Source organism: Adiantum capillus-veneris, chromosome 30 (assembly GCF_014529385.1).
Source record: "Adiantum capillus-veneris isolate H3 chromosome 30, ASM1452938v2, whole genome shotgun sequence".
Classification (NCBI taxonomy): Eukaryota; Viridiplantae; Streptophyta; class Polypodiopsida; order Polypodiales; family Pteridaceae; genus Adiantum; species Adiantum capillus-veneris.
The window spans coordinates 47804402-47948580 of record NC_140960.1 but is presented as its reverse complement, the minus strand read 5'-3'; the positions used below and the strand labels follow the sequence as shown (position 1 = coordinate 47948580).

At 42.6% G+C, this 144179-nt stretch overlaps 3 protein-coding genes across 5 annotated transcripts; 2 read left to right on the top strand and 1 right to left on the bottom strand.

The window, feature by feature from the left end:
• Positions 1-43986: 43986 nt before the first annotated feature.
• LOC147417906 (uncharacterized) lies at positions 43987-61269 on the bottom strand. Of its 2 annotated transcripts, XR_015187274.1 has the most exons (6): positions 61026-61269; positions 59164-60505; positions 58917-59085; positions 44791-44954; positions 44651-44709; positions 44223-44361 (listed from the first exon to the last, which is right to left on the bottom strand). XR_015187274.1 is itself a non-coding variant. In XM_086506824.1 (2 exons), the coding sequence occupies exons 1-2, from the start codon at positions 61044-61046 to the stop codon at positions 44176-44178; spliced, it is 207 nt and encodes a 68-aa protein (XP_086362950.1). In that variant the 5' UTR covers positions 61047-61213; the 3' UTR covers positions 43987-44175. The 2 variants fall into 2 exon arrangements, 1 of the variants encoding a protein (XP_086362950.1); XM_086506824.1 differs by lacking the exons at positions 44651-44709; positions 44791-44954; positions 58917-59085; positions 59164-60505 and having other exon boundaries at positions 43987-44361; positions 61026-61213.
• Positions 61270-86598: 25329 nt separating this feature from the next.
• Positions 86599-124010, top strand: LOC147417905 (uncharacterized). 2 transcript variants are annotated; one of them, XM_086507399.1, is made up of 10 exons: positions 86599-86768; positions 119603-119789; positions 120410-120522; positions 120645-120772; positions 120856-120973; positions 121112-121194; positions 121443-121506; positions 122638-122755; positions 122830-122990; positions 123095-123559. In XM_086507399.1, the coding sequence occupies exons 1-10, from the start codon at positions 86730-86732 to the stop codon at positions 123182-123184; spliced, it is 1101 nt and encodes a 366-aa protein (XP_086363525.1). In that variant the 5' UTR covers positions 86599-86729; the 3' UTR covers positions 123185-123559. The 2 variants fall into 2 exon arrangements, with proteins under 2 accessions (XP_086363525.1, XP_086363526.1); XM_086507400.1 differs by lacking the exon at positions 123095-123559 and adding an exon at positions 123669-124010 and having other exon boundaries at positions 86603-86768.
• A 6783-nt stretch (positions 124011-130793) lies between these two features.
• Positions 130794-133005, top strand: LOC147417904 (uncharacterized). The gene is made up of 3 exons (XM_086507556.1): positions 130794-131386; positions 131884-131945; positions 132504-133005. The coding sequence occupies exons 1-3, from the start codon at positions 131251-131253 to the stop codon at positions 132918-132920; spliced, it is 615 nt and encodes a 204-aa protein (XP_086363682.1). The 5' UTR covers positions 130794-131250; the 3' UTR covers positions 132921-133005.
• The last annotated feature ends 11174 nt before the right edge of the window (positions 133006-144179 follow it).

Genomic DNA, 144179 nt, shown 5'->3' with positions numbered 1-144179 from the left:
AGAGGCCCAGTCAAGAGCCTTGTGACAAGTGTCCATCCTTTTTTCCATTTTGTAAATGCCAAATAATTAATTTAATTATCTGCTTTGCTATTGGACCTTTTAGTCCTTTGGCCAATAGGAATTAAGCAATTTTAGGAACTGCTTAATTATCATTGGACCTTTTGACTGTCCAATAGTCCTTTAGGGAGACTATTTCTTATTGGTTATTTTTTTGAGCATTTATAAAAATAAAAATTTAGTTTACACTAGCTAACTTTTCATTGGTCCACCTCTGTGCCCATCCAATAGGATTCAGGCAAGAATTGGGGGTTTCTTTGCATGCCTCACATGTGTCCTCTTTACTTTGTGGAAAGGGTAAGCTTAAGTGTATAGTGTGTGTGTGTGTGTGTGTGTGTGTGTGTGTGTGTGTGTGTGTGTGTGTGTGTGTGTGTGTGTGTGTCTAGTCACTTCTCAAGCTTTGTCATCTTCCCAACTCGCCCTCTAACTTGTCCTCTAGCAATTTGGACTTTTGTACACACACAAACCATCCAATTCCATTAACATTTGACCATTGGACTTACGCTTTGAAATTTTGGAACTTAACCTTTTGGAAGTCTTAATGGGTTGAACCCTAAGATCTTTGGAGCCCATTCATTGCACATTGCACATTGCACATTGCTCTTCTGCAGATGGTACCCCTTTGGATCCCTACTGTGGGTCCCCCCTACTATGACCAGTCTGCTATCCTTACTAATAATCTAGCTTTTTCTCCCCTGGTACTTCCCCATATTAAATGATCAGCTTAACATGAGAAAATCATTTAGGAGAATTAGATATTAGTTATTATGACATTACCTCTCTCTTGAAATCATAGTCGTCCTCGACTATGAGGTAGAGATGATAAAGCATAGTTATTAGTCTTTTGCTTAGCGGGTATAGGATCCCTATTTTACCCTACGACACCGTTCCACAATGGATGACTAATCCATTTGGCGCTTGAGAGACGAAGCTACCGCAAGCATGTCTGCGCATTATTCCTATCAATCTTCCATAGTAGAGTGACAAGCTCTACTTGGTGTTTGGGAGACGTCATCTCCGCAAACTTGATCCTAAGCATGCATACTTCTTAACATTTGTGCACAATAAAGAAAAACAAAAAGAGTCTTATAAGACAAAAACATTGATCATTTAAAACATACATTTGCTTACTCTAGGGAATCATTGTAAGCATTGACAAGGTTTAGGTTATCCTTTAATTGTATGCCTTGCATCCATATAGCATCTTCAAAAGGATAATTCTTAAACTTAATAAGATACCGTCGGATAATCTTACCACCTCTCAATACCTTGTCTTCGTGTCGGAGAATGGACTCTGGCTGCAGTACCTCTTCTTGGTCTTCAATCTCCGGTGGGTCTTCTATGGTTGCTTCTTGGGGTGGCTCTCCTTGGTAAGGCTTTAGTAGGCTCACATGAAAGGCATTGTGTATGAGCGAGTGGTTGGGCAACTTGAGCTGATAAGCCGTCCCATTGATTGGATTAAGAATCTGAAAGGGGCCATAGTACCTTTTTGCTAGTTTAGCATAGTATTTTTGGTGTCCCGTAGGATTCTTGCCCGTCATGTGCCTTAATCGAGCCTTGGGAAATTTAAGCAAGACCCAATCATTTTCTTTAAAGGTCGGGTTTCTTCTGTGCTTGTTAGCACTAGCCTTTTGCCTTTGCTGTGAGATGGATATAGCATCTTTAATTCTTTGGAAAGGTTCTTGTAGGTCACGGCTATATTCATCTGCAGCAGCGAAGATCTTCCCATGTACCTTAAGTAGCAGGGGACTTTTTGAACTTCCCTCAATTACCTCAAAAGGTGCTTTTCTCGTGGATGTATGTACTGTGTTATTGTAAGCATACTCCACTAAATGTAAGTACTTCTCCCATTGGGATCTTTGATCTACTTCAGTGACATAAGCTTTGAGTAGATCAAGAATTGTTAGATTAGCTATCTCACTTTGACCATCCGTTTGCGGGTGATAGGCCAAAGAAAAATTTAGCCTTGTACCTAAATTCTCAAAGAGACCCTTCCAAAAATTGCTGGTCATTCTAGGATCTCTATCCGACACTATTGACATTGGCAAGCCGTGGTACTTAAAGATTTGTGATATAAAGAGGGTTGCCATTTGATGGGCCTTAATAGTCTTTTTGACGGGTATGAAATGCACTTGTTTGCTGAACCTGTCTACTATTGTCCATATTCGTGTATTCCCATGGATAGACTTAGGCAATCCAAAGATAAAATCCATGGATATGCTCTCCCAGGGTGAATTAGGGATTGGCAAAGGTTGAAGCAAACCAGGTTGCTTCCCTCTATCAAACTTTGTCTTTTGGCAAACCACACATTTTGAAACATACTCTTGTATGTTTGCTTTCATGGTAGGCCAATAGAAGTACATTTCTATCCCACTTAGAGTAGCTTGAATCCCTCTATGCTCGCATATGGAGGAGCATGAGAATCATACATTACTTTCCCACGTAGTGAGTTAGTAACACATAGCCTATTACCATAGAGAAGATAACCATCTTGTAAGGTAAATGGTTCCTCTTTCTTCCCTAGTGCAAGGGCTGACATCACATCTTTAAAATCGGAATCGATAGCGTACTCATCTATCATAGAAGATAGATCATTGTGAGTTGCTATGGAAACCGCATTCACTCTTGGTGGTCTTGAGAGTGCATCAGCTATACTTGATTATGCTTGCCAGCAATGTGAGCAATATGAAAATGAAATTGCGAAAGGAAATTTGCCCACCTCATTTGTTTGTCGGAGAGCTTGGTCTGCGTCATGAAGTACTTGAGGCTTTGGTGATCCGTCCGCCCGCAGAATGAAAGGAGTCCCCAATAAGTAGTGTTTCCACATGTCTAAGGCATGTAGAACTGCGAGGAGTTCTTTTTCATATATGCCTAGAGCTTGCTCAACTGGGTCGAGCCTTCGACTTTCATATGCTATGGCGTGCCCTTCTTGGAGCAGCACGGCTCCAAGGCAAGCACCACAAGCGTCGCATTGGACCTCAAATGGCTTTGAGTGATCCGCTAGTGTAAGCACAAGTTGAGAGATAAGCTTTTCAAAAGCACTGTTCTCCTTGGAAGTCCATGCATACTTAACGTTCTTTTTTGTTAGGTCATGCAATGGTCCTGCTATGAGTGATAATTTTTCTATGAAGCATCTATAGGTATGCACACATACCTATAAAGCTTCTTAATTCAAGTAGGTTCTTTGGGTTAGGCCATGCTTTTATTACTTCTTTGATGGATCCATTTGGATGCCATCTTTAGAGATAATATGACCTAAATATTGAATCTCTTGTAAGAAAAATTCACTTTTCTTTTGATTTATGTAAAGCTTATTCTCTCGCAAAACTTGAAAAATTACCTGGAGGTGCTGTTTGTGTTCGTCCAAGGAATTAGAGTAGATGATTATATCATCAAAGAACACTCCAGTGTAACTGCGGTGAGTCCTAAAGAGCTTCTCCATCATGCGGTTGAATGTAGCTGGTTCATTGGTCAAGCCAAAAGGCATGACAATGAATTCGTAGACACCAAACGTAGTGCGAAATGCGGTCTTTACAATGTCTTGATCAACAATCCTTATTTGGTGATAGCCACTTTTTAGGTCAATCCTACTAAAGTAGGTCGATCCTTGTAGCTTATCAAATAGGTCTTCTACCCGCAGAACGGGAAACCTATTTTTGATAGTGATCCTATTTAGTGCTCTATAGTCGACACACATACGATATGGTGCCATCTTTCTTTTGCACTAATAAAACCGGTGAACAAAATGGAGATGAACTAGGCCTAACCATTCCTTTCTCAACCAACTCATGCACTTTCCGCATAATTTCCTCTTGCTGAGCTTGAGAAACTCGATAAGGAGGTTTATTAGGCGGTGAGCTTCTTGGAAGAAGCTCAATTGCATGGTCATCATCCCCTCGTTTTGGAGGCAATTCATTAGGGATGTCCTCAATAAAAACATCTTGGAATTCATTAAGGAAATTAGATAACCCTAATTCTTTTTTATTCCCTTTATTTTTATTTGACAGAACATTAGGTTCATTTTGAGAGTCTTTTACAAATATCATGTACACAGAAATAGAGCTCTTTATTAACTTATCAAAAGCTTGCTTATGTACAAGAGGTATAGTGTTACCTGACTCGTTAGCATATATGTACATGTCTTTGTCCTTGTACTTAAAGTAAATTTGCCTTTCACGAAACTTGATGTTGGCCGCCATGCGATCAAACCATGGTGCCCCTAGGATTACATCCTCATGCTTAAGGGGAGAGATAAAGAAATCCTCTTTGTCCACATAACTTTGGACATGAAGCCTCAATTTCCCAATTAAGGGAGTAATTGGGACTTCTTCTCCCTTGAAAGCACTATCGGCTGGTAGGGGATTTTCCATCTCAAAGGCTTGGATGCCTAGCTTAGTGGCCAACTCCGTGGATATGAAATTGTGAGTAGAGCCATTGTCAAAGAGAATGAAATCATCATGTTCTCTCACCTTTCCCCAAGCATGGCATAGAGGAGATCCTTTGCAATGAGCATCTTCTTCTTTAACTTCAATTATGGAAGCTCTAGGAGGTTCATTGTGTGTGTTCTTCTGTGGGCAAGCACGATAAGCATGCCCTTGCTCCCCACATTTGAAACAATGGTTAGCCTTGCGATAATGCTCTAGCTCTTCAGGAGAGAGTTTATTTTTGCCTTTGTAGACTCCCTTCTCCTTAGCTTTGTTTTTGTTGAAGTTGCCCTTGGGAAACTTTGGACATGGTCCTTCCCCTTAGGCTCATTACGGTCTTTGCTTTCCATGGGCTTAAGATTTTTCTTAGCCCCTTGTTGGAAGTGAATTTGTGAAGCCACCATAGTATGGTGTATGACCGCTGAAATAGTGCGAGGCCTTTGGGAGTTGACATACTCCTCCATATCATAAACCCGCACAAAATTGTTGTTTTTGCTCTCCAAAATCCATCTTTTTGTAGACAGTGGCTTTGAGATGTAAATCCCAAAACTTGTCTACGTATTTGTGAATAGATTCGTAGGGAGAGAGCTTCAAGCTTCCCCATTTGGTGAGCACTTTGTCTTTGGCATCACTAGCCAAAAACTGCTTCATAATGGAATCTCTTAAAGCTTTCCATTGAGGCGGTCCGGGGTGCGGGCAACAAGAACAGTGGCCTCTAAGCACTTTTCTAGGCTCCCGTGCTGCTCAATTGGGTTGGGGTTGGAAAAAACAGCAAACACACACACAAACCCGCAACCTAACCCTACACAAATTTGGGGCACCACCTAGTTTTGGATGCGAACTAGGACGCGTAGAGAGAGAGAGAGAGAGAGAGAGAGAGATAGTGCTCGGGCTGCTTTGAAATGTTCGACAGTGATCAAGCAAACACAATTATATATGTAAGAAAAAGAGGGAAGGGGGAGGGGGTGATTGTTGCACTAATACCTTCTTACAAATCTGTCATGACCAATGAAAGTGAGATTAGTATTTGTTCAACATAGCTTGAGTAAATTACACCACAACACATCACAAGAAAAGCCACCCCAATCACTGTCTTAAAGCCAGGGGAGTCCTCTCCACCCTGTTGCCCTCTTACAGTATGTGGGATTTATGGCTAAATTGATGACAACACCCAGAGACAAGCTATCAAGAACTTTTTTTTTTTTAAAAACACCAAGACACTTACACATCATTGTTTTCCATTACTTCACGTTGGAAGAGAGACAAAGTATCCAAGCTTACTCCAAATCCACCCTCCTTGATTCAGCAAATGTTGGGCTTACACTAGTAGGAGAAATGGTAGATTTCCTACTCTCAATTGAATGATCACTCTCTCTTACAATGGCATAGAGTTCCCTTGCTAATCACCCATAATACAATACATGCATATGCATAAGACAATGAGCTTCCACTCATGAGCTCCTTCTAGAGAGGTTGAGCTTGGATTCTCAAGATATAGCATAGTGCTCTTGCTTATGGCTCCCCCCTTTTTGTGCTAGCTACACCCTCCTTTTATAGCAATTTTGAAGGCTAGGGTTACTCCTCTAACCATGGTTGGGTTAGATTTTCAACGCTTATCTAATTTCTTTTGCTTGGAATTATCAAGAAGTTGGTGTGGATAGATGAAGAAGAGAGAGAGGAGAGAAGTGGAGGTGATAGGACTTTTCATAGTAGGTTAGTGTTAGTAAATTAGTAGAGTTAGTATTTTTATTGATTTACAAATGGAATTGAATATTTACAATGGGAGTATCCATGTAGGATACAAATAAGGAAGAAACAACTCTTAATAGATAAGAAAACATGGATTTCTTACAATGTTGATGCTCCAAGTGTTTTGAGTAGGGTCAATTTTGACGCTTGTTGACGGTCCACTAGCTTTGACAGTACATTTTTTCTCCACTCTTGACCTTCCTTGAGAGCCAAGGTGATTGAATATGAGTAATCAATCACCATGATGCTGTCTTTCAAGAGAAGAGGCTGAATTTTGTGGTTTTTTTGATAGATATGGGTAATATGGTGAGGAAAAATGAGACTAGGTGGTCAATTTTGGAATGGAAGTGTGTGTAGGAGACATGAGTTCACCATGGTTTCTCTTATTCTTCAAGGTTGAGAAGAAGGTGAGTAGGGTGCAGAGAGGAGTGGTGAGAGAGGTGGGGATGATGAGTGGAGAAGTGTGTGTGAAAGAGGAAAATGATAAAGTGGAAGAGGGAGTGTGGTTGCATAGCATGGGCAAACTGGGGTCCACCAATAAAATCATAGCTCACAGCTAGTAGCTCAAAAAAATATGAAAAAATTTGAGGTGAAATTTCAGCCCACCAGCTACAACTTTTGTTTGTATCACCTTTTCAAATTCAGGGAGCATGTGATCTTTAAAAATTCAGCAAAGCCGACTGTTTTTTTCCACTGCACAAAGTCCTTGTGAGGTCCTTCTTTGGATGATTCTCTTGAATAGCTCCAAGAGTGAGCCCCCCATGGTGCATGCATGCATTCCACAAACCCTTGACCTTATTTGGTAGGTCTATAATTGAAGATATTGTTGAGATCATGATATACGTCAATAGTACAACTAAGAAAATCAAATATTGAGGGGTCTAAAAAAATATGTACATGTCAAATATAAATAATATAGGTGGAAAAAATATGAAGGGGTCAAAATAAATCTCTCTCATTATAAGTCTACCATAAAAAGATGAATATTTTTGGTGGTCTAATTTATGAGAGTAATAGGGAATAGATGTAGGAAGGAAAAAATGATAATAGTGAAAAAAAATATACACATAAATAAAACTAATTTTTTTGGATTTTTATTGGGATGAAGTTATACCAAAAATAAGAGAAGCTTTCTCTCTGTATTAGAATAATAGAGTATGTACAAACTCAAAGCTACAAAGCATATATGAGACCCTAAGAGATAAGGTGTCCTTTCACACCAGATCTCTGTAGTCTATCTATTTGTATTAAAATAATAGAGTATGTACAAACTCAGAGCTACAAAGCTTATATGAGACCCTAAGAGATAAGGTGTCCTTTCCACATCGTGCATGCTCAACTTTGATCCAGTTTCTACGGGTGTAGAGATTGGTTTACAATTTTGCATACCAAACTTGTCCAAAATTTTATGCAAATATTTTGTCTGCAGCATGTATATGCCATCTTTTGATTGCACAAATTGAATACCCAAGTAATAATGTAGCAAACCAAGATCAGACATCTCAAAGGTTTTTCTCAAAGCATCCTTGAACGCTTCAATTTCATCTGTAGTATTGCCTGTAAGAAGCATATCATCCACATAAAGTGTTAGCATAATGAGAACTCCATCTCTCTTTTTGACATACAAAGTACTTTCTGTTGGACTATTCTGAAATCCCTAGCCAATCAAATAAGTATGTATCTTCTCATACCATGCTCTTGGAGAGACCATACAAAGCTTTACGCAATCTACATACCTTTTGCTCTTGACCTTTTACAACAAAACCACTTCGTTGACTTACATAAACTTCTTCTGCAAATCACCATTCAAAAAAGCAGTTTTGATATCCAACTGATGCACTTTCCAACCATGATGAGTAGCAATTGCAACTAGTGATCTAACTGTGGACGCACGAGAAGTAGGAGCAAAGGTTTCATCATAATCTATGCCTTTCTGTTTCGCATAGCCTTTTGCCACAAGCCTTGCTTTGTACCTGTCAATAGTACCATCTTGTTTCCTTTTTACCTTAAAAACCCACTTTGTACCGATAGGCTTTTTACCTGTAGGCAAGTCCACTAGATCCCATGTATGATTCTTATGAATAGAATCAATTTCTTGCTGCATAGCATCTTTCCACTGAACACACTCTAAAGCTTGTTCAAATGAACCAGTCTCATCTACATCACAAAGAGTGCTAAAGCAAGCTAAATCTACTTGCTCTCTGCCAGAAGTAGTACCAGCACGTGTTTTTCGTGGCAACGGTGCATCCAACTTGCTATCCTGCAAAGTTTTTTAAACCCATTTAGGCAAGGTTCTTTCTTCCCTGAGAACTTCTTGCTCTTTACGCACAATTTCCTCTACATCATGAGGTGTCACATGCTGATCAAAAGATTGATCATGATTATCAACCTCTTGTGATTCTTGGTTCTCCACAAAAGAAGGAAGCAAACCTTCAAATACATCATGTGTCTGGATATGAGGTACATCAAAAGCAACCATAGGTTGAGCAGTAGTTTCTGCAAAAATTACATCACGAATTTCAAAAATCTTGTTTGTAGCAGGATTGTAAAGTCTATAACCTTTAATTCCACTACTGTACCCCACAAATATACATTTGATTGCCTTATCATCAAGCTTCCCACGTAACTGCTGAGGGATGTGAGCATAAGCAAGACAACCAAAAACACGAAGATAACTGACTGAAGGTTTTCTGTCATACCAAGCTTCATATGGAGTAATCATCTTCAAGGCACGAGTAGGACACCTGTTCAAAACATGTGCTGCACAAGCAACTGCCTCCATCCATAGCTTATGAGGCAAACTCTTAGCCTTGAGCATACATCTAGCTGTCTCCATTAAAGACCTGTTCTTCCTTTCTGCAAGACCATTCTATTGTGGTGTGTATGGCATAGTGCATTGGTGTTTAATGCCTTTCTTTCCCAAAAAATCCTTAAATGCACCTGACATGTATTCACCTCCTCGATCGGTACGAAGAGTCTGTACTTTGCAACCTGTTTCATTTTCAACCATGGCGACATAATGTTGAAAAATTGCAAAAACATCTGACTTTGCTTTGAGTGGATACACCCAACAAAACCTGGAAAAGTCATCAATGAAGGTCACAAAATAAAGGCTGTTTCCTATAGATGGCATCCTCATAGGACCACATACATCACTGTGTACAAGCTGCAGCTTTTGTGTCCCTCTAACTGAACCATCCTGCGAAAATGCAAATCTGTGCATCTTTCCAAGAACGCAACCTTCACATACATGTCTTGGTGGCATCTCCAATAAAGGCAAATCATGCACCATATTATGACGTTGTAAAGTCATCAAACTGCCATAACCAACATGCCCAAATCTAGCATGCCACAACTCAGCATCCTGCATGGCCTGAGTCTTTGTTTCTCCAATACATACCTGAATCTGCTTTTCATAACGATCTAGCACAAATAGTCCATTTTCCAGCGTACCTGTACTGATAAGAGAATAACCATTCTCTCGATCTCGTACAACACATCTGTCATCCTCAAAAATGACCCGAAGACCATTTTTTGCAAGAGAGGATACAGACAACAAATTCTTCTTGATCCCTGGAACATATAAGACATCTAGAAAGCATAAATCTGAACCATCTAAAATGGTAATCAAAATCTTACCAACGCCTTTGATTGGATAAGAAGCATTATTTGCACATGTCACCTTCTTTCCTGCTGGAGCTGCATCCAATGAACAAAACAAATCCTTCCTTGAAGTAATATGCCTGGATGCACCACTATCAAAGTACCAAATCATTTGTGTCTCGTCAACATTGTAAGCAGAAAAATCTGAATATACTAAGAAAGCATAAGAATCCTGCACAAAGTTTGCAGACTCTTCTTTAACTGTAGAAGAATCACCAGAAGCTAAAACAACCAAACTTGACTCTTTCTTCTTTTCTTTAGCAATTCACTTTTTACACTCACTAATGTAGTGACCGGGTTTCTTGCAGTAGTGACATTTACCTTTCTTCTTGGACTTGTCGGAATCACCTTTAAACTTCCGTGAGACTGTCCTGCACCAGACTTGGAGTGATGAGCACTCTCTTTACCCTTGTTTTTGTTCTGTACAACAAGAGCATGATCCATACCATCCACCTGTAAAGACTTGTTCTTACGTGATTGATCCTCCTGCAATAGCAAAGCCACTAACTCTTCAAAATGAAGAGGCTCAGGATTAGCTCGCAAAGACAGAGTCAAAGAAGTCTGAAAAGTCAAATAAGATGGTGGTAGTGAATTGAGTGTTTTGGAAACCAAGTCCTTCTCTGGAATCACTTCATCAATGCTAAGCAATTGCTCTTTAAGATCCTTGATTTTTATAAGATGCTCGACGATATCGTCACCTTTGTCCATCTATATTTTGTTAAGTTGTTTCTTCAAAAACTCTATTCTGGCAGCGTTTCTTCCTCCAAACATAGCTTGTAGAGTGTTCCAAGCATCCTCAGAAGTTGTGCAAGATCTGATATGTGGTGTGATTGTCCTCTTTATGGTTAAGGCAATCACAGCCATAGCTTGTGCATCTTTAGTATCCCATTTCTTTTGCTCTGGAGTGACTTGTGAGGGTCCTGCACCAACTGCTGCACCACGACCAGGCGTGGCAGGTGCAATGCTACCTAGACGAACTTCATCTCCAGATACATAATCCCACAATCCTTTACCAACCAAAACATTTTTGGCCATAAAAGACCAAAGAGAATAGTTGGTACCATCCAATTTGTCTTTGGATGTAAACGCACCAAAAATCTATTTCTCTGTAGATTGAGCCATACTATGGATGCACACAAGAGAGCAAAAGAACCTCCAAGAGATTCACAAATCTCCTCTCCAATCCAAGCAAAAATCTACACAAAATCTCAGCACAAAGCTAAGACAAGCTGCTTCCCAAAAGAACTGTTTACCTGAAGAAAATCTGTCAAAAAGCACACCCTCTTGATCTAAACGCCTCTGAAAAGTAACTTCTGCTATGCTGCTCAGAACAAAATTCTGAGGGCTCGTACGGCTTCAAAAGGGGGGTAATACCGCAGGTCACCTGCTCCGAATACTCCCGGAACGTCGAGGATGCTCCCACGAGCAAATTTTCCGAAAACTGCCTGAAAACTGCGATTGCGCGCGCGGACGCGAAAACGCAAGTAGAGGCTCTGAAAATCACCTTGCTCTAATACCAATTGTTGAAGATGATGAAACAGAAAACAGAAGGAAGACAGCAACTCAGAGTAGGAAGAAGATGGAGAAGGAGAAGACACAGAGCTTGTGTACGAGATCTCTGTAGTCTATCTCTCTGTATTAGAATAATAGAGTATGTACAAACTCAGAGCTACAAAGCTTATATGAGACCCTAAGAGATAAGGTGTCCTTTCACACCAGATGTCCAAGGGGAAAAACCCGGTGGGAGAAAAGTGCCCCTGGTGAAGCGCGTATACACACTAACACTACTACATGTCTACAATGGTTGTGTAGAAATAGTGTAGAAAAACGCTGTAAAAACGCAAAACAAACAAAAAGAAGAAACAATAAGGCTATTTGCTTGCCTTGAAAGAAAAACCCACACCATATACTCTTTAAGGGTGTGAAAAGAGTAGACATTTGAATTTATGATCCAACGCTTGAGAAAACATTAAAATTGCGACCAAAACCAACAAAAAGAAACAAGTGATTGTCATAAGAAAATACTAAGTGAACCTAGAGAGGCCAAGAAGAGATATAACCACTAGCCTGGGGTAAACTGATTGTGTCATGTGGTACAACTGATATTCACAAGCTTAAGATGAAGTGTCATCAAATTTGCATCACTTTAAGTGCATTTGAGTTGTGAATTGCCATAGAAAAGTAAAATTTGTCAAGTGCTTGAGTCCAAGGTCAAAATAAGTCCAAATTCAGTGAAACTCAGGGGATAGACATATATGGGCACAGGGAACACAACTCTCCAAAAACAGTAAAAAAATCACATCCCAATTGCTCTCTCGCGAGTCTATCGCGATAGACTAGTGATTTGGAGATAGACTAACAATCTGGAAAAAACCTTTATACCACAGGTTGAACACATCCATACAAGGGTGCTCACAAAAATTGAGTGAATTTGAACACCATCTTGACCACCAAACCTCAAGACTGGTGTTAGAGTCTGAATTCAGAGACAGTGTAGCAAGAAGGCTTTAACCAAATGTCCAAACAGTGCACAAACTTGTCAATGCACTATACAGGGAGTGGGGAAACCAACAGTGGAAAGAACTTGTGAAAAAGGCCAACACTGGAGAAATTGCCGAGTCTATCGCGATAGACTTGGGAAGTAGGGGCTAGGGACCTTATTTTTCAAATTCCTCCTAGGGAGATCGTAAGCAGAGCCTAAATAGAATACACACCAAATTTCAAGGTGTTTAGATCACTGAAAGTGAATCTAAGGCCCAGATAGAGAATCAGGCTCTGACAAGAACACTAAAATTGGACCAAAACCCAAACCAAGTGTCCAAACTTCATAAAACTCAAGGGATAGACTCTAGAGAGTAAGGGGAACTCAAAGGTAAAGTCACAATTTTAAATTGACTTATGCTGAGTAATCTGTCAGTCTATCGCGATAGACTCAGAAAGGGGTGATTCAGACATTTTTTTGCAAATTGTGACTATACTGCTAGGACATACTCTTCACATAGATCCCAGCCATCATTTCACATTTGAAATTGGACGACGAGAAGACTGACCAATTGTCATAAAAAAGTGGTTGTTGTACATAATTGAAAGATTTTTCCTGGTTCAAGGAAAACCCTTGTGAACAGACTGACCATACTTGTGTAGATCCCAGAAGGAGATCATCACAGAGCCGCGCAGGAAGAAGGAGTCCAGGTAAGCTTTAATTTTGCAATACAACTTTGATTCTTATGTATTTAAGGTCAGGAGCCTTTTTTAAGTCAGGAGCTAAAAGTGTCAAAAGTCAAGTAAGCACCACGTCCACTGAAGAGAGTGTAACTCAGGCAAAGCTAGATCCACTAGCACCGATTATTGAGGAGGGTAGTGATACTGACACTTCGTCAGACAAATCCTTTTTCATGATGGGTAGTCAACAGCCAGGAGGTGTCTCCTATGAAGGACCAATTCCAGGGGGAAACACCTCCCTAAATCCTTTGAACAATTTCAGGTTCACTGTAATCTTCTTAGAAGGAACAAACTCGAGGGGAGCCTTAGTTTATTCTGACTATCGAGGACACAAGTGTATTTGTATTGAAGAAAGACTGGCTCAGAGACTGGAGATAATTTGAGTCTATGATGATGGAGATAGATTTCGAGACAAAAAAGGGAACCACTATCTGATAGTTAGTAACCCTGAGGATTACAACAGATATGGAGATAAAGTGGCGAAAGGGAAAATGGTTTCAGAAACCCAAGAACCGCCTCCAAACATTGATCGACCTGGAGCGCTTTTTATGTATGATAAGAAAAAAACTAGGGTCTCAACATACAATGAGAATGTGGGGATTTACAAGCATGAGAGCGAGGGAATAGTTTCCTAATTTCGTTGCAAAGAACCATACCCAAATGAGTTAAGCAAAGACAAGGTTCTTTACTTATTCTCTTATGAAATTGCTATGGGGAAGGATATCGTTTTTGTTGATAGGTACGGGCAAGAATACCAAAGTATTCTCCCAGAGGAGGTAGAAAAGGCAATGGTTCTAGGAGCATGAACATATGCCCCCGAAGAAATACCTAGAGCCGCATACACCCCTAGCATATTGACAAATCCATTTTCAGAGGAGTATGACGCGACCTCACATTCTACCTGACAAACGACGTTCAACTACCAAGACCAACCAGCTACCCAGCCATCATTGCAGGCATGGCTTCGATAGAGTACAACATTAGAACAAGACCGAAATCGAAATGGTTATCAAGCCGCACGAGGGCTAAGGGATTTACAAGAACCACCACTCTATTTACGGTATTAAGGAGAGAGTAAGCCAAAGACTCAAGGGTCAATAGAGCCTGGAAGACCACCCATAGAACGAATTCGAAGAGATGAACCATGTCTTGCAAGAACTGTTAGAAATTATGGCTTAGGAGCACCACTGGGAGAGGAACCTGGCCACTACAGAAGACTAGAGGAGGTATATCGACTAGGACGTGGAGATCCAATGATGAGATTTGTAGACCATCATAGAATTAGACCTTCTCAAGTGCAAAAATGGGTAACCAAGAAATACACGGGAAACAGGGATCCGAGAGATCATGTAGTAGCCTTTGTGCATGTAATTAGAGATGAAGAGGTGTTAGACTTTCCTATCCAATTTGCACAGTTTGGACTAACCCTAGAGGATGATGCAGCTACGTGGTTTGACTCTGTGGAGCGAAGAGACTTTGAGTCTATGGAGGAGGTGTTTGACGAGTTTATTGAGGAATTCTCACAAAGGGGAATAGCTCATAATATTGTCTCACAAATCCACAAATTCAAACAGAAAGAAGGATAATCTGCGAGAAAGGCAGCTCTAAAACTAAAAAGATATGTTAAGTTCTGTCCTGTGGAAGAACTGCCAACTCAGTCCAGACTTATGCTTATATTTATTCAAGGACTGAGGAATGCAGATCTCCAGAAGGACTTACATATGAAGAGGAGCACGATGTTAAATGAGTTAACTAAGGAGGCTCTTTACCTTGTAGACAATTGCGCGGTCTACAAAGAGGGTGAATTCAAAGATCTTGACGACGATTCATCCTCACAACAAAGTGGAAGCAAGTCCATTAAGACAGCACCGAAAGGAGAAATAGCTATAAGTCAGGAGCAGCTTGTAGAGGAAGTGCTAAAGAAGATTAACTTGTATGCCAAACCTCAGGCTAAACAGCCAAAATGGTGTGCGATTGAACAAAAATGGACAAACCATGGGACGGAGAAATGTTATTATAACAAGGGATATGTGAGAGAACGACCATATGCTCCCCAAGCTCAGGTAGCATCTCCTCAAATTCCACCAATGCCTAGGTATCAAACAGGCAACCTAGCAGGACCTGTAGGTGTAGAAAGAACACAACCAGTGTTGGGGCAAAAACCCGCAACAACCACCCCTACCAGGATTACGACCAGTCGGCATAAGATACACACCAACCGTAACAGCATCAGAAGAAAAGGCTTTGGTGCCTATGCATGTATATTACGAAGATCCCAATGGATATACTGCAAATCTTGTCCATTTTCCACCGGAAGAACTCTCCACACCAGAACCATGGAGCATGATAGGAAATACAGGACCACCAACTGCTACACAGACAGCAGGAGAATGGAGATATAGCTTGGATGAACGAACATTGTTGTTCATAGCCAACGGAGGCATGAGCGGACAGAGGCATGCACACCAACAAAGAGGAGCTCCAGGAGCACCTCAACAGCCTAAGTGACCATGCTACAAGTGTGGTGGAGACCATTGGCTGAGATACTGTCCTCATGATGAAATCATTAGGGTAAACGCATATTGCACCGAGTGTGGAATTACTCACTTGATTCTTGATTGCCCTAAGAACCTAAGCAAAGGAGCAAAGACTACTTTGAATATGCTGGGAGCACTGCCTTCCAGTGGAGGGTCAGAAAACGAAACTACGATTCCTGTTAAGGTCTTGACGAGAGCCCAAACAACGAAAAATGACAATCGGCCCAATAGTAACGATGAAAATCAAAAGGAAATCAAGACTGACAAGTCTAGCATCAGTCCTGATAATCCTTGGAAAGAATGAAGAGCGAAAATGAAAGGTAGACGTGAGCAAAAACAGAAAGCTGTAGAAGCTGAGCTAACAATGGCTCGAGAGCAACTTAAACAGCAAAGAGAGTTTGACTCTCTAAAATCGACGGAGAGACCAAGGAGCGCAAGCTCAGGATGTCATAATAACTAATATCTAATTCTCCTAAATGATTTTCTCATGTTAAACTGATCATTTAATATGGGGAAGTACCAGGGGAGAAAAAGCTAGATTATTAGTAAGGATAGCAGACTGGTCATAGTAGGGGGGACCCACAGTAGGGATCCAAAGGGGTACCATCTGCAGAAGAGCAATGTGCAATGTGCAATGTGCAATGAATGGGCTCCAAAGACCTTAGGGTTCAACCCATTAAGACTTCCAAAAGGTTAAGTTCCAAAATTTCAAAGCGTAAGTCCAATGGTCAAATGTTAATGGAATTGGATGGTTTGTGTGTGTACAAAAGTCCAAATAGCTAGAGGACAAGTTAGAGGGCGAGTTGGGAAGATGACAAAGCTTGAGAAGTGACTAGACACACACACACACACACACTCTATACACTTAAGATTACCCTTTCCACAAAGTAAAGAGGACACATGTGAGGCATGCAAAGAAACCCCCAATTCTTGCCTGAATCCTATTGGATGGGCACAGAGGTGGACCAATGAGAAGTTAGCTAGTGTAAACTAAATTTTTATTTTTATAAATACTCAAAAAAATAACCAATAATAAATAGTCTTCCTAAAAGACTATTGGACAGTCAAAAGGTCCAATGATAATTAAGCAGTTCCTAAAATTGCTTAATTCCTATTGGCCAAAGGACTAAAAGGTCCGATAGCAAAGCAGATAATTAAATTAATTATTTTGCATTTACAAAATGGAAAAAAGGATGGACACTTGTCACAAGGCTCTTGACTGGGCCTCTCAAAGGCTATTGGCCAAATTATTTACGGACCAATAGGAAGCCAACAAGAGTAAAACTCATACTCAAATACTATTGGCTAGGCTTTTCAAGGGCCAATAGGAATGCAACATGAGTAATTGGCAAGGGGGGTCAACCAAGAGGAGAGAGGGGGTTGTTTTGAAGGGCATTATTCCACACACACTCACACAACTCATGTGTAGAGCAAGAAAATCATCTCCTTCTCCAAGCTTTAATGGAAAGCTCATCTTCTTCTCTAAGTTTGAGAATGGAGGCCTACACCAACAACTCTTGGATATGGAATGCAAATCCAATCAAGAGCTAAGCTTCAATGCCATGCTTCTCTCCTCTATTATCTAATTACTGAGCTAAGCTAAGCTACAAGAGTAATTAAGTGAGAAAATACATCTTTCTCGTAAGAATACTACTTCTTCCTCTAGATCTACTCTCATACCCCGCTAGCTCTCACCATCTTCGAAGGTGTGTGAGGTCTTGGGTCTAAGACCAACGAGTAATTGATGTTATGTGTTATCACGTGTAAGTCTGGTGCATGAAACTTTCATCTTCATAGCACCGACGAGTTTTTACCAAGGAACACAAAGAATTGTATTGTACAAAGTCTCTCTTAATGGGAGAAGTTATATTACAAATGCCTAATGGAGGGGGGACCTGTCCATGTAAATCCGGCCCTCAATAGTTGTCAATTGTTCTATTTCTCTCCCTCTTTCAAGTATTGTTATGCCAAACTAATTAGGTGTTATACTAATGCTGTTATCTCTAACCAAGCACTCTTGTATGCTCATTATGAATTTTTTCTTAATGAAATGCTCACTATGTTAAGTTATTTTCTGCTATTTACAAGCTTTATAGACCACTAATTGTTACATTGGTATCAGAGCTATCGGTTTCTCTTTTCTTGCTTAAGAAGAGAGGTCCTCAAGCTTGCTACAAACAGTTGGTATTATTAATTGCATGAGGGTAAGTAGAACAGGGATTTATTATCCTTGAGGTGCACCAGCTTCGTGCAGTTAACGGGGTATCACCGTCGAGAGCTAGGTCTTAATAATGGAGTCCCAAGGGGCTTGCCTATGGCTTAACCATTATTGAGCTATTAGAAGCTTGACAAGAACCGGTGCCGACTGGGCTATGATAAACCCTCTCTTCTTTTCCTTGCAATTAATGATATTCCGAGCCACGGGTATAGATGCTTGAGTGCTCATCTTTGAAAGTAAAGAGGAGTAGCAACTAGGGCTTGAAGTGCCAAAGTACAGGTAAAAATTTACACCTAAAACTTAGTTATAATGGCTGACAATAGTAGAGAGAGTGAAATTAATGTTGATGGCTTTGATTTTGCTAATGGTCAAGCTACTAATGATGCCCCTATGCTTGTGAACTATCTTGTTACTAGGCTTCAACAAGCCATGGGAAACCCATCCCTCCAAGGTGAAGTACAACAACAATTATGCATCCATGGGATTCTCCAATCTTCTCACCTAGAAGAGGGAGTGCCTATGAAAGCTCCTAGTGAGATTTCTAAAAGAGGGCTCTCTACGGTGAGAGAAGAGGAGGACCCATACGAAGGACCCAAAAGCTTACAAGTTGATGGGACAACTCCCTCACCAAGGAGAGCCCAAATCTCAACGGTAGAGACCCCACCGAAAGAGCGAGAAAGAAGTGAATCTCCCACCACCTCGGCGGAGATGGCACCACGAAAATGGCGGGAAAAACGCTCTCCAACACCCCCTAAACAGAGAAGACCATCGGATAGTCCTTCTCACCGTAATTCAAAGAAGGAAGAAATGAAGTATGAGAAGAAAAAGGCGAGAAAGAGGTCACCCTCTTCTCCATCTTCATCATCCTCCTCCTCTTCTGAAGGAAGTGATGGTGCGGCTCCCAAAGAATTCAAAAGGAGAGGCCATAGGAAATCCTATGCCGCTTGGAAGAGGTCGTCCAAGCTCAAACAGTTCAAGGAGGGAGGAAAGAGTATCTCTTTTCTTACCTACGATGGCACCTTTGGTGCTACGGACAAAGTCTTGGCCTTTATTCAACAATTTGATGTGGCATTTGGAGATGAGGGCTTCACGGAGTCCTCTAAGATACTTCATGTAGCCAGGCATCTCCAAAAGTCTGCCAGGAAATGGTGGTCTAGCCTACGAGCAAACGGTGAAGCTCCACGAACATGGTGATAGCCGTTTTTCGGCTATTATAAATTGTCATAGTGAGTTACCTCACCCTACCAAAATCATCCAAACACTGTGGCTATCCCTATCATTTCACTGTATATAGGTGTGTGTGAGTTAGGGGACTTTTCCCATATCTTCTTAAAAACCCTTAATTAGCTAGTCACTGGGCTAGTTGAGCCAAAAAAATAAAAATATAAGTATATTATGGCCCATTTGTGTGTAAATATTTCATTGTATATAGGGCCTAAATAAAAGGATCTTTTATAATTATTTTGGTATTTATTGAAATATTTCTACCTATGGTGTGTTATTTATGCTATGTACATTGACTCAACATTACCATATTTTTTCTTACCATTTTGCATACTCTTTATTCCATATAAAAATTACAGAGATCTCGTACACAAGCTCTGTGTCTTCTCCTTCTCCATCTTCTTCCTACTCTGAGTTGCTGTCTTCCTTCTGTTTCTTGTTTCATCATCTTCAACAACCATAACAAGCACTCAAAACCATAAAACCATAACTCCACATTATCCTACCTAACTAAATCTAACTAGTCACAGACCCTCGGCAAGATAATGGCTTCTTGGCTATCCACTAGACCTCAGGATACCCTATCCTGGATCTTGTTCTAAAAGTTTAAGCTCTCTCTAGTCGAAACTAAAGTAATCTAACCATCACACGAGTGACGTAGATCTCCCTACTTAAGGTCTTGTGTCCCCGGCAGCGGCGCCAATGTTTTAGGGCTAACTACTCCCCTGTTCATGCTCACAAGCACGACACAGACAACATATTTATCATCCGATGACACGACTAACCCGTACGTGCACAGAGACAATCTCGTTAGCTTGTCAGGTTGAGACCAACCTACACATACGCACTTCTATGATGCATCAATCAATAACCCTTGTTAACTCCAACCCACTATATCCCTAAATGATCATAACACCGTTTACACATCAAATGAACTCGGAATCGCTTCAAACTTGCTAGGCACCATCCTCTCACTAGGATATACTTACCTATAAGTCTAATCTCACCAGATTTTAACCCTAGTTATCTCGAATACAATCGCGATAGACTCACATGTCATAATCTAAAAGTGTGTGAAACCTAAGTCTATGAGTATCTATGCGTAGCTAATCTCTCCCTCATTCCATAAAGTACTTGATTGTTGAAAACAGACACTGTTTGTGCTACTTACAAGCAAAACAAGCTCGTGAAAGGATCGCTCGCGAACAGCTCGAAGATGCGAATGCGTGGCATGGGCGCGTAGCTCTCGGAGAGGCTACCGCGATGGTGTGGTCGCTTCGTGAATCCGGTGAGGGAGATGCATGTAGCGAAGAGGATAAGATATCTCTCTCTCTCTCTCTCTCTCTCTCTCTCTCTCTCTCTCTCTCTCTCTCTCTCTCTCTCTCTCTCTCTCAGACTCGTACGACACAGATTAATCATTCAAAATGTTGTGTTAAAAAATGGTTCTAAGGTGACCTTTATACTTTAGTCACCTTAGCTCAAAATGTACATGGGGTTTTAATTGAGTTCTACTCATCATAATTACAAAGTGGAAACGCATCTGGGTCCCAGCCGACTAATTAATCTTTACATAATCCAGACAAGTGGATCAAAATGATAAGACGTCTTTGACATAAAAATAATGGGAATTTGATAGGCTTTACAAGGTGGGCTCATTACAAAAGTTGGACAAGTTGGGCTCCAACAGCAGGTCAACATTAACTGGGTTCTGTGTGATTATGTTTACTGTGATCATGTAAATGTGTCAATAAGACCTTGTGATCACACAAAATTTGTCGTAATTACATAAATATTAAATCCCTGTATAAGGTTTTCCCGGCGGCCCCGCCGGGAAAATGAAAAGGCTCGGCGAGCCCGACTGTATATAGTAAACCTCTTCTTACTTTGGTATTTTTACTAGTCAAATCCTTGGGGAGTGTATCCGAGCGCCGGGTATAGTCATCTCCTTGTGAATTGACCTAAGGTTACAGAGTCACAGGTCCTATTTTTTGGGTCGAACGTGATTCTTAATTCGGTAACCACTTCCAAAATTATTTAAACCCTTTACCGAACATAAAGGTACAAAACCAAAACAATTGAGAATTTGACGAGTCATACTCATTGTGACGCAGCCATTGGTCCATAAAAGGGCCGTAGTTGGTTTTAGAAGATGAGCATAGGGTAAAGGTCTCGATTTAGAGGCAAGTTAACTCGGCGAGGTCTCGTGAGTGCATTTCTGCACCAAATCGAGCATGGAGGGGCACAAAAGAAAGCAGTACATAGCAGGAATCTCCATCAAAAACCTCGGCGCAAAATGAGCTCCACAGGTGAAGATCGACGCAGGAAACAAATTTATGTGTTACAAAATCGAGTACCAGAAGGAGCACGTGCAGGGGGGTATTTAGAGATGATGGAGGCAACAAGGCTCGAGCGCTCAATCTGACAGTCCAGAATTAATAGGGCACCATATAACCACTGCAGTACGTCTACGTTGATGCCTCAAATATGGAACAAAAGTGCATTTAACTTTGGGTGTCGACGGGTCCTAAAAAGGGACCCGTCTTTTAACTGGGATTTTTACCCTATTTAATTAACGAGTTGATAGTCAAGGGTCGGATGCCTTGTACTAGTGTACTTCCAGTATATAAAGATCCTTGAAGTTTTGTATCTTTCACCATCATAGATTTGAATTGATATACATTTCCACTGCACAATATGAGAGCTATAATCCTTAACTGGGTGAAATACGCTTTTATGTATTAAATTGAATGCATAAGGGGGCTACAATTTTTGATTGGGTACAAGTAGTCCTCAATTGTGTAATTGTATTGAAGATTTCATTGCCTTATTTTATGCATTGGTTTATATAGGGAGTGAATTATGTATTATAGTTAAAAGATTGTTAGTGCATGAGGTGGTCAATCATCGACATTATTTCTTTCATGTGTGTTTTGTAAATAATTATCATCATTTCAATGTAAATTTGATGATTCTTTGTAGCATGTGAAAATAGTTGTGTCTTATTGTTTTCATATCGCAGAGGATATATAACTAATCATTATATTTATAATTGCATTGATAATTTCATATTATTTTTGTATCCATAATGCATGTAGAGAGTGCATTGCAATGTGTATGTTCTCTCAGAACATATGTGGTCGATATGTGGAATTGACTAGAGTACATGGCAAATCTCATATTGTGTAGATTTGATTGCTTTCTTAGTGATTGTTTTTCTAATCTATATTGAAAAGTTTCTTTATTCATTTTAACTAAACATCTAGTTCTTATGTCTGCAGTATTAAATTGAAAGCAATGGAGAAAAATGCCGGCACAAGTGATACAAAGAAGGCAAACAATTAAAAAGAAAACCTAGCAAACATGGGTTTTGAATCTCAAATCAAAAAAAATATCTCCCAGATTCGGCCTGACAAACAGACTTAGTATTGGAGTATAACGTGGCCTAAACAAGTAGAAGTTTAGCTAGACAATTTCTTCAAAATCCTTACAAAGATGTAATTGGTTCATAAGCTCTAAAAGACAATCATTCAATTCTACAGATTGTAGAAGTTATTTTTTAGAAGGAGAAATACTCAAAATTGCCAGATTTACTGAAGCGAATGATGGATGGAAGTAGAGTGATCATATTTATGGAAACAAAAAGAGGTTGTGATCAAGTTACTAGACAACTTCCAATTGATGAATTTGCAACTTTATCTATCCATGATGATAAGAGTCTAGATGAACGAGATTTGCTTTTTTCTGAATTTAGATCTAGAAATAGCCCTATAATGACAACAACAGATGTTGCAACTCGGGGTTTGGATGTGAAGGACATAAAGCACAAGAAAGCAAAATGGCAACAAAGACCGCACCGACATTGACAATGAGGTCATGTCAGGGACGACATGAATTTGGAGGGGGGGAGTGTTGACCCATGGGTCAACAACACGACATAACTCAATTTCCATACCAAAGTCTTATTTTTTTATAGTTATGAAATGATGTGGATTATGGTTTAAAACATCATTTATAATGAGTAGTTATTCTAGTTGTAGAAGTCGGGGTGCAATGGCACTTCCAAATTGTAAATACAAAGCCACTTGACCCCTTGAACTCTATTTTGATTTAACCTATGGTAGCCTTAGTATATAAGGTACCTAGGTCATTTTGTAAAGAGAAATTAACCATAATCAAAGTTTCATAATCAAAGTTTTAAGTTGTCATTGACCGTGTGTGAGAGAGAAAAAGAAAGAGTGTGAGCTTCATCCTAATGCTACTTCTTGCTTGCTCATCGCATTGGACATTCAATTGCACCATCACGATTGGCTCGGAGAGAGCTACACAACAATGCCAAGCATTCCTTGCAAACCGGAGCATGTATGCTAACGCATCTATGAGCTATTTGTGGTTGTAAGTGTACCAAATGATGTCTGTTTTTTGTGTACAAGTATTCATTATAATTGTGGCGACACTAGGTAGCTCCCACAACAAAGGTAGTCATTGATCTCTCTCTCTCTCTCTCTCTCTCTCTCTCTCTCTCTCTCTCTCTCTCTCTCTCTCTCTCTCTCTCTATATATATATATATATATATATATATATGTGTGTGTGTGTGTGTGTGTGTGTGTGTGTGTGTGTGTATGTGTGTGTGTGTGTGGCTCAACAAAAACACCCAACGTGCCCGATTAGGGCCCTCTATGATATTAAGCTTCAGCCCGACGGGCTGAAGCTTAATATCATAGGCGGGCCCATAGGAAAAATGCATAAGCCCAACGGGGCCCGGTGGGAAAATGCAAAAGCCCGGCGGGCTTTTTGTGGGTTTCCAAGTTGCTCTGAACTGGCTTGTTTGTGATCATGTTAACTGTGATTATGTAGTCAACAAGACCTTGTGATCACACAAATTTTTTGGTAATTATGTAAATATTAAATCCCTCGCGATAAGTAAAGCTTAGAACTATAATTTACCTACTTTGTTAAGATGGTGATGATAAGCCTCCATGAGAGGCAGTATAAGACATCCAACGTGTAATCTTGAGCACCTCAAGGCTCAGTCTAAGCTTGAGGTTGTTTTGTAATTTTATGATCTCTTTAATACAAATTGGATTTAATATTCATGTGATTGCCATAAATTTATTTTGATCACAATGTTTATTATCACATTCACATAATCACAATTAATGTGATCACAAAAATGTCGATAAATTTGACGTGGTAACCCGCCAAAACCCCATCAGGGTATGTGTTTTTTTGAACGGGCCCATCGAGAAACTATAAGACACTAAACCGAACCCGCCAAGAAATGAAAAAATCCCGATGGGTTTATCGTATTGAATAATTTCTATAGGTTACAGAGAAATCGTATGAATATTTAATGCGATCACGTATTTTGAAATGTGATCACTCAACATTATTAATGTGTTCACGTATGCTAATAAAATCTTTGAGTATAATTCACTCACAAATTGTGAGTTTTGTTTTGCCTTGGGGGGGGGGGGGGGGGGGGAGGGGGGGAATTACCACTAGTGGAGGTGAATAAAATAGGTATGTCCAATCAAACTCCCATCCCTTTGAGGACAAAAAACCATGACTTGGCTAGTGGAGGAGGGAGAGAGAGGGGGATAAAGAGACTCATTTCAAATTTGAAGGTTGACTCACTTTTTCTTTTAAAGGCCATAGGGTAAAGGGGCCAGTCATGGGGTGGGTTTTACTTTATAGGATTAACTTACCCCAATTCTAGCACCAATGGATGTGGGTTTAATGGTTAAGTTAACTTACGTGGAGTCGTGCCATTCGTTGGTTTTGAGTTCAAATATGGTCTGCGACGAGGCTTAAATTGAGCCTTGGTTGTACTAATTCAATTTTTACACATGTTCATTGTTGAGATCAACGAACGCCTATCGCGTTTTCTCTGTGCATCACCGCAACAGTGGGCTTTTGTTTTTCAACTTCCGCCCATGCTCAGTCATTTGTAGCGCTCTTCAGAATTGAAATTGATGCTCGCGTACTCAAGATTGACCATCCCCCGCTTAAAGGTTCTAAAACTAGGGGTTTTACCCTAATTTCTTTCTGCACAAATTTGAACAACATGCAACCACTTTTTCACATTTCCTATGATTCTATCACAGGCCAGTAGAATTTTTCTAGCCTTTAGCTAGGGTTAAACACCCAATACAAGACCACCTAAGCACGCTAACAGATTTCAAGTTCTATAGTGCATTGTTTCAAGCTCGGAGAGGTGCATCACATAGGTGAGAGTAGCATCTACCGCCAGTAAAAGCCGCAGCTTTGGCGACGATCGACGCTAGTGTAGTTTTCGATGTAGCAAAAATGGGAGTGAATGAAGACCCCCCAAGGGGAGTAGAGAGCAAGCATGCCAACGAGGATGAAACTCACGATCCAAGGGTTCCTATCATATCTTGCACGCACTAACCACGATAGCACTCAGTCAGTGATGTCTCTCAAAGGGAACCTTTTGAAACTTATGTTGGAGGTCGTCATGTCCCTCTACAGGGACCCGGATTTTTAGTGGGTGTTTTATTCTAGAAGGGTAAAATCCCCTTGGAAGGGTGTTGCAACCTTCTAATTTTAGCGCTAATCTCTATGAACTATGTCATGATGAGTCAAAAAAAATTTCTTAGCCTTTCTCAATCAGCTTTTTAAGGCAATGGTCACACATGTGTCATGCACCAATTATTTGTCTATGTGCAACTATGCAATGCCCTTTGTAATTGTTCTTGTTTTGGCGTAGTTGCATCAGTAACTTATCGTACCTTTTTTTAAATAGAGAGAGCAAGAACCTGAAATTACAACTCACAACCAACTCTGTGAGGTGCATCATCCCAACCACCAGATAAAGTAGGCCAACCCATCAATTACATTTGGGGAACAACCTCGACTAAGGGCTACATGTCACACGAGTTGTCAAGAGGGTTTGAAACCAAGACCTTGGATACAAGAGGCTCTTGCTCTATCAACTAAGTTGGGACTCATTGACAGTACTCTCACATCTTATTGATAGGTATGCTTCACGCTCTTTGTGGTTTCACGTGACCGCCTCCTTATATACCTATGTTGCTTGCTAAAGTCAATTCCTTCATGTCGTGGCCAATGCTAACAAACTTAATAATTGTAGCCATATAAGCAATGTCCAACTATGTCTTTTTTTTTTTTTTACAACACACCACATGGCCCACAAGGGGAGATGCTTATCCCTTCCAAATAATATTAGCCGTTAAACGTGGTCAGGCAAGGGCTGCGTAGCATAGGTCAAGAGCCATGCACATCGTCATGGCCACCTAGTTGATATTGCACCACAATATGTACTGGGAACAATGGAAAGAACTCATCACAACAAGCTAGGAACCTCCTCCGTAGGTGACCCACTCTAAGAGGAGGATCCGCTTGAGTGGTCAAGGGCAAGAGCCCTAGCAACGTGAACATCACGACCCAACGAGGTTTCTGTAGGTTCAAGGTTGAGAAATCAAAGTCTTCCCGTTGGACCAAGCCTTTGGGGGCGTCCAACTATGGTTTTATGAACAAGCGACTTGCAAGTATTGTAATGGACGTACACAACTATTTTGATCAAAGAAAGAAAACTAAGAGGGGGAGAAAAACTTTGTTTAGGTCAATCATGTCATTATGTCGGTTTTCATGCATTTGTTCCTCCCTACCTTTCTCAGCTAGTCACAACAAAAAGGACGCCAACTTTGGCGGATTGGAGAAACAAGCTTGCCTTAACCACTGTAGCCAGCTAGTTGTTACTTGTACTCGGGGAGTTTCTCACATAGGCATGCAGGGTTTTCGCTTGCAGATATTTGTTGGAACTTCTAATATATTAATATTAGACTTGGTAAATGGTCAACGCGGTTGATGCTAATGGTGGCCAACTATGAGAGATTCTATATAACTCGGCTGTAGGCACGGCTGTAGGCAGGCTCAGCTGTTATTAATTATACGAGTATGTACTGCTAATCAGCAATTAATAAGTGATCAATAAGTAATTATGGTTCGAAATATCATTTCTGAGCCAAATTCTGCAAAGAGTATTGGTGATCAGGAAGACGATGATAACGTAGGCGCTGTTGTTAGTGATGTTGCCAATATGGGCTTTCATACTATAGTTGGAGTCGATGAATTATATAACAAGGCGAACGACGTCCCTCTTTGTAATTTGTCCTCCCTGTGAGAACTTAGAGATTAACTTAAATGTGATTAATATCACTATTAATTAATATGCTAATGTCAATACATAAGAGAGTGCAAAATAGAAATAAAGCAATGACAATAGATTGCACTTGAATGGAGAGTGAAGACCTTGTTACAAATGAGGGTAGCTAATGGGATTTATATACAAGTTGAGGGAGTGAGGATTATCCATCACATGTGAATTATAGGTAGGTGGGAATAGACACATGTTGAGATTTGCATAGGTAAAAGGAGTCCATGTGGGAATTAGGTGTAAGGACTTTGGGAAAAGAGGTAGGTGGAAAGAAGTCCACACTTATTAAAATCATAAGTTACTTTTACATCCCCCCTTAAGGGTGGACTTCTCGTTGTAGCGCATTGAGATTGATGAACAAAAAAGCTTTGTGAAGTAGCCATGTCGTAGATACATGCTATCCCCCCTCAATGAGAAGTTCATCCAGTAGGGATCAAACTCAAATTACGCAATGAAGCTGTTTGTTTAGAGGCGGGCACAGACTTGGTGAGAAACTCTACCCAATTTTCTGCAAATGGAACATACACTAGCTTGATGAAGCCATTTGCGACTAATTCTTGCAAGAGATGAAAGCTTATCTTAATGTGTTTGAGCTTGGATGAGAAGGAAGGTGATTCTGTAAGTGCGATGGTAGACTGATTATCACAAAAAAGAGTGACTGGATCAGTCGAGATATTGAAGGGTAGCTTCAATTCGTTGATCAATTCAGAGATCCAAAGAGCCTCACGGGAGGCAAGAGCAGCAGCAACGTATTCCGCTTCAGTAGAAGAACTTGCAATAGAACATTGTCGTTTGGTTTGCCAAGAGATAGGACCACCAGCCAAAGTGAATGCATAGCCCCATGTAGAAAAACATCGAGGGTCGTCGCCAGCCCAGTTGGCATCAACATATCCTAAAATAGAGATGGGGCTAGAGGGGTCGTAATAGTAAGTGAGGACATAGTGTTGAGTGGTGCGTAAGTAGCGAAGGGTGCGCTTTGCAGCTTGCTTGTGCACTTTACAGGGCTTTGACATAGAGCGAGAGAGGATATGGCCTGTGTAGGAAAGATCGAAACGGGTGCAAGAGATAAGATAACGTAATTGTCCGCAAAATTTTGGGAAATGAAAGGATGGGCAGTAGAGTGCATCAGTGTGAGTGTAATCATGAAATTCAGGAGCAAGCTTGTGCTTAACAAGCAAAGGGGTAAACTCAGGGGTAGAAGCAGACATACCATAGAAGAGGAGGAGTTCTTCAATGTATTTGGATTGGGATAATTGGATAAATTTACCTGCTGGATCTCTTATGACTTCAATGCCGAGAAAATAAGTCATAGGTCCTTTGTCGGTTACTAGGAATTCATGAGAGATGCAATCAATTGCTTGTAGCAACATGTACTCTGATGTGCCAAGAAGAGGAATGTCATCCACAAAGAGGCCTAAGATAGCCATGCCTTTAGAGGTCTGCCATATGTAGATATTGTAGTCTGCCATAAGACGTTCCCAACCACATTTGAGCAAGTAGTGGTGCATGCGGATGTACCACTCTCGTGCAGACTGTTTTAAGCCATAAATGGGCTTATGCAATTTACATACATAATCAGGGTGGTGAGGGTCTTCAAAATGAGGAGGTTATAGCATATAGATGAGCTCTTGGAGCAAGCCATGTAAGAAGGCAGTTTTTATATCAAGATGATGTAAAAGAAGATTAAACTTAGCAGCAAGTGCAATAAGAAGCCGAAATGTAGTCATACCCAGTACTGGCGAATAGGTGTCGAAGTAATCCACACCTTGTTGTTGAGTGAAGCCGCGAGAGACAAGGCGTGCCTTGTAGTGATCAACTGAGCCATTGGGGTGGTATTTCTTCTTTAATAGCCATTTGCAAGAGACAATGTTATGATTCTTAGGAGGTGGCACAAGCTCCCAAGTGTTATCTTCTTCGAGGGCTTGGAGTTCATCCAATATGGCGGCATGCCACTCCTTGCTCTCGCTAGAAGCGAGGGCATCGAGAACAGAGAGGGGAAGGGCATCTTCAAGAGGCTCTGGTGGATGTTCAAGAATCATTTTATCACTGAGGACAGTAGAGAAATTGGTGGATTCATAAATCTCACGAAGAGAGCGAGTGCGACCATGCGAGTTAGAGGCGGCTTGGTCCAAGTGTATAGCCGAAGTGTGTTGCGATGGCGAGGTGGTAGAAGTAGAGCTATGAGGCTCGACTTCGTCGACATCTGCTGGGATGGGAGTAACTGGCAATGTTTCGTGGGAGTTGCAAAAAAAAGATGGCAATTGTGAAGGTGAGACCGGTAGCGAAGGTGATGGGAGCTCACGAGGTGGAGCACCGAGTGTCTGCGGTGTGATGGAAGTAGCGGCAGTCGGGATGTACGGTGTTGGTGATGGTGTCAACTGTGAGGAGATGGGTGTAAGAGGTGGTGCAGGAGTGTTGCCGATTGGCTGTGCATGAGAATGCGAGACACGAGGAGGTGGATGGGCGATGAGGAAAGGCCTTTGGATGGTGAAGGGGGGCTCAAGATTGTGCCTAGAAGGGTGGGAAATTTGCATGGGTGTGTGTGTGGGTGAGGCCGTCAACAAATATTGATGAGAAGAGTGGACTAGTGATGAGAATGTAGGGTGCAATGGTGAAGCAGATTTGCCTGAGATGATAAATTCTTCATCAAAGATGACGGTGCGGGCAAAGATAAACTTGTGATGGTCTGGGATATAGAGGCGGTATGCTTTGATGCCAAAGCGATCACCATAGCCGACAAAAGTTGTGCGTTGAGCACATGGTGATAGTTTTGATAAAGGTTGCGTCACAAGTGGGTATGCAATGCTTCCAAAGATGCGAAGGTGGCCAAGATGAGGTGGGTGACCGTGCCAAAGGGTGTAGGGTGTAGTAGTAGGATTGCGGGTGGATGGAATGCGGTTTTGAATGTAGCATGGAGTGGCGGTAGCTTCTTCCCAATAGGTATCTGGGAGGCTAGCTTGAAGAAGCATGGCACGCGCAGCTTCAAATAATGTGTGATTCTTGCGCTCGGCACGACCGTTTTGTTGTGGGTGGTCAGTGATGGAGAATTCATGTCGGATACCAGTAGAAAGACATAGATCTTTGAATGCATGAGAAGTGTATTCCCCACCATGATCTGTGCGGAGAGTTTTAATGTGGCAACCATGTTTAGTCTCAACTAATGCCTTGAATGTGCAAAAATGAGAGAAGGTTGAGGATTTCTCAGCCATGTAGTAAGTATTCTTTCATATGTCCTATCCTAGCCTCTCCTATTCCCAAATTCTCTCATTCAAAGGAGAGGGTGATGACCCTACCCTAATTTGAAGGACTTCTTTCATATATCCTATCCTACCCTCTCATACGCCCAAGTTCTCTCATTCAAAGGAGAAGGGTGATGATTCTTATTTTAACTCAAAGATGTACATCGAAAGGAAGCTTCTGATAGAGCACATGTCCATGAGGAGTGGAGAGATTGGTCCCAATTCTACTCCAACGTAGGTGATCAACCAATCAAGATACCTATCCTTCTTATGTATTCCATGCTTTAGCTAGGATTTTTTGATACATGTCAACTGCCAAACTTGGCATTTTGAACCTGGATCAAATAGCTACAAGGATGGCAGCAAAATGGATTATGAGGGCCTCAAGCTCTTTTGATTTTTGGGCTTTGCTTATCAAAAGGGATTGCCACAAATTCATATTATAGAGTTATAAGGTTTGGACTAATATGGAATGTAGAGATATAATAATCTCTCCCCTTCCAATCAAACCTTATGGTTCTTCTATTGTCTGCAGACTATGGACTGCTTGAAATACTGCCAAAAGCTCATAGGAACCCTCTAATTTTCTCAAGTTATGAAATTCTTTCTGTTTTATGGATGATTCCCCTTGGATAGGTTATTTTGCCTCCAAGTATGGCTCTCATAGGCTTCAGCTTGGAAGGAGGGCACACAAGTGCTTCCAGGAAGGAATCAAATGTTGGGAGAATCTGTTTGGCAATAGCAGGTTGAGATTTGAAGCTAAGCTGCTGGAAACATTCAACATTAATCTAGCCAATTCCAGGTGGTGTTTGGACACGGAAAAGGTACTATTGTCAAAAATCAAACTGCCCAACAAAGCCTCTTTTAGACACAACACCCTTCATTTCATTTCTTCATTTAAGGACATGGGAGGACTAGAAGACAACATGAAGAAGAAGTTGAATAGGAAATGGAAGCTCTAATGGTGCAACAAGCAATGGGAGTACATATTGACATGTCTTTGGGCTTACCCACTAGCCAACAAACATAGTTATCTACTCTGGCTCATCATAAATCAAGGGGTGTGGTGTGGACATAGGGCCTTACAATGCAAAGTCAATAATGGAATTTTTAAAAGATGTAGCTCTAATGTTGAAGATTGCCCCCACCTTTTCTATACTTGCAGATCAAGCCAACTAGAAATTGATATTCTTAGGAAAGTTCATAATCAGCTTTCCTTATCACATTTGACTTCTTAGGATTTGCTTTTGGGTAATTGTAAAAGTTTGCATATTCCCTTGTGGAATATATGGAGAGTAATCACCCTCTAGCATATATGAATTCAAAGGAATAGTGTGATTTTCAATGGGAGTAATCCTCCAATTCCTCCTCCTCTCAATCAAGAGTTGGTGCAAGCTGCCTCAACTCTATGCAAATATGACTTGTAAAGCCCTAGAAGGCTCATCCTTTACTTAGATTCAAAAGGCCACTAGATGGAAAAGATGGAGCTCTTTCTTGCCCAAATTCTATTCCAAAGTAAGGTCTAGGATGAGAGACCTTATGATGTAACTCCTTTTGTATGGGGCTAACCCACCCCCTTCCTGTGGGGTTTTGTACCTTTTTTTCTACACCTTAATTCAATTTTCTACTCTTTAAAAAAAAAAGGCATCAAAAAAGAGAGAGAAATTATGTCACTTCATTTCTAAATCCCAAAAGTAATGGAAAGGGTGGTTTCCAAAAAAGATCTTTCTCGAGAATAGGCTTGACCTACCTCTCTCTCTCTCTCTCTCTCTCTCTCTCTCTCTCTCTCTCTCTCTCTCTCTCTCTCTCTCATGCTCTCCTAACATATTTGTTAGCACGAGCGAGAATCCTATGAGTTACTCATGCTCTTCTAACATATTTGTTAGCATGAGTGAGAATCCTATGAGTTAGCTCTCATGCTCTCCTAACATATTTGTTAGCACGAGTGAGAATCCTATAAGTTACTCATGCTCTTCTAACATATTTGTTAGCACGAGTGAGAATCCTATGAGATAGAGAGAGAGAGAGAGAGAGAGAGAGAGAGTAGGAGATGTTTAATGCCAGTTGTACTCCCTAGGGTGCTTGCCTTGATTGTATAGTGTTTGCAATGGATAAAGATTTAGTGAAAGAGGATACTCATGTGATGTTGTAGCTTCTAACCATTCTATCTTAGGTCAAGTGATCTTGGGTTGGTTGGGACCCTATCTGAGTCAGAGGATCATTAGAAAGCACCACATCATACATTAGGAAAGTTTTGAACTCATTTTTGGGCCTTTTAAGAGTGCCACATCATCAAAGTTGTACAAAAGAAAGCAACCCGGTAGACCCCTCTAAATATTTCTCAGGACCCCAGGATATGACCTATCATTGGAAAGCTTTTAAAAAATGGATTCTAAAGAGATAAGGTCCGAAAAGTTTGGATGACTTCTATGAAAGTTATGCCATTTTTTTTTTCAATCAACCAATTTTTGTTACCGTTACGGTAATCTAAAATCACCTTTTTCTAGATCTATATGAAGGCAATGTCCGATACATGCATGCTATATATCAATACATAGCATTTGAAGAGTAGATTCTAAATATCCAACCTCCGACAAGTTTGGATCTTATTTACAAAAATTTTACCGATCCCCACTTTTTGAAAGCTATGCCACATCAACAATTCTTACAAGGCCCAAAAATGAGCTCAAAATTTTCCTAATGGAGTCCATTTTCTCATCAGATGATATCCACACATGGCAGGTATGGGTTTGGGAGAGCTAGCCTCTTACAATCAACATGGAGATCTTGAAAGTGGCATTGGCCCTCAGCTATCCATGATCATAAGACACTTATAGGCTTTTTTACTATTTTGCTAGCATTCTTTGGCATATTCTATTGCGGCAACAAAATTTGGTTTGTCTGGGCCTACACGATTAAAGTGTTGGCTAGATACTGGCCTATCTCATGCTTTCATGTACATATATTGGTCTTTCCTCTAGGATTTGTGGATTAGTTGTTGTATATTCTACTTCATGCAATTGATGGTTCATATAGATTTTCTAGTGGACACATGGGTTGAAAATGTTGGCCATGATCAGGTAGGTTTGTGATGTACCTCACATGTAGGTTTGTGATGTACACCTCACATGGAGATGAGACCATTAGCCATAAGTTTTCCCGCATGCACATATGAGCCTATTTGTGATGTACATCACATGTGGATGAGACCAGTATCCATTGCCTTCAGGTTTTCAAACATGCGCATATGGTATCACGTGCACTTTATGCTCTACTATGTTGGATGGGTGTTTGCACAAAATTTGTTCCTTGAGGTTCAGCTTGCTAGTTGTTATACTTCCAAGTTCTCACCTCACTTTTGAGAGGGAAGCAAATGATCTTGTTTTTTTGTTGATGGATATGGGTTACCAATAGTGCACATTTGATATGTTTGCCAAATAGTATACATGCTTTTTGAGTCTAGCCCTATGAGGTGATTTTTGCTATTGTAGTTGTAGTCACCTAGTGGATGATTTGGAAGGCTGCATGCTTGCATGTTATTGGTGGTCAATGGTCTCGCACTAGGAACATCCCAAGAGACATGTAAGATCTATACAAAGGGGCTTGAACTCAAGACCTTCTACTCGAAAGAAAGTGGTGACAATGGTATATCTTGTTGGTGGGTCTCTCTCTCTCTCTCTCTCTCTCTCTCTCTCTCTCTCTCTCTCTCTCTCTCTCTCTCTCTCTCTCTCTCTCTCTCTCTCTCTCTCTCTCTCTCTCTCTCTCTCTAGGAAGCTATTGGAATTAGAGTTCCACGAACACAAACATATCTTGGAGTAGATAAAGAAGCTCAAGGTACATGACACAGAGTGTATCGCTTAGCGTGCAAATAGAAAGATAAGATAGCCCTAGAGTGATGGACATATATACAATGCATGGGGGGGGGGGGGGGGGGAACTCTTAGTGAGGGAAAAAGTGCCCTGGCGGTCTAAGTGTGATCACACACATCACTGCCACATATATGGTTTAAAAAAACCCATAGGAGTGATTGTTGAATACAAGTTATGGCACAGAGTGTATAGGGAATCTCCATGTCCTAAGGACATTATCAATCGACAAAGGAAAGCAATCCCAAAGCTTTGCATAAATCTTTGAACTTCTCACAAGGAAATGCCTTTGTGAACAAATCTGCAAGGTTGTCTTTTGTCAGCACATATAGAGATAATGCACCTCAATGTGCTTTGTGCGAGAATGAAAAATTGGGTTCGTCACAATTGTCAATGCGCTTTGAGTTGGCAATGTCCTATCTAACACCCAAATTAGCCATAAGGTGTTTGAGCCATACACACTCAATCGTAGTTATGAAGATTTCCATGTAAACCACAAGTGGAAGTGGCCATAGTAGGTTGCTTCTTGCTCACCCATGTGAACCCAATTTGAGTCCGAAGGAAGTGTGAAAATCTAGAGTCAATGATCCTTCATTGGGATAAAACAACCCAAGATGTAAGTTCCATTGAAGTAGTGAAAGATCCTTCTAACACCTTGTCAGTGCTTAGACCCTTGGCTATGCATTAATCTATTGATTTGTGAGACTCCAAACTGAATATCCAACCTCATGTTGCACACATAACTTAAGGAACTCAATAGCAATCTAATAAATATTGACATCTACAAGATCTCCAACATCATGAAAACTTGATTTCAAACTTGTTTCCATTGGAGTAGTAATAGGTTTGCAGTCCTCAAGTCCAAACATACATAGTAATGTCTCTATGTATCTTGCTTGACACAAAGCACTACCTTCATCACACTTCTTAAATTTTTTGTCCAAGTAATGATGCAAAAGCCCCAAATCTTTCATCTTGATAGTAGCATTCAACTCAGTCTCGAATTCAACAGTGTGTGTTTCATTTAGACCAGTAATCGGCAAATAATTACATACAAAATGACAATGAGATATACATCACTGTCATGTTTGACATACAAAGTCCTTTTGATTGGACTATTAAGAAAATTTTGTTTAACCAATTGAGTATCAGATTTCTCGTACCAAACATAAGGAGCTTGCTTCAACCCTTATAAATATTTCTTGCATTTGCCCCGGGGAGTTCACTAAAGTATATGGAACGTAGCACGTGCATTCAATAGAAGGCATTTTAATTTCTTGTAAATTTAATTCATGTGTACAAGAGGGGTATAAGGGGTAATTAAAATCCATTTTGGTGAACGTACGTGATATAACAAAATTTTACTTAGTGAATGCCCTGCGGCATTTGCATACTTTCTTTTCTTGTCCTTTCTTGACAAAGCCGCAAGGCTGCATTACATATACTTTGTCAAATATATCACCATTCAAGAAATCAATAACAATGTATAATTGATGTAAGTTCCATTTAAAGTGAGCTACCAATGCACATAGAAAACAAACAATATTCACACAACAAGTGGGAGGAAAAGTCTCTTCATAGTCAACACCTTTCTGCAAGGAATAATCTTTTGCAACCAAACAAGTCGAGTCTTGTAGTGATTAATCTCACCATCTGTCTTACATTTCAACTTGTAACTCACTCCCTACCAATGGCCTTTTCCTAGGAGGCAAATCACATAAATTCCATGTTTCATTCTCCACAAGTGCATCATATTCTGATTGCATTACATCCAACCAATTTTTTGAATTTTGAGGCTTCATTAAAGAAAGAGGTTCCTCTTCATCACATAAACTAGAAACAACTAAAGCAATAAGAATTTGATGCATATGATACATAGCTAGAACCTAAACGAGTATGACTAGACATAGGTGCATCCAATTTATTGTCACACAAAGTATGAACCAACCATTTTGGCATACCCCTAGCCTCTTCTATTTTAGCCCTTTCCACATCTCCATCATGTACATCCACGTTAATAGTAGGCTGATCTAGAACATTTTTTGAACTACCCCCATAGGTTGTACATTTGTGTCATTGAAACTTACGTTCAAGTTTCCACCATTACAAAGAGAAACAAAGTGTCATAAATGTCCTGTGAGCTTACATTATTGTCTCTGGTACACGATAACAAAGGCCGAGCAGAATCTTCTACAAATAAAATATCTCGTGAAGTGAACACACATTTTTTTTGTGGATGGTATAACATGCAACCTTTACTTTCAAGACTATAACCAACAAAAATGCATTTGACAATCTTATCATCCAATTTTCTACACTGCTTTTGTGGTACCAAAGTATAAGCTAAGCAACCAAAGACGTGCATGTGATCAATCATGATGGCTTCTTATCATCCCATTATTCATAAGTATTTTTAGACTGCAAGGCTTTGATAGAACACACGTTAACTACATAAGTAGAACACATGACAGCCTCAAGCCAAAATAAATGTGGTAAAGCTTGACTCTTGACCATACATTGTGCCATCTTTGTAAGCAACCTGCTTTTTCTTTCAACAACACCATTTTGTTGAGACGCATACAACATTATACATTGGTGTTTTATCTCACAACTAGCTAAAAATCCATTAAACTCATGAAACATATACTCCCTCCCTTGATTTGAACAAAAGGTATCCATAGTACATTTAGAGACATTTTCATCCATAACTAGAAATTTCTTGAAACACATGAACACTTTAGACTTAGCTTTAAGGGGATACACCCATGCATGCCTAGAGTAATCATCAATGAAAATCACAAAGTATACGTAATTACCCAAGGATGGAGTTTGTATACGTCCACAAACATCACTTTATACAAGTTGTAACATGCATGTAGCCCTTACTGAACCATTCTTTGGAAACTTTAAATGATATATCTTACCCAAAATGTAGCCTTCACAAACATGCTTACTAGGTGCTCCAAGAGGTAGCAAAGAAGCAACCATACTAGATTTTTGCAAATATAACAAACAAGCAAAATTGAGATGCTCAGAACGTGCATGCCAAAGTTTGACATATGAAACAATCTTTGAATCCACAATTGCATTTGTAAAATTCTATCCACACTTGTCATACAAAGTGAGCTTATACAACCCACACCACAAAATTCCAAATGAAACAATTTTATCACCAGAATTGGGATCGAGAACTATATATATGTCATCCACAAATTTGACAACAACGCCAAGTCTTGTAAATGCAAATACATACAGACATTTCTTTTTTATCCCTGGGACATAAAGTGCATCAAAAAGTGCGAAAGAACTACCATTCGCATTTGTTAGCATAATCTTTCTAACTCCCTTGACCAGATAAGGGGCATTGTTGGCACAAGTGATTGTATTCCCATGAGGGATAGTCTCAACAGAGGTAAATAAGTCACAATACAAAGTAATGTGCTTTGTAGCACCACTATCAAAGTACCAAACATGTGACTCTAAGCAACTGACATGCATGCATCATGGATAAAAGGATCCTCAGTACACTCTACACTGAATGCCCATTTTTCATCTACATCATCATCACAATCTCCATTTATGGAAGACTCTACAATAAATGCACTAGTGGAAGATCCAATTTCTTTCTTCTTGGCTTCTTTTCCCTTTAATTTAGGACATTGCTTTATCTATTGATCATTAGTCATGCAATAATGGAAATGTATCTTTATTTTGGCCTTTTCACTAGAATTCCTCAACGAGATTCTACCAACAAAAGCAATAGACATAGGTGATCTACTACTCATTTAATAACCACAAAAAGTGGATTCATTGTTGTTACCACCTCCTCTTTGAGAAGAAAAAAAAGCATGTTCAACTGCACATTGTTTAGTCTATTCTTTCTTGAAAGTGACTCATGCAACAACAGTGTGATTAATGCATCAAAATTGAGAGCTTGAGGGTTTCCTTGGGTCATAAGTCTCCAAGTACTAGCAAAAGTCTAGTAAAGAGTCTCGCAATGCATTTGGAATAGTTTGTACAGGTGAATAGTCAGAAATGACCACTTGCAAAAATGAGTTTCTCATTGATATCCTTAATACCAGTCAAAAAATTGTCCATGTCATCTTCCTCTTGCATAATCTTTGACTCCATCTCTTTGCATAGCAATGTAACTTTTGCCTCATTGCAACTTGCATAAAGACAAGCCCGAGTATCCCAAGCCCATTTTCTTGATTTTGCTGAATGAATGTGAGATGTCATAGTGTGATTCACAAATAATGCAATCAATTCATGATCCTTTTCATCTCTTACATCCCAATGAGATTGCTCAGCCATAGGAAAAACAACTCAAGCAGCAAAAAATCTACTAGAACCTGCAACATCTTCAACAGAGCTTGTATTCATAGAAGCCAAACGTACATCAATGTTATGCACAACATTTTAGACGCCCTTTGATACAAGAACATGCATCATGATGTATAAGCCATCAATGGGTAGTTATCCCCATCCAATTTTCCCTCAAGAGCAAACATCTTAAAAACGCCTATGTTGTTGTCAACCATGGACCTAATGTGAAAATTGCCATGACGGAGGAAAAACAAAGTAGAACTAGACGTGCTATACAGCACAACCCAAAGAGGACTGTAAGGAAACTGTTCTGGAGAAAATTGCACAGACAAAACTTCTATACAAATGGACAAAATTGCTTTCACAATACTACTTATCGTGGAAACGGAGGCCACAATGAGCTTGAATGTAAAGTCTGAGCTCACAAGCTCTACGAGCTTGCTCAAAGTTTTAGGCGATCCGCTAGCATATATTACGTATGTGACAGCGTTCATGTATGTATGCTTGCATATAGTAGTTAAATAGCAAAAACAATATGTTAGACGCCAAATCTTAGGCAAAGTCTACAGTCATCACTAGAAAGGTGCTCTACGGATAAGTGGCCCGAAATCTTTCATCTTCCCTTGCCTCAACAAAGGACATCACCAGAAACTACCCTTTCTTACATGTTGGAGATATCATAAATATTTGAAGCAATAGTTTTATAATCCCACTAAGGGAATTTACCTTTGATGCACTATCAAGCAAGCCATCTTTTCCACATGTGCCTAAGTTGGCCATAGTTAGGATCAATATCCATGGTAGATGATTGCAATTGTTGTATTGGTGGTCATCAAGAGATAGTATATGCATAATGGATGTAGCAACACTCATCATGATCTTGGCCACATCAGCATGGATGGCCGCTGCCAAACCTTCTCAGTGTCATAGTCACCTTGCTAGTCTCCACATGTAGCCATCCACCTAGGCACCTTCGAGTCTTTTGTAACGTACCAGTAAAGGAAGCCATTGTGAGTGCGTGAATGCGGTGCATATGCAGAGAGTGAGAAGGGGAGAGAGAGAGTACATAGGAGTGGGTGGGGCTCCCAAATCTCACTGTATGAGCATAATGTGAGAATGAGTGAGAGCTCCTTATTCTTTGTATGTAAAAAGAATAAGGAGATAAATGTGGGCGGTCGGACACTGGTCGGCAGACACGAGCAAAGCACAGTGAGACACACCGCCTTTACCTAACATTCTCCCACTAAAGGCTGAGTGCCGATAAGTGGGGAGAAGATTAGCCTACAACTAATATATACAAGAGGTGAGAGAAGACGGCTCTCAACCTATGCCCACTGGCTCACTCTGTAACCGCTCTAGTGTAGATGCAACATACATACCACTAGGGCTAGAGCTACGATGACACTCATGATGCAAGTATCGAGTGAAGATCAGGTCTCGAGACCAAAAGGTCAGACATGAGAGACCCGAAAGTCGATGAAACATGCACTATGTGTACTAACATATCCTTGTCAGCAACCTGAGTGCCATATGCATCCTCATCAAGAACCACCTGACTATGCATCACCATGTCAGCATCGTCTGGCAAAGGCATATCTGCTGAGAATGACGGCAAAATTGAGAAATTAGCACCACTTCAATCACACAGTTGTTTGAAGGACATTGTCACCCTCAAACATATCAGACGCATTATAGAACGATACATCGACTGATGTCACCTCAACTGATGACTGACCAAGCTGTGCATCCCTAGAGATACCACTGTCTGAACGTCACCACAAGACAAATGCACAACCTGCTCTCCATGCAGCTCATCTGCAAAAGAGACACGTCTCGTGTCTCGCTCCAAACATGGTTGCAAATACACAGAGACTACACTGCCTCCTGTGTCAAAAATATGCAAAGGGTATACCAGACCACTACTAGCACCTTTCGCTATCACCAGTGATTCCCTATGCATCTGAAATGACCTCTCTTCAAGTAGTACACAATGGCCACTATTCTGCAAACTGACGCACTGAAATGAGACTCTGGCTGAGTCCTGGTACGTAACGTACATCTCGTAGCATAAGTAATGCACCGCTAGGTAAAGACATGTATACAGCTCCAGCACCCTCTATGTCATATGTTGAACCATCAGCAAACCGCACACAACCAAGTCTCCCACTAGAGAAAGAGAAAAACAAATCGACATGGCGTCACGTAAAAAACTACATGCTTGTCTAATAGAAAACGCGTAGACAATGTGCTATCCCAAGACACAAAGTAGTCTGAACGCAAGCTAAACTCAAAAGTGATATGCCCATCACATGCATACTCTCTAGCATCTGTCATCATGATAGCACCATGCATCTGCCTCTTCCGCTGTCTCATACGCCTGAATCAACGGCGCCTAATATGTCCATCATGGCCGCAGTGCCAACATGTCAATCGCGATTGTGAGCGAGAACCGCCTCTAACCTAAAGCGTCTTCATATCCATGCCAAAACTATGGCAAACAAAGTGGAAGGTAACTCGACCACTACACAATGCTCAAAGGCATGATCAATCGCATCAAAATGGATGCTCATATATGCATAAAATAGGTCCACAATCTGCAAACTTTGCAAGCATAAACTGAGACAAACTGCTCAAGTGAGCGTAAAGCGCATAACCATATACCCAATTAGAGAGCAAACTAGCTCAAAACGAGTCCCACAAGAGAAACTATCTGCAAAAATCTGTAAAAACTTGTGAAACCTGCTACCTATGAGTTATGGCCAGCTCAAACTGTATGCGCATAATGCATACATAGCATGAAATTGCACAAAACCGTGCTAAAAATGCTCTCTGAAATGCCCCACACAGTCAAGCAATGCGCATAAAACCGCATCCAAATGTGTAACAATCTGAAAGTCATATCCCAAAGCATCATTTGCATACGTAAAAATAAGGTGAATTCTCTCTCAAATAGCACCACAGTGTGCCATACATAGCCAAAGATGCAAACCGCATCACTCTCTACACTGTAGGAATCAAACTGCAAAACCTCGATATATCGAGATTGTTTACAGGTTGCTGCAAAAAATTCAACGCTCAGAATTTCAGAATTCTGGTATAACCAACGTGTTCGGAACGTGACAAAACCTCAATGTAGACTCCTCGATCACATGTATCCAAGTCCAGGTGTGAGAGATATGCCAAAAACATCCGTTTTATATCCAAAAACGCAGCATAAACTTGTTGATGTTGCACCTGCTGTAATTCAGAGCAGAATTTCAAAAAATGGACATCACCATTGCGTTCAGAATGTGCCAAAACCCGAACCTATACTCCTGAATTATATCCATCCAACTCCGTGTGACGGAGATATGCAAAAAACACTGTTTCGGGAGCCAAAAACAGCAAAAACGAACTGCAACACTTTTTGCTCTTGCTCTATTTTTTTTTGCAAAATTCAGCAACGGCTTGCTACACAAGCTAAATATACATGCCTTAGCTGAGGTCTGACATCGTCGAGCCGTATCCACCTCCACAGAGCTCAAACTGCCGTAGCCGAGCTAGAGATTGGAAGAATTTAATTTACGTTAGATATGCATTGCATGTGATAAAAGCAGTATGTAGAGTCAAGAATTTTGGAAGAATTTAATTTACCTTAGATATGCATTGGAAGAATTTAATTTACGTTAGATATGCATTGCATTGCATCTGCAAACTCATTTTGGTTGAAAGAAAATCACCTTGAAGATTTACGGTCGTGTAATAAATGAATGTTTTACCATGATTGCATATAGTATCAAGGCAATATTGAAATTGTTTTGCAAAAATCTTCAGCCAAATCTTGCTAGAATCGTTTGTGTTTAATGCCACATAAACTTGGAAAGTTTGCAAAATTTTGCCAACATTCGTCAACTTCAAGCCGTGAAAAAATCTCAGCAACAATTCTTGTTGATCATAGGGAAGGTTGCACCACTTGATGCCTTGAAATTTCTTGTACCCTTGGCCCTTTGGACTTTAGTATTGGGTAAGAGGGACCCCTTGTAGTGGCCTTTAGGGCACTCTTGAACACCCTATCTGCAAAATGTGATTGAAATTTCATGGTGGCACGGTCATAGATGATGAGAGAAAGAGAAGAGTTATGTCAAGGTGTGGCAACCTCCCCAGTCTTCATCCGAGTGATGAAACTTGGTCACAACCCTGAGGCGCTTTGTTGGAGCCCAATAGCCACCACTTTGGTGTAGGTAGGCCCGCTTCTCGCAACTCTCAACCTTCTCGTTCGTGTGTGGAAGCCTTGGTTCCAATGCTCATCCTTGCTCACCTTCTTCCCCGACCACCCTCGATTGCATACCCTTTGTTTACTTGTTCCATGATGTAATACAATGCCCCCCCCCCCCCCCCCCCCCCCTTTTCAAAAAAATTATTATCAAATGGAGGAAATGTGTTTGACCATGTTGAGCTCTGTAATAGTTTAAAACATTATGGTGCCCATATTAAAACATGTGCATTCATTGAATTGGTTTTGTACCCATAGAAATTTCTTATTTTAAAAGATTGCTAATTATGATATTTCATATTGTAACAAAATAACTTTAATTACTACACAATATATGGGAAAATTAAAGCGATTGTACGCAACTTATATTATTGATCCTTTAGTACTTCTTTGGTTAATATTATATAAACTTAGAAAAAGAAAAATGTGTGCAACATTCTTCAACCATTAATATAAACTATTATGGACCTATAATATGTTTTATGCAATTTAACCCCGAAAGGCAAAGCAATGCTAAGAGAAGACCCAAAAATGGAACGATGCATATGAGGCTCTTGAGCGGAAGACCCGCTTATTAACTAAAAAATCAATTCTTCACATGCAAGAGTCAAACGTGTGTCTAATTCTCTTCTTCAAAAAGGCTTGTTTTCAATAAAAGATGCCCCAAACCTTGAAGGAAAGCTTCAAAAGTAAAGGGTTTTCATAACATTTTTGGATGGCCTCATGCCTGGGCCAAAAACTTACTCTCTCTCTCTCTCTCTCTCTCTCTCTCTCTCTCTCTCTCAACATCACGTGATGGGGGGGGGGGGGGGGGACAGAGAGAGAGAGAGAGAGAGAGAGAGGAGTCACCCCTAAATGGGAGTAAGGATGCCTCCCACCCAATCATCTGGAGCGTGCTACGTGTCCAGTGCGGTGCGGCCTCGTTAGTGAACCCAATCTTTGAAGTTGGACAGATTTTCATGAGTTGCACCGACAAAAGTAGACACTTTGATTTTGACACAGACTAAACGGATTCGTCGAATACCAGACAGATCATGTTGTGAGCTGTTGAATTTACACTTCATTTGAGCACAATTCTGTCCTAAAATGCCACTCAAATTAGCAAATGATGAAACCTGAAGTTTAGATACATGTCAAGGGCAGATGAGAAGCCGATGGATAGGATCCCAAATTACACAGGGCTTGTATCTTCGCAATAATTTCAGCATGGCTTATGATGCAACAATATGACTGCAAGCAATTTGCCATTCGTATTTGGGTTTTCCCCATAAAAGGCCTTAGATTCAAAATTGATTAAACCCATATCACAGACCTGAGTTCTCATCTCCTCATGCGAGCAAAACTGCCTCCTGCTGAACCCATTGCCTCCTGAGTGATGGATGTAATACTGCCAAAAAGCGAAAAAAAACAACTTTCAGAACAGATGTGTTTGTATAAATTGCCAAAGAATCTCAAAATGCAAAGCAAACACCTCAAGCAAAGTAATTAGAACTAGTTTTAGTGAATCTACACATTGCAAGACTTTAAAGCAATCGTCAAAGCAGCAAAAAGTTCGAACCATACACAGACTTAACATGGAGACCCAAAACTTTTGGAAATTAGCAGGCCTGCAACCTCCTGGTCGTCACATGATAACAAAATTATTATGCGAGAAAATTATGATATGGTGGACTTACCGTAGTCTGTCTTGACTCTTTAATGAATTATGGTAAATACGATGGAGTTAAGTCCTGACCTGTGCGGCAAGAGGCACAAGAGTGAAAAGAGTGGATAAATAGCACAAAATCCTTCAAAAGAAACCTCCTATGGCACTTACAGAGCTTTGCTCTCAGCCTTGCCGTATGGGATCATATCACAGCGAGGAGGGAACTACAGCAACCACCCATCCACCCTTAAGGAGAGACCTCAAGCAGCTTCAAGAGGAGTTTCTGGCAATCGCAAACGGCTGGGGATATCATCACCAGCTGATGGCATTCTAGGCTGCATGTCATGGTTGTAACTTGTAAGGCCACAATAGAGTAGCATATGCACTTTTAGTCCATTTTTCCATAGATTAGCTTTTATGTTGATTATGTATATTTGTTAGGAGATGTGGCATATTTATTAGCTTTTTGCCACATCATGATCAATGATAAGGTAGCACTTTTATTAGTGAAGTCGGCCCTAAACTAAGGCACCCCCATTTTGCAGAACTCTAGGTCACTTTAATATTACTTTTCAAGTGACCCTGTACCCCTCATTTTCATTATCCAATTGTATGAGCAATCTCTGGAGTTACTAAGTTACTGCTCTTGGGGCATGTTAAAATCACAAATGCCCGGACATTGCATGGCTAGTGTGAAACTGCCATGGGTTTCAGTGCAATGAGGGCCAGTTTGGGGTGGCATAGGGCAGTTTTGGTATGGCTGGTTTTCAAACCAACACGCAAATATGGGCATCGGTGACTCAAAATGTCCATGGCCAAGAGGCGCCAATCATCCCTATTACAGTGCCCATGTTGCAGACACTTTCCCTTGATAATTTGGGAGTGTTGGAAAAGCCAAACCCATATAAAGAAAGTGGTGCAGCTGTGAAGTTTGACATTTTCAGGAGATTTGAGGACAAGACGAAGGCTCTTACTTTCCTCCAGCAATTTGATATGGCTTAAGCAAGGGGGAATTCTACAGAGGCCTCCAAGTTCAAGAAAGCTGCCACTTTCTTGAAAGGAAATGCGCATTCATGGTGGACGACACTGTTGATGCAAGGACGGACACCCACCACGTAGGTACACTTCAAGCAAATGTTTGCATCTACGCGGCTATCAAATGAATTTGAAGCCAATGTCATGTCGGATTGGCACCCACTCGCTACGGCTTCTTGCAAAAGCTTAGATGAGTACAATCGGACGTTTTGTAAAGCATTGCTCTCAATAACTTCCTACAGGTTTGAGCCACTGACAAAGCAAATAGAGAAGTATTGTTGTAGGCTGCCTAAAGGACTGAGCAATTACTGCATAAAGAATAAAGTGGCCACTCTTACTCAACTATGGAAGTCGCCAACATTGGTCATGCCTTGTTGAAGGGAGAAGACAATGGGTTTCAGGGCAACATGAAAAGGGGTAAGTCAAAGAAAAGACCAACAAAGAGGTCCTTTGCAAAAGCGGCTCCTGAAGCTTCCCAAGAGTCAGAAAGAGCAGAGAAAGCTAAAAACTCAGCCAAGACTTCTTGAGGACATGCCAAAAGAAAGGAAAGTTAAAGGAAAAGTTGCACGACGGTATTTGGTGAAGTTCAAAATGTTCCACCTATGGATGCGAACTCAGAGTCACCAAATGTATTGCAACTTAACCTTGAAGATTTTGGTTTACATTTCGCGTATTCTCCAACTCGGAGAATCAGTAGAGCAAAGGTCAAAGGGCTTGAACATGCTCCAAAGAGGAGTGATGATAGAGCTAGCACGTTCACATGTACATAAGGATTCAGTGCAATAGAAGTGTACATTGTTTGACAAAAGTATGAAGGTTTCATCGAGTCATTTGTACACATGTTTGGCCGTTTTTCTTGCGGATACATGCGATGATAAAAGGGTGCTTACCACAATGAATCGTCTATGGCATGCAATCGAGGACGTTCGCAATTTTAAGAGGGGGGTATGTGACGAGACTATGACAACCAATATATATATTTGTTGGTTTCTTTCCCTTGATTTTTATTTAATTTTTGGGACCCTCTTCTTAAAATCACAAATGCCCAGACATTACATGGCTAATGTCAAACGCTCGTTTCGCCGAGAGTTTCACCCGCAGGAGTCAAGGCCAGGCAATCAGGAGATGGTTGGGCCGATCGGCATCGAGATCTAACTAGTAAAGAAGTGGCTAGGCTCGGTTAATGTGATTTAGGCCCCTCGCCAAGATTTTATGTAAGGTGCAGCAGAGTGAATGTTTGAACTTTGCTCAAGATGAGTGCTCCAATCTGTGCTCAAGGTTCCTTTTATTCTTATGGAAGGGACAACCTTTGTCACAAGGCCGGCACCACGTGCCAATAGAAAAGAACAGACTGAACAACTTTAAGCACTTCAAATAACAACTCAACTAAAATGGAGAGAGAGACGACACGCGACACGGAGTGGCGGAATTCCACCCCAGAGAGTATTGGCCCCAAACCTTGGCGCCCCTTTCGGTATTTCTTTATATTGCATCATCAAAGTACAAGCCGGTACTCCAAACTCTGCACCTTCTCCAGGAAGCATGCCAGAGAATGAGCCCTAGCCTCATATTTAAAGACCCTTGGCTTGAAAAGCAGTTATAGTAAAAAGCCTTTAAAACTCAAAAGCTTCTGGTTCAAAAGCAAAGCCAAAAAGCTGCCAGCGCAATTTACGAAAATCCGTACAGCCTGCCACGTCATCAGCCAATGCAAAACGCGGAAATCCGTACAACCTGCCACGTCATCATGTCAACGCAATTTTCGAAATTTGTCTGTTGCCTTAGGGTTAGGGTTAGGGTTTTTGGAAGAAATAAGGGTTTGCAGGTTTTAGGGTTGGGGTTTTCAGAATTAGGGTTTGCAAGTTTTAGGGTTAGGGTTTCCAACATTAAGGTTTCAACAGTTAGGGTTTTTGGCAGACATTAGGGTTTACACGTTTTAGGGTTAGGGTTTTCAGAATTAGGATTTGCAGGTTTTAGGGTTAGGGTTTCCAGCATTAGGGTTTCAACAGTTAGGGTTTCTGGCAGACATTAGGGTTTAGGCCCCTCGGCCACATCTGTACGTTGACTCCATTCTTTAGGCTTTGACACGTCAGCAGTTTGTTACATCTCCCCTTCTTGAAAGAGAGTAATCATCCGCGATTACAGCATACCTGCAAAACAACTCAAGTTAGCTCAAAAATTTCCGAGGGTCATTCCGAGGGACAATCAGTTTGCTCTTTTTATTAAGGAGTTAGCTTCTCCTTTCTGCTCTTTTGATCAAGGAGTTAGCTGCTCCTATCGGCTGTTTTGATCAAGGAGTTAGCTTCTCCTTTCGTCCAGATCGGAACTCTTGATATTCCGGCGTAGTAAAATTAGCCATCACACCCAGACCGTACAGATCTTCCTCGGGTGTCTTAATGCACTAAAATTACATACCCAGGCAATCTCATCCAATTAGGAATATTCAGTGGTTGGCACATCACAATGCAACACAAATGCTCACATATGCATGTTACAAGACATAGAAACATAAAGCCGCCGATGAACACTCCTCCCGCATAACCTAACAAGGTCCGGGCCGGGAGATATTCAACAACTCCCTCATCACTCCTCCCGCATAACCTAAAAAGGTCCGGGCCATGAGATATAGAGGCCTTTTACAACCAAACGCCCCCCAGACCGCAGCTTGCGTCATTTGGAGGTGCTAAGAGTAACCACTACTCAGACTTCTTAATACTCCTCCCGCATAACCATCCTGGTCCGGGCCATGAGTAACAACAACAATACTCCCTCCGTAAATAACCACAAGGGTCCGGGCCATGAGTAACAACAACAATACTCCCCCCGTAAATAACCACAAGGGTCCGGGCCATGAGTAAAAAAAAAACAGCACTTTTCAAACGTTCAATACTCCCCCTGCAAATAACCACAAGGGTCCGGGCCATGAGTATGAACAAGCATTCTCAAACATCATTTCTCACTTTTCCACCCAGGAGTAAAATCACCAATCATTGAAACCAGTATCAAACCATAGTCAAACAATTCAAATCGGCACCAAGACAAGTTCAAAATAGATACCATCCATTTCAAACAAATTTCAAACAAAGCTTCAATCAATACTTTCTCAAACAAAGTTCAAAAGTATCTAACTATAGAACAACTAGAGAGTTCATTCAAGGTTTTGTTCGGACAACCGAACTTTGAGGACGACTGGCTTGCCCTTTTGCATCACGGTGGTGGTTCGGTTCCGAACTTGGAGAGTCGCATCATTCTTGTCATGCCAAGGCATGCCTAATAGAACGTCACAATTGCCCAACTTCATAATGTGGAAATCGGCTTTTTTATGATAATCTTGGATAGTCACTGGAAGAGCACCAATGAGTGGTACCACTTTCTGAGTTTGCCCTGTGGCTAGCTCAGCTTCAATTTCTCCACCCTCTGCATCATAATCAAAGTCCATCTGCTTCAAGAATTGTGGATGGATAAAGTTCTCTGTTGCTCCTGGGGTCAAAGAAAATTAGGGCTTTCAAACCGTTGACTTTGCCATATGCTCGACACAATTCATTTGTACTTTCAAGGCGTATGCCATAGATGTCAGGTACTAATCCAATGGCCGGTTTAGCTCGTTTGGCTAGAGATGGTCCTGGGTTTCTGTCGACCGTCGACGCGGGAATCAGCTCCGCAGGTCTGTCGGTGCGTTGGGGACAACCAAAATAGTTATGTCCTGTTTGAAAGCATCCAAAACATCGGCCTTCTTCTAATAAGGTGTCTCGTTGTTGAGGTGTCAAACGAGGCCTTTGTGGTTGACTTTCACGAGACTCGAGAATTTGTTCGTTGTTGCCGAGATTTGTGGTTAGCGGTCGGAGATTCTTCTGTGGTAAACTCTAGCTTTCCCTTCATCAGTTTGTAGCCGACCGCGGCATGGTCCATAAATTCTTGCATGGTAGAGACTTGCTTGGATAGACAGTATTCTTCCAATGGTGATGGTAGTACAATGGTGTATCGCTCGCACTGGGCCTCCAAGGGAACAGATCTAAAAAAGGACATCGGAAGGTACACGTCGAGAAACCTTTGGTTATATTCGTCCATGGTTTCGGTGGCAAGCATTTTCAAGTTGCCCCACTCTGCCAAAATCCGGACTTCAAATATCGAAGTCATCTAACTCCGTGCAAAAACTGTCTTGAAAGCTTGCCAGGTCCTTGGAGCATGTTGTTGTGTTGCGATTGAACTCCACCATTGCATAGCATTGTCTTTAAGAAATCCCGCTGCTCGAGAAATCTTGGATTCTTCTGTATAGTTCCCCAAAGCATAGATGTTGTCGAATTGCTGTAGGAACTGCAATGCTTTCTTGCGATCTTTCACCCGAGAAAAAATGAAAAATTTGACTGTCGTGCCACCATCCTCGAAATCTTTGGGTTGGTTAGGCGCATATCCCGAGTATGGATAATAAGGGTATCTATATGGGCTCCAACCATTGTACCCTGGTGGCGGTGGTGGCGGTGGTGGTGGAGGTGGGGGCAATGGCAGTGGCAAAGGTGGTTGCACTGGATCAGGGTCAGATGACTGCACCATATTCCTGAAGACTCCCCCGATTGGAACAGACGGCTGAGAAGGTTGCCGGTTAAAAGCTCTCGTACTTTCTGGTGCCAGAGGAGGAGGTACCACCTGGGGCATCAGAGGGGGTAACATGTAGTTCAAAAATTGTTGAAAACTTTGCAACATCGGAAGATTCTGCTGAGGATGCCGCGAAAGAATGTCCTGGAGTTCGTTGAGCAGGAACTGCAAATATTCAGTTGAATCCATGAATTCCAAGTATTGGGTTCTTAATTGGCTTATGCCCTGTAAGACACTGCGGTGAAGACGGGAGCGCGCCCGATGCGCGATGAAGTAAGGGTGGGAGTGGCTAATAAGTCCGGGTTGGAGGGCGAAGATATCCTCGAATAAAGCTCTATCTGCTCTTTTGTCGGACCGGTATGCTTTCAGAAAAGCACACGCCTGATGCTCTGATACCACTGTCACAAGGCCGGCACCATGTGCCAATAGAAAAGAACAGACTGAACAACTTTAAGCACTTCAAATAACAACTGAACTGAAATGGAGAGAGAGAGAGAGAGACGACACGCGACACGGAGTGGCGGAATTCCACCCCAGAGAGTATTGGCCCCAAACCTTGGCGCCCCTTTCGGCATTTCTTTATATTGCATCATCAAAGTACAAGCCGGTACTCCAGACTCTGCCCCTTCTCCAGGAAGCATGCCAGAAAATGAGCCCTAGCCTTATATTTAAAGACACTTGGCTTGAAAAGCAGTTTATAGTAAAAAGCCTTTAAAACTCAAAAGCTTCTGGTCCAAAAGCAAAGCCAAAAAGCTGCCAACGCAATTTACGAAAATCCGTACAGCCTGCCACGTCATCATGTCAGCGCAATTTTCGGAATTTGTCTGCTGCCTTAGGGTTAGGGTTAAGGTTTCTGGAAGAAATTAGGGTTTGCAGGTTTTAGGGTTAGGGGTTCCAACATTAGGGTTTCAACAGTTAGGGTTTCTGACAGACATTAGGGTTTACAGGTTTTAGGGTTAGGGTTTTCAGAGTTAGGGTTTGCAGGTTTTAGGGTTAGGGTTTCCAGCATGAGGGTTTCGACAGTTAGGGTTTCTGGCAGACATTAGGGTTTAGGCCCCTCGGCCACATCTGTACGTTGACTCCATTCTTTAGGCTTTGACACGTCAACAGTTTGTTACAGCCTTCCGTTCTTCATGAGAGAGAGCAATGGATACAAACAAAGTAAATGGACACTATGCGTGAAAGTGTATGAGACTGAGAGATAAGAGAGAGAAGAGAATACGACACCAGCGACGTAAAACCCTCCTCCAAAGGCCCCACTCTCGTTGGCGAGAGTGGTCTACTATTGATTGCACAAACTCGTACAAGTGGATGACTGAAAACGGATGCAAGTCTAGGCTATGTCGAGGTCGACGACGGGGATGACGAGAACGACACTAAGGCTGAAAACTGATGAAACTATAGGCTATGTCGATGTCGACGACAGGGATGACGAGACCGACTCTATGGCTGAAATTGATGCCCTTTTATCTGCTGTCCAAAAATGCAAATGGCTGAAATCTGCTGCTGCCAAAAACGTTAGTTTGGGGCTGATTTCTGCTGGCTGAAAACGCTCTTTTGGGCTGTCAAAACGCTGAGATTCTGATACTATGCACTGTTGAAAATGCCAGGGAAGTGGCGATCATGTCTTGCTGAAAAACGCCAGCAAAGGGAGGACCTATGGCAATAAGGTTGTGGATGACAAACGTTGGATGCTGGGGTCTTATGGCGATGCTACTGTGGGCTGAAAACGCCAGGGTGCTGGATCTCCATGGCGATGATGCTCTTGATGAAAAACGCTAGATGGCTGAGGATCTTGCTTGGAGGAGAAACGGCACCAAGGGGGGAATCTTGCTGAGAGAGGGGGGGGAACCTGCTGCCTGTGGCCTATGTTCTCCTTCCTCTTCTGCCAATTAGTGCTAGCCTAGGTTTGCTTATATACAAACTTACTCAATTTGCCCTACCTACTTTCCAACAAAAGTCACTTAAATTAATAAGTGAAAAATGTCAAAAATAGTAAAAATAGGTTAAATGCACTGAAAAATTCCCTTGAAGAATTCTGATGGGAATGCTTACGATCATGTTGTGTGCAACCGGAGGATATGCATCTACACTAAGTGCCTGGACATGCACGGTCTGCGAACAGACTCATAAAAGTGCCAGAACACTTGCAAATCTAGACTGACTAGACTGACGGAACCCTTGTCGTGTTGTAGCTTGTCCACGAACACAGGATTGGATGTGTCATGTGGCATCCCCTCCTTTTCAAAGTGAGGTACTGTTTCCAAACTATATGGCGTCGAGGGAGATCGCCAATATCATCAGGAATCCTAGAAGGGACTCTTCGCCGGCCCACTCTGATATGTGGGTCGTGCGGCACTTGAACTTCATCATAAAGGTCTGCAACGATTGCTTCTTTGGGCCGCACCGAAAGCGACACAAAGTCTTATGTGGCTCCTTCAACGCTTCAATTTCGTCTAGAGTCATGCTTCTTTCTTCTTCAAGAATCTCCATGGCTGAAAATTCTTGAAACCATTTCCAACACAAAACCATGAACATACCTATTCCCTGTAAAGTGAGTGGGAAAAATCTTGTCTTCCTAAAAGACTGTGCATGCAATGTAGATGAACAAAGAGACGGAGTGCCAAACCGTTCACCACACACACGCAAACAATGAAATCGAATCTCTCTCTTCTGATCTAACGCAATCAATTGTGGCAATTCACAACGGAAATGCCCATGCTTGGTGCTCATACTTTCATGTGCTCTTTCTACAACTGTGTCATGCCAAGGAAGAGACATGGAATGTGACTTCCTTGAATGCATACTTTTCAGCTTTTCATGAACAATCCGCATACATTTGTGCTCATTCATGAGTGAAACGTGCTTAACATACAATATGTCATGCCTAGGAAAAGGGATCACATAAAGATGCTGACAAATACCGGAAACAATCACGGATGAAACACTCGTACACTGCGTGCTGACAAATCATTCAAACACATAGTACTTCCTGGAAGGGTTCTTTGGACCTAGGCTCGAGAGCCAAGATCGATCCTTTGTGATTGATCGAATATGTAAATAGGTTAGCTTAGCTAGAAAAAGCATCAACTAACTCATCATCCTTGTGAACAATCACGTGATCTTCATGCAAATCATCATGCTTGTCAGTGTCATCCAAATCATCATGCTCATCATTATCATTCAAATCATCATGCGTATCATCATGCAAATCCTGTGTGTCATGCTTTGGAGAAGAAGAGACTGAGAGAGTCTCCTTCTCCTATCTTCGCCTGCACATTCGCAATGAGAGAGGAAGAATGAACAACTTCCTCTCCACGAATGACAATGGGAGAGTCACTTTTGGCATTGAAAGTGAACGTATTTTCCGCCCAATCAATGAGAGGGTTATACTCACGAAACCATCGAATGCCCAAAATCATATCACATCCTGAGAGAGGAGACAAAAAAATTTCTATGGAAAGCAGCTTATTGAACTATAAACAACACATCAAGGCACTCTTTCGTGATGAGAGAGTCCATACCGGGAGCGACGCCAGAGACCTCGAGAGGAGATTTCTGACTAACCTCTAGGCGGGCTCTTTCAACGAGAGAGGGACTGATCACATCATGCATACTACCTAGGTCAAACAATATGACAAAACATTGCCCCATCATATGACCATAACATTTAATGAGAGACTCATCAATGGGAGGGTCAGGAGAAACTTGGGGCACACTCGTGTTGTCATTGGTTGCATTGACAGAGGAAGTGGGTTTTGAGGGTTCTTTAGATTCATTCGATTCAAGCTTAGGACATGTTCTTTTTATGTGACCCTTAATGTGACAATGAAAACAACGACCTTCCTTAGAATAAGTGCTTTGCTCTTCCGACGTGATGTATCCTCCTTAAAAATTTTGTGCTACCTTTTCATCTGGAGTGAGCTTAGGTTTAGCAATTGTGTTAGCCTTACCCTTAGGTTCATTGGAAAAGTTCTTTTCTGAGAGACTGTTGGAAGATTGGTTAGAAGAGTTACCATTCTTACCATTCTGAGGGTTTTGAGAAGTCTGGGAGGTACTTGTCGAAGTCTTGTTCTCCTCAGGCTTTCCCTTGTTGTGCTTCATCTCCTGTGCGAGAGCAATCGCTACCGCCTTGTTGAGATCGATTGGATCGAAGACTTCTACATCAAACTTGATATATTCGTCTGACCCAAAAAGGAAAACCTCTTTGCGCTCATTATCCGATTTGCGTAATTGAGTGCCAAGCTACAAAACACGGTTAGAAAAAGACATAACTGGCATACCATGTTGCTTGAGATTGCGCCAATCTTCTTTCAATCGTGCTAGGTACTAAGGAGGCATAAACCGAGCCTTGAGCTTGTCTTGAAAGTCGGCCCAATTGAAGGAAAGGGGCGCGTCTCCGTCGACTTCCTCTAGGTGCGCGGCTAGCTGTGCTTCTTGCCATGCGTGGTACTAATTGATGGCATCACCGGCAAGGTACATAGCTGCCGTCAAAACCTTGCTATTTCTTGTCTTCTTAGTTGTCGCAAAATAAGCATTAGATTGATGCAACCAAGAATGAATAACACTAGCGTCCATCTTACCATCATACTTACTGAACTGGATCTTCTCTGTGAGACTGGGTTGTTGAAGTCTGAATCTCGACTTGCGCCACTTGATGAACTACCAACATCTTTGGCCGGTTCGGGTTTCGAGGTGAGGACATGTAGTACCAAGTCGTTCATGCGTTGTTCTCTCTGGGCCTCACGCTCTAACTCCAAAGTAGCCCTTCTTTCTTCGGCTGCTTCCCTTCTTGCGTCGGCCACCAAGCGCACTTACACAAGCTCATGCTCCATAGTAGCCTTTCTTTCTTCGGCCGCTGCCTTTCTTGCCTCGGCCGCCAAGCGAGCTTGCTCCAAGTCGGCCTTTCTTGCCGCTTGTTTTTCGTTCCGTTCCTCGGCCGCCACGCGATCGCGAGTCGCCTCTTGCTTTGCCATCATGTCCATCATTGTCTTAACCAAAGCTTCCATGGGGTTTGGTACACTTCCTGGCGTAGATGGCGAAGGGGGAGGGTCAGGAAAACCTCCCTGTTGCTGAAATTCTTCTTCACTACTTTCTTGCCCATCACTCTCATGCCCGGTATCCAATCCGCTTCACATGATGACCATGCACTCAAGTTGTGGGTTCTTGAGTTCACGAGGAACTTGGGTTCTTGGGTTCTTGAGGGTCTTGAGTTCTTGAGGGTCTTGAGGTTCTGCTTTTGCTTGCAATTTGTGTTAGAGAAGGATCTTCTCTTCACCCGAGTTCTGCTCTTTTCCGCAGGCGCACCCCTTGGCGGCCTTGCACTCACACCAAGGTTTCTTTTTTCCACCTCACGTCGATTGGCCGGCCACCAAGTGCACGGTCCGCTCTCGATGAGTGAAAAGAGGCACAAGGGGAGGCTGGACAAGACCTTCTTTCCTGGGATTCCTAACACTCTTCAAAAACTCGATTAGGAATCGACACGCCCAAGTGAACTTGGATTCGTGCGACCGCAACAAGCCCAAAAAAAACAGTGCCAAAGCTCAGATACCAATGTAAGGTTAAACGGAGTGAATGTTTGAACTTTGCTCAAGATGAGTGCTCCGATCTGTGCTCAAGGTTCCTTTTATTCTTACGGCAGGGAGAGCCTTCCGTTCTTAATTAGAGAGTGCAATGGATACAAACAAAGTGAATGGACACTGTGCGTGAAAGTGTATGAGACTAAGAGATAGAGAGAGAAGAGAATACAACACCAGAGACGACGTAAAACCCTCCTCCGAAGGCCCCACTCTCGTTGGTGAGAGTGGTCTACTATTGATTGCACAAACTCGTACAAGTGGATGATTGAAAACTGATGCAAGTCAAGGCTATGTAGAGGTCGACGACGAGGATGACGAGAACGACGCTAAGGCTGAAAACTGATGCAACTATAGGCTATGTCGATGTCGACAACGGGGATGACGAGACCGACTCTATGGCTGAAATTGATGCCCTTTTATCTGCTGTCCAAAAACGCAAATGGCTGAAATCTGCTGCTGCCAAAAACGTTAGTTTGGGGCTGATTCCTACTGGCTGAAAACGCTGTTTTGGGCTGTCAAAACGCTGAGATTCTGATGCTATGCACTGTTGAAAATGCCAAGGAAGTGGCGATCATGTCTTGCTGAAAAACACCAGCAAAGGGAGGACCTATGGCAATAAGGCTGTGGATGACAAACGCTGGATGTTGGGGTCTTATGGCGATGCTACTATGGGCTGAAAACGCCAGGGTGCTGGATCTCCATGGCGATGATGCTCTTGATGAAAAACACTGGATGGCTGAGGATCTTGCTTGGAGGAGAAACGGCACCAAGGGGGAAATCTTGTTGAGAGAGGGGGGGGAACCTGCTGCCTGTGGCCTGTGTTCTCCTTCCTCTTCTGCCAATTAGTGCTAGCCTAGGTTTGCTTATATACAAATTTACTCAATTTGCCCTACCTACTTTCCAACAAAAGTCACTTGAATTAATAAGTGAAAAATGTCAAAAATAGGGAAAATAGGTTAAATGCACTGGAAAATTCCCTTGAAGGATTCTGATGGATTCTAATGGGAATGCTTATGATCATGTTGTGTGCAACCGGATGATATGCATATACGCTAAGTGTCTGGGCATGCACGGTCTGCGAACAGACTCACAAAAGTGCCAAAACACTTGCTAATCTAGACTGACTAGATTGATTGAACCCTTGTCGTGTTGTAGCTTGTCCACAGACACATAGGGTTGGATGTGTCACATGACATTTTATAAGTTCTTGAGTACTAGGAAAATAACCAAAAGGAGCAAACTCGACACATGGTGGTAGGCAACCTGCAGGCACCACACTCTTCCAGATGGCAGAAAGCTCATCCCAAGAGGGGACGCCCAAAAATGTGGGGGGCTGATTTTTGAGTCATTGTGCTATACAGTGTGTATGTGAGTAGCGGGTGCAAGTGATCACAGTTTTAATGGAAAGCCTTCCTTCTCCCTTGCTCCATGTAGCGCGACGATTAGCTCTTGTGTATCTCTCTCCCCCCTTTGCACATATGGTAATGCCCCTCTAGTTGGGCTTCTTAAATAACCATGTACATTTCTGGGGGGTTTATACGCGTTTACTAAAGGCAAAAGCCTGTTGTACAGCCTTCAAGTATGCATAGTTCCATCGCGAAGGAATGCAAAAATAGAGATTTTTCTCACGTAAAAACTCGTCCAATTTGCAAGGGGACTGTCCCATTGTGTGCGGGAGCTGTTACCACATGCGTAGAGGTGTTTGCTCTGCTCAAAATGATGTAAAACAGGGAATTACAGCCTGCTGTGTTTTTTTGCAGGTTTAGGGTTTCACACCTAAACTGAAAGGTAATGCCAGAGGGACCTCAAGAAAGCCTTGGGTGCTTGTGCAGGACAATTTAGAGAGATTCCCCGCGAGGAATCTCGTCTAATTCAAGGGGCAACAGGTGCGAGAGCTCGATGGCTACCCATAGAAGTGATCGGCACGCGAATCGGAGTGCAAAACAAAGAATTACAGTTTGCTGTAATTTTTGGAAGGTTTAGGGTTTTGGCCAGTTTTGATGCCTACAAGTCCAAGAGCTTCAAGGAAGCTGGGGAATCACCGAACATGTGGTTTGGTATAAATTAGAGGCCAAAAACAGAAAATTCAGCGTGCTGTAATTTCTTGCCAGGTTTTGTAAAGTGCTATAAAGTGCGTGGAAAGTCACTGTTTACTTGGGATTCCGTTCGTGGAGACTTCTATTGTGGTTATGCTACCAAAATCAGGTTAGAGTAGGGGAATTTCAGCCCAATAACAGTGGGACAGCTTGTACAAGTTTACAGGTCTACCGCCCTACGGACCAATTTCAGAGTAACCCCTCTGTTCTAAATCTTCAGACTCGATGGTCAATTCCTTCTCGTGCAAGAAATTCCCGAGACCTATAGACCGTTTTCGATTCCATTCCTAGAATCTCTAAGCATAGGTTGAAGCCTCTTTGCTCATCTCCATGATGGAGTACCGATATGTAACAAACACAAGCAAAGATACCAACCTCAATTGCTATTGAGTAGACGGTTATACCTTTAATTAACTCCTAGAGTCCATTCTATGGACCAATACAAGCCTCTTGGCCTAGTATATGCCGATACTTCTGGGATAATATGTCACATGTACTTGTCCTCTGAGTTCGTATGCTGACAACGTATCACAAAAGCACAAACACGAAACAACTCATCTTGCGAATTCACAATCAATAATTGTCACTCCGAGTACGTGAAAAGCGAACTCCGAGTATTAGCTTCTCCTCATCACTCACAGATTCCCGCCGATAGTTCTCCTTGCTGCTAGTGTTGGGGCTTTTGGGAAACTAAGAGCTCTCTCTCTCTCTCTCTCTCTCTCTCTCTCTCTCTCTCTCTCTCTCTCTCTCTCTCTCTCTCTCTCATCCAATTCAATGATTTTGCAGTTTATGTTCGTGTGTTGCTATTGATTCTGGCTTGGAGTGTCCAAGCCTATAACACCTGTGTTTCTCCATCACCCTTCAATTTTGAGGGATTTTGTCACTAGAAACTTTGCTTTTTGCAATTGCCTTTGCGAGATCTCACCTCTATGTGCAGCCCTCCTCATCGGAGTCACTAGAAACTTTGCTTTTTGCAATTGCCTTTGCGAGATCTCACCTCTATGTGCAGCCCTCCTCATCGGAGTCGCGTTTGGTGGAGTTTTGTCACAAGAAATCACATCAAATCTGCAATTTTTTTGCGCCCAGTTTGCAGCTGCTTTTTTCAGCCCATCACAATTTGCACACATGAGATCTTCGCGAACTCCTTGCTGAATTTCTTGGACAACCTGCAGATCAAGCTCTCCTCTATCAAAGGGACCCCACAATGTTGCGTTTCTGGCGTCTACAAAGGCATCTATACTTACACTTTTTGCCTTGAAGCCCATAGATATAACCTCTCTTGCTCCAACCAAGCCCACATCAACCATCTCTCCTCGTGTTTTTGCAACTTGCTTTTGCAATCTACATACCCTAGCAAAAACCATTATGTGAGCAATGTTTTCAAAGCTAGAATTGCTAAATTTTTGTGTTTTGAGTTCTATTTTTTTCATTTTTTCATTTATTCCCATAAGACTTCATGTCCTCGTGCCGAACATTGCATCCACCTATTGTCCTTTATCTTTAGGCTTCATTCCCACTATCAAAAATCGAAGAATCATCCTCCTATGAGCTACTAGAGTGTTTCCAAGTTTTGCTTTTTTGATACTTTCTTCACTAGAGCTAGAGCTAGAACTAGGACTAGAGTCGTCCTCAAAGCAAACACGTCGACAATCCTCTGCAAAGTTCCAACCGAAATATCCAGGAAAAGACTGACTTCCTTTTTTGTGAATGCTTTTGGCGCTTCATCAGCTTGTTGACTTGGCACTCGACTCCTTTCTCAAACTCCTCTTTGGAAAAAGTAGACTTGTTTTCTGCCTTCAGATGGGCTTTTACTTTCATTGCCGATTAGAGTTAGCAACCTTCTGCCACCTCTCATAAACTTCTATCAACAGTTGATCCCAATTGTGTTTTGCATAAAGGGGATCCTTTGAATACTTGAGAAGCCGACTGCAGCAAGATTTAATTTGTATATGCCGCCGTAAATCTATCAGATTTGAAACTAGAGTCTATTCAGTTGAGCATTTAACCCATCTTCGTTGCCAACCTGATATTAGAGTTAGCAATCTTTCGCCATCTCTCCTAAACTTCTGTCAATGGTTGATCCCATATGTGTTTCGCATAAAGAGGATCCATTGAATACTTAAGAAGCGGACTGGCGCAAGATTTAATTTGTGTCTGTTGCCATAAATTTGTCAGACTCAGATCTAGAGTCGAGCATTTAACTCATCTTCCTGACACTTCCTTTCCTTCTCTGAATTTTGCATAACTTTGGGTACATGATACATCATCGTTCTTGACTGTCACCAAATTACTTCCATGTTCCCAACTAGATTCACTGTTTAAATCCATTGCGTGTGCTGCAAACAGTCGGACCAGATCCTCCATAGAAAAAGCATCGACTCAAGCTCTGATACCACTGTAATTGTTTACCACTAGCGAGGTGGACCGTTGTAAACCCACAACAGACACACGAATAGAACTAAAGACCAGGTTTGGGCTGTAGAAAATGCAAGAAATACTCTTTGTGCCTTCCCCAAATCTGGGTGCTAGGGCTATGGGCCAGGTGCCTTTATATAGGGGTTGCAAAATCTCAAGATCCAAAATAACCTGAAGTTCCAAAAAAAGGCTTGAGTTCCATATCCTGACTGACCTCAAACTACATAAACCATTTGGCCTCTAATTTCATATCCATCAAAAGAGAGCTGACAAGTTTCACAGGGTTAATGTGAAAATAACACAAGCCTTCACCAATCGACGAAGGGAAGAATTGGAAGTGACTTTACAAATTACTATCGTATCAAAAACGTGCAACGAGAAAACATAGACAAAGATTCTGAAATGATTTAAGAAGAACTTAATGCAGGAGACTTTGAAAATCTAATACACTGAAAGCTTTAGCTGGAAACCTAGAGCAGATGCCTTCCACAGACAATCGAACCTGGCAGTGTGATTTGTTGTGATCCTTGCAAGAGTTCTAGATATCAAAGTTGCAATCTCAATAAAATCTTTTTACTATCCTTATAATGGGCTTGAGTCCCTTGACTGTATGAAGAGCAAGGACATGTCCTAATGAACATCGGTAGCACAACTAGCCTATATGGATCTGGATGTTAGGCTTAGAGCATACCGTGGTAGATGATCCGATCATACGAACAGCTTGGAAACGAAGAAGGCCATGAAGCAGAGAAAGACGAGAAGAAAGAGATAGTCCAGCAGCTGAAACACCAGTGGAAACTGCGCTGCCCGCGGCGCCATCTCTCTCTCTCTCTCTCGCTCTCTCTCTCTATTGTTCCTACGACGTCAAAGTCTCTCCTCTTCTCCTTCTCTCGCTCTTGGAGGACCCCATCTTGGGGGGGGGGATCTACGGTCACGGATCAACAAACAATATGCACCATCGAATTCTTCTTTTTTTTTTTGGGGGCTTTGATATTTCCTCTAACCTTAATCGTGTGCATTGTCTAAAATTATTTTGCTGGTATCAGAAACGCCACTGATGTGGCATTTCATTTCCCATGAGTTGCAGTGCAAGAGAAGAGAAAGCACCTATTGGTGTCGAAGCAGCATGCACGAACATCGAACGTCCCAGCACAACGACAGAGCAGCGCACAGAACTAACACGACCCTATCATCCGCAAGGGAAGAGAGAGAGACAAAAAGACGCAACCTCTACTCATGTTCACGTATTGAACAGGGATCGAAGACCGAATGGAAGGATGTCGAGGATGTAGTTTCACTTCTTGTAAAGAGGTGACATAGACATGATAAAATTGTGATAAACAATGTCACCCCTACTTCTACTAGTCCAGAGAATGTAGCCAAGCTCCCTACTGTGAATCGAAGGATTGATAAGGCTTCCATGCTAGATGAGCTTGTCAAAGGTATGCACAAGATGAAACTCAAACTTGCTGATTGGAAGATAAAGGGCAACCATCATGACAAAGGTTTCAAAGTAAAGAAGGTTTTGTGCATAGGTGTATATGGTGTGATAGCATCAATAAAGGTAGAAGGGATTGTGATAGCTTAATGATTCTTTGAAAAAGGACCTTATCTTTTTTTAAGATGGTAAAATTTGCTTGAAGGAAACAGATTTTTTGCTGGGAACAAATTATGAAAAAGGAGGTATGGGCAAGCTAATGAAGGATATGGCAACCACTCATGCCATCTCTGTAGTAGAAGCCTCTACCTATGGGGCAAAGACTGAGTATATCACAGAGAAAAGGGTTAAAACATGTTGAAGATGTCTGTAAAGAGTATGATGGTCTTTGGCCATATGCAGTTTCATCGGCTAATAAAGGGAAAGTGACTAAAAAAAGTCATAAAGTTTGAAATTTACTTGATTGACCAAGTTGCTCCCTCAAAGTTTTAGATATAACTATTGATATGGTACAAAGCAAACTTTGGAATATACAATCAATCATCTTTGAGAAAGAGATGGGAATGGACGGAGCTTTTTCTAGATTTATGCTCAATTGAACAATTAAAAAAAAAGCTTGGTTTGTTCCAAAATCAATTTTTGGAGCGAGCTTTTTTCTTAATCGCTCTCTCTCCATGTTCCTATCTCCCTATTTCTCTCTCCACGTCCCTCCCTCCCCTCCTTCTCTCTCTATCTATCTATTTCTTCCATCTCTCTCTCTTTCTCTCTCTCTCTCACCCCAATTGTATTACCCTCCCTCCCCTTCCCCCCTCGGGGGGGGGGGGAGGGGAGGGAGGGTAATACAATGGGGGGAGAGAGGAATATATATATATATATATATATATATATATATATATATATATATATATATATATATATATATATATATTATATATATATATATATATATACACACACACACACACACACACATACACATATATATACATAGAGAGAGAGAGATGGAAGAGAGAGAAAGAGATAGATAGAGAGAGAGAGAGATATGGAGATCGATATATATATATATATATATAGACAGAGAGAGAGAGAGAGAGAGATTAAGAAAAAAGCTTGCTCCGAAAAGCTCGCTCCAAAAACTGATTTCGAAGTGAAGCGAACTTCTGTTTTTTGAATTGCGCAGTTGAGCAATAATATGAAAAAAGCTCCCTCAAAACCTCAACTCCTTGAAGAAGATGGCTACGTATTTTTCAAGTTACTTAATTGATCAAGTTTCTCCCTCAAAGTTTATTTCTTTTGGTGTTATTATTGATATTAGTACATAGCAAATATATGTATCTTTTGAGCGTATAATCAATCATCTTGGAGTTTTAGTCAAGTACTTGCAAGGTTAGTGTCACAGAGCCATCATCTCTTTAGTGCTTGATTGTTAGCAAACCATTTTCTTCTAAATCAGTTAATGCAAATGTAAGATCCCTCTCGGACTCCCATACACTATTAAGTCAAAGGGCATTAAATGGGCAATAGTATACGTCAAGCAACAAGATTGGATGATCCAGTGGACTCATTATCATTGCATGCTTATATTGCCAAAAGTCAGAAGAAAAGGGTAGGTGTGATAATGGGGATGGAGGACCTTCAAAGCAGACTACAAGAAGTGGAGTAAGAAACTATTCCATACCTTCTCAAGAGGATTCACCATCACAAATGCCTCCTCCTCCTAAAGTGCCTATGGAGAAAGCATTAACAAAAAAGAAGGAGGAGCATGCAAAACCTAAAGCAAAGGGCCCTACTTACAAATTACAATCCGATATAGAAGCTGCTAAAAACTTGAAGAAGGTATTAAAAGAAAGGATCTTGAATAGCAAGGTTGAGTTTACATTGGCTGAAGTCCGTGGCATATCTAAGCATAAGTTCCATGAGGAGAGCATTGACATCATAAAAAGAAAAAAGCAAACTTTAATGGAATCAAATTCTTCACAATTACAAGCTGAAGAAGAGGCATTAAACACACAAGGGATACAAGCAATGTGAAGATGATAGTGTGGTTGGGTGCTTTAATTCTTTTAGAAAGGCAATGCATGTTCAATTTGTGGATGATGATGATGAAGACAAATCAACTCATTGAAGCCACTACTCCAAAAGCCATTGGGAAAGAGTTACAACGGAAACCTTGGTGAACCTTGAGGAGCCATATATTGCATTGATAGATCATGGCTCTAAAATCAATCTAATGTCCAAAATCCTCTACATGAAGGGCAAGCTGTTGGGGTAAAGGCGTTGAGCCTTTGCTCGAGCCGTACGTCCAATGTCCAACCACCCACTGACCTTATTCTTGTACATATGTAGAGAATATAGAGCAGCTCACTTTGAGGCTTGCTCCACCCACACAACACCTTGCACTCTCTCCTTCTCCCCTTCCCCCACGCACATGTCGCACTACATGCATGCAATTCGCGCATTGCACTCTTCAGCTGGTATACGGTGGTAGATTCGGCCATAAACATACGGTGTTATATTCGGCCATAAACGGCTTTACGGTGAGCTTGCCGGCTATGGCAGAGCTTAGAGCTCATCTTGAGCTTGGCGGTGATAGATCCGACACGGAGGCACTTGATTGGAGCATTTCGATGCGGGCCCGATAAGGATTGGGGTGAAATCTCGGATCTCATACCACCGATGTGTGCAGCCCCTCTCAGGCTTGAAAAATCTCAAACGAAAATCTACGAAGGGAGAATCCAACATGTGAGCATCTTCATGGTTGGATGCAAGCCCACAGGCAAATTGATCTCGGGTGAAAGTCTGCACGAGAATCGGGGGACTAATAGATAAATATGTAGAAGCATTCATTTGTGTGGTGTGTTGAAAGAGAGCAAGGGAAGAAGTAGATCTAATAAGCTAGAGCAAGGTATTACATAGCAGTCAAGGTAAATGCACTTGATCCAACAATTGGTATTAGAGCTTGGTTGGGGAGGCGGCGCAGGCGCGGATCCGCAGGGTTGTGGTCGTAGCAGCTGTTGGAGAGCTTGAACAGGTGAGCAGTCATACAGAGAGCATATAGAAGCTTTCTAGTGCTTACAAATCAACCCACACTGCAATAGGTTTGCAAAAATTGGTTTCCGCAAGAGCATGTTTTAGACCCAAAAATCATGTTTTTGCCCATAATTTGCTCATACGGACCTAGATCTGCGCAACCCAGGACTCTATTCTGGGGCTTTGGCACGTTTCAAATGCAATGGTGGTATTAATTTGACCTAATTATGATCACAAATTTTTTTGCAGCAACCTATGTATTTCGTTTTTCATCGATTTTCGACCATTTTTCCCTCATCTGGTGTGTGTATCTCGGACTACAGGGCAGCCCTTTGAAGTTGAGATTGCGGATTTGTGCTAGCAGGCACACACACAGGTGGTAGGAGCTTGTAGGGACAGGTTGTCTTTGTAGGGGGGAGATCTTTTATGTTGGATACATTTATTCGAGTGCAGGTATAGATACAGGTTCCAGTTGACCATTATGTACTTGCAGACGGATGTATGCCTTAAGTGGTTTGATACTCAGGGAGACTCATGTGATTGCAGTTTGAGTTCGGCAACGTATGCCTCAAGCATGTTTTTTGGCAGTCACAAGTAGAGCATGTATTTGTGTACTAGATTTGCAGGTGTTTGATATGATGTATGCAAAGCGTGGAGATTGGTGCATGCATTTGGAGTGCGGTTTGATGAGCTTTGGTTGCTCATGGTTTTGAGCGTGCAGCCACTTTGGTTATTGGTTTTGTAGCCATTTTGTTGACAAAAGTTTGGCAATATTTTTTGAGCAGTTTTATGCGCATCGTTGGTGCGATTGAGATTGAGATTGTGATTGCTTGTAGCACTCAAGATTTGCGTGGAGTGCTTTCCCTTTTGGGTGATGCATCACGGGCGTATTTTTCTCTGCATTTTTGGTCTTGAGTTGTGAGTGCTCGGCCATTTGGAGCTTCCAGTTTTGACTCCCAGCTACAAGTTGAGTCTAGTACTCCCACATGTGTTGTCATTTGCAGTTGAGGACATCTTCTGTAGTGTTTTGGCTTGCATACCAATTTCGAGACAGCAGGTGTCTTGAGCTTTTGCTTTGTGTATGCTTTTGTGGGATAGTGGCTAGAGTTTCCTTGCCATAGTTTGTGATTGAGCTTAGCTCTCACATTGACAGGTTTACAGACAGGTTTGAGGATCATTTGTGAGCTGAATTTTTCAGCCATCGTTCCCTCTTTGCAGGTGCCTATATATGGCTCAATTGTAAGCATATTTGCGGCACAATTGTTGTGACATGTTTCTTCAGCTATTTGAGAACTGAATTTGGGGCTGTTTTGGGACTGAATTGCAGCCATGTTTTTCAGCCATACAGGAACTTGTGTTACTCTACAAGTTAGTTCTTGTTACTCTTGATAGTGGTTGAGTTTTGACTCCCACTTTTACATAGGTTGTATATGCTACGGTTTTTTGGCACATTGTTCATTCATTGACACATTTTGGTAGTAGTTTTTCACTTACGTATGTATGTCATGTGTGGTGCCGTTGAGTGATGCTCCGGCTAGAGCGGTTTGTCTCTGTGTATAACTTTGTGAGGTGATTTTGGACGAGTACATTCCCGGATTGGCCATTTGGGCATTTGTTGTTGTCTCCATTACGATTTACTATTGAGTTTTTTGCTCCAGTTGGAGAGGAGACTCTGCCAGAATTTTGCCAGGCTAGTGAGCTTGACCATCTGCTCACCGTCTTTGCTTGGGACAGTGGTTTGCTCTCGGGTGGGAGAGTCTTGTGATTTTGAGCATTGTTTGCCATAGTTTTGGCGTGGATATGGAGGCACTTTAGGTTAGATGTGGTTCTCGCTCACGATCGTGACTGACAATGTTGGCACTGCGGCCATGAAGGGCATATTAGGCGTCATTGCTTCAGGCGTATGAGGCAGCGGAAGAGGCAAATGCATGGTGCTACTATGAGGAAAGATACTAGAGAGTATGCATGTAACGGGCATGTCACTTTTGAGTCTAGCTTGCCTTTAGACTAGTGTCTTGGGATAGCACATTGTCTACGTGTTTCTACAGACGAGCATGTAGTTTTTTACGTGATGCCACGTCATGATTTGTTTTGCTCTTTCTCTAGTGGGAGACTTGGTTGTGTGCAGTTTGTTGATGGTTCAACATATAACATAGAGGGTACTGGAGATGTATGCATGTCTTTACCTAGCGGTGCATTGCTTATGCACAAGATGTACGTAATGTACTAGGACTCAGCCATAGTCTCATTTCAATGCGTCAATTGCAGAGTAGTGAACATTGTGTACTGCTTGAAGAGCGATCATTTTAGATGCATAGGGGATCATTGGTGATAGCCAGAGGTGCTAGGAGTGGTCTGGTATACCCTTAGTATACTTTTGACACACGAGGAGGTGTAGTCTCTGTGTATTTGCAGCCATGTTTGGAGCGAGAGACGAGGTGTTTCTCTTTTGCGGATGTGCTGCATGGAGAGCAGGTTGTGCAGTTGTCTTGTGGTGACGTTCATGCAAACAGTGGTATCTCTAGGGATGCACAGCTTCGTCAGTCATCAGTTGAGCCAAAGACCGATGCATTGTTCTATGCGTCTAATACATTTGAGAGCGACAGTGTCCTTCAGACAGCTATGTGTGATTGCAGTGGTGCTCATTATTTGATTTTGTAGTCATTCTCAGCAGATATACCTTTGCCATATGATGCTCACATTCTGATGCATAGTCAAAGGGTTCTTGATGAGAATGCATATGAAAATGAGGTTGCTGAAAGGGATGGGTTGGCACACATAGTGCATGTTTCATCGGCTTTTGGGTCTCTCATGTCTGACCTTTTGGTTTCGAGACCTGATCTTGCTTATGTGGTTGGTGCATTTGCAGTGGGAGTTGTCAGTTGTGTGATGACTGACACTGTCATTGTGCATTGTGGAGCCATGCAGGTCGTCACTTGATACCTGCATCAGGAGTGTCATCATGGCTCTAGCCCTAGTGGTATGCATGTTACATCTACACTAGAGCGGTTATAGATGCACTCACATGTTTCGAGTGAGCCAGTGGGCATAGGTTGAGAGTCGTCTTCTCTCACCTCTTGTATATACTAGTTGTAGGCTAGTCTTCTCGCCACTTATCGGCACACAACCTTTAGTGGAAGAATGTTAGGTAAAGGCAGTATGCCTCATCGTGTTTTGCCCGTGTCCGTAGACCAATGTCCGACCGCCCACATTTATCTCCTTATTCTTTATACATACAAAGAATAAGGAGCTCTCACTTATTCTCACAATGTGCTCATACAGTGAGATTTGGGAGCTCCACCCCACATCCCTATGTCCAATTGCCCACATTTATCTCCCTATTCTTTATACATACAAATAATAAGGAGCTCTCACTTATTCTCACATTGTGCTCATACAGTAAGATTTGGGAGCTCCACCCCACATCCCTGTGTTGTGCTCTCTCTCTCTCTCTCACTCTCTCGCGTCCCGCTCCTGCACTCGATCCAACAAGAGAGAGAGAGAGAGAGAGAGAGAGAGAGAGAGAGAGAGAGAGAGAGAGAGAGAGAGAGAGAGAGAGAGGAAGCTGGCATTGTTCACACACAAGAGAGAAAGAGGGAGTCGACATCGGAGCGGAAGGAAAAAGAAAGAGAGAGAACTCGGGAGTTCGCTTGGCCATGGAAAAACTTGAGCTAGTGTGTGCACTTGGCACGTGTAGGCATACACACACAGGCATCGTGTGTGAGTTTTGACAAGTAAGCCTGGGTCGGCATCGGACAGTTTCTCCCCGACTTTTTGACCTTGGTGTACAGAGCAGATCGGCTCTCGCCGGCTTTGGCGAGCAGTTTCTACCCAGTGGTTTTCTTCTTGATTCTTGGCGTTCTTCTACGGCTCATCATTGACTTGGCTCTCAACAGTTTTCTTCTCGGCTTGGTATTGGCAGCTCGCCATCGGCCCTCGATCAATTTGGTGGCTATTCTATTAGCGTACTATCGTCTGGTGGCGGAAGTCAGCATTGAGCATATTTCTCTACTTAGCTTGAAAGATGGGATGACGTACACTTGATTCATGATGCCTCCATACACTCCAAAGTGAATGATGCTTTTGTACCAATTGCCAAATTTCATACATCACACCATATATGTTGCCCCCAACTATAAAACTAGCTTCTTCTTTGAATGAGGGAATCACACCCACCCTTACATGTTCAAGCCCATCCCCTTGAAATAGATCCACACCATTGCCTCCATCTGGCTCAACTCTCATCCTCTATGATGTGAGATAGAGTGTTGGGGCACCAATGAGGAGTCTCATCGACTAGGCACTTTATGCTCCCATAAAATTTTTGAGCATCACACTCTACTTGAGTGCCCAAATTCAATCATGTTTGAGCTTTCTTTCCCCATATTTTCAACCATGAGCTATTCCTACACACATTCCTCTCCCAACCATGATGTGGATCTCTAGTGTGAAGCTCATCTTGACAATGCTTGAGCATTGAGAGTCACTTTGCAGTTTCACACATCCAACATGATATGTTTCTTTTGGTCCCTTAGGCCGTCTTTGATTGTCAACCATGATAATGAATTTTATCCACCTCTCTCTCTCTCTCTCTCTCTCTCTCTCTCTCTCTCTCTCTCTCTCTATGGAGAAAGTAAACTCAAACCACTTCTTGATGTCGCTAATCCATCCCAAACTTAAAAATTTTCTTTTGTGCATTCTTTGGGTTTTTTCTTGCTTTCCATGAAAATCTTGGAAGTTGATGTAAAGGATTCTGCTACACCTTAACCATGTATTCCACTACTCTCTCCATTCACACACCGTGGTTGGGAGGGGAATGTGTGTAGGGAGGGCTCATGAATAAAAAATGTGGGAAAGCAAGCTCTAATGTGACCAAAAGCTAAGCACTCAAGTAGGGCATGATTCATAGTCTTGTGCCTCAATGACACGTCTCACATCATGGAGAATGAGGGATGAGCCCGACGGGATAAATATTGTGGGTTGCACTCAAGGTGATAGGCTCAAGCGTATATCGATGGATGTGGCTTCCACATTGGGCACATAGAGAGAGAGAGAGAGAGAGAGAGAGAGAGAGAGAGAGAGAGAGAGAGAGAGAGAGAGAGAGAGAGAGAGAGAGAATCTTTTTGGAATTTGCTCATTGCATTCCAAAAAGTGCTCGCAAAAAAATACTTGCTAAAAAACCAAGTCTCATGAGTGCATACGATAATATTATCGATTGAATCCTTATCATTTTGCAATTGCATACATAATGGCGAATCAACAAAGTACGCTTTCCCAATAAATCTAGTCGATTTTCATCATCCACATAGATATGATAGTTGGTTTTTACTTCTTGGAATGGATTTGAGAGAAGGCACATTTACTCGCGCATGACCAAAGTTTGTCTTGATTCCATGTCGAGAAGCAAACCTGCTGGTTTTGACAGAAACTATGGTCACGTTGAATTGCTCATAGAGTTAATTTTTGAGGTATTTCTTTTTGTTTGTGCACCATACCTTGCAACATGACATTTGACATACTTACTACACATTACTTCAACTTTGAGTGAGGCTTACCTACTTCTGTACATGCTAATCCTACGGTGTTTGCATGGCAGATAAATATCAGGCCTAGTGTAAGACGGGCCAAGCCAAGGGCCAGGACACACATGTGGTATAGGCTCCCTTGTACCACGTGTGTCCTGGCCCTTGGCCCTGGCCCGTCTTTACCTAGGCCTGACTGTTGGGGTATAAAGCCCAATGCGGTCGCCCAGGTAAGTGGGCGGGCTGCCAGGTATGTACACATATTCTTTTGTTAAAACCTAATAAGGACTCACTATGCTCTACACATTACAACAGAGCGAGTTCACCATATCGTCGTGCTCTTCTTCTTGCACTCTCTCTCGCGTCGCACTTCCGCTCGTACTCCTTCAACTGGTATCAGAGCTTAGATCGAGGCTCGGGGCAGCATTGCAGGAAGCTAGAGTCACCTGCTCAGATTGGAGTGAGATTCGACAGGCGAAGACATGGCCCCAAATCCTGTGGGATAGCTTGAAGGGCTAGCTGTACTCAGAATTTCAGTCTGAGGTCATCTCGGCCACCGTTCGGCTTCGACAAAGTTCTGTGCAGGCCATTTTCGACTACGTGGTCTAGGCGGGTGCGGATCCGACTCTGTAAATTTGGGGTTTCGGCCTACGACTGCAGGTGCTAGGGATATCGACACTCCCAGGGTGCTGATTTGTGGCTGTCTACACATCGAAGGACGGCTCACAGTTCTTGGAGGCGTGTCACATACGACACGGGCGCATCTACACACAGACTGTAGGCGACATCCACTAGTTCATCAGGTAGCTTGTGTTTGTTGCTTGATATTCCAGATTTCATCCTGACATTGCAGGTACTTCCACATGGGATGTATTGTCAGAGATGATGTATGTCTGTTGAGGGTTTGCTGGCTGTGAGTCACGCAGCAAACAACCGCCGCAGCGGTTACAGCATACAGTGGGAAATTTGTGGATGTATGACTTTGTGGGAAGTCTATGTATTGTCAGATTTACTGCAGCCTTTGTTGAGGGTCGAGTCAGGTTTTATTGAGCTGGGGGATTCTCGAATGCTGAGATCCTTTTGGTGATACAGGTCTTGGAGCGATCCCTCGAGCACCCTTAGATAGGCAGCTAGGATGTATTGACTATGAGTTAGACAGTTGGGATTGCATCTTTGCTTTACTGCCGTTGAGGCATTGTCGCAGTCTATGCTTACAGGACAGTGAAAGGACAATGAGAGACAGTACAGGTGCAGGACAGGTTTACCCACAGCTTACAGTGTTAGAGAGACAGTGGTTTTTTGAGCTGTTTTTGGTATGAGTACACCAGAGCCATTTTACAAAGGAGACTCTGCCAAAATTTCTGCAGAATTTGAAGCTTTCTTGGTTCATTTGACAGGTTGATATTGGTTCATAGGTCAGTTTACAAGGGAAACTCTGCCGAATTTTTCCCAGGAAAGTAAACTACTGTGAAGCGTAGCTATGGCTGGATCACAGGACACTGCTCTTTACAATATCAAGAAGCTGGATGGAACCAATTTCCCATTGTGGAAGAAGCAGATTTGGCACGTGTTGGTACAAAAGAAGCAGATAAAACCTATAAAGCTCAAGGGGATAAAACCAGAAGATATGGACGAAGATGAATGGAGTGAAATGGATGAATTAACACTTTCTACCATTATGCTGACTTTGGCAGAAAGCATTTACTTCAATGTAGCAGACGAGATGTCAGCTTATGAAGCATGGACAAAGTTGAGTGATCTTTATGAGAAGCAGAGTGCAGCTTCACAGGTATACTGGCTTAAGAAGCTTGTTGACTTGAAGATGAAAGAAGGGACACCTATGTCCAATCATTTGAATGAATTCAACACTATCTACAGTCAGTTGTCAGCTCAAGGTGTCAAGTTTGATGAACCTGTTAGAGCTATGTTCCTATTGATCACATTGCCGGAAAGTTGGGACACTTTTCGCACAGCTTTGAGTAATTCTGCACCTCCAGATGGTTTGACCATGGCAGGTGTAGAAGGCAGTTTGCTTACTGAAGAAACCAACAGAAAGACAATGGACAAAGGCAAAGGAACATCCTTGTTTGTCAGGGGAAGGACCAAAGAAAAGTACAAGGGTGGAAAGAGGAATCAGTCTCGTAGCAAGTCCCGCAGTGCTAAAGGCAAGAGTGACATAGAATGCTACCATTGTGGCAAGAAGGGTCACATGAAAACAGACTGCAGAGAATGGAAAACAGAAAAAGGCAAAGAGAAAGCTGAAGACCATGGTGAGAAGAACAAGTCCTCAATGAAGATTCAAGAAATAAATGTGACAAACATTGTTGCACAGGATGACAGTCTAGTGTCAAGATACATCTACTTCTTGACGAATACAATGGACTCAGCTCTTCTTACAGCATCTGATGGAAATGCACTGAGTGACTGGATTATAGACTTAGGGGCATCACTTCATGTGTCTCCAAACAAGGAGTGGTTTACCTCTTATGTGACCACTAAAGATCGTATTCGGCTAGGCAATGGGCAAACATGTGAGATCTTAGGTGTTGGAGATGTTCAATCGAAGTTTCAGAATGGCTCTTCTTTCACGCTGAAGAATGTGAGACATGTTCCCGCAATTACAAAGATCTTGATCAGCACAGGTTTACTTGATGATGCTGGCTACGTCACCACTTTTGGACAGAACATGTGGAAGATATCCAAGGGTTCTATGACAGTAGCACATGGAGTAAAGTCTGGAGGACTTTACACGATTTATGTATCAAATGTCTCTAGACATGTAATCAATGTAACCGAGCAGCCGAACGTTTCTTTGTGGCATAGCCGGTTAGGACATATGTCCAAGAAGGGAATGGAAATCTTGTCTCGTTCTGGTTATTTTCCTGGCTTTTCATTTAATGATTTTGAATTCTGTGAACATTGTCTGTATGGTAAGCAAACACAGTAGCCACATAAGCATAGAAGCAGTAGAAGAGATACACAGTTGGCACTTGTTCATAGTGATTTGTGTAGACCTATGCCTAACCTATCTCTAGGGGGAGCTTCTTACTTTATGACATTTATAGATGATTACTCGAGGAAAGTATGGGTTTACTTTCTCAAGCACAAGGATGAAGCGTTTAGTGTTTTCAAAATGTTTGTGACACTTGTGGAGAATCAGAGTGGCAAGAAGCTTAAATGCTTACGCACTGACAATGGTGGAGAGTATGTTTCAAAGGCCTTTCAGGACTTTTGTGAGTCAAAAGGTATAAAACGTGAAATTACTGCTCCTTACAATCCTCCTCAAAATGGTGTTGCTGACAGCTCAAAAAACCACTGTCTCTCTAACACTGTAAGCTGTGGGTAAACCTGTCCTGCACCTGTATTGTCTCTCACTGTCTTGTCACTGTCCTGTAAGCATAGACTGCGACAATGCCTCAACGGCAGTAAAGCAAAGATGCAATCCCAACTGTCTAACTCACAGTCCATACATCCTAGCTGCCTATCTAAGGGTTCTCGAGGGATCGCTCCAAGACCTATATCACCGAAAGGATCTCAACATTCGAGAACCCCCCAGCTCAATAAAACCTCACTCGACCCTCAACAAAGGCTGCAGTAAATTTGACAGTACATAGACTTTCCACAAAGTCATACATCCACAAATTTCCCACTATATGCTGTAACCGCTGCGGCGGTTGTTTGCTGCGTGACTCACAGCCAGCAAAGCCTCAACAGACATACATCATCTCTGACAATACATCCCATGTGGAAGTACCTGCAATGTCAGGATTAAATCTGGAATATCAAGCAACAAACACAAGCTACCTGATGAACTAGTGAATGTCGCCTACAGTCTGTGTGTAGATGCGCCCGTGTCGTATGTGACACGCCTCTAAGAACTGTGAGCCGTCCTTCGATGTGTAGACAACCACAAATCAACACTCTGGGAGTGCCGATATCCTCAACACCTGCAGTCGTAGGTCGAAACCCCAAATTTGCAGAGTCGGATCTGCACCCGCTGAGACCACGTAGTCAAAAATGGGCTGCGCAGAACTTTGTCGAAGCCGAACGGTGGCCGAGATGACCTCAGAATTTGGGGCCGTGTCTTCGCCTGTCGAATCTCACTCCAATCTGAGCAGGTGACTCTGGCTCCCTGCAAATGCTTCCCCGAGCCTCGATCTGAGCTCTGATACGAGTTGAAGGAGTACGAGAGGAAGTGTGATGCGAGAGAGAGTGCGAGAAGAAGAGCACGACGATATGGTGAACTCGCTCTACTATAATGTGTAGAGCATAGTGAGTTCTTATTAGGTTTTTACAAAAGAATATGTGTACATACCTGGCGGCCCGCCCACTTACCTGGGCGACCACATTGGGCTTTATACCCTAACACTAGCTTTAGGTGCTATGCTTCTTCTTTTTTATAAGGTGATTACAAACACGTTTAGCATCACTTTTAAATTCAATAGATGATCAATTTCATCACTTTCTGGAGGTAGAGCACAAGGGAGATCAACAAAATAAATTTCTTTAAACTCATGTAGCAACTCACTTAGCTTTTGTTTATTATATTCACAATCATTAGGCACAAATAATAAGCAAAGATCTTTCTTCATTTTAGGAGCACTAGAAGATTGTGCATAAGGCTGACACCAAACCATGTACATCTCACAAGGCTCTCTTTTTACAATCTTTTGAATTTCCAAAGAGCATATCAAAGGAGAACGAAGCACATCATGTTCACCTTGAATGACATAGCCTTTATCTCGCGGGGGGGGGGGAGGTCATTACAAGAATATCACGTGGCTTCAACATTGGGGATTATTTTATTCTTTATATTTCACATTTTTACATACAGAAGGGTGTTGAAAAAATGATCTTGAAAAAATCTTTACAGATTGAATAGGAAAAGGGTCCCTTTTATTGGTGAGAAATTCATAGCTAAGAGGTTTTATAAATAACGTTTAAACGCACATGATATATAGGTTTTACATATGGTGACCCCCCCTCCTGAGGCCTTTATCTTCCTGTTCATATTCTAGCGAGTTTTGTTGATAATTTCTTTTCAAAGAATGCTTGAACCTCATAATCACTCTCTACCCAAGACCAAGTCTGCACAATCCATATTCATATTTGAAAGTCAAGGGTATCCTTATAACTTTGAATTTCTACTTCCAAATTGGATACAAAGGTATCTTGTTTCTTCTTATCTTCTCTCTGCATGAGAGAGACTATATATCGGTGCATGCTAGATTGTTGGAAAATTTTTAACTTCTTGAAAAGAGAATAGTTTATGAAGTTACAAGTAGCAGAGTTGTCTATCATAATTCCCACTTTTTTTCTTTTAACAAATCCATATATTCTAACCAACTCATCTGGTCGAAAAGTGGAACTCCACATATTAGTTGACATACTACAAGTGTGAGTGTTATCAACATCATGCAAAACCTCAATAGATTTATACCTTTCATTGCCAGGTGAGGAGAGGGTTTGGATAACATGGAGTTGTTTACCTTTTTTTCCCTTTTCATGGTTTTTGTCTTTATCATCATCCCCTTTCTTTTTGTTCTTAGGGCAAGTCCATGCGAGAGAAAAGCAAATGAAAAAATAAAATTTCTTTCTTTGCTCTTTCAAAGTTTCTAACCACTCTTAGGTCCCTTGATCATTTTCTTCTTACAAGGTGACTTTTTGTCTTTTGAAATCTTTCTTTGCTCTTTCAAAGTTTTTCTAACTATGCTTAGGTCCCTTGATCATTTTCTTCTTACAAGGTTACAAGGTGACTTTTTGTCTTTTGAAAATTGAAATTTCTTTTTTCCTTCAAAATGGTTGTGAATTTTTTGCTTCCTTACCTTTGAACTCACCATCAAGAGCAAGTTTAAGTGTATCTTATAAGGTCTTTGAAACGCTCCTTTTAACTTCTCTCTTTAAGTGCTCATCTAACCCCCTGATGAAACCTCTTGTCTTATGAAAGCTGTCAATACCCTGAAGTTTAAGAATAAATTCACGATATTCAACTATGTACGTAAATGATGGCCTACCTCTTTGCAACGCTTTATCCCAATCATCTCAATTTCTTTCCACTTCATTCTTGGGTAAAAACTCTTTCAAAAATATTTTTTTAAATTGAGCCCAATCTTTAGATAATTTACCAATTTGTTTGAGGCTCATCAACCATTTATAAATGTCTAAGGTCATACTTGCCTCAAGTACTTGGTAGTTCGGAGGAGTTTTTTGAAGCCTGTGCAAGCCTTGCCATCTCTGGAGAAAGGTGTAAATAGAGTCTTTGGTTTTGTCTTTTTTGGTACTAAACTAAGGCCATTTCATGTTTTTAAGAACATGATTTTCTCTAGCCCTAGCAACATGGTTTTGAGAAGGGATAATCTTCTCTTTGAACACTGCCTTGACATCCCTAGACGTACATGGAGTATCCAAAGTTCCAAAGTCCTGAAGTATTTTACCCTTTTCCATCATTTAAGTTTACTCAACTATTTTCTCATTACATAGTGCACTAAGGAAATTTTTCATTTGGATTTTCAAAGTATAAACCCTACATGCTAGTTTTTCATGCTTCTCATGGAAGACAACATCCCATTCTTCAGCATGTTGCGTAGTCTGTTCATCATATTGCTCAGTTCCTATCTCAATCTTCGTCGTAAGGAGATCTTGGTCATTTAATATGGTTCCATGAGGGATAATTTGATTTACCTGTTCATTTGATTTTACTCTCTTCTCTCTCTCTCTCTCTCTCTCTCTCTCTCTCTCTCTCTCTCTCTCTTTCTGTGTGTGTGTGTGTGTGTGTGTGGTGTTTTTGGGTTTAATTAAACTCACTACACCTTGAAAAAATAATGTAAAACATAAGCATTCAAATATGTACAAGATGTATAGAAATTCCATGATGTTTGAAGATTGATGACGAGGATGATTGATACCATCATCTCTTCACGGTCCCTTTTGTCAATAGCATATGCTTTAATGTATCAATTTGAACATCGGCTTTCACAAAATTCCTTAAGCTTATTGATAATCTTTTAGCTTGATGTCAAAGCAATGCAATAGCTTGTTGCACTCTTGTTAATAGCTAGTAGAAATGTTGCTTGCTTTTCTCAAGGGAACCGATACCAAAAGGGTATTGGTACCAATAAAAATCACACTTATTTTGTATCATTATATTGAGGTGTTTCTTAAGAAAATTATATAGAACACCACGTACATGGCAAAGCAGCAACCTTTGAAGCTATGCGACAACAACCTCAAAAGGTTAATGAAGCAAGGATGACAACTAGAAAAATTGCAGCAGTCATGAATGACAAGCACAAAGATCAAAGCCTCATAACTAATAAATGCTATGATAATAGTAAAATGTGAACGCTAGTGTTGTGAAGAAGAGAGAGGCATAAAAGAAGAGCTTTGCGCGCTCTATACAAAACACACATTTATCAACACAAGAGAATGTTCCCACTCTCAAACGTTGTGACCCAGGTAGTCACTCATCAAAAGATCCCTATAGCATGTGCCTTCAAGAGATTATTGCCAATACCCTTATATAACATGTTAAATTTGCATTGTGTGCTTATTTTGAAAACCCCACCCCTTCTAATGTATACATAAAATTATACATTTTTGAGCATTATACATATACAAATGCTGTGATTGGCTCGAGCCATGACTCATAGCTTAATGTGTGTGCCCATGTGCCAAACTATAAGGTATGTCATAGTATTGTATCTATTTTGAGCTAGAACATTCATCCATAAATCAAATACATACAGAAGGAAGAAACTAACTTTTGCATAGCGGGAGATTGTACCTAGTGCGTTGTGTCGCTTATGTCTTCTCTCTTTGTCCCTCTATGCATAACACTCTAGTTGCAAAGGTGAGCATGCCATGTTCTTTATCTTCCTCTTTCGCTCATGTGCTTCAATTGTCATCGTGTTCATAGGTTTTTGACATATGCAAGTTTCGTGTGTTTTTGGCAAGGCACCACCCTTTCGGTTGTTGCAGGTTCACATGCGCAAGCATTGAGAGAAAAAGAGTATCCCTCCTCCCCACTTATTTCTAAAGCTTAACTTTCCAAGCTTGATTTTGATAATGACATTAAAGTAGGTTTTTCTTTATTACTTGCTATGTTATGCTTTTCTACATCTATTTCAAAGTTCTAAATTATGTGATGAATTTTCTTATGTACTTAAATCTTCCTCAACATCTCATGCTTCTCTCTCTTGTTCCTCTACAATGGCTAATAACTCATATGATGAAAGGTTTCAAGTTTAAGTACTCAAGCCACAAGTTTACAACATAATCACAATACTAATTTATGCAATATTTTAGCACAAATTGCAATTCAATTGGAGGAGTTGCTTCAAGAATACAAAGATTTTTCCCTAGTGTTTTAGCTTTTGAGTTACCACCTAAATGAGGGTTGAAAAAGGCATATATGAGAATCTAGTAACAAACCAATAAACAAGCCTCCATATCGACTATCATAAAGGAGCATCTGAGGTAGAACGCTAGCTTATTGACTATCTTGGTAGGGGTTTTTTGCACCCAACATTATAGTTTTAAAAAGATCAAGGTAGCTTTAGAATCAACAATTATACTAGCTACAATTGAGCCACTTAAACCACTTATTCTAGAATTGATCCAGAAGCTAGCATCGACACCTATACTAGCTACAATTGATCCACTTAAACCACATTTTTCTAGAAATTGATGCTAGTTCTAGAGTTGTTAGTGCATTTCTACTCTAAGATGGTAGAACTATGGCTTTCGAAAATAAAAAACTTAATAAGGCACAATAGAATTACTCTATTTATGAAAGATGTTTCTATGCTATAGTGTATGCTCTTGGCGGGTGCACTATGTAATCATGTTAATATACCACGTGAGTTCAACAAGAGGGTTTTTTAATGCAAACATAAAAGGGGTTTTTATATTTCATTTTGGCAAGTTTTTCTAAAATAAGGGGTCATTTTATTCATACAAAAATGTTAAAAAAGGGGGCTTTTAAATACCCCTCGAACACATGTTATATATGGTGGTTTTCAATAGTGCACCCCTCGAGTGTACGCTTTGAAAAAGTGGAGACATTAGCTGTATGGAACTCATTTGGACATTGTGTTCTCCATGATAGCATAAAATGGTCAACAATTCAAACTGGTTTTGTAGCAGATGCTCTCAGTAGACAGCTAAAGATTAAGTTATTTTCTTTCATGAAGATAAAACAATGAGTTTTTATCATGTCTTACAAACAAATGCAAGCTTGAGGAGGCAGGTGTGGAGGCATGCTACAATGAGGGATCCTTCTCACTCCCTTGTTGGTTTTAGTGCTTCTCACACAATTATCCTCTATCAAACACTGAACTAAGGCTATAGAAGAAATTCTCTATCAAAGATAGATACCTACTCCACAAGGAGAGAGAAATGCATATTGATAGAGAAATGCACTCATACAACAATAGTTTTACTAGTCGGTTTACATCAACATGTTCAATACTATGTCTTGCATTGTTAGAAATGTCGAGTTAATAAAACAAAGCACCTTAAAGCATCTGGACTCTTACATCCTCTTTGAGATTTCCAATGGTCAATGGGAAATTATTTATATGAACGTTATGGTTGGCCTTCCTAATACTATCCAAGGACATGACTCAATATGGGTTATTGTTGACAAGTTGACTAAGATGTGAACTTTATTCAAACCAATCTACTATTAAGATGCCAAAATTAGCACTGATGTCCGTGGAACATATTTACAAGCTTCAAGGTTTTCCTAGTAATGTAGTAGGTGATTGCGATCCAAAGTTTGATAGTCACATTTGAAAGATTGAGCATGCAATTCAATCTAAGTACCTCCAATCATCCAAAGATGAATGGTCAGACAAAATAAGTCATCCAAACGCTAGAGGATATGCTACTAGTGTATTACATGGGAAGCAAAAACTTTGAGAAGATTATCTCCCCATCCTCAACTCCTAGGTTTAGTCCATTTATGCCCATGTATGGATTTCAACTTAGGTCACCAATTTTGATGTGGTCATCCATAAAAAAAAGTTTAACACGTCAAGGACTTCCTCCAAGACCATATGAACAGGTTACGTGCGATTGGCCAAAATGTTCGACAAGCCCAAGATTACTACAAAAGATATGCATGTATAAAGACAGTGATGCAACTAAAGTTGGTTAATGCTATGAAGAGTGCAATGCAAGGATATTTGTGCTCTCAAGGGCATGCCAAAGTAATTGAGTAGTTGTGAAGATCAAGAACAGGCAAGGAGCAGCAGATATGTATGCTTTATGTGGTTTTCACGGCCAAAATGCTCTACCATGGTTCTTGTCAGAGGTGGATGGCCAAATTGTGCAAGGTGCAGGAGTGGGAGTGCAAAAGGTGCCCCTAGTGTGGTCTATAGGCTGGTCCAGACGGCTCCTCAAATGGAGCTACGGTGTGAAAGTTATGCCAGCTTGAAGTTGAAAGTGGTTTACAACAATTGTGGATGGATGGTTATAGCTCAAGTGAATGCATTGGCCCGAAGTGCTCATCTAACGGTGCATGTCGATGTTTTTGAATTAGCAATCGGAGTTCAAACCGCCAAGATATGAGCAATTGAAGTTTCATAGGGGGGCAATTTTGTGCTAGCTTGACTGCCTTGGTAGGTGTGCCATATGGAGTTTTTTCAAATTTTCCAAGGTTTGTATGGGAGCTATGTAGCACATGAAGGCCATAGGAGTTGATGGTTCGTCAATCGGAGTCCCGATTATCAAAATATGCTAGGTTGAAGTTGGTGTTAGTTGTCGATGAAGGGTCGCCAGATGGTTTTTATCGTAATTTTTGGCTCGAGGTTTGGGGGCATGGAGGAGTTGAGAAGAAGTGAGGTTTTTCGAGGTCGAAGATGACGGTGGGATCTACTGCTTGGGATTTACAACATGAAAAAAGGGCTTATGAGCATGGATCAGGAGGACTTTCAAAGTGGCTCTTAGAAGGGATTTTTTATGTGAGGTCAAGGGGTTTTTTGAGGATGTTGGGGGATGCCTCACTTGATGCTTCCACATGGCCATGCTACCATCCCATATGCGTTGTTAGAGCCTGCGAGCATGCGATATAAATCTTGGGCCGTAGCCCCTTCACTCGACACAAGAGGAGAGAGAGAAGGAGAGGTCCTTGGCTATGGTTACCGGCTCATGAGCGCTCTTGTGGCGGTGCTATGGTGGCAATTGGGCGGCTCGTGGCCGTTCTAGGCACTGCATTGGCGATGCACTGCTGGTTGGTTGGCACGAAGAAAGTGATGATGTGGTGGGTAGGTGACAAGGTCTTCTTAAAGTTTCTAGAGCACTCAAAAAGACTAAAAACTAGACTTGCACGTAAGTTATTGCCAAGATATTGTGAACCTCTTAAAATACTCAAGCATGCAGGAACAATAGCCTATAGATTAACTGTTCCAATACACTCTCATGTCCACTCGAAATTTCATGTAAGGCATCTATGATAAAGCTTACACCAAGACTACAATGTTGTTAATCAAGATGTCTTCTTTGATTTCATCAAACCTTCAATTTTACATCATGAACCTGCAAGAATCATGCATTCCCATGAATTACAAACACGATATCGTGTTTGTCTCAGCAAATACTAGTCATGTAGAAAGAGAGGTCAAAGAAGGTGCCACTTATTAGAGTTTGGGGTTGAGAGAGAAAATTCTTTTAATTCTTTAAAAGGTAGAGAACAAATTTGAAATACCACAATTCAAAAAGAATCTCCACCTTTTTACCATTTGCATGAGATGTTACTTTTCGAGGTCCCACATGAAGTGTCACCCTTCAAATCTTTTGGAAATGGACCCCTTTCCAAAAAATTATCCCTCCCAAGGCATCGATTTTCCCTTTTGGCTCAATTTTCAAATTTTCCCTAGTCAATCTTACACCATTCTTGTAAATCATGCACCTCCCTTTGCCATAATTAATCCTATCATCTTCTTCTCCCTATCCAAGCTTTGATCTTGTTATTGCAACCATGAATCCTTTTAGAAGATGTATCTATCCCTAGTCAATCTTACACCATTCTTGTAAATCATGCACCTCCCTTTGCCATAATTAATCCTATCATCTTCTTCTCCCTATCCAAGCTTTGATCTTGTTATTGCAACCATGAATCCTTTTAGAAGATGTATCTATCAATTTCATTGTTGGGTACACGGCTATGGCGGGTACAACCTGTGGCAAGTCATGGCAAGAGAGAGGGAGAGAGAGAGAGAGCAAGAGAGCGAGGAGATGTTAGGTTTCCAAGCCCTGGTCCAATCAATCTTAAGCCCGGTGGAACATATCCCTGTAGTATGCAGTCCATCTTCAGTGTGTATGGAGTTTTGCATGGCAACTTTGCCTTAATATATCTTGTAAAGTCTTTTCATAATTAATCAATAATAGCGTTATGTTTTGTTGTCGATCTCTGCTTCTCTCCCTCCCTCCTCTCTCTCTCTCTCTCTCTCTCTAACATCCTTTCCTGTCCTGCATGCCATCTCCCATGGATTCTATTTGTTGCCATCCACCCTAGCCATCTCCTTACAAGTGGTATCAGAGGCCAGGAGGGCAAGAAAGGCAAGCATATCAACACGCAACGGAGGTTGGCATCCCTAGGTGATGAAGGAGGCGCAAGCATCTCTGCGAAGGGTGTTTTAAAATTCCACTCAAGTGTTCCCCTATGCGTATAGCATTTTAAAACACTGTGTCTATAAGGCAAAGAGAGCTTGCAAGTGCAGGATAATAGGTGCAACAAGTTGGCATTTTGAAACATTGCCATAGGCACATGTTGGGCAAATCAAAGACAAGTCGGTGCTCTCTGCACAGAGAAACATCTCAAAACGCTACTGCTCTACTCTGCAAAGGTAGCACAAGCAATCCTAAACTATGTTTTAAACCATTGTCAAAACGGCATGCATTTCTGCAGGTTGCATATTGAAACGCCATCATCTCTAGAATGTGCAAATTGTTGAGATGTCGAGCTCTACATCTTGAGCTGGCATCCACTACGGGTCTTGGCCGCTTACGGCATTTACTCACTGGCGCGTTAGGTGACCGACACGGAGGATCTCTGCCAGTGATTCTACAACTGGACTACACTTATAGTGCCAGCCTAGTACGCTTCTAGCGAGTTCACACTTAGTGACCGCATGTACATATGTGTTAATTTTCAGTTTTAGCACTTAGTCATTTTGTACTCTCTTTTCTGTGAGAAGAAGAAGAAGCTTTCCATCTCTGTGTGGTGTGTGCTTGCCTTGTGTAGCTCTCTTGCATCCTCTTTCTTTACACAAATGATATCATATCAAATTGCGATTGCATAAGATGGTTGCTCTTCAACTAGCATTTCAAAATGGTGTTATAGGGCACCTAATGAGTGAAGACAAGACAAGCTTCACAAAACGCTATAGTGGGCTCCTTGCAACATGCATGGCCAAGTCAACAAGTGGAGCAATTGCTTGTTAGCAAGCATTTCAAAATGCTATCACCAAGGGACTCACACACAGTGGAAGAGGTGTTAGAGGAGGCATTTGGATATGTGGAAATGAATCGAAGAGACCCTGTGCAGATTGATCCGAGGCAATTTTGACCGACTACTACAGGTGATATGATGAAGGACCAAGACGTTTTTGATTGCATGGGCATTTTGTATGTTAGTTTACATGCAATACCTCTCACGAATGCGTATGCCATATATGTCAATTTAGTGGCTTTTCTTGTCAATCGAATATAGCTAGCAATGAGGCAAGTGATAGAGACCATTAAGATCTGTTTTGAGATTGTGGTACGAGACTTCACAAAGTGCTTTTACCAGTTCAGTGTCATACCTTTGTATTTTCTATCAAAAGTTTTATTTTAGGATGTTAGTTCTCAGTAATTGCCATATCAATAAGTTGCACATGTTATAGACACTGCCATGAAAAACAAAAGTGGTAAGACCTCCCATTTTTGTTTGGTCAAGTTCTTGTTGTCTCACTCTAATTGTTGTCCGAGGGAAGTGCACACACACACCTATGTTGTTGTCAATCGAGAGGGGGGGGGGGGAGAGTCTACTTATAGTTTCAGGTGATTGAACTCTACCATGGTCTATACCAAGTCCATTGTCAGTGGTTTGGGTTTGAGGGGGGGATTGTTGGGTTTCCAAGCCCTGGTCCAATCAAGTGTAAGCTCGTGGGAACATATCCCTATAACATGCAGTGCACCTTCACTGTGCATGGAGTTTTGCATGGCAACATTGCCTTATATATATCTTGTTAAGCTTTTCATACTCAATCAATCATAGCGTTATATTTTGTGTTGTTTTGTTGTCAGCATGTTTGAGAATAAACATTACATGCATTTTTTGACCATGAACAATGTGTAGCATGTTTGAGAATAAACATTACATGCGTTTTTTGACCATGAAAAATGTGTAGCAGGGTAGGTTTTCAAGGAATTTACAAGTCATGTCAAGGAAACTTTGAACTTCTTTTAGCTATTGAGTTGATTTGCTACATTGGGCCTCCACTATTAGAAAGTTCTCTATGTATCACGTGTGTTCAAGCAACATTTATGTAACCACTCTTCACATACATTTTTGGCTTTCTAAAAGAAGCCTAAGAGAAATGTTGGGTTAGTGATACTTTCAATGTTTTAAGTGATGATCGAGACTTACCTTAAACGTCATTTTGGTTTTAAAGTATTAAATGGATATTTTTATTTCACCTTTCATTTCACTTCCTCACATGCCTTGACTTCTCTCGTTTAAGGACCTTCTAAAAGTCCAATTCATTAAATTGTTTTATTATTTCTTATACGTGCTAAATGTAGCTATGACATGGCAAGATGCAACCTTGGTCTACAATGTTGGCAAGAAGAGTGCCATGGTATGCCCTTGACAATAAGAACTTATAGGGGAAAATAAACTTTTTGCACTACCAATAATTTGCAATCGACCATTGTCCCAACATGCCATACGCTTCATCAATTGTGTACCACCATTTCATATAAATGGGAGACTTATTCTTCAACTAAATAACCATCAAATATCTTATCCTCCTAAGTCATTGCAAATCTCATGTAATTGTAAGCACTCATGAAGACCATTCTCAATAACTTTAGTCCCCTCTTAACTTCAGCAGGCCTTCATAAGTGCTCACCTTGTTACAAATTAAAATATCAAAGAAGATTTTAATTCGATATTTCACATCAAACCATATCTAACTCACTTCTTCACTAAGGCTTGTTTTAGAAAACCACTAATAAATGAAAAATAATAAAATGAAAAGGGGATCAAATAATGTAAGGCCACAAAATGAAGGAACCTTGAACATTAAAGAAGATTGCATTGTTGTTTGCCATGAAAAGATAGTAACAATAAAAACATAAAATTGGGCTTTGTTGTGTGTGTGTGTGTGAGAGAGAGAGAGAGAGAGAGAGAGAGAGCTAAAATCAAGACAAAATTAAAATTAAACTATCTAAAATTAGCAAGCTTGATGGCTCCATGAGACAAAAGATTTGAAACACTCTTTAATGTACTTGAATCATCTTCCCTGATTTGTTTTTTTTTTTTTGGAGAGAGAGTGGGATCTTGAAATTACAACTCACACACCCAACTGCACGAGGTGGAGCACTCTGGTCGAATAAAGTAAGCCAATCCATCATATAGAATTTGGGATAACCCATAAGGGCGACATGTCAAACAAGATATCAAGGGGGTTTGCATGTCATGCTTACTCCCCACAACTCTCAAAACCCCTTAATTCAAGCGAGCCTTTGCGACTCATAAAGACATGCGAAATATATGTACATAATTTCTTTTTCCAAGAAAGGGTGGATAACCAAAATAATTCCCTTGATTACCTTTCATATCAAAATATTTTTCTTTTGCATATCTATGTTTAGATCCTTCCTTAGTAGAGACCCCTCCCCTCTTGGTAATGGTAGAGTCGGACAACGGTAGAACCTCGTCACTCCACAACAAATTTGTCCTATGCTATCAACTTCAATGAGCATGAAATGACTATTTCTTTAGAGAGGCAAGGACAGAAGATGTGCTTGCCAACTCTTCCGAAACCGATAGAGTGAATAGTTTGCTGCCGATAAAACCCTAGCCAGTGGAGAGCCGCTCGTACGTCTTCTTGTGACTCCATTGGAATTGACCTTTCTATGGAGATGTCAAGATGCAAATTAAAATATCAGCAACATTCAATTGTTCTCCCTGGCATCGTGAAGATTCCATTTTCACTTTGAGTGGCTGTTGGTATAGTGGATGATTAATGGTCCGCAGTAATAAACTATTTAACCCATGCAAATAAAACACGGCACTCCAACCCCCTCGCGTCCCTTCTCTCTCTCTCTCTCTCTCTCTCTCTCGACTTTGACATGTACACTCTTACCCAGCTGCTGAGGACGCCGAACTCCATGTTTTTCAGTCTGTGACTTGATGGCGTCGCTTTACTCGAAATCGCTTCAAATTATCCAGGTTTGTCTCTGCCCACTCTATTGTTTCCTGCAGATGTGCATGTGCATGTTGGTAGTCTTGTGTGTGCGCCTGTGACTCTGTAGCTAGGGGAATTTTCTGATTCGGGTGTCATCTTGAGCGTTGTGTTCTGTGTCTCTAATGGTGTATGATATTATGGAGAATGTTTCCCACTTGTGCATGAGTCGGCCTGCTTGTTCTTTTCTCTCTGTTGTGTTAGGTGTGGATGTACTTTTGTGCATTGTAGCAAAATTTGTAAGCTTTGCGCTCCAACCTTGTCTGCAAGCTCAGGAGACATCCTTTGTGTTTGCGTCCATGGCAAGGAATCTTTTTTTACCAGCATTCATAGACATTTGTAGGGGCTTCCGTGTTACCTGGCAGCCACTAGTTTTCCTACTGGTTTCGGGCTGGACTCTTGCTCAAGGGAGAGAGAGACACACACCTTTTTTTTGTAAATCTTGTTTTTAGAATTTACAGGTGGGAAACCTCGAAAACCTACGAAAAATAAGCGATACAAAAAGTGGAGCACTGTGAGGCTCCGAAGACTAGAAACGGCCAAAGTAAATCCTGTAGGCATCAAGAGTGATATCCCCATCCTCGTAATGTGGAAATTTGTTCTGGTTCATTGTTTCTTTATCTTGGCCTTGGCTAACGTTGTAAGATGGCCGGTTCGGTGGTGTACTACTATGAATCAATCATGTGATCTTCAGGATGTAAAGGAGGTAACTCGCTTTGTACGCCTTCCGAGAAACAGTCAGCCTCTATTGCAGAAAAATCTTGTCGTTGCTTTTCGGGGTCAAACATATTCGACCTTCAATCATCATTCAGTTCTCTTAAGAAAAATCGAGTAAAGAAACTGAATTTCATCAAGTATTGTCACAACCTTCCCGAGGGCATTATGTAGAAGTCCTCGTGCCCTAAATACCCCTGACATTGCAAACGGAGTTTGCCAATGATCGGTGTAATGGCAACATCCCGTCCGGGTGCCACTAGAACTACCTCCGCTTGTGGCCTCAGCCCGTCGGGCGTAATTCCAAATCGAGCCGCCAATTCACTTGGAGAAGACTATAATGTAATCAAAGAAAGTGCCGACAAATGATCTATACTCTCGGAAAATCCTATCCATCATTTGTTTGAAAGTCGTTGGAGCATTGGTAAGGCCAAAAGGCATCACCAAAAATTCATATAAACCGACCGAAAGACTGTCTTGTAGACATCTCCCGGAGCGATTCGGATATGATGATATTCGCTTTTCAAATCAGCCCTGCTGAAACAAGAGGATCCCTGCTGAAGTTGGTCAAGAATATCATCGATCCTTGGAATCAAATATTTGTTTTTGATAGTGATTTTATTGAGAGCTCTGTAATCAATGTACATTTTCCAAGATCCGTCTTTCTTTAATACCAACAACACTAGAGAGTAGTAGGGTGAAGTACTCGGCTGGATTCCAGAAGGTTTTCAATTGGTTCACGATCTCTTCATTCTGGGCTCAGCTAACACGATAAGGTGGCCTGTTCGGTGGTGTGCTTTTAGGACTCAGATCAATGGTGTGATCCTCTGGACGAGATGGGGGCAACTCGCCTGACAGGCCCTCAAAGAAACAATCAATATGTGTGGAGAAAATCTTGGCGTTCTTTATCAAGTTCAGATATGTTCGTTCTATGTTCATCATTTAACTCTTTCAAGTAGATCGAGTAAACAAAGAGACTGGATTTCGTTAATTTGGAAATGGCTGAAGCCGATACAATAGGGACAGACTCGCCCTTCAATTTTACATCAAGTACGGCACTTTTCATTGGCAAGGTTGCTTTCTTTGCCCGATAGTCGACCACTACGTGTTCTTATGGTACCAAGGGACTCCTAGGAGGACGTCACAACCTTCCAAAGGCATGATGTAGAAGTCCTCGTGTCCTAAATACCCTTGGCAATGCAAACGAAGTTTGCCAATGATAGGTGTTATGGCTATGTCCCGTCCGGGTGCGCTAGAACTGCCTCTGCTAGTGGTCCCATCTTGTCAGGTGTAATCTCGAACCGCGCCGCCAATTCAGGTGAAATGAAGTTGGCCTTGGCTCCTCCATCGAAGAAAATCAGAGCTTCTTGATCTTTCACTTTGCCCCAAGCTCGGCAAAGTTTTGTACTTTCATCAATCAGGCTTGGTCAGTACCCATGTAGTCTAGTACCAGTCCTGCTTTCACCCTGCCTTTTCTTCCACATTCCTTTGCTACTCTCGAACTCTCTGGCCTGTCTTTAGTCTGTTCTTGCGGTGCCTTTTGGGGCACTTTGCGGAGATGTGCCCTTGTTTCCCGCAACCAAAACACTTCCCCTCTTTGATATAGTTGACCCTCTCTCGAAGAGTCAGCCGGGGTCGTGTATCCTTATCCTTCTTTTCTTGGGAACTCTTTTTCTTTCTACTTTTATTTTTGGAGGTCTGGCGGGTTCTCTGACTCAAGATCTCAACAGTGGGGTAAGATTTCCCGAACGTATCGAGAAACCTCGTTTCGCATGACCCATTAATTCTTAAATAGATATGACTTTTGTTCCAGGCAATAATCTCGGATCTCTAGGGAGTCCGGAGCAAAACCGCTCAAGCTGTTCCTTAAAAGAGACCTTCTTAAATGAAGAGGTTGGTAGAAAAGAGTCCCAAAACCTCTCGCAAAGAATCTCCCTTGGTCATGCGAAGATGGTTCCAAGCGGTTCGTATATCCCGTTCGTACTCCGGGTGAGCAAAGAAGAATTAAAGAGCCTTTTGAATTTCAGCCACTTGATTGGTTCTTCTTTCCTTAGAAGAAGAGTGGACCACCATGTTGGAGCATTTCCTTTGAGAAAAGATGCAGCCCTCCTAATCTTGGAGTGCTCTAGTAGTGCCCTGTAGAGAAGGCTATGTCAAACTGCTGGATGAAGGTCAAAGCCCTCGGAGCATCGGAATCCAAAAAAGGATTCAAATTTTATCGACTGTCTACCTTCTTTAAATTCTTTTGCTTTCTTGCTCGTCTTTGAGGAAGTCATATTGGTTGGCTCTGTAAAAGTGCTTCTTTGCATAAAACATATGGTCATCGGAGTACGAACCGTTAGAGGATGACTCCTTTGTAGAGCTATCAAAACTGGGCGAAATCTGAATTTCTTTACCTTTTTCTTGCCCTTTTCGAAGCTTTGCTTTTTGCTTCGCTTTTTGCCCTTTCTGTCCTCCTCGCTCGAGTCCGAAGAGCTAGAAGAGCTGTCAGAATAAGAGGAAGAAGAAGAATTGGGTAGTCCTTCAAAGCGTACACTCTTCTTCTGCTTTCTTGCGGATGCAAAAGAAGATTGACGGCCCAAATAACCAGGGTAGTCAATCCCCTTCTTGCGCTTTTTCACTTTCTTTTTGGATTGATTTTGCATGTCCAAAAGCTGACTGATCTGAGTCTGAACTACCTCTTGAAGTTCTTGTTCTGTAAACATCCTCAAAGAAGGAGGTTTCTTGAGTGCCGGTTTGATTGGTGGTTCAGTGGCTTTCTGCCACTGAGTGTGTACTTCTGGGATGGATTGCTGAGACAAAAATTTTGCAAACTAAGGATCTTTCGTAAATTTAATCATCTGCTTTGTGCACTCGTCAACCTGCTGTCGACGTTCCATCTCTTGAAGTTCGTACTGAGTAGGCCGAGGTGGCCCGTACTCTTCTTCTGTTAAGTCGTTTAAATCTTCTACGTGATCTCCTCATGCATCAGCAGATGCAGAAGAAGTCGGCCTATTCTTTTTGGAATCCATAAGTGTCGCGAATTAAGGGATTGGATTTCCCGGTAGAAGAGAAATCGACCGTGCTCTGATACCACTGTAACAAACTTGGACACCCCAAGTCAAGATTCTACCGCGACATAGCAGAGATTTACTTCAAAATAGTTCACAAGAGACGACACGACCGTGCCAAGAGGTATTGGCCCCAAAGATTGGCGCCCCTTTCGGTATTTATTTTTATATTAATCTGTGTGCAAAGTACAAAGAGCCCGCAAGTGCTCACTCTCAGTCTCTGCATCCAGATGCTTTGAGAAGTGAGCCTCTAAGGCCACTTATAAAGATTACATGGGATGCCAAAAACAGAGCCCCAAAAGCTTTTAAAATGAAAAACAAACTGTCCCAAAAGTTGCCAAAGCTAATTCCGTACATTGTCCGCTTTTTCAGTTGAATTCCGTACGCTGCCACGTCAGCTTGTCGGCGAGTTTTGTGGAGATCTGTACTGGCTGTCCGTATTGTCTACCACGTCAGCAGTCAGCGCATTATGAGGGATTCCGTACACACTGCCATGTCAGCCTGTCGGCGCATTTCCCGAGATTCCTGCAGGGTGTGTGTGTGTGTTTATGACCGGGTGGCTTTGCCACGTCACCAGTTTGTGACAGTACACCTGTCACGTCAGCAATGTAAATCGCGGAAATCCGTACAGGCTGTGACGTTAGCATGTTAGTGCAATTTGCGGAGTGTCCGTACTGCTGCCAGGTCAGTAGCTGCTACGCAAATCTCTGTGTGCATGCGTTGGTCCTGCTTCTTTACTTAGGGTTTAGGCCCCTCGGTTGAAACCGGCCCGTAGGGCGATAGACGTTGGCTTTCACCCGAAGTTCTTTACTTTACACACACACACACAGCACTTTGCAAAGGTAACCTGTAACGAGGATTAACACCTAAGTACACACACGGCTCGGAAGCTAGAATGCTCCGAGCAGACACCGACAACCTGTAGGCCCCAAAATTGGCGCCCCTTTCGGTATTTCTTTATTCTTTAACAGAGGGAATAAAACCTGTGATCTCCTACAAGCTGCCCCGCACAATCTAGGCTAAGAAACACCTGTTCTGGCCCGATTTCGGCAGCATAACTGTACTAGGATGCTTCACAGTTAGTATCCTGTAACCGGCCTGTTATCTTCAAAAAGGGCGGTAGACTTTACTTCAAACCTTGATTTAGCTTTCACCCATTATTAGTCGTCTATTCTACCTGTGCTATAATGACACAAGAGAGGGGAATGGGATACAGATGCTAGAATGCATCTGTATGCGAGTCAGACACTAGATTGGCCCCTAAATAGACGCCCCTTTCGGTATTTCTTTATTCTTCAATAGAGGGAATAAAAGCTGTGGTTCGCTACAAGCTGCCCCGCACAATCTGGGCTGAATTTCTTCTGTTCTGGCCCGATTTCGGCAGCATAACTGTACTAGGACCCTTCACAGTCAGTATCCCCACGCATTAGATGACTTTCCCGACGCATACGGACACTTTGCAAAACCTGGCGAGAATCTGCAGCACGCTGAATTCTCTGTTTTCTGCCCTGAAAATGCGCCAGATCACCTGTACAACGGTCCCCTTGCGTCCCCGAACCTCTTGGGGGTATTAGGGTCCGTTTAGGGCCAAAACCCTAAACCTGCAAAAATACACAGCAGGCTGTAATTCCCTGTTTTGGGCTCCGTTTCGCGTGCCGGTCGCATCTGTAGCAAGACCTCGAGCTCCCGCACCTGTAGGGCTACTTGCCCTTTGAATCGGATATGATTTCGGGCGTGAAACCTCTCCGAATTCACCTGTACCTGTGGGGGATTAGCCGCTAGCTAATCGAGTACCTGTGCAAGAGGCTCTTGCCTCGGCAATCGCGCATGAACCCACACAACTGTACATTGGTCAATCTGATGAGCCCACTAGAGGGGCATAACCATAAAGAATAGGGGAGAGAGAGAGAGCAGTGAGAGGTGTGCAGGTCATGACATCTTGCACTTCACTGTACATAGAGGGTAAGCAAGCACTCCATTGAAGCTCTCCCACCTGTGACAACACTCAAAAACGAGCTCACAGCTGAAAATCACGTTTTTGCCTTCTGTTTAAGTAGTAAACTGGCCTAAGAGTGCCAAGTGTCAGTCATTTGTGCATTTTCCCGCTTTAGACCCTCAGGTCTAAAAATATCTCACCTGCAGCCACTGTTGACTTGGCCATAGAGTAACAAAATGATCCCCATGTCAAAGTGCACGTAATGACGCGAAGACATTTTTCCGTCCAAAAATAGCAATCCCTAAAATTTAGGAGTTTCTGCCATTACATTCTTCTAGGTCATCTGACCCTCTTTGTACACTGCAGCCACACCCAGAACTGAAATGTAGCCTATGTAGCAAAGTATTCCGCTTTGGCTGGCCAATGACCCCACTTTGGCTAACCATAGTCCTTGTCCAACCTTAGTGGTCTTTAGCCCTCAGGCTTGGACTCTCTCTGAACAGTTCCACACTGGCTATGCAATGCAGGGCAGTTAGATTTCCAGAGGGGTGTTTCCAAAAGGTAAAACAAACGAAATTCCCCAAAGAAAGAGAAAATAAACAAAAATGGAATTGCCACTAGCTGGTGACATACCCCCCTCTTGAAATCTCAAACGTCCTCGTTTGCACCTATGTTGTACATGCTTACAGTCAGCACTCGGGTGTCCGGACATCGTGTCGACACATGTACGACACATACATGCTCACAGTCAACACCTCGTTGACACATGTATTGCCTGCGTGTGAACCTTGTCCCAATGACATAGTGGAAGCGTCACACTCTGCCATTGCTTTGAGTCCATAACTTTCCAATGACAAAATGGAAGCGTCACATTTTGCCATTGCCTTTTAGTACACGTTGGATCCAGTAACCTTTCGAGCATACCCAAATCAACAATTTAAGAATGCAGTTACACATGTACCCTTTAATAGAAGCAATTACTGTATCCTTGACAAACTGACAAGAAATACTCACTTCTATAGCACTAACCAAACTTTTGGACATTCCATAAGAGCAATCCCCAAATTGACAATCTGTACAGCTCTAACATTCATGTAACGTGCACTTCATTTGAGCTCACTGTAAGTAACATGTACATCATTTCTTTCAGAAGCGATTGTCACACTAACAATCCATGTAGCTCTGAATCTCAAGGGGTCAAGGTAGGTTGCAAACCAAGGTTTGAAGTTCCCATACTTTTAGTGACTCTGCAAGTTCACTTTTTTCCATCCACTTGACATCCAGAGGTGAATAGCTTTTGAACTTTACGAAACAGCACCTTGCAACCTTGCCTTTTCTTTTCTTTCTTTATGTGCCAAAATCTGTTCCGGGACCAAGATCTCGTCAAGTTCCTCGACTTCCGGCTGATCTTCAGCTGGCATATCTTCTGGCACATCACCCATATAGGGTCTGAGAAGACTCACGTGAAACTCATTGTGAATCTTCCAACTCTCAGGGAATTTCAGCCTTTATGCAATATCACTGATTTGCATACTCAGCATCGAAAACAATCTTTCTCTGCTCTTCATCTTGATCTTTGGAGATTAACGTGTGATCTACCCTTATGCTGTCACTTTTATTGGGCTGAGAATTCTCTTTTTGACCCAATTTTGACAGCATAACTATAGTAGAGACCTTCACAACCAAAAATCCACATATCCAAGTGATTATCCATGCATAATAGAGCACTTTTGCAAACCTGTCCTGGAAATTCAGCACGCTGAATTCTCGGTTTTTAGCTCCTAAAATGCTCCAGATCACTTGTATTATTGTCCTCTAGCTTCCCTGAAGCTCTTGGGACAATAAAGGCATCAAATAGGGTCAAAACCCTAAATCTGCAGAAAAATACAGCAAGCTGTTTTTTCTTCTTTCGGGCTCTGTTTTGCGTGCCAATCGCACCAATTCGTCGCCTTTGATCTTCTGCATCAGTAGGACTACTTGCCCTTTGATTTACACGAGATTTCTCGCAAGAAATCTTGTTAAATCATCCTGTACCTGTTTTGAATCAGCCTTTAGCTAATTCGGTACCTGTATGAAATCATTCCAAGTGGTAGGAGTCTGTCCTTGTAACAATAGTGTATTCCACCACTGACTTGCATTTTTTTTTTTCCAGAAAAGTGGTAGCTTTCCTGACTTTAAATGCTTCTTCCAGCAAATGCTTTGTCAAACTTTTCGAGGGAAAAGAAAACCTTTGTCCTCTCATCAAAGCCATTGAATGTGTCAATGGACTCATTGATCACTGATTATCTTCTTTGTATGGCTTTAGCTTATCCATTGACTCCAAATTGTCAAAAGAGATAGTTTGCATAATGGATACACCTATGGGAGCCATCTGTACTCCCTGGCCAGTAACATGTTGATGTCCAGGTGTCATATTCACTGATGGGATTGAAAAACCAGCCATACCCAAGTTGCCTTGTGACACCCCAAACTGACCTTGTGTGCCCTGAAATCCTGGGTGCAAACCAATGTTTGCATACATGGGGTTGGGCACCATGCCTTGCATACCCCTAAACATTGTTCCTGGCATGCCAAAAGTGCCTTGAACTTGATGTGCTATTGATGAAGATTGTATGAACTCCATAAATCTTGGATTCTCCATCAATTGCTTGAACATGGTCACAGTAGTAACAACCTGCAAAGCTTTCTCTGCTTGGCCTGAACTCTCGTCAATTTCATGTGCAGTTTGAATCGGCTGTCTATCCTCTGAAGAGGAACCGTCTTCCTTGTTGCCATCCATCCTGTATCTAAAGAAAGACTCGTAGCCTTTCTCACCTGTATCCAAAGAAAGACTCTCGTAGCCTTTCTCACCTGTAAATCCAAAGAAAGACTCGTAGCCTTTCTCACCTGTATCCAAACAAAGACTCTCGTAGCCTTTCTCACCTGTAAATCCACTCGATCTACTTTCAAACTCTCTGTGTTTTCAAGGTCATCCCAAACTCTCTGTGTGTCTTTAACCCAAACTCACCAAGGCTCACTTTTTGAGGAAAAAGTGATTTAATCCCGTCGATGGAACCATGTAACCGGCCTGTTATCTTCAAAAAGGGCGGTAGACTTTACTTCAAACCTTGATTTAGCTTTCACCCATTATTAGTCGTCTATTCTACCTGTGCTATAATGACACAAGAGAGGGGAATGGGATACAGATGCTAGAATGCATCTGTATGCGAGTCAGACACTAGATTGGCCCCTAAATACGCGCCTCTTACGGTATTTCTTTATTCTTCTACAGAGGGAATAAAAGCTGTGGTTCCCTACAAGCTGCCCCGCACAATCTGGGCTGAATTTCTTCTGTTCTGGCCCGATTTCGGCAGCATAAATGTACTAGGACCCTTCACAGTCAGTATCCCCACGCATTAGATGACTTTCCCGATGCATACGGACACTTTGCAAAACATGGCGAGAATCTGCAGCACGCTGAATTCTCTGTTTTCTGCCCTGAAAATGCGCCAGATCACGTGTACAACGGTCCCCTTGCGTCCCTGAACCTCTTGGGGGTATTAGGGTCCGTTTAGGACCAAAACCCTAAACCTGCAAAAATACACAGCAGGCTGTAATTCCCTGTTTTGGGCTCCGTTTCGCGTGCCGGTCGCATCTGTAGCAAGACCTCGAGCTCCCGCACCTGTAGGGCTACTTGCCCTTTGAATCGGATATGATTTCGGGTGTGAAACCTCTCCGAATTCACCTGTACCTGTGGGGGATTAGCCGCTAGCTAATCGAGTACCTGTGCAAGAGGCTCTTGCCTCGGCAATCACTCATGAACCCACACAACTGTACATTGGTCAATCTGATGAGCCCACTAGAGGGGCATAACCATAAAGAATAGGGGAGAGAGAGAGAGCAGTGAGAGGTGTGCAGGTCATGACATCTTGCACTTCACTGTACATAGAGGGTAAGCAAGCACTCCATTGAAGCTCTCCCACCTGTGACAACACTCAAAAACGAGCTCACAGCTGAAAATCACGTTTTTGCCTTCTGTTTAAGTAGTAAACTGGCCTAAGAGTGCCAAGTGTCAGTCATTTGTGCATTTTCCCGCTTTAGACGCTCAGGTCTAAAAATATCTCACCTGCAGCCACTGTTGACTTGGCCACAGAGTAACAAAATGATCCCCATGTCAAAGTGCACGTAATGACGCGAAGACATTTTGCCGTCCAAAAATAGCAATCCCTAAAATTTAGGAGTTTCTGCCATTACATTCTTCTAGGTTATCTGACCCTCTTTGTACACTGCAGCCACACCCAGAACTGAAATGTAGCCTATGTAGCAAAGGATTCCGCTTTGGCTGGCCAATGACCCCACTTTGGCTAACCATAGTCCTTGTCCAACCTTAGTGGTCTTTAGCCCTCAGGCCTGGACTCTCTCTGAACAGTTCCACACTGGCTATGCAATGCAGGGCAGTTAGATTTCCAGAGGGGTGTTTCCAAAAGGTAAAACAAATGAAATTCCCCAAAGAAATAGAAAATAAACAAAAATGGAATTGCCACTAGCTGGTGACATATCCCCACGCAATAGGTGACTTTCCCGACGTATACGGACACTTTGCAAAACCTGGCGAGAATCTGCAGCACGCTGAATTCTCTGTTTTCTGCCGCGAAAATGCGCCAGTTCACCTGTACAGTGGTCCCCTCGCGTCCCCGAATCTCCTGGGGGTATTAGGGTCCGTTTAGGGCCGAAACCCTAACCTTGCAAAAATACACAGCAGGCTGTAATTCCCTGTTTTGGGCTCGGTTTTGCGTGCCGGTCGCATCTGTAGCAAGACCTCGAGCTCCCGCACCTGTAGGGCTACTTGCCCTTTGAATCGGACGAGATTTCTGGCGTGAAACCTCTCCGAATTCACTAGTACCTGCGGGGGATAGCCGCTAGCTAATCCAATACCTGTGCAAGAGGCTCTTGCCTCGGCAATCGCGCATGAACCCACATAACTGTAGATTGGTCAAATGAAAAGCCCACTAGTGGGGCATAACATACTGCTCTTAGGGGAGAGAGAGAGCAGTGCGTAGCGTGCAGGGTATCATTCCTGGCACCGCACTGTACATAAGAGGGAAAGGAAGCACTCCATAGCTCTTAACCTGTGAGAGAATGCAAAAGAGGCCTCCTCCTAGCTTAAAAATCAGCGCCCATTTTTCCCTTGTGAGGCAAGTGCACAGAAATGTGCCACTTAGCACATTTACAAGCATTTTCTTGTTTCGGGTTCGCCGCTTGAAAATATCTTGACCGGTTGCCTAGTTAACTTCTGCGGCAGAGTTGTAATGTCACGTGACACATCCCAACCCTATGTGTCCGTGGACAAGCTACACCACTGCAGGGTTCAGTCAATTCAATCAAGTCTAGATTAGCAGTGATCTGGCACTTTTGTGAGTCTATTCGTAGACCGTGCATGCCCAGTCACTTAGCATAGATGCATATCCTCCGGTTGCACACAGCATGATCATCGGAATTTCCATCAGAATCCATTAGCATCAGTTAGGGGAATTTTCCAGTGCATTTAGCCTATTTTCCTATTTATTGGTATTTTCACTTATTATTTTTAAGTGACTTTCCAACAAAAGTAGGTAGGGCAATTTTGCTAAGTTAATATATAAGCAAACCAAAGTTCACACTTTCTGGCAGAAGAGGCAAGAGGAGCACCTTGCTCAATAGGCAACTTCTCAGCAAGACCAACCCCCGCGACTACTCTGGCGTTTTCTCCACAGAAGACCTAGCGTTTTTGCATCAAATCACCCTTGGCGATTTGTGCACAGCAGATCAGCCCCGGCGTCATCCCGACACAGCAGATTAGCCTAGCGTTTTTGCATTTGCAGAACCCCGACGACAGAAGGACCAATTTCAGTCCGTGGCGTTTTTGGATTTCAGCAGCAAATTAAGAGTGGCATTATTCACCTAAAGTGTAGCAGATTCAGCCCGTAAAGACCATCAGTTTTCAGCCCTAAGAAACCTCATTTTTCAGCCAAGAAAACGCAACCAAAACAGTCATTTTCAGCCACCGAAACAGTCCCAAAATTCAGCGATTAGAAGATCTCAGATTTCAGCCGTCGTCGTCGTCGTCGTCGTCATCGGCATAGACCAAGTTACATAGTCCATTGCATACGCATTGTACACCTTTGTGCAATCAAAGAATAGACCACTCTCGCTGACGAGAGTGGGGCCTTTGGAGGAGGGTTTTACAACCTCTCGGGTGTCGTATCTCTTCTCTCTCCTTCTCTCATTCTCATTCACTTGCACGCACAATCCACTCACTTTGTTCGTGATCATAGCACTCTCCATAAGACGGAAAGCTCTCTCTTTCCCTAAGAACTAAAAGGAACCTTGAGCAATATAAAGATCACTAATCTTGAGAAAATACAACATTCATTCCGCTGCACCTAACATTGGTATCAGAGCTTTGGAAGTGTTCTGCATTACTCAAGGAAAGAACCACAAGAATTTTTTTGCTTCTTGTGATCGCACGAACCCAAGTTTACTTGGACGTGGCGATTCCTAATTGTGTTTTGTTGAAGAGTGACAGGAATCTCAAGAAAGAAGGGCTTGTCCAGCCTCCCCTTGTGTCTCTTTTCACTCATTGAGAGCGGACCGTGCACTTAGCGGCCGGCCAATCGACGTGAGGTGGGAAAAAGCAACCTTGGTGTGAGCGCAAGGCCGCCAAGGGGTGCGCCCGCAGAAAAGGGTAGAACTCGGGTGAAGAGAAGATCCTTCTCCAACGCGATTTGCAAGCGAAAGAACACCTCAAGAACATCAAGAACCCAAGATTCTCACGAATCAAGGACCTCAAGAACCCCAAGAACCCAAGTTCCTCGTGAACTTCAGAACCCAAGTTCCTCGTGAACTTAAGAACCCACGACTGCAGAATGGTCATCACTCGAAGCGGAATGGATACTTCGCTTGGAGGTGATGACCATGAGAGAGGCGAAGAAGAATTTTCCCCACCAGGAAGTTTTTTTGACCCTTCCCCATCCACGACACTGATTGCACTAACTCCAATGGAGGAGTTGAAGCTATTGTTTATGGAACATACTTTACAATGCAAAGCAAGACATGCCGCAAGAATGGAAGCCATAGCGCGTGAGTATGAGCAAGCACGCTTGGAAGCCAAAGAACGATAAGCCACATTGGATCGTGAATTCAAAGAACGACAAGCCACATTGGATCGTGAATTCAAAGAACGAAAAGCAGAAATGGAACGCAGACAAGCAGAGAACCAAGCAAGACAAGCAGAATTTGATCGTGAGAACAAAGCCCTCAAAGAACAGGGCGACCGACAGAACAAAGAGATGTTGCGACTTTTTTCTCAAGTACAAGCGTACTTTGCACAGAATCACGAAAAGGACTCTCCGTCTCTCCTTCTCCAAAGCATGACACACACGATTTGCATGATTGTGTGAAGCATGATTTGATTGACAATGATAAGCACAATGATTTGCATGATGATAAGCATGATGATTTGAATGACAAGCATGATGATTTGGATGACAAAGATAAGCATGATGATTTGAATGATATTGTTAAGCATGATGATTTGAATGACAATGATAAGCATGATGATTTGGATGCCAATGATTTGCATAATGATTTGGATGACAATGACAAGCATGATGATTTGCATGATCAAGATGTGATTTCTCACGAGTATGATGATTTGCATGGTCAAGATGTGATTTCTCACAAGCATGATGAATTGCATGAAGAAGATGTGATTGTTCACAAGGATGATGTGTTAGTTGATGCTTTTTCTAGCGAAGCTAACCTCGTTGTAGATTCAATCAATCACCAAGAATCGATCTTGGCTCTCGAGCCTAGGTCCATAGAACCCCCACAGGAAGATTCGATAGACCTGGGAAAAGCGATCTTGGCTCTCGAGCGTTGGTCCAAAGAACCATCACAGGAAGTATTATGTGTTCGCATGATTGGTACGCACGCATTGTTCGAGTGTTTCATTCGTGAAGGTTTCCTGTATTTTAGTCAACATCGTTATGTGATCCCGTTTACTAGGCATGACATACTGTATGTTGAGCACGTTTCTCTCATGGATGAGCACGAATGTATGCGGATTGTTCATGAAAAGTTTGTATGTAAGGAAGTCACATTCCATGTCTCTTCCTTGGCATGACACAGTTGTAGGAAGAGCACATGATAGTATGAGCACCAAGCATGGGCATTTCCATTGTGATTTGCCACAGTTGATTGATTTCGATCAAATAGAAAAGATTCGACCGCATTGTTTGCATGTGTTTGATGAACAGGTTGTAACTCCGTCTCTATGTTCATCTACATTGCATACACAGTCTTTAGAGAAGACAAGATTTTTTTCCTTCACTATACATGGAATGGGTATGTTCATGGTTTTGTGTTGGAGATGGTTTCAAGAATTTTCAGCCATGGAGATTCTTGAAGACGAAAGAAGCAGGACTCTAGACGAAGTTGAAGCATTGAAGGAGCCACAGAAGACTTTGAGTCGCTTTCGGCGCGGCCCAAAGAAGCAAGCGTTGTAGACCTTTATGAAGTTCAAGTACTGCACGACCCACACATCAGAGTGGGCCGGCGAAGAGTCCCTTCCAGGATTCCGGATGCTGTTTGCGATCTCCCTCGATGCCATACAGTTCGGTACCAGTACCTCACTTTGAAAAGGAGGGGATGTCACGTGACACATCCCAACCCTATGTGTCCGTGGACAAGCTACACCACAGCAGGGTTCAGTCTAGATTTAGAAGTAATCTGGCACTTTTGTGAGTCTATTCGTAGACCGTGCATGCCCAGTCACTTAGCATAGATGCATATCCTTCGGTTGCACACAGCATGATCATCGAAATTTCCATCAGAATCCATTAGCATCAGTTAGGGGAATTTTCCAGTGCATTTAGCCTATTTTCCTATTTATTGGTATTTTCACTTATTATTTTTAAGTGACTTTCCAACAAAAGTAGGTAGGGCAATTTTGCTAAGTTAATATATAGGCAAACCAAAGTTCACACTTTCTGGTAGAAGAGGCAGGAGGAGCACCTTGCTCAACAGGCAACTTCTCAGCAAGACCAACCCCCGCGACTACTCTGGCGTTTTCTCCACAGAAGACCTAGCGTTTTTGCATCAGATCAGCCTTGGCGATTTGTGCACAGCAGATCAGCCCCGGCGTCATCACGACACAGCAGATTAGCCTAGCGTTTTTGCATTTGCAAAACCCCGGCGACGACAGAAGGACCAATTTCAGCCCGTGGCGTTTTTGGATTTCAGCAGCAAATTAAGACCGTCATTATTCACCTAAAGTGTAGCAGATTCAGCCCGTAAAGACCATCATTTTTCAGCCCTAAGAAACCTCATTTTTCAGCCAAGAAAACGCAGCCAAAACAGTCATTTTCAGCCACCGAAACAGTCCTGAAATTCAGCGATTAGAAGATCTCAGATTTCAGCCGTCGTCGTCATCGGCATAGACCAAGTTGCATAGTCCATTGCATACGCATTGTACACCTTTGTGCAATCAAAGAATAGACCACTCTCGCTGACGAGAGTGGGGCCTTCGGAGGAGGGTTTTACAACCTCTCGGGTGCCGTATCTCTTCTCTCTCCTTCTCTCAGTCTCATTCACTTGCACGCACAATCCACTCACTTTGTTCGTGATCATAGCACTCTCCATAAGACGAAAAGCTCTCTCTTTCCCTAAGAACTAAAAGGAACCTTGAGCAATAAAGATCACTAATCTTGAGAAAATACAACATTCATTCCGCTGCACCTAACATGTAAAATGTTCCCCTAGTCATACTGGAGGTAATGACGCGAACACATTTCTCGGTCCAAAATAGCAGTTCCCTAAATTTTAGGAGATGCTTCCGTTGGGTTCCCACTGGTCTTCTAACCATCTATCCTCATTGGGACCGCATCCAAAAATGCAATGTGGCCCAACTATCGGATACTTTCAGTTGGTAGTCCCACCTTGACTTTAGGCCTTTATTGAGTTCGCTTCCTAGTATCCACCAACTTGCTAAGTGCGACGGGGGGCCCTATATGATCTTGCTCTGAGCCTAGACATCCTCTTACCATACGAATTCCAGTGCTAACCACTACCCATCTTCGGGGAAACTACCGTTCACATTGGCCATGCAATGTCCGACCGTTTGCTACTTCAAGAAGAGGGTCTCAAAAATAAAACAAACCGCTTGGAAAGAAACCAACAACTAAAGTTAGCAGTTGCCACGTCCTCGTGACATAGTTAACAGTTGCCACGTCCCCGTGACATATCCCCCTCTTGAAATCGCAAACGTCCTCGATTGCTTACCATAAATACACGCCGCTGATGATCTTGTTCTATTAACACTCTTTTATCATCGCATGTATCCGCAAGAAAGGTCATAACATACAGATACGAATGACTTAATGAGGCCTTCATACTTTTGTCGTTTCCATCTATTACACTGAATTCATATGTACATTTGATGTACTAGCTCTATCATTAGCCCTCCTTTGCACACGTTGGGTTGGGGCTTAAGTAGGCTGTAACCCAAAGGCTTCAAGGTAAAGTTGCAATACATTTGGTGACTCTGACAGTTCATGCTCTTCCATCCACTTTGCATCCATAGGCAGATAGTTCTTGAACTTCACCAAATTGCGTCTTGCAACTTGTCCTTTAACTTTTCTGTCCTTATGTGGCAAAACTTGCTCAGGTACCAGGATCTCATCAAGTTCCTCAACGTCTGGCTGATCCTCATCTGGCATATCTTTTGGCACATCACCCACGAAGGGTCTTAGAAGACTCACGTGAAACGTATTATGAATCTTCCATGCATCAGGCAATTTCAGCCTGTAAACCACATCGCTGATCTTGTCAAGCACTTGAAAAGGCCCATAGTAACGCATGCTGAGCTTAGGAAACAACCGTTCCTTGCCCTTCATCCTCTTTAACCTTGCCTTTTCGAACCTTAACAGAACCCAATCATGAGGTGATAACAACAATTCACGACGGTGATGATCAGCAGCCTTTTTCTGCTTTGCCTGAGTCTTCTCCAAGGCAACTTTAATCTTCTTATACATCTCATCCATGTTCTCAACATATCGATCTGCCGCAAAGATCTTGTCCTTTGTATGCAAAATGGGAGGAACCTTTTTGGTGCCTTCAACAATCTCAAAAGGTGCTTTGCCAGTAGACGAATGCACCGTATTATTGTACGCATACTCAAGCATAGGCAAATACTGTTCCCACTTGCCCTTATTATCTGACACATAGCATTTCAGCAGATCTAAGACAATAGAATTAGCCTCTTTTGACTGTCCATCAGTTTGTGGATGAAACGAAGACGAGAACTTGAGCGTAGTGCCCATGCTCTCAAACAATCCTCTCCAGAACAAATTGGTCATGCGAGGATCACGATCACTGATAATCGATTGTGGCATACCATGGTATTTAAACACATTGTACATGAACAAGCGTGCCATCTAATCAGATTTTATCTTCTTCCTGACAAGGATAGAATGAGCCTGCTTGCTGAACCTGCAGATAATGGTCCATATACCATCACTCCCTGTTGGCGTCCTTGGAAGATCAAAGATAAAGTCCATAGCAATGCTTTCCCATGGCCTATCCGGAATCGACAGTGGTTGTAACAACCCTGGTGCCTTTTGCCTGTCAAACTTGACCTTTTGGCAAACTATGCATGCTCGCACAAAGGCATCCACATCTCTCCTCAAGGTAGGCCAATAGAAGAATGTCTCTACCGGTTTAACTGTTGCATCAATGCCACGATGCCTACGGTGGGACATGACTCTCTTCCACGACCTTATGTCGCAGTGGCCTAGTGACACAAAGTCTGCCATGCATCATCATAAAACCATCTCTGAGGAGGTAGTGCTCGTGATGTTGCCCCTCTTGTAACTGTTCAAAGATTCTTGCAAAATCTTCATCAGCAATATACTGTTCCTTCATGTCATCTAACTCATGATGATAAGAAATTGACACAGTTGAAATTTGTGGCTTTCTTGATAATGCATGAGCCACAACATTCTTCTTGCCTTCCACATGCATAATCTAGGAGTGGAACATGGAAAGAATGTTTGCCCATCACATATGCTTTTCGGATAACTTTGACTGTGTCAAGAAGTATCGCAAGGTGTGATGATCTGTTTGGACAACAAAATCAGCACCTAAGAGGTAGTGCTTCCAACTAGAAAGCGCATGAATCACGGCCAAGAGCTCTTTCTCATAGACTTGCATAGTCCTCTCTGGCCCTTGCAAAATTCGGCTTTCATAAGCTACTACCTGTCCATCTTGCATTAGCACTAATCCGATGCTACTGCCACATGCGTCACACTGGACCACAAATGACTTCCTGAGATCTGGCAAAACAATAACTGGATCCGAAGTCAACTTTTCCTTTAAGAGACTAAAAGCTGAAATCTCTTTTTGGGTCCATCTGAAAGTGACCTCTTTCTTTTGCAAAGCATGAAGAGGCGATGCTATCTCTGCAAAATTTCTGATAAACCTTATAGTAGGAACACAATCCCAAGAAGCTTCTGACATCATGCACAGTCTTCAAGTCTGGCCATGTCTTGATAGCTTCGACCTTTGCGGGATCCATTCTAACACCATCCTTTGAGACTATGTGGCCAAGAAAGTGGATCTCTTCGAGGAAGAATTCACTTTTCTTAGGATTGACAAGTAACCTGTGACTGCGCAGCTCTTCGAACACAATGGTCAAGTGACGCCTATGCTCCTCTTCATTCTTCGAATACACTATCATGTCATTGAAGAATGTCCCAACAAACTGTTGATGCGAGCGGAAAATCCGGTCCATCATTCTGTTGAACGTGGCAGGAGCATTTGTTAGCCCAAACGGCATCACTAAAAACTCATAAAGACCAAATGTCGTTCTGAACGCAGTCTTGTGCACATCCTCCGGCCTATCCTGCTGAAAATTGCAGCACCCTCTAAACGATCGAGAATATCATCAATTCTAGGAATAGGGAACCTATTCTTGATGGTATTCTTATTGAACGCACGGTAATCAATACACATGCGCCATGAGCCATCCTTCTTCTGCACTAGGAGCACTAGGGAGCAAAAGGGTGAAGAACTAGGCTGAATCAGCCCCTTCTCTAATAACTCCTCAACCTGGCCCATAATCTCTTTTCGCTGCGCCGCACTAACCCTGTAGGGAGGTCTATTTGGTGGGCTACACCCTGGCACCAAATCTATCCAATGGTCATCAGGTCTCTCTGGCGGCAATTGCGACGGTAATGAATCAGAAAAACAGTCACTAAACTTTTGCAAAAATGCTAACCTTTCTTTATCTAACACATATAAATTTGACTGATCACTATCTGAGACATAATGTGCAAAAATCAAGTACACAGAAAGACGATTCTTTATTACAGAAGTGATAGCAGAAGCAGATACAATAGGGACCGACTCTCCTTTAAGCTTTACATCCAAGATGTGAGTTTTGACCCTATGCTGTACAGTGATCTTTTTGTTGTAGGCATCCAAGACTCCATGCACTCGGAACATCCACGGGATCCCCAACAAGGCGTCACAACCTTCCAGCGGCATGATATAAAACTCTTCAGTGTCCACATACGACTGAATATGCAGACGCTGTTTTCCAATGATGGGAGTAATACACTCTGAGTGGCCAGGACATGCCAACCTTGCCTCTGCTGTGTACCCCATCTCTTCAGCTCTGATGCCCAGCTTCATAGCTAACTCTGGTGAGATAAAGTTGGCTTTGGCACCTGGATCAAAGAAGATGAGTGCCGTCTGATCCCTAACTTTACCCCATGCCTTGCATAACTCATTGGCATCTGTGCTGGGCCTGTCACCCACCATGTCTGGCACTAAACCTGTCGTGGGTTTAGGCTTCTTGCCTTTCTGGTCTTCTTTATCCTCTGAGTCAGCTGGTCTTTTCCTTTTTGGACAATTGATAGAAAAGTGACCAGGCTGCTCGCATATAAAGCATTTGTTCTCAGCCATTAGGACCTTCTTTTCCTCGAGCGACTTGCGCACAAAAGGCTTCCTTTTCTGTTTCTTTGCCTGCGCTCCAGAAATCCCGGCTGAATCCTTGTCTTTGGTGGCCTTTTCTGACCTCTGTGACGCATCAGGAGCCGTTTTCACAAAGGGCTTCTTCGCTGAATTTTTCTTTTGCTGCCCTCCTTTGTCACTGCTCGGAAATCCACTGTCCTCTCCTTTCAACAAGGCAAGACCAGTGTTCACAACTTCCATAAGCTGAATAAGGGTAGCCACTCTGTTCTTTGTACAGTAATCGCGAAGCCCTTTAGGCAGCCCACAACAGTACTTCTCTATCTGCTCTGTCAATGGCACAAATCTGTAGGAAATCACTGAGAGTAACGCTTTACAAAACCTCCTATTGTACTCCAGCAAGCTCTTCACGAAGCTGAAGTAAGCTGGTGCCAATCTGTCATGATGTCGGCTTCAAATTCATTTGACAGCCAAGCAGATGCAAACATTTGCTTGAAGTAAACCGAAGTGGCGGGTGTTTGTCCTTGCATTAACAATATCGTCCACCATATCTTCGAGGCCTCTGTAAAATTCCCTCCCGCATAAGCTGTATCAAACTGGTGGAGGAAGGTAAGAGCCTTCGTCTTATCCTCGAATCCACTGAAGGTACTGAACTTTACAATTGCACCACCTTCTTTGTAAGCCTTTGGCTTCTCTAGTGTCCCCAAGTTGTCATACGGAATGGTCTGCAACATGGGCACTGTGGTAGGCACGATCGGCACATCTTGGCCATTCACATTTTGCGTCAGAGGTGCGATATCTGGTTGCTGTCCAGAAAAACCAGCCATGCCAAAATGACCCTGTGGCACCCCAAACTGGCCCTGGTTGCAGTGGAAACCTTGCTGCATGCCGATACTACCATACATGGGGTTTGGCATGATGCCTTGCATACCCCCGAACACTGTTCCTCGCATGTACCGCTGACTGCCAGGCGCATAACCAGCCATACTTTGAAACACTGATCCCCCCCGAAATACCTAGGATGTACCGTGGGTGGTGGAAAAACTGAGTGCATTGTCTGGTATCCAGCTCCCCGTCCATTCAAGACAGCATGTTGGCTCTGAACGGTGGCGGGCTGAACTGGCATAACCTGTGGAATAGGCGTTCTAGCCACTTGTTCAAGCACGAGAGGAACCTGCTTTGGAGCCCCCGAATCCGCAACATGCGAGTGTTCCCTTTCCTCCTGCGCCACATGAAGTACCTGGGCTTGAGCATCAACAAGCTCCGTACGCGGCGTAGGGTGCCTATTTTGCTGTTGCACTGGTGGCGCTTGCAAGAACTCCATAAACCTCGGATTCTGTACCAGTTGCGAAAAGACATTCACCGCGGCAACTAACTGAGTCTTGAACGCATCATCCTCAAGTTGCCCAGTCATAAAGCCCTGTACTATTGGAGGGACATTCACGTTGACAGGAGGTACAGACTGACGTGGCCGTGAGCTCTCGCCAATCTCAAAAACCATAGGAATCTCCTGCCTGTCCTTTGAAGAGGAACCCTCTTCCATAATTCCCTTCCCCTTGTCGGCCATAGTGTAATCTCCGCGTTCCTGCACTCTGTGTCTTTACCCAAAACAATCCAGGCTCACTCTCTAAAGAAAAAGTGATTGATGTCCCGGCAACGGAACCATGAAAGCGGGCCGTAGGGCGGTAGACGTTGTCTTTCACCCGAAATTCTTTACTTTAGACACACACACACAGAGCACTTTGCAAAGGTAACCTGTAACGAGGATTAACACCTAAGTACACACACGGCTCGGAAGCTAGAATGCTTCGAGCAGACACTGACAACCTGTAGGCCCAAAATTGGCGCCCTTTTTGGTATTTCTTTATTCTTTAACAGAGGGAATAAAACCTGTGATCTCCTACAAGCTGCCCCACACAATCTAGGCTAAGAAACACCTGTTCTGGCCCGATTTCGGCAGCATAACTGTACTAGGACGCTTCATAGTCAGTATCCTCACGCTACAGGTGACTTTCATGACGCATACGGACACTTTGCAAAACCTGGTGAGAATCTGCAGCACGCTGAATTCTCTGTTTTCTGCCCCGAAAATGCGCAAGTTCACCTGTACAGCGGTACCCTCGCGTCCCCGAACCTCCTGGGGGTATTAGGGTCCGTTTAGGGCCGAAACCCTAAACCTGCAAAAATACACAGCAGGCTGTAATTCCCTGTTTTGGGCTCCGTTTCGCCTGTCGGTCGCATCTGTAGCAAGACCTCGAGCTCCCGCACCCATAGGGCTACTTGCCCTTTGAATCGGACGAGATTTCTGCGTGAAACCTCTCCGAATTCACCTGTACCTGCGGGGGATTAGCCGCTAGCTAATCCAATACCTATGAAAGAGGCTCTTGCCTCGTCAATCGCGCATGAACCCACATAATTGTACATTGGTCAAATGAAAAGCCCACTAGTGGGGCATAACATACTGCTCGTAGGGGGGAGAGAGAGCAGTGCGTAGCATGCAGGGTATCACTCCTTGCACCGCACTGTACATAAGAGGGAAAGGAAGCACTCCATAGCTCTTAATCTGTGACAGAATGCAAAAGAGGCCTCCTCCCAGCTTAAAAATCAGCGCCCATTTTTCCCTTGTGAGGCAAGTGCATAGAAATGTGCCACTTGGCTCATTTACAAGCATTTTCCCGTTTCGGGTTCGACGCTTAAAAATATCCTGACCGGTTGCCCAATTGACTTCGCGGCAGAGTTGTAAAATGTTCCCCTAGTCATACCGGAGGTAATGACGCGAACACATTTCTCGGCCCAAAATAGCAGTTCCCTAAATTTTAGGAGATGCTTCCGTTGGGCTCCCAGTGGGCTTCTGACCATCTATCCTCATTGGGACCGCATCCAAAATTGCCATGTGGCCCAACTATCGGATACTTTCAGTTGGTAGTCACACATTGACTTTAGGTCTTTATTGAGTTCTCTTCCTAGTATCCACCAGCTTGCTAAGTGCGACGGGGGGACCTATATGATCTTGCTCTGAGCCTAGACATCCTCTTACCATACGAATTCCAGTGCCGACCACTACCCATCTGCGGGTGAAACTACCGTTCACATTGGCCATGCAATGTCCGACCGTTTGCTACTTCAAGAAGAGGGTCTCAAAAATAAAACAAAACCCCTTGGAAAGAAACCAACAACTAAAGTTAGCAGTTGCCACGTCCTCGTGACATAGTTAACAGTTGCCACGTCCCCGTGACACCGATCTGCAGGTTGGCTCCATTCTTCAGTGACTTGACACGTCAACAGTTTGTGATAGCGAGTTTGTGTGTACGGCTCTGCTTTATTTTAATGCCTTTAGGTCCCCTGGGCCCCATCGGACGGGGTCCCATAAGTTGGTGGGAACTCTTCTTTAAAAAAGTTCCCTTTAAAAACAGGACACTCGGTAAGACTTTGCAAGTGGGTAAAACTTCTTCTGCTGCTTCTGCTTCTTCACTTAGTGTTTAGGCTTCTCGGTCGGGATCTACAGGTTGGCTCCGTTCTTCAGTGGCTTGACACGTCAGCAGTTTGTGATTCAGTCCTTTCGGTAGACCTTCTCCATGTATTTGGACTAGCAAGTTTAGATCTGGTGATCCTCAGGGCATCTCTTCTCTTTGCCAGGAGGTTATCTAGATCTGCTATCCGTGTGCTGTCTTGGCTGGTTCCTAGTTGTTGCTAGAGGTCTCATGTGCAGGAGCAGATGGAAGTGGCCATTACAGTTCTGTGTACCTCGGGCATAGTTACCGGGGAACGTGTTCCCTAGGCCCTGGAACATCGGAACGTCGTTCCCCCCCCCCCCCCCCCCCCTGCAAGGCCGGAACATCTCGGAACGTTACGCCATTCCGGATGACCACTTGATACTGGAATGGCCGACGGAATGGCCCGGAACGGCGCCCCGGAACGGCCAACTCTCAAACTGGGGAGAAATGGGCGGTTTTTTGCAAATTTGTAGTGAACATTAGGTGTTTTTCAAAGTGTGCAAGGATTCAAAATGCACCCCCTCACACCCATTTCCTTCTCAAGAAAATCTACATGCCCTCAAGGTCTAAGGATTAAGCCTTAGGCTCTCTCGACCATAGTAGTCTCGTATTGTCCCGTACGTTTTGTACGCGTACGATGATATGCGGTACTAAACGAACTAAAAAAATTTATGATGTACGATGACGTTATGTACGTTCAAATTTAAAAAAACAAATAATTCTCAAGTCTAAGGGCCTAAGGCTTAGGCCTTAATACTTATGGAAACTTGACATTTGTATAGATTACAAGTTAGTAGTTACAATACTACATAGTACAATGTAAAGAGTCAAGACTCAAAGGCTAAAATGAGCATTACATAAACCAAAATGATCATTGAAATTTGATAAGTAGAGACCAAGTGGCAAGGGCTACAAAGTACTCAAAAAGTGGCAAGGGATACAAAAAAGTGGGGGGACCAAGTGGCAAGGGCTACAAAGTACTCAAAAAGTGGCACACCATAATAGAGAGACTAAAGAGTAAAGTCACTAGTCACTAGTGCTCTCATCATCTTCCTCATCTTCCTCTTCTGAGCCTTGCTCATCAACATCATCCTCTTCCTCACAAGAGTCGAAGGATTACGGCTCATAATCTCCATCACTAATGAGGTTGCCTTGATCATCATACTCTGGCTCTCGAGGCTCTCTATCCTCGGAAGTGATGGCCGCCGCACAAGAGCCGCTTCCGGAGCCTCGCCGCACATAGGTCCTAGGAGCCTCCGTGGGTGTTGATGCTTTGCCTCTACCTCTTGTAGCCCTGGCACCTCTGCCTCTTGTAGCCGATGTAACTCCATGGATGACGACCTTCTTGCGTGATCGTGTGCGAGAAACCCGGCGATCAATCTCCTCAAGCTCCAAGTAGAGCTCATGAAAAATCATTTGCTCCTCAGGGTCTTGCTCTTTATTGACACTCTTTAGAGTGTCAATCGTAAGTGTGAGCTCATCCACGTCAACCTATTTGACATTTACAACATTGGACAATGAAAACATAATTAGTATATTCAAACTAATTAAAGACTAGACTCTAGAGTATAGAAAATGGAGTGAGTAGTGATTATAATTTATAATTTATACCTGTCGAGCCATAGGCATCTCATGCATAGAGCGCAACATGCGTAAATTGGAGCGACAATAGATAAGTCGCTCTAATTGCTTCGTTGAGAGCTTGTTTCGGATTTTGGTGTGGATGAGGGAGTATGCGGACCAATTACGCTCACATGCTCCCGATGATCAATCTTAAAACACATCAAGAGAGGCATAAGCTATAAGAGACTATAGTTGAAGAGATTAAGCACAAAATGTAAAAGTTTTAGGCTTGTCGCTTACGGCCAAGAGAGGATAGAGCATCCATACTTTGCCCAACCCGCACGTACGGGCTCAAGTGACTTGTCAATCCTTGCCCTCTCTTCATCAAGCTTCTTTGTTCTCATGTCATGGTATGACACACCCGTCCACCCTTCGCATGGACCAACCGCCGCAATTGCTATGATCATCCTCTTCCATCGCTCCAACCGAAGAATGTTGAAGGAGAGATTGCATTCAATCACCGTGCGGGCAATCTCTATTTCCGCGATTCTTTGTCTCTCCTTGAGGAAAGACAAGGGGCCGGAGCATCCACCCACCGATTTCGCAAGAGAAGTTTGCTTTGCCATCTTCGGAGGCCGGCCACCATCACTTGAAGACCCCTTGGACTTCTTGGACTTCTTGGAGGAGGCACTACCATCACATGAGGCTGCGGTGGCACCGGTAGCCATGGACATAGTTGGAGAGGCCTCTTCCTCCGAATCGGATCTATCAACATCCGGCGACACGAAGTCATCCGAGGTGACTCTACCCTTGCGTGTCTTCAATGGAAGATACTTTCTCTTGCATTCCGCAAGGATATCTTCGGGGATATTAGGACATGGCCCCGCTTGTCCTCCCATCTTTGTCAAGTGGATGGTGAGACGGGTGACGGAAGAGGTCATAGCTTTTGGGCAATATTTGCACCACCACTTGCAAGAGTTTTGCTTGCCCCCCACCCGCTCAAAATATCGGCAATGCTTCATGAAGAGGAGGCGGCATTATGTAGTATGTAGCTAGTAGCTACTAGTATGATGTATGATGTATCAATAGATTAGAGAGAGAGAGAGAGAGAGAGAGAGAGAGAGAGAGAGAGAGAGAGAGGAAGCTTGAAGGAGAGACCCGTCACCCAAGGGAGCTTGAAGGAGAGAGATGGTAGACCCAATGGAGACTCGAGAGCTTGAGCCCACTTGATAGCTTCAATGGAAGCACATGGAGATGAGAGGGTAGAGCATTGAGAGGCTTAGGGCTAAAGCTTGTAGCTTGTAGTTGTAGGTTGTGTTGGATAACAAAGGGGAAGGGTTGCTTAAATAGGAGAGGAAGAGCATGTGAGGCTCGACTCTTGAGCAATGGGCATTGGCCCTTGGGCAATAAGCATGGCAATGGCCCATGGGCCATGGGCTTGCATTTGGCTTCAAAATTGCCCGTAAACGGCTCCAAAAGGCCTACAAAGTGGACGTTGCAAACGGTCAAAAACCTGCCAACGGTCATAAACTGCCGAAAAAAGTGACCGGACGGAACGAACGGAACGCACGGGACGGGACGGGTCTGTTGTGCTTGTTGTAGAAGTGCTATGCGTGCCTCTTTATAGTCTTGAAGACCAAGATGCCTTGGTTGGTGTGATTGTCGTGGTGAACCTTTTCAATTGTGTTGGGGTCAAACTCGGTTGGGTGGATGGCTTGGTTGAGCTTCACTAGCGTTGAGGTGTAGTCGTCACTCTCTCCCCACCAAGTAGAAGGCAGGTCGTCAATTCGAACAGATAGTGTTAATCCTTCCCATCGGCGGCGTTCTTGCATGCACTCTTCTACTTTGGAGGAGACTGCGACGGTTGCTTCTTGGACTTGGGTGGCAAGGTTGGCCATGCTTGCAGTGAGGGTGTGCTTGACCTCCTTTGCTTTGGCGAGAAGGTGCCGGCTATCATCTTGCTTTTGAGACTCCAAGGAGGAGAGACGTGTCTCAAGGGTTGCAAGACGCGCTTTTAGCTCTACATACTCGTCTTTGACCTCTTGAATTTGAGAGTGGAGACAACCAATCGTGTCCACCCTTGCGGTGGGCACGAAAAGGCGTGTCCGTTTGATCGGCGAGAGAGAGCCCCCGCGTTGTATCGTAGCTTGGAGACGTTTCCACTCGCTTGAGGCTTTGCTTTCCCTTATGAGAAGGGCTCCTGTGTGTAGGGTTAATGTGTGTTGACTTGACTTTGTAAAATTCAAATTGAAAGGGCTTGTTATGTCACGTGACACATCCCAACCCTATGTGTCCGTGGACAAGCTACACCACAACAGGGTTCAGTCAGTTTAGATTAGCAGTGATCTGGCACTTTTGTGAGTCTATTCGTAGACCGTGTATGCCCAGTCACTTAGCATAGATGCATATCCGGTTGCACACAGCATGATCATCGGAATTCCCATCAAAATCCATTAGCATCAGTTAGGGGAATTTTCCAGTGCATTTAGCCTATTTTCCTATTTTTGGTTATTTTCACTTATTATTTTTAAGTGACTTTCCAACAAAAGTAGGTAGGGCAATTTTGCTAAGTTAATATATGAGCAAACCCAAGTTAGCACTCTCTGGCAGAAGAGGCAGCAGGAGCACCTTGCTCAACAGGCAACTTCTCAGCAAGACCAACCCCCGCGACTACTCTTGCGTTTTCTCCATAGAAGACCTAGCGTTTTTGCATCAGATCAGCCTTGGCGATTTGTGCAGCACCGGCGTCATCACGACAGAGCAGATCAGCCTAGCGTTTTTGCATTTGCAGAACCCCGGCGACAGAAGGACCAATTTCAGCCGGTGGCGTTTTTGGATTTCAGCAGCAAATTAAGACCTGCATTATTCACCTAAAGTGTAGCAGATTCAGCCCGTAAAGACCATCAGTTTTCAGCCCTAAGAAACCTCATTTTTCAGCCAAGAAAACGCAGCCAAAACAGTCATTTTTAGCCACCAAAACAGTCCCGAAATTCAGCGATTAGAAGATCTCAGATTTCAGCCATCGTCATCGTCGTCGTCGTTATCGTCGTTGTCGTCATTGTCGTCGTCATCGGCATAGACCAAGTTGCATAGTCCATTGCATACGCATTGTACACCTTTGTGCAATCAAAGAATAGACCACTGTCGTTGACGAGAGTGGGGCCTTCGGAGGAGGGTTTTACAACCTCTCGGGTGTCGTATCTCTTCTCTCTCCTTCTCTCAGTCTCATTCACTTGCACGCACAATATCCACTCACTTTGTTCGTGATCATAGCACTCTCCATAAGACGGAAAGCTCTCTCTTTCCCTAAGAACTAAAAGGAACCTTGAGCAGTAAGATCACTAATCTTGAGAAAATACAACACTCATTCCACTACACCTAACATTGGTATCAGAGCTTTGGAAGTGTTCTGCATTACTCAAGGAAAGAACCACACAAGAATTTTTTTGCTTGTTGTGATCGCACGAATCCAAGTTTACTTGGGCATGGCGATTCCTAATCGTGTTTTGTTGAAGAGTGACAGGAATCCCAAGAAAGAAGGGCTTGTCCAGTCTCCCCTTGTGTCTCTTTTCACTCATTGAGAGCGGACCGTGCACTTAGCGGTCGGCCAATCGACGTGAGGTGGGAAAAAGCAACCTTGGTGTGAGCGCAAAGCCGCCAAGAGGTGCGCCCGCAGAAAAGGGTAGAACTCGGGTGAAGAGAAGATCCTTCTCCAACGCGATTTGCAAGCGAAAGAACACCTCAAGAACCCTAGATTCTCACGAATCAAGGACCTCAAGAACCTCAAGAACCTAAGTTCCTCGTGAACTTAAGAACCCAAGACCCCCAAGAACCCAAGTTCCTCGTGAACTTAAGAACCCAAGACCCCCAAGAACCCACAAGAACCCACGACTTCAGAATGATCATCACTCGAAGCGGAATGGATACTTCGCTTGGAAGTGATGAGCATGAGAGAGGCGAAGAAGACTTTTCCCCACCAGGAGGTTTTTCCGACCCTTTCCCATCTACGCCAAAGATTGCACTAACTCCTATGGAGGCTTTGCAGCAATTTTTTCTGAAACAGAAGTTAGAACGAGAAGCAAGAAATGCAGAAAGAAAAGCAGAAAGAGAGCGTGAATACGAAGAAAGAATGATAGCCATAAAGCATGAGTACAAAGAAAGGAAAGCTGCCTTGTTGCAACTCTTTTCTCAAGTGCCGGCACCGATGCACGAAATTCGGGAAAAGGAGACTCTCTCTGTTTCTTCTTCTCCAAAGCATGACACACAGGATTTTCATGATTGTGTGAAGCATGATGATGATTTGATTGATAATGATTTGCATGATGATTTGAAGCACAATGATAAACATGATGATTTGGATGCCAATGATTTGCATAATGATTTGGATGACAATGACAAGCATGATGATTTGCATGATCAAGATGTGATTTCTCACAAGCATGATGAGTTGCATAAAGATGATGTGATTGTTCACAAGGATAATGTGTTAGTGGATGCTTTTCCTAGCGAAGCTAACCTCGTTGTAGATTCGATCAATCACGAAGATCCGATCTTGGCTTTCGAGTCGAGGTCCAAAGAACCCCCACAGGATGATTCGATCATTCAAGAAGAACCGATCTTGGCTCTCGAGCCTTGGTCCAAAGAAACATCACAGGAAGTATTATGTGTTCGCATGATTGATACGCACGCATTGTTCGAGTGTTTCTATCGTGAAGGTTTTGTGTATTTTACTCAGCATCGTTATGTGATCCCTTTTCCTAGGCATGACATATTGTATGTTGAGCACGTTTCTCTCATGGATGAGCACGAATGTATGCGGATTTTTCATGAAAAGCTGAAAAGTTTGTATGTAAGGAAGTCACATTCCATGTCTCTTCCTTGGCATGACACAGTTTCTGAAAGATCACATGATAGTATGAGCACCAAGCATGGGCATTTCCATTGTGATTTGCCACAGTTGCTTGATTTCGATCAAATGGAAAACATTCGATCGCATTGTTTGCATGTGTTTGATGAACGGGTTGTCACTCTGTCTCTATGTTCATCTACATTGCATACACAGTCGTTAGAAAAGACAAGATTTTTTTCCTTCACTTTACATGGAATAGGTATGTTCATGGTTTTGTGTTGGAGATGGTTTCATGAATTTTCAGCCGTGGAGATTCTTGAAGACGAAAGAAGCAAGACTCTAGACGAAGTTGAAGCAAGAAAGGAGATTCAGAAGACTTTGTGTCGCTTTCGGCGCGGCCCAAAGAAGCAAGCGTTGCAGACCTTTATGAAGTTCAAGTACTGCACGACCCACACATCAGAGTGGGCCGGCGAAGAGTCCCTTCCAAGATTCCGGATGCTGTTGGCGATCTCCCTCGACGCCATACAGTTCGGTATCAGTACCTCACTTTGAAAAGGAGGGGACATCCCAACCCTATGTGTCCGTGGACAAGCTACACCACAGCAGGGTTTAGTCAGTTTAGATTAGCAGTGATCTGGCACTTTTGTGAGTCTATTCGTAGACCGTGCATGCCCAATCACTTGATTTCAGCAGCAAATTAAGTCCGGCATTATTCACCTAAAGTGTAGCAGATTCAGCCCGTAAGGACCATCAGTTTCCAGCCCTAAGAAACCTCATTTTTCAGCCAAGAAAACGCAGCCAAAACAGTCATTTTTAGCCACCAAAACAGTCTCGAAATTCAACGATTAGAAGATCTCAGATTTCAGCCATCGTCATCGTCGTCGTCGTTATCGTCGTTGTGGTCATCGGCATAGACCAAGTTGCATAGTCCATTGCATACGCATTGTACACCTTTGTGCAATCAAAGAATAGACCACTCTTGCCGATGAGAGTGGGGCCTTCGGAGGAGGGTTTTACAACCTCTCGGGTGTCGTATCTCTTCTCTCTCCTTCTCTCAGTCTCATTCACTTGCACGCACAATATCCACTCACTTTGTTCGTGATCATAGCACTCTCCATAAGACGGAAAGCTCTCTCTTTCCCTAAGAACTAAAAAGAACCTTGAGCAGTAAACATCACTAATCTTGAGAAAATACAACATTCATTCCGCTGCACCTAACATGTTAGGGTTGATAAAGCATGGCAAAGGTCGCGAGCCGAGGAGCGAGTTGAGAACCGAGATGTGGAAACTGAGCTGTAAGCCGTTGAGTAGGAGCATCTCACGGGCAGAGCTGCAAGATGCAGAGGCCGAGCTGCAAGCCGTTGAGCAAGAGTCTTGGCGACGGGTTGACTTGGAGAAGGGGGGACGGGGGCGGAGGTGTGGTCGTTAAGGGCACTCCCGTAGGACTACCCCTCGTCCTAGGGAGGCCGACGAGAAGGAAGGTGAGTTGGAGCTTTGTTTTGCTAGGGTTACGAGAGAGAGAGAGAGAGAAGAAGAAGAAGAAGAGAGTTTTAACGCCGTAGGAAACTATGAGAGCCCCCTCTTTGGCTAGCTATATGAGAGCAGCCTCTCCCTCTCTTCTGAGGTTGGCAGTGCACTACCTCCCCTAATGTGATCGTGCTCTACGCGATGGAGCCCTCCATTGAAGCTTGGGAGCAACCCCTTGCGACATATGTGGTAGCCTCGTGCTCCCATTGTTTAGAACAAGGGCTTTCACAATCATAGCCACCTTTTGGTGAAGATTCGTCGCGAGAAGTTGCAGCAGGCACTCTCTCCGTAGAGTGCGGTGGCTGTAAATTCTCTGTTTTCAGCCCCTAATCACCTTAATTAGGGCTGTTTTCAGCGGAGCACTCATAGAATTTCACTCCTCTCTACTTATCCTACGCCTACGCAAGGTTTGGTGCAATTCCATCACGAAGGAGGTCTCCGTTTCGGCGTAGGAGCGCTCACAGGTAAGAAGTTTAGGTTATGTGCAGAAAATTACAGCAAGCATATGTGCGTGCATTTTGCTTGTTTCTCGCTTGAGTTCGATGCATGAATGATTGCGCATGAAGGGCAACACATAGTGGAAGATAGACTCTCCGCTGTGATAGCTTCTGACAAGCTGTTTGGAAGATAAGACTCTTGATGAGAGCTTCCAACAAGATTCGCAGAAGAGGGGAAGTCCTCTTAGCAGAAGGAGAGAGGAAACACTCTGTCAATCAGTAGTCAGAACAAAACAAAGAAGAACGTTCTTGTGCTTGTAAAGAATTTCCCTTAGTAATAAAGATATTCTCTTTGGGGGGGGGGGGGGGGGGGGGGGGACCAGACCATCTTTTGGTCCCTGATGATGTGTCAAGCTCTCTCTCTCTCTCTCTCTCTCTCTCTCTCTCTCTCACACACACACACACACACACACACACACACACACCAAATTCTCTTGAGTATATGAATTGCAATTTAAAAGTTAGTTTACGCTTCCGTATTTTGGTGGCAGGAATAGTAGCAAAGGTACAACCAGAGGCATCATAAAATTGAGAAACTGTTGGAAGTTCTGTAGATGGGGTAAATTGTGTTGGGGATGCTTTGAAAGAAAATCTTGCGACTCGTTGACGAGAGATCTTGTATATTCTTCGTACTCCATAGTTTAGGTTGTAAATTTGTAAGTCCGCAAACACTCTAAATACTTAAATTGAAAGAGGTAACCAAACACTGGAGATGAGACACAGTGACCCCACTCAAATGCACTGGCCCCTAAACGTAGGCGCCCCTTGCAATACCTCTTTTTATTATCACAGAGGTGTACAGAGTTGTGTGTGTGTCTGGCTCTACAACTGATGATTAGCCCACACAAGGCTCACCTTGCCACTTGCATTACATGGAGCCCAAATGTCCTCGGCTTTTAAAATTTGATGCCCGAAAGCCAACATCAAGTGCTTTCCAAACAGGCGTTGAAAAGTCCCAGCACATAAAATCTGCCATTACTCATCATACATGCCACATCATCACGGGTAAATATTGCCGATTCACTTGCAAATCCCAGAGTGATATGCAGGCCACTGTGCACAGGTCTGGCTCAGCTGTTTCTCCTCTCGGAAGCTGTTTGTACAAATGTATCATAAATTCACAGACATACAAGTTACTTTCTTGCTTTTCAAAATTCATAAATAGTGAACATGCCCTCACTTCTCATGTGTGTGTGATGTAGATGCTTGACCCCTTACAACTTGCTCATACTGAGGCACAAGACCGAGAGATTGAATTCAGGGAAAAGCAAGGTCTGGAACCCTCTACCACAAGGAACATGGAGGGTTTATCAGTACGATGCTGGTCTGTAAATGACGTTCTGATGTGGTTACGACAGGATGTACACATGCCGTTAGAGCGAATGGAAGGTACCAAAAATATCACTATTATATAGCTTCAACACATCTCGCTTGTAAGAACAATCAGTAATTTTTCTTTTGTCCCTCCAAAAAGCTAGGAAATTGCCAGTACTTGTTTTGAATTTGCCATGCAGTCAAGGTATGATAAGAGATGCAAGGAAGGCTATTGCATCATCTGCATGATATCCAGAAACTCAATTCTTTCTTCTCATTTGTAAAGGCCATCAATGTGTTCTTCATATGTAGTAACCTGAGGGTAGTTTTATGTACCAAGTTTCACAATTACTATGAGAAAATTGGTAGATTGGTTATACTTATTGCTGCACTAGGCAAACTTGGGCCGTATTCAAGGAGCATATGCAAGCAAGACGGATGCCTCTGTTGCTTGCAGTTATGTTTTCTTTTTTTAATGATCAGTGTTGTTTTGAATCCTAAATTTTCAAACTGTTGCATCTGTCAGTGTTTCACATATCAAGTCAAAACTTGAGGACGACATCGACTTTTATATTTAAATACAACTATGTTTTTGTTTGCACGATCAGTTATACGCTGCCAGAATGAAGGTGTTTAATTTGGAAAGTGTTTATTAAGGTCAGTTCTTGGTTTGCTGAAGTTGGTTCTTGAACCAGAACTGTCAAGCACATTTGAAAATGAAGAGATTGATGGCTCAAAGCTTTTATCTCTGGAACGAAGCAGTTATGCATGTTCAAACATGACTGATACTGAATGGTTGCTGCTACATGTAGGCTCTTGACTTTGGCTATCTGTTTTAGTTTGACGTTTCAATAGTTTATAGACAATGTGTGCTTATTCTTGCATGCAATGCGTCCCCTTTCCAAGGCTTTTATCTTATATTGATGTCAGGCAGCTCGCGAGAGCTTGGTTAATCATGAAAGAACAGTTGAGATGCTTTCAGAAAACCAATCGCCTTCAACTTCGAAAAGCTCTGAAAAAGAGCTTCAAGAAAATGACTTCAACAGCAATGTTACAAGGTCTGTTGATGAGAATAGTGGTAACTTCAACAAGCTTGACCTGCAAGCTCGTTTAGTACTTACAGACACTTGTTATTCATCAGATTGCAAGGAAGCTTGATACCAACTTCAGCTCAAAGTCCTGGATCTCTCTTGTCGTATTTAAGGTTTTTGAGTTTACCGAGGAACTTGTGGAGTTCAAGTGCAAGCAAGCAAGAACAGGTTGGAAACAATGCTATCGTTTGTCACGTGAATGCCTTTACAGTATGTAAATAGGGCTCTAGATTCTGTGCGTGTGGAGGTAGGGCAGTGGTTAACTGACTTTCGACGCTTTTAGTTGAATGGATAGTTTTGTGCCAGAAAGAACCTGCTACTGCTGAAGTCTATTTGCTGCAAGAGGAAGTTCTCACTGCACAGGAACGTGAAGCTTCTCTCAAAGCAAGGTGAGACGCTTTTTCGGAAGGCTCAGGTGAAACAGAACACCACTTGAAGTTTCCGATGCAAAGTTTTTATGATGAGAGATACCACCATCAGGTGTGGTTTGTTCTGGGTCAGACATCAATATATTTTCTTTCTTTCTTTCTCTCACTTGCAAATTGATAGCTGCATTGCTTATTGTCCGGATTAACTTTAGTCAGGTTTGAAGTTGTAGTTTGTCTTATTTGCTTACTTAACTCTTTGATTTGCTTAGGATGGATCATCTGGACCAAGTTTTGAGGACTTCTCAGTTGGCTAGCTATTTATATACTCGTTTTGTAAGGCTGCCTCAACCTTTCCTTCACACACTCTTTGTCTATCTGTTTTATTCTCTGCTCACCATTGAGTAATGGTTTGTACTCCATGGAATGAAGTTTTTCATTTAGACACAAACAAAATTTTCCCATCTTTCAGTGGAAGCACCTCTTACGAACAGCAGGCGATGTCTGTAGAACCGTTAAACTTTAAAATCACCGAGTCTACCTCTTGGTTCATACTCACTGCTCATTTTAATTACATGAATTTACATCTTAGTCCTATCCACTAGGTCGTCTCTCAAGAAATTTTCTTAGCCGCACCCTCTCATTTACAGAGCTATATCTCTACTCTCTTTTTGGAGCCAAGATGACATTTGTTCCGACCATTCGATCACAATGGGGTGGGCTGCTGCAAAACTCTATTTCTACTTTGTTTTGAAAGCCAAGATGACATTTATACCAGCCATTCAATTTTATTGATCACAAATCGACATGACCGTTTGTTTGATTATCCTAGTGTTATTAAGTAATGATTTGTACTCCATGAAACGATCATCTTTATACGATCACAAACAAAATTGTCTTCTCTCTCAATGGAAGCCCTGCTTGTGCAATTTAAATTCTCCTTGGATTTTACAAACAGCATACGACTTCTTAGATAGAATTGGAGTGCGCCTCAGAAATAAACGGTTAAAACTTAAAAACAAGGACTCCACCCCTTCATTCAACTGTTAGCTCACTTTAAGCACATTCGAGTCTTACACTCCAGGTCCTCTCTCAAGATTTCTTTTTTTCTGAGCACCCTTTCATTTGCAAAGCTCAATCTCTACGTTTTTTTTGGGAAGCCAAGACGACATTGACGATGCCCTTCAGCGACCGACTTTCTCACCCTCGGACATTGATGATGATGATTTTAGTTTTTCACTTTACTATTTTGTACCCAGACATTGTATTGATCCACCAAAATTGTATCAGTTTGGTCTCATAGGTCATTTTGGCCTTCTGAAGACGTTTAATATAACTTTTCATTTCTCAAGAGCTCTTTTTTTTCTGAGCTTGCAAAGCTCTATCTCTATGTTTTTTTCGGAAGCCAAGACAACACTTATTTGAACCATTTGATGTTACTGATGACACATGGGTGTGCTGCTGCAGCGATGGACACCTTTGCCAGGTGAGTTGCCTGTGGATGATGATGCAGAGGTTGATGATTGGCTCCAAAGGTTTCTTGTTTTGGGAGGGTCAACACTGTTCTTTTATCCTCAGGCAGCAGGTTTGTCAAATTGTTGAAATGATCGTTAAGTCTTCGGCTCTTTGTGTTTGCCTTCTCATAGTGTGTTTGCGCAGATTTCAGGCCACAAGGAGCAATCATCATGAGGGAGGTAGTGGATATGGGTTACATATCAGGTCAATTTCTACATGAACAGGAGAACGTGAAGTGGTTTGGTTTTCAGGTCACAACATCTCAGGGCCTTCGTCTGGAATGTGCAACCCCTCTAAAGCAGCAGGTAATAAATGCTCATGTACGCAAATTCTGCTTGTCCTTGATACAGAGTTTTTCTGAAAGGGGTTTCGGTGTTTTTTTTTGGTTGTTATTGGGTGGGGGGACTAGCCACCATTGCAGAATGTGGATACGAATGGCAGACATGCTAGCCCTTGTAGTTCACAAGCTACACGACAAGTCTGTATGTGGAAGGGGTGATAGTTTAGACCTGCTCCTTGGGTGGATTCTGGAATGCCATGCCCCTTTTGCCTTCCCTTTCCTTCTGTTCATAAGAAAAGTAATCTTCCGATTAAAAACATCTAAAAAGCATAGATCCCAAGGTCGATACAATATTATAGCCAGTTACAAACAGAGGTCTAACCACAAATACGTATCCAAAGACAATAGGAACGCTTTCAGTCTATGAGATCTCCTCCTTCAGAGAGGAAAATTGCTTGCATATTTTGCTTGAACTGGTGTAGTTGCTTAGCCAGACAACCTGAGCAGTAATGCTTGATTTTAATCTATCAAATCTTCGAGAATTGCTTCCTCATATTTCTTAATCTCTTTGTAGTTGCTTAGTTACACCTTTTGTGGCGACAGCAGTTGCTAGTATTGCAGTTTTTGGATAGTTAATGACCTAAGCTTTGTAATGCAAAAAAAATTAGGGGAACTGAGAGAGTTGTTGGCCATGAACTTTCAGGCGGAGTTGTGGATGTCATTACTGCAAGATGCACAAGTGGAGCATCATTCTGAGGTGATAAGAGAATGAACGTACATAAGACAGTTTATGTGTATGTAGATGCTGGTTTTAAATGCTGCTAATATTGTAAATTGATACACATTGTTAGGGTGCATATTCCACCCTCTGTAAATTAGAGCGGCTTTGCAGAAAGAGCCAACCATATTGAAAAAGTTGTACATTAAGGGGTAATTGACCTCATGCCTGTAATTCTGAAGCTAATATCTTGCTTGGTGTACAACATTAATATTGCTATGGAACATTTGTATTGTAAAGTATAGTGGTACAGAAGCTCTTGAAGTCTGATGAGTATCCAAACCGCTGATAGAATGGCCCCTTTTCATGCAGTTTGCCTGTTGGGCACAAGATCTTTGATTAAGGGCCCTTGTGATCCAACTTGTGCACTCTTAATATGTTTGATGAAGAATTCCCTACCTTAACATTCTTTCCTCTTCTGTCATCGTGTTGCCATCTCGAGCTCCTCCTCTCTATCCTGGAGACAGTTGCGCACGCATGCATGCATTGCAAACTAGAAAGCAACAATTTGTGATAAAAAATCAAAATGCTTCTCATCTACGGTGTACGCCTCAGTTTTTGGAGAGTACATTGGTAATAGCATTGCACAACATTGTAAGCACTTTCACTTTTCAGGCAAAGATGGGATGAGAGAGAACATCACATCTTGCACCTGGTTCAGTTCTTCCCACATGAGCTAAGTAATGCAAGGAGGTGCAAAAATGCCACGGTAAAGCATTGAAGAAGCCTTCCTCAAGCCTTGTTGATGAGTCCCTTATTCCTTGCACCCATGTCCTTTTGCTTTGCTGGCCTCCCCTCTTCCACCTACCACCCTCTCCATGTGACAACAACCCCCCCCCCCCTCCCCCCCCTCGTGGACGAAAACCCCACATGGTGTTGTCTTCAGTGTAATAGGGAACGGGGGGAACACAGCCCAAACGTTCCGAAACGGCGTTCCGAACGAGCCCCGTTCCCGAAACGTAGATGGGAACAGAACGTCGTTCCGGAACAGGGTGTAATCGGAATGGTGTTCCAGAATGGGGGGAACGAGGTGGAACATGAGATGGAATAGCGAAACACGGGGCGGAACGGGCAAAAGTAGGCATTTGGGGGCACATTAGGTGCAGTTTGAGGGCAGATTTGGGGTGGTTTAGGAGTTTATTTGGGACTAAGCTGAATGGAGGTAATTCAAGCCTTACTTTTTAGGTGGACCGTTCCGGCCCCGTTACCGTTTCAGCCCCCCTCCTCCTCCTTGTTCCGGACCCTCCTGTTCTCGTTCCTTGTCCCCGTTCCGGGTAACTATGGTTGTCTTGCATACTCACTTGCCTCTGTGCTCTCCCACTCCCTTGGAAGCAGTTTTGTAGGTTCTACATCTCTCTAATGTTCTAGCAAATGTTGTTTTGGTAACGAAAGACAAGCTGGACACGGTGTGCATTGTTGGAATTGGTTGAAAGTTGAGATTAGCTGGTTGCTAACCATGGTGAAGGGAAAAAAAACTTGCTTTTACTATTGTATTAGAAACATACCTAACAGTGCCTGCATGTTAGATGTTTTCAATGAATGCTTCATCTACAATGTCTTGTCTGGGCCTCAACACCGAGTATCTGGTGTACCCATGGAATCTTGACTTGGAAGTCACAAGCCGTTAGATTAAACCCCGATTTCCATGCCTTTGCCAAAGCTTCCTCCATACCTTGAGAAATTTCAAAATTCATATGTAGATCTTTCCCTTGCTTCATGTCACCAGGTAGCAGTAAATCTTGATAGTTTGGTGAAACATTGCAGCAAATCCTTACTTCATAGGAGTTCTTCAAATCAGACTGAGTTTCACCATTATCTTCTCCACCCCTTACAAAACATGGAGTATTCTGAGTGATTTGGTCCAAAAGTGCAAGGTGTGACAACCTTGTGAACTCTAGATGCTGAATGTACTCAAAAGCATTAGAGGCATGGAAAAGGTACACCCAAGTTATTTTTTTTGTCTTCCATCATACATCAAGTTAGACATGATCCTTGGAAACATAAAGGTCTAGGAAGGTTACTGAGTACCATCAAATCAAAAGCAACCTTACTTGGAATTGAGTAACCTGGTCAAGCACTAGCTATCAATCATCTTAGTGCCCTTGCTTTCAAATTTCTCTCGTGTTGCTAAGGTGCTTTTGATCCTTAAAAGTTGTAATAGCTTGTAAGTCTTGAGTTTCTTGCTTTTGGCTACCCAATAGTGGCTACCTTTGCCATCAACCCTATGAATGGAGACACCACATATGCCCACCTTGAAGTACTCCTTTGTTGCCTTCCCTATAGCCCTTTCTCTCCTTGACAATGGACATATAGTACTTATTCTACTGCAAGGCCCCTAGCCGTTGGCAGCCTGATTGAGTGATACTCTCCTAGCCATTGGCAACCCTACTTGGGAGTAGCTTCCCCCCTGGTTACCGAAAGAAAACCACCCAACCCCTAACCAAAACCAAAGATTTTACATCCATATCACAAAGTTTGTGCATTCAAGTGCAATGGATGTTATAGTTGTACAGTTGCATGAAGGATTTAAATCCTTGCCGAAAATTGTATGAAACAAAGGGGATCAGAATACGCGAGGAGACTTTTATGCATCCCATCTTTCTTGTATGAGACAAACATCTTTGCAAGAAGGGTGTATAGAGCATCTTGTTGGCATTCCATTATAGGAGGCAATTGGTGTGTGATACATCTTGTTGGCATTCCTTTTGAAGCCTTGTAACAGTGAAGTTTGGGTGCTATGTTATATATCACATTCGTTATAAGCACATATCCACTATGGGAAAGAGTTTCTTAAGGTTGGGGTGCAAGAAGTGGTGGGTGTACAATGCTAGCTAGGCTAAGATTGGTGTTTTTTACTCTTTGGTTTAGGTTGGGGTCGTCGTGAGGCAAAAAGTGAGGTGAGTGCATAGGTTAAGATTGAAGTGCTCAAGAGGACAATATTAGCACGGGGACAAAGAGTTTGGTGGACACGGACACATACGATTAGCTTCATTTAATGTTGGCGTTTGTATGAGAAAAAGATATGTCTTAGTTAAGGATAAGGTTTTCATGAGGAGTAGGTTAACTTAGGTTAAGTTCAAGGTATTCATGAGGCAAAGAATCTAGTTGTTGTACAAGGTTAGCCAAGATTAAGGTTGGGCTCCTAAAGGAGGTAAAGTGTAGGTGTACAAGGTGGATATTTTTACATTTGCAAGATCAAAATGATCCTTTTAAGCGTAGTGTTAGTCTACAAATTTATTATAATCTACCTTGTGGCACACTTATTTTGTGTCTATATTAAATATCCGCCCCGCCCCCGCCCCCGCCCCCGCCCCCCCAATAAATAACACTTTCTTTACTCCAAGAGAATACATTGGTAGACACTCAACAATTAAATACTCTTAAAGCTTATTATATATTTAACTCTTAAAGCTTAGTACATGACTCACCTAGCTAGTTTTCCCTTTAAAAGTGCTTATGAAAGAGTACTCCTCAAGTGAGTTAAGAAGAAAAAAAGTGCTCAATTGAGCTTGGATTGAATTAGTCACAAAAAGTTACAATCCGCCTTGGCATCGCCTTGGCATATCCTTTGCATAGGGAACTCCACAAAGAAATACACAGCGGGGAACGTATCACCACAACTTCTCTTACTTACTAAGCTTGCGATTTTTATTCATTTTGCAAAGAATATTCCACTTGCACGACGTCAAAATAAAATTTGTTGAAAGAGTACTCATGTGAGATTTTTGTATACATGGAGTGCCCTAGTGTAAGTCGAATGACATGTTTTAGCGAAAATATCTCTTCCCTATTGTTGTTGGTGCATATCCGACCCTCTTTTTTTAAACACGTGAAGTACTTGCATGCTTGACTTTTAGAATTAAAACTTACAACTGTCAGTGGTGGGAACGCCAGGGGGTTCACAATTCATAGGGGACTTGGGATTTTTTTTTTTTTTTGGAGAATCACCTACAACTTTGAAATTACAACACACACATAGATGGAGGCCGCCTGACTCTTAAAATGTGTCTTCTCGGTCCGATAAAGATGGCCAAACCATTATATGGACTAGGGGAACAACCCCTAAGGGCTACATGTCACACGACCTGCCAACTAGGTTTGAACTCATGACCTTAGCGTCTTGCTCTGGGCTAGCACTCGTTGACATGACTCATGAGACTTGAAATGTTGTTAGAAGTTTATAATGATTAGGCTGAAGATGCTTCCAAAAACAGACATAACTACCTAGATTTAGTAGTCCACGATTCCACAAAATGGTGAAGCGGTTCAGAGCAGGTTGCTCCCTTCTCGCCAGGCCCAGCCCCGGCAAGAGCAGGCAGAGGGGCGTGACAACGACAGTCATTTGTCTCTCGTCTTCTTTATGAGAGCGGGTCCGCCCCCTTCTCTCTACTCGGCACAAGTCACGCTTGAGCTGTCTCAAGTTTACGTCGAGTGAAAGGTTTCTCTTTAAAGGCAAAAAGGTAAGGCCAGTGTTCAAGCTTTTCTTACTCGAAGGGGAAAAAGCCCCAAGTACAGGTTCATAGAATACCGAGCCTTCTTATATTCGCTCTCTCTCTCTCTCTCTCATCTTCTCTAGACTCTCAGCACAGAACGGGAGCCTTTTCCAGTGTTTTTCATACAATACATAACATAATGAGCAGTGCTCGAAAAAAACTTTTTTCCAAAAACTTGGCAAACCTACATAAGTGGAACACCAGAGGTAGATTGACAAAATTTGAAGGTTTTTATACCAAATTACACTTTTTTTCAAAATTTTGTAGGTTTTCCCACCTTCAAATATAAAATTTAGAGGTAAATTTCAAAATTTGTAGGTGGGGATTACACTAAACCTAGGTTTTTTTCGGATTCATGAGCTTCTGTTCGGGAGCACCTCATACCTAGCTAGGTACGATTGGGGGCAGGGGACCACCGGCCCCCCCATCGGGCGGGTGGTCCCCTGCCCCTAATCGTACCTAGCTAGGTATGCCGTGCCTCCCTCACAAAAGCTCATGATGTCAAGGTAAGTCATAATGGGGGAGCCATTGAGGTGGCGGTCCCCTACCCCCAATCGTACCTAGCTAGGTATGCCGTGTTTCCCTCACAAAAGCTCATGATGTCGAGGTAAGTTATAATGTAGGAACCACCGGGCCGGCGGTCCCCTACCCCCAATCGTACCTAGCTAGGTATGCCGTGCCTCCCTCACAAAAGCTCATGATGTTGGGGTAAGTCATAATGTGGGAATTATTGTGAGAATCTGTCCAAAACTTCTTGTGTCCAGGAACTGAGAACTCTGACTCTCTCTGAGTTTCCAAAGTGTTTCGCCATAGGTTGTACCAGTGTGTGGTGTCACCCCATGAGTAGTTGTCTGTCCCTTTCACTCACCCATTCACGCATAGAAATTATCTCCAATGAAACACGCACGAAAGCCACATCGGCGATTCGTTAATACCGACTAATAATCTCACTCAAAAACGATTAATTTTAAACAATGTATTGATATCATCGCTGAAGGAAGGCCATGCCCTAGAGTTAATTAATCTCATTTTAGCTATAGCTACTTAATTGAACGTCTCAAGTTCGAACCTTAGGAAAAGAGTATATTTTTACGAAGGAAGTTTAATAGTGTGAAGCCATTGAATGCTCTGCAAGATCCGGTTTCTTGGCTGCATGCAGGCCTGCATCAGAAGGCACGCGTTGTAGGAGCCAGCTCATGGGCCAGGGGAATCACTCTTCTCTCTCTCTCTCTCTCTCTCTCTCTCTCTCTCTCTCTCTCTCTCTCTCTCTCTCTCTCTCTGTCTCTCTCTCTCTCTCCCAGCTCCCCCCACGGTCCCTCAGCACTAAAGGGCACGGGCCATTTACTTTTGAGCTCGATTGATATCGAGAATGCTTTTTTAGCTTGAATTAGCATTTTTTTGAATTTTGTTTGAGAACTTGTTGGTGATCAGGTTTTGAATTTGTTGGAAATGGATGGTATCTCTTTTAAACTTGTCTTGGTGCCGATTTGAATTGTTTGACTCTGGTTTTATTACTAGTTTCAATGCTTGGTGATTTACTCTCGGGTGGAGTAGTCAAACGGGATGTCTGGGGATTGTTTCAATGTATGCTTGAAAACCTCGGAACGACGCAGACAGTATGTATGGGGATTGTTTTGTTGTATGGTAGAAAACCTCCAAACGACGCAGACAAGATGTCTAGGGAGCGTTTGGTTGTATGCTTGAACCTCGAAATGATGCAGGTTGCAACGTGGGTGGGGAATTTGGTTGTAAAAGGCCTCTATATCTCCCGGCCTGAACCTTTTTAGGTTATGCGGGAGGAGTGATAAGGGAGTAGTTGATAGCCTCATGGCCCGGATTTGGATGGTTATTTGGGGCGGGGGGGGATGTTCATTAGTGACTTTATGTTTCTATGTCTTGTAACATGCATATGTGAGTAATGAAGCCAAGACGGTGGGATCCACGACAGTGAAGTTCGGACGCGAAGATCGAGACACACACAGCTGTAGGATGCCGGGGTAAACTAGGACATGGAAAAGTAAACTTGGACAAGCAGCGGGACCTGTCCAAGTTTATTTATGATTATATAGTTTGCCCATAAGTCAACTTCCCCGTTGTGGGCATAGCGGTTAGTGTATCGTGGTGGTGGCGAGGGTTCAAGTCTCCGTGCCCGCAATGGTCGCCCATTTTTTTTCACTCTCAATCTTCCTCGAGATCCCCCCTTTCAACCTCAGCCGCCGATCCCATCTCTTTTTACCCGTGCCCTTTAGTGCCGTGGCCCGCGGTCCCCAGTCCTTGCAGACTAAGGGTCCAATTAGGGAGCATGTCGCATTGCCCAATCATAAGCGTCCACACAGGACGAAACACACACACTCTCTCTCTCTCTCTCATTCATCGGCCCGACCCTGATCATCATCAATGGCTCGTCAGCAGATTTAGCGGAGAGAGAGAGAAAGAGAGAGAGAGAGAGAGAGGTTGCTGCTGTTTCGATTCTAGAGAGAGAGAGTGTGTGTGAATGTCACGTGAGTGTAGACCCCGGGCTCGGAGTCGGCCATCACCCGACCCAATCAGAGATCTTCCTTCCCTCTCATCATCACAGCGCCTACTGCTACTCATACACATGAGAGTCATCACCATATTCCTGCTGCGTATAAAAGGCCGCTTCCACCTGCAAACATATTTATACTAGCTAGTCATATTATTGACGTAGCTTCAAGTTGTCAACGTGCAGCTCTGCAGCAGTAGTACCCAACTCCTCATCTTCACTACTTTCATCTCTCTCTCTCTCTCTCTCAATACATGCACCCCTTATCATACATAATTAGCCTTCAGTACATCCTGTTTCATTATACCCACTGATATATTCATGCAAACTCCCTTCTGCACTACTTGAAGCGCCCACATACTAATTATTACGTCTATACTTAATTAATTGACAGGAGCAGCTACTTGCATGATTATCTACAGCTCCATTAGTAATTAGTGCAAGCCTTCTTCACGAACCAATTAGTACTTAGCAGCTTGAATCAGCTTCCATGTCTACGACTGCTAAAAACTTGATTTGGGCCAAGCTCACCATATTTCTGCTGTTTGGGCTCTTGCTTTTGAGAAATGGGCAGTTTTTATCCCATATTCATCTTGATGATGATGATGATGATGAGCAAGCAACTGGTAAAGTATAAGCAGTACTTCCTACCAACGTCCATTGCATCAGCAAAGTAGCACTGTTTTTCCTCAATAGGCCAATCATTATAACTTACAAGTGCCCAAACATCATCAATATTATAAGACTTGCATGGAAGTGTTTAATGTGTGCGCCGGTGCAATGTAGCCCGGTGTGGGCCAGTGCGTGTAGTATGACCAGGCTCGACTTCTGGATTGGTGGCCGGTCTCGATCTATTTTATCATACCAAAATACTGTGGGGACTAGTATTAAACAGACTCTATTTGTAGCCACCTAATATGGTTTTAATCACTTCAAACTAATGGTTTCTATGCAATATAGTGCATTACAAAGACTCCCTGCCTATAACTTCTCATCTGCTTTGTGTGTTCAATATTCAAATCCCTAAAGGAATGTTGTGTTACCAGTGAAGATTAGAACATCAAACTCTCAATCATTAGGGAAATTCAACAAGTGACACTAATTGTTTTTACATGATTTGCAGGTATTATTAGTCGAACATCCCCTACCTTTCACGAAGGTGGTCGACCGCTATACTCATATAAGGTAAGCAATATTGCTCAGTTCAAATGAATTCTGGTAATTTAATGAAGATACATCCCTAATGCTTTAAGGGTAAATCTATTTGACTAAGATGTTCATCTCATACTCATATCATTATGACTTCAGACATTCGACGATCCGATACGGTGACGGTCTTGGAATAGCTTAGGCCACATCTCATGCTAATTAAGGACTTATTCTCTCTAGGATCATTAAAGCATTTTGTCTGAATCAATTAACCAATCATCTTACCATTATATTTGAAGGAATTTAAGGATTTACAATAATGTGTTACCTGCACATGTGGAAATTCCACTCCTAGAGGTCTAAAAGGCACGACGCTTCTTGTCCGATGCTTTTTGCCATTTCCGTGGCATCGGTATTACTGTCAGTATTACACTTGGTTTTTACCCTTGTGATACCGACGCTAGTGTCACTTGCTTTCTCTCATATTCACTTTCGGCCTGGTTACAATTAATGCGAATGAAAACCATCATTTAATGTGATTGCATTAAGCGTGACATAGGATGCTTATGCTGAAATTTGAATGTACAAATACAGGACCCAAAAGCAGGACTGTTCTCTCAAATGATGAGCTCATTGGCTGATTCATGGAGAGGTAACAACAAGGAGCCCTTGTGTGAGTTCAAGGGAGATGAAGTTCTACCGAAGAACTTACTATTGGCGAAGCTTGCGGAGTGCTACAAAAGTTTAAGGAGCAAGCATGAAGCTGAAAATGGTATTGGTGATGATGGGCAGCTAGAAGGCAGAAACTACATCAGAAATAGGCGGCTTTTACGAAGCAGTGATGACCGTGAATCATACACTGGAAGCAGAGCTTATCCTACTTCGACTTCGATGGCATTTCAAGCCAAAGCGACCACCATCACTAGCAGAATTGCTGAAGATGACAATGTCGAAGCTGCTTTCCACATTGATTACAGTGGCCCTAAAACTCATCCACCCAAAAACAATTAATTAGTGATTTTTCATGACTATCTACATTTATGCTTGTAAATTATACACTATTTTATGCATTACAGCTATAACCACAATTGTAAAGTTTGCCAAAAATCTACTCTGATTGTTTTTAGTGTGATGCTGATTATTCATGTCTGAAAAGTTCATTATGAGCATCATCAACACCAGAGGTACCTGTGTATGCACGGTCGAAGTCGAAGTTGATTATTTATGCTGCCAGCTGAGGGTTTTTAATAGATATTGGACTCTTGTCTGCCCATGTGGCGGAACCAGCTGCCCTTGTTAAAAGAAGCCATGGCAGAGTAATTAGAGGGCAATGCTGGTCTTGTTTGAAGGTTCCAATGTATGCCAAAGTACGCCCACTTCTGCGTGCAGGTTGATCGATTGACAAAGTCCCTACTAATTACGACTGATTTTGCAATATATGATCTGTTCATTGTGTACAGCTAGGCATCCATTAATTATTTACAAATGCAATGCCTGCAAACCACATAATATTGTATCTCTCCATCTTTGTATAACTAATCAAACTTGTCATATACTTCTTGATTAATCCCAAAAAGTCATTAATTATTGCAAGATTGTCACGTGTGAAGATTGTCCAATTTGTAGACGTTGCATAGCCAGCAGTAGACAGCTTCACATTCTAAGAATTCAAAATCTATATGGTCTTGTCAGTGCATTTATTGGAGTTACAGAATATGCTAAATTTCCACATCTGGTCATGTAGTACCGTTCTGATTGTTACTTCAGCAATTCTATTGCTGTAGATTTTAATTAATATTGGCGTTGGCAACCAACAAGTCTAGTCTGCGAACGGCGACTACCCCCATTATTATCTTATTGTGATGTGTTGCAGTCTTCAAAAGACAAAATAGTTGACAAATATTTTGGGCAATAAGAAAATCTAGTAAAGCTTTTAACACGCTTTTATAATGGCGTCCTTTGCTGACTGTTCTTCTCCATATTTTAGCTATGGTCACGCGAGGCTTAGTTATCAGGTATTTGAACAAATAACTAGGTCCCGCCCCGCCGCCCCCCCCCCCCCCCCCCCAAAAGGCGCTAGTTATTTAAACAAATAACTAAGCCTCATTCTTTTTTCCCCTATATTAGAAAAGAAACAAGGTTACATCCTTTTTGTGAGACACGGAGGATGACAAAAACAGGGAAGTACTGTTTTTTTACTTTACCGAAGTTGACCAAAATTACAAAGGCTTTTTCAATCATATTCCAACCTAGATGATCCTTTATACAAAACATATTTCGCAGTCACCAACTACTACTATTTGGCAGTGAGCTAAGGACGTTCTGGAGGTGCGCGATGAGCCGAAGGCCATGGAAGTGCTGCCTTCTTAGCTTTTCTTCTTCAGACCTGCAATCATCAATCATTCACTGTAGGTGCATGTATGAGCCGTCTAGCAGGACCTCCTATTTGGGGCTTGTTTATGTTCACACTGTTGTAAAAGCCGATGCAGCCAATTAGGACTTTCTGATTGGCCTCGTAAATCCTACATTGGTCTAGCTTGAGCTGGTTGACCTGCAAGGAAAAATGAACAAAGGGTATCCTCAGACTTTTAGTCTGGTAAGCATTGTTAAATATGCTCTTGTTCCTTTCAAGCCAGATTAGCCACCTCTGATCCTGTTCCAAATAACTGAAAAAACTGAAACTGAATCACCTAGAAGAAATTGTTTCCAGTTGGAGGTGGAGTCCATAGGACTAATTAAAGGGTACAAAATAGTAGAGTTAGCTGGATTGTTCATGAAGAGGTGGGGGATATCCTCTTTCGTTTGCACGCACCTGTTGTGCAGATTCCTGTGCCCATTCCAACAGCCCTCTTCTGTAGCCTCTCCAGACTGCTTTGTGAAGGATGAGCCAAAGAAGGACTCAGTGTTTTGCCGGGATTCCTTTATTCCAAATGTTCTGGAACTTGAAGGTCCATTGCTTCTTTGTCATATCAATATTCCATTTCTTATTAAGGGTGGTGTGCTCGGGTACCTGCAGGTTGTGTGGTAGATTTGGGGGATGATGAAGAGCGCTGCCGTTAGCCTAGAATAGGGCCTTGGGGGATGGATCATGTGGGGATGAGAGGGACCACTCCAGGACTTTCGGGAAGAAAGATTTTCTTGTATTTAGTAAAGTTAGCTCCGAGGGTTGCAGTTGGTGGTGCCTGAGGAGTTCGTAGTGGGTGAGCCATCTGGCTTCTGCTAAGTGCCACAGGTCCTTCAAAGTAGTTATTCCTTTGCTGTGAATGCGTCTTGCAATCCGAGCCTGGCCTTGGGAGGGATGGGGGATGGGGGGGAAAGACCACCATATTGATTCTTGGGCTCTGATGTAGAGGCTGAATTTGATTCCCAATTGACCTTCAGACTGGGTCTATACCTATTCCAAGCCTTCCACAGCGATTTGAGGAGATCTGATCCCTTTGTAGATGATTCAATAGGGCCAAAGAAAAGGGTAAACCATGGGATATTGGAGACTCCTTGGACTCCTTTCAGTTGGAACTTCTTAAGGTTCCGAAATAGAAGGGAGGCCCATTCTTCATCAGGTTGCTCTAGGGCTCTTAGGACAAGCTTAATTGCTAGCTTGTCAGCGAGTCATTTATGTTGGTCAATCCTAGCCATCCTTGTTCCTTAGGGAGACAACAAAATTCCCACTTGACTTTGGCTATCCCTTTCTTGAGGGGGTCACCTGTCCAAAGAAAGTTCCTATAAACCCTAATAAAGTCCTTTAATGATCATCGGGGGGTCTCTAGCAGGAGAGGAAGTATAGCACATAGGTGGTGATGAAGTGTTTGATGACTAGCACCCTGCCTGCTAGATTAGCTTGGACACCCAACCATCGATTCAGTTTGGCTGATAACTTTTTTATAATCCAACTCCACCTCTGCTTCATGGTGACTTTGAATCCAAATGGTATTCCTAGTAGTCGGAAAATTACTTCGTCTCATAAGTTGGAGCATCCTTGCTCGGTGATCCAGCTAGGGAGAGGGGAGTGAGAAGCCCTAATACCTGTTTTAGAGTGGTTGATTTTAGAGCCAGATGCCGTGAATATCTGTAAGCATTCCCCAAATTGGCAGAGGGATTGATCATCATTGTGAAGGAAGCCATTGGTGTCATCCGCAAACTGAGAGAGGCAGTGTTGTTTGCCATTAGGCAAGGAGATGCCCTTGATAGAACCATCGGCCATTTTGGCTTTAACTAACCAGTTTAGGGAATCAGCTGCTGTGGCAAATAGGAGGGGGGTCAATGGGCATCCTTGTCTGACGGATCGGTTAAGAGCGAACGGGTCAAAAAGGAAGTTATTGAGTGCCACTCTAGCTTTGCGATTTCCCAGTAGAGTCTGGACAAATCTAACCACCTTGGGTCTGCCCCATTATTACTAGACAATCTAGCAGAAAGGACCATTCCAGCCTTTCATATGCTTTGTTGAAGTCTACTTTGACAAAAACGTAGTCCTGCACTGATTCCTCAATGTGTTCTATCCCTTCCCACATTGCAATGAATGCTTCGATTATTCTTCTGCCTTTGATGAAGCCCTTTTGCTTAGAGGAAAGCCATTCAGCAAAGAGCTGGCGATATTCTAAGGGCGATAGCTTTGGCAAAAACTTTGTAGGCAGAGTTGAGCATAGTTAGGGGTCTCTAGTTAGATAATTCATCTTTCGGCCCTTTTTTGTGCGGTAACTTGATGACCCCCGTATTCATCTGTACTGGGAAGGCGCCATAGGACACTGCTTCTTCCCAAACTACAACCAAAATGGGTGGCATTACTTCTTTGAAAGCCTGGTAGAACTTTGTCGGGAGGCCATCCAAACCTGGGGTTTTCTTGGTTTTTAGAGAGTCTATAGCCAGTTTGATTTCCCATGTCGAGAGGTCTGGGAGGCAGCTAGAGGAGGGGCAATTTTTTTCCTGCAGTTTTTGATTTTCACTCTGGCAGCGGACATAGACTCGTTGATCTTTTTGGAGGGACTGAGATCAGAGAAGTGGGTTCTAGTGATTTCCAAGTTTTCAGCCTCCGACGTAGCCGCTACCATTGGGACCCAGAAGGAGAGGGATGGTTTCCCTTTGGTTTTTTTTCTGAGGAGCTTGAACATCTCTTTGGTTGGTCTATCAACCTTCCCTACCCATCACTCTCTGAAGAAATCTGCAGTGTGCTTCATGGTGAGGTCTTCCTCCATACGAAGTTGGTAGCAATTTTATCGTGTGGTTCGGAGTCTTGCTCGTTGGAGGATTCGAGGTCGATGAGAGCATTGTAAATACTACCTTTCCTTTTTCTTCTGATCTCTGTAACCTACTTCCTATACTTAATGAGAGTGAGTTGGGTATTAGAAATGGCCGCCACCCAAGCTTTGGCTGGTGTATAGCCTTTAGAGAACTCTTGTACCCAGATAGCCTTTACACTTTCTTGAACTTCTTCTAATTGAAAAAGGGAGGAATCAGTGTGGAACCAATGGTTACAAATTTTGTTGCACTTGTCATCAATTGTAATGACTAAGGGATAATGATCAGATGCACACGAGGTTAGTCTGGGTTTGGCTTTAATACGGTTGAAGTTCTTAGCCAAAGGGACATTGATGTAGCATCTATCAACCCTAGCCTTCCTAGCATTTTCCCCTTTGGAGCAGTTTTTCCAGGTGAACTCCTCAAGTGTTCCAGCATCCCATAGTTTGAGTTTGGCTTTGAGGAGATCCCATTCTTTCCTTTCGGAGGTTGCCATAGCTTGCCCTTTCTGTTGATACTTGTCCTCTGAAGCTTCTACCATGTTGAAGTCTCTGAAGATAATAACTTTCCCTTGCAAGAGGCTAAGGTGATTCAATAGGGTCGTTATGTCTGTGGCAACCCCTCCTGCATAAACAGAGACCAGCATGCAGTGGAGAGTGGCTTCAATAGCCAAAGCCACCCAGTACTCTTCTACAGAGGATAGTTAGGATTAACCTTCCAATTTTGAGGGATTCTGAGGGCTGTTCCTCCAGAGCCTATCAAGTGCAAGGAGAAAAACCATTTGTGGTCTCGCAGGATGTAGTTAGGAGCCTCTGATCTAATTCTGGCCCAGTGATCTTAATCTTTTGAAGTCCAATAACCTCGATAGGATAGTTGACAAGCCATGCTTTGATCTTATTAGCTTTGTTAGGGTTAGATAAACCTTTAATGTTCCAAGAAAGGGCTTTCATCTAATGTTTCGACGATCCTTACGACTTTTTTATGTCTGAGGAGATACCTGCATCGTCGAGTTGAGGGCCTGCTTGTTGTCCTTGTGCACCTCCATGGGTGAGGGGCCTGTCTCGAAGGTTCTCTTTGGTTTGGGGACCGAGTTCTCTTTGTTGCGGGGGATAGGAGAGGCCTTGTTGAGGTCGATAGAGTTTCCTTGTCTACCTTATTAACTTGAGACTCTAGGCGGTACTCAGAGTCTTCGTCTTCACCTAAATCCGGTCCTATGGAGTCTGCCAAATTCGAATCTTCTCACTTGGGCAGTGAGGCCAGGATAGAAAATATGTTGGGGGCCTTGGGTCTGTTCCTCTCATTGGATGGATTTTCAGCAAGAGGATTTTCAGCCCTAGTTGGTTTGGGTGGGGGGGAGGGGTGTCCTAGCAGGGTCTTCGGTCTTTTGGTTGTGGCCTGTATCGATAGGTGTGGGGGATTTTTGTGTTGGCTTAGGGTTCTTGACAAGACAATCCCGGACGAAGTGCCCCTTTACACCATAGTGAGAACATGCGTTAGGAAGGTATTTGTATATCAGCGGGCTGTACAAAGAACTCACCGTCATCCAAGGCTACAACAACCATCTCTTGGGGGAGTTCCACAGAGGTGCCCATCTCTATGAGCGTCTATGGGTGCCATGTAGGAATGTACTCTCCCCTAGGTCTTCCCCCTAGCACTTTCCCTAGTTGTGCCCCTATGACCCAAAGGTGGTTATGGAAGTGCAAAGGGAGGTTCGAGAACTCCACCCAAACAGAGAAGTTGTGAGAGAATTCCTCTGTGCGTTGTATTCCTTGTGCTACTTGAATAGGCATAGGGGAGATGTTCATAACAACCATTGGCTAGCGCTCAGCACCCTGAAGGCCATGTCCGAATTTCAAAAAACAAATACGTATTGATTCTTGGGGAGTGCCTGGATGGTCTTCACCCTCTGATCCTAAGGGTCCCCAGTGGTTCTTAATCCACCCTCTCAATAAATCTGCCGAAGGCGGGGACCCGCTAGAAGCCCTATTAGCGCTCTGTTTTCTAAATCTGCTTGCGTTTTGCGAACTTGAGCAGCAGGGAGAATAACAAGAGGCTTATCGATTGAAGCTTGCCCAAAGCCTCCTGAAGTAGTGTTTCTGCCTCCTCCTTGGTGAGGGTCTGTGGGAGCTGCAGGGGCAGTTGGAGTGGTAGAGCCCTCAATAGGTGTAGGATGAAGCCATTTTACTGGATTGTTGGTAGGAGTTGTCTCTGTGTAGAAGCCTGTACCATGCCGAGCTTGACATGCTACTTCCAGTTTGCTCACGTTGTCAGGGGGGAGAAGATATTCGCCTTCGTTAAGGAGGATGGTTAGGTTATGATGGGATAGGATTTTGTGGTTCAGGCTATTAACTTCCCCGACATGGGATACAGGGGAGTTATTGTGCACAAGAGAGTGGTGAGGAAGCCCCAAATGTTAGGGGGTCTGGCGTCGGGGCCTAGTGGTGGTGAGATGACCTGGGAGGCCATCTCTCCAATGAGACGGCTGAGGAAGCGGCGATGTTGTTAGCCCTTCACGCCATCGTTAGGGTTTGTCACTCAATTCAACATTTTGTCATTCCTTAGGACTAAATCTAAGCCTCATTCTTGGTCACACGCAAATTTAAGGAGCATTAAATGAATAACTATTCCCACCCTTTGTATCTATGCCCATTTTGGCATAGTTGTAAGGTTCAAGGCTTAGTTGCTTGGATGCATGAATAACTACGCCTCGCGTGACCATGCAAGAGGCTTAATTATTCATTTAATGCTCTATCTAAGCATAGTTGGCTTAGTTTTCTATAGTTGTTAACTAATTGTCTACTCGTGGCCTTTTTTTTTTAGGAAAGTAGAATTTGAACTACTGGAAAGTAAAAAAATACAAAGACCCTCAGGTAGAGGTAGGGGGATGGTGGCCCCAAGGAACAAAGTTAAATCATATAAAAAACCTCAATAGTCATGAGTTTACATAGCATTCCACACATCTAAACTTTGGCCAGTATTGCCTAGTATTGCCTTGCTATCTCTGCAAGTGAAGAAGAGGTGGGGGATGTCTTCTACATCCTACTTCCATCTTAAGCATATTCCCACGTTGAGAGCTTTGCTGCCACACCATACCCCCTGATGTAGAATTAACCAAAGAAGGGTACTATGCTTAGCTGCAATAGGGTAAGCCCAGATACATTGGAATTTGTATGTCCAGTGTTTAATGCAGCTCCACTATTGTTTTTATTTTTTGTTGAGAATTTTCTTCAGTCCTTCGTCTACTCCAATCTTTGGCCTGAATTGTTGATAGATTTGATTGGCAACCCTCCCAATTTCAGCTTTGTGAAAACCACCTCTAGAAAGAGGTGTAGTTGAGCTAAATCCTCATGCAATCTTGCCAAACACCAAGCTGTATCTCTCTAAGATAGATGATACTAAACTTGGATGGAAGACTCCTCTTTGATGTTGAATCCATTGAAAATATCTCCCCAAGAGTGGATACTGGCTTTGTAGTGCTCACTTGTGAGCATTCACGTTCAATAGTAGCTCGCATTTTCCTACAGAAAAGCCAAACTAAGGTGAATCCTGCAAAAAGCACTAGAGATTAGAGGAAAATGAGCTATTTGGCTTATGATTTCTCCCTTATGTCTTGTTAGGAGTCCCAAAACCTACAAATAAGACTGGAACCATAGGGGGAGAATCTGAGAGGAGATAGAACAATGTCTCTTATAGTTAGGTTAGTCCAAGCTTTGTAATCCTTATGTTTGAATGTGCTAATTAGATGTCCTTTTAGGAGAACCCAAAAGTCATGTGACTCTAGGCTCCTGAGAATCCATTTCCCTTCCAACTTAGTGGAGACGTTATGAAGATTAAGGAGACCCACTCCTCCCTTGGTTTTAGGTAGAAAGCAAATGTGTTACCATATACATGTGGTAGTGATGTGTGTGAGCACACTAGGACCACCGGGGGCATTTTTTCCCTCTTTAGGAGGTTTTTTCCCTTGAGAATTGTATATACGCCCATCAATCTAGGGCTATCTATCTTTCCATTGCACACTAAGTAACACACTCTTTATTGTGTGCCTTGAGCTTCCTTCGTCTTCTCCAAGCTGTGTGCATTTCTCTGCAACCCTAATTCCAACAATTGGTATCAGAGCAGGTTGCGTCCTCCTGGGCTTAGTTGCCAGCTGCTCTAGCACACGCCACTCACTTTCTCCGATTTCAGTGAGGTTTGGAGAGCATTTGCAGGTCGAAAAATATTTCGACCTCCGTTTCCACTACAGGCAGTGCTGCACAGGCTGTTTCGTCATTTTGTGCAGAGTTTCTATCAGTGCCGTTTTCTGCATATCAAGTGCCTCATAGTCTTCTACGTTGTGCTATATAGCACGTGTTGTTCCCGCTCCGTTTCTCCTATTTTCGGGCAATTTTCACGTCAGGTGCAACATTTACCATGGCTGACAACAACACAGATGTGTTCAAGATGTTTGCTACTGAGGACAAGTTGGATGGGGACAACTACCCTATGTGGGCTTCTTGTGTCAAACGGCGTCTGGAACATTTTGCAGGGCATTGATGTACATCTTGGTTCTGAGGATGTAGGCGATGTTGAGGATGTTGCAGGTCTTACTGCAAGGATTGCTGCTATTAGAGTTGTTTTGCCTACAACAGAACAATCTCGTTGGGATGTAAAGGATGCGCAGGCTCATGCATTGATTGCGTTGTCTGTGAAGCGCACCATTGTTTCTCACATCCGTTCATCAAAATCTGCGAAACAGGCTTGGGATATTCTAACAGGTCTTTATGCAAGTCGTAATGAGGCTAAAATTGCTTTGATGCGTAAAGAGCTGGAGTCAAAGATTATGTATGAGGAAGATGATATGGACACTTTCCTTGCTAGTGTCAAGGATATCAACAATGAGCAACTTATTTCTGTAGGTGAAGTCATTTCAGACAGTTCCCTTGTGCAGATTGTTCTTGATGCCTTACAAGTTTCTTACCAGACTTTTGCTAGTACTTGGAGACTTATGACCCAAGGAAATCCAGAAGTTGTCAAGTTTGATGCATTGCTGTTGCAAGAGTCACATTCCAAAAAAAATAGGACTAGACAGCGTGTAGTTGAACAGGCTTTTATTGCTTCTCAAAGAAAGGGTGGTAACAGCAATGCAGCCACTTCTTATGGTTCTGCTGTGAGTGGCAAAACTTCTATTCCTAATGCTTTTGCTGGAAGCACTTCGTCTGGCAGTTCTGGTGATAAGGGCAAAAAGAAGATGCATTGCCATTATTGTAAAGCTAATGATCACTTGATCAAGTCCTGTCCTAAGTTGAAGGCCAAAGAGGCTAAGAAGAAAGAGGGTGGTTCCACTGCAAATGCTGGTTCCACTACAAATGCAGCCATTGTTGAGTCTTCTGTGAAAGGAGACTGTGTTGCTGATGTTGATGCAGAATGGGATTTTAGCACAGAGTGCACTTACAATCCTGTTGTCCATGATACATGCTTGTCAGTTGCTGCAGATACACATGTGGTATTTTGACAATGGTGCTACAAAGCACATCACCTCACATCGTGAATTGTTCACCTCTCTCGAGTCTTTCCCTCATGGGAATTCAGTCACTTGTGCCAACAATGCCTCTTATCTAGTTCAGGGAGTTGGAAAGATTGTGCTTATTGCTACAAATGGTAGTTCCTTCACACTTGTTGATGCACTTTATGTACCTGGGATCAAGAAGAATCTCTTGTCTGTATCCGCACTTGCTAGACTTGGACTTGTAGTCAAATTTGTGGATGACAGATGTACAGTTCATGATCTCAGTTTTGGTGAAGAAATTGTTGTATCTGGCCTTTTGTGCCGTGGGCTGTATAAGCTCACTTTGTATGACAAGTGTGGACAAAATTTTGCAAATGCAGTTGCAGATTCAAGGGCTATTTCAGATCCAAAAATTTGGCATGCAGGTTTTGGTCATCGGAATTTTGCGAATTTGCTGCGTTTGGAGAAATCTTATATGGTTGATTCTTTGCCACAGCTTGAAGCACCTGTCAAACATGTTTGTGAAGGCTGTATTTTGGGTAAGATGCAACGTTCTAAGTTTCCAAAGGATGGTTCAGTTCGGGCCACATGCAGGTTGCAGCTTGTGCATACTGATGTTTGTGGGCCATGCAAACTCCGTCCTTGGGAAATTACCTTTACTTCTTGACTTTCATTGATGATTACTCCAGACATGCATGGGTATTTCCGCTTAAAGCGAAGTCCGAAGTTTTTATGTGCTTCAAACAATTTCTGGCTATGGCTGAAAATGTCTTGAAATGTACTATGGGCACCCTCCATTCCGATAGAGGAGGGGAGTATATGTCTCATGAATTTAATGCATTTCTGGCTAGTCATGGGATAAAACACCACTGTACAATGAATTATACACCTCAACAAAATGTTGTTGCTGAGAGAAAAAACAGGTCACTGAAGAAAATGGCACGATGTATGGTCAAAAGTCAAGCTTTGCCGCATTCTTTTTGGCTTGAGGCCATCATGTGTGCCACTTATGTACTTAACAGGTGTCCTATGAAAGCTTTGCAGTCTATTGCTCCATATGAAGCATGGCATGATAGAAAGCCTTCTATTGAGCACATGCGTGTTTGGTTGTTTGGCATATGCTTTGGTGCCACAAACACAACGCAGAAAATTGGATGATAAAGCTGTCAAATGTATTTTTGTTGGTTATAGTGCTGAAAGAAAAGGTTACAGGTTGTATCATCCGCAAACAAAGCGTATTTTGGTTTCACGGGATGTAGTGTTTGTGGAAGATTCTGTTCAGCCCTTGCTATCATGAACTAGAGACAGTAATCTAAGCTCACAGGACATTTATGACACTTTGTTGCCTCTTTTCAGTGGTGGAAATACAAATGTAATTTCCAATGAGGCAAATGTACAGCCTATGGGCGTTTCTAAAAATGTTACAGATCAGCCTATTACTGATGCAGATGTACATGTGTTGAAAGGTCGACCTTTCAACAACGCTTCCACAAAGATTCCATAAAGATCCCTCAAATATTCTCTAAAGATTCTAAATAAAGATGCTAATGAAG

Excerpts from the sequence above, each read along its gene's own strand:
- LOC147417906 (XM_086506824.1), bottom strand. The coding sequence starts at position 61,046 with ATGATCGGATCATCTACCACG. Across the intron at positions 44,362-61,025 it reads TGATCGGATCATCTACCACG|TATTACATCCATCACTCAGG; the intron begins GTATGCTCTAAG and ends GCTTTTTGGCAG.
- LOC147417905 (XM_086507399.1), top strand. The coding sequence starts at position 86,730 with ATGGCGTCGCTTTACTCGAAATCGCTTCAAATTATCCAG. Across the intron at positions 120,773-120,855 it reads TTCAACAGCAATGTTACAAG|ATTGCAAGGAAGCTTGATAC; the intron begins GTCTGTTGATGA and ends GTTATTCATCAG. Across the intron at positions 121,507-122,637 it reads GCTATTTATATACTCGTTTT|CGATGGACACCTTTGCCAGG; the intron begins GTAAGGCTGCCT and ends GTGCTGCTGCAG.
- LOC147417904 (XM_086507556.1), top strand. The coding sequence starts at position 131,251 with ATGTCTACGACTGCTAAAAACTTGATTTGGGCCAAGCTCACCATATTT. Across the intron at positions 131,387-131,883 it reads TGATGATGAGCAAGCAACTG|GTATTATTAGTCGAACATCC; the intron begins GTAAAGTATAAG and ends CATGATTTGCAG. Across the intron at positions 131,946-132,503 it reads GACCGCTATACTCATATAAG|GACCCAAAAGCAGGACTGTT; the intron begins GTAAGCAATATT and ends GTACAAATACAG.